The sequence below is a fragment of the Argopecten irradians genome, chromosome 9, assembly GCF_041381155.1.
Source record: "Argopecten irradians isolate NY chromosome 9, Ai_NY, whole genome shotgun sequence".
NCBI lineage: Eukaryota > Metazoa > Mollusca > Bivalvia > Pectinida > Pectinidae > Argopecten > Argopecten irradians.
In genome coordinates, this window is record NC_091142.1 from 21021869 (window position 1) to 21163185 (window position 141317).

Sequence of the window (141317 nt, forward strand, 5' to 3'; positions counted from 1 at the left end):
AAGAGAATGAGTGCTGTGTGGGTTGTCGGCTGAGTGTTCCAGGTGTACACTTATCAGGCGGCCTACGATTTATATGTGATTATCGTTAAATATTTTATAGTAATTTTGCATTTTACGTAATTTCTCGGTGATATATAGATTCCAATACCGTTTCCTATTCTAATATTCCATTTCCCTCGCTTTTTGCACAAACACGACAATACGTGACTACTGTTTGAATGCGTGTGTGTAGGCAAGTGCGATCGGTTCGTGTACGAGAATACAGGTGAGCGATTGTATGTCGTACTGTGGCTATTTGGGGTTATAAAACTAATTTCTAGTTTTTTATTGCAGTATCTACGATGTAGAGCAGGGTTGTCCTAACGGCCCTGAGGATTCCTGGCTGACAGTCTGAAGACGTACATATTTTTGTTTTGAGTAATATATATGTTTAATCTATTAAATGAGTAATAGCAAGTTAACCAAATTTATTGACCAGCCTATTTGTTGTACGATTGTTGAATCTAAAAAAGTTATAATTCTTACGAGTAGTAAGGGTTTCTATTTGAAGAAAAATCTAGACTTAGCCAAACCATTTGATATTGATTTGGAGATAGTATGTAAAACTGGAGCTCAACTTCCAGATTTCCTTCCTTGGCTGGCTGCAAATTTATCCAAAAAGGTGAAACTGTTTGGCTCCATTGCTTTGTATGTATGGCTAGGTACATGTGATTTGACCGTAAAGGAAGGCAAAATTTGTTTCTTTACGTCATGCAACAGATGAGCTGGCACATGAATCTTTAACTTGTTATGTTGATCAATATGTACAGTTTGTAGGACAGTTTCAGACAGTTGAACTTGTGTTTGCGGAAATTCCTCCTTATTCGATAGTGGAATGGAACAAGGTTAAAGGTCATCCTAACCCACATCTGTTTTTGGATCAAGATTTGATTTTAGATTGTAGGCTTAAGCGTTTAAATGAGTATTTCCATACTGTGAATAGAAAATTATCTGTAAAATCACCCAGTTTCCGAGTGGATGTACTCCGGTACAGGAAGTCCAAATCCCAGAGTAAGGCCAGGGTAAGTATTAACTTCAGTTTGTACAAAGAATGGTATACACCCTGGGTCTTTTGTTAGCAAGGTGTTGGTTTAAAAGGTTTCTGTTGTGTATTCTCGGTATTTAGGTGCTTTGTTTGATTGTATATTATTTTACTTGGCGGTGGTTTAGGTTTGTGTGCTATATTTTTTTCCCTCATCTGTGACTACAGAGTATATATACAACTTTGACTGGCGTGTCGGTTGGGGCTGCCCTATCATACGTATATTATCATTGTTGTTACTCTGTGCACACACACAGCTTTAACCATGTCATTAACACCAGAGGAAATGGAAATGATACAAAAGTTAACGGCCACTGGTAAATTTAAGATCACTCCTCTAACAGAGGGGGAGGAGGATATAGATAGAGGTCTTAAGTATGAAAGAGTTAGTACCCCAAGGACAGAGCGAAAGTTTGAGCATGGGTTAGAGGAAACGATGTCAAGGCCTCGTAGTGGGGGTGTCCCTAAAATTTCCACATTTTCTGGAGATCAACAACCCCAAAAGAATGAAGTTACATACCGGGAATGGAGATATGAGGTTCAGTATTTGGCTAATGATCCTGAAATATCTGAGAGTACGTTAGGTCAAGCTATACGTCGATCCCTTAGAGGTGGTGCAAGGTTAGCTCTGATGGGGTTGATAACCAGCATAGTTTTAGAGAGATTCTGAGCAAGTTTGATATCTTGTATGGGGATGTACGTACTAAGGATATGATAATGCAGGAGTTCTTTAATGCATATCAGAAGCCAGGAGAAAATGTTACTGAGTTTGGTTGTCGTTTGGATGGTATGTTACAGGTAGCTGTAGAACATGGTCACTTGGATATGAATTCGAAAAATGATTTGCTTCGTAGGAAATTCTGGTCTTCTCTTTCATGTGACAAATTAAAGAGTCAGACCAGACACAAGTTTGACACTGTGATGGATTATAACCAGTTGTTAAGGGAGATTAGGATTGTAGAGAGCGAAATGAATATTAACAGTGGTAGAGCTAGCTCAGGTAGTACTAGTAAGAAGGCACAGCAACATTCCGTTCAGGGTGCAACAGGAGAGCAGTCTAGTTCTTTAGAGGAATTAGAGAAAGAATTTAACAAAAAGTTTGAAAAACTGGATGAGAAGGTAAATGATCAGTTTGCTAAGGTGTTAGACAAATTGAATAGTTTGGACGTGAAACATCATAATAAGGGTAATTACCAAGGTAGGAAAGGTAACTATGGTCAAGGTAATTCAGGAAGAGGACAGTGTGGTCAAGGTCGGTCTGGTCAAGGTCAGAAAGATCAAGGTCAGAAAGGTCAGGGTTACAAGGGTAAACAAGGTGGTCACAAGGACCCAAACGCCTAAAGGTTTCTGCAGCTGGCCATGTGGAAACCCTTGTGAAGATAAATAAGGGCCACTCAGTGTTTGATAGAATGATCGGGGAAAAGAATGAGGAAAGGATAATTCTACAAGGAGAAGAAATAAAAGCTTTGATTGATAGTGGATCAATGGTAACTACTTTATCCAACCAGAGATATTTACAATTAAGGGATAGGCCAGAGTTGTTAGACTTAGATAGGCTAGGTCTTGAGGTAACAGTAGCAGATGGTACAAAGCTGAGTTATTTAGGCTACATAGAGACATGGGTCCAGATTCCATTTTTGAATAACTTTGAGATACCTGTACCAGTGTTGATAGTACCAGATACTGAATATAATCGTGAGTGTCCTGTTATTATAGGTACTAATATTATTAGACCATGCAAGGAGGTCTTGGTATTGAAGGACTCTGAATCTGTACCACATGGATGGCAGGTAGCGATAAGCGCAATACAGTGCAATAAATACTCGGTCAGATCTCTCAGTAGAAAGAAAGTTACCATAGGGCCTAATAGTTCCTGTATGTTAGATGGTATAGTAAGAGGTGTAGGTCATGACATTAGAGAAGTAGTTACAGTGAACCTGGAGGATAGTAATACTGGATTTGCGATAAGTCCAAGGGTAGTAAGGTGCAATCAGCATTCTAATATTGTGAGGTTGCGAGTGCAGGTTTGTAATATGACTGCCAAGCCTGTGTCAGTAGGGCCGAGGGCAGAGTTTTGTCGAATTGAGGAAGTTAAAGTTGTGGATGACTTATCCTCGAGTGTTGTCAAATTACCCACAAAGTCTGATCCTGAGGAGTTAGGGGTACACATAGATCCTAGTTGTTTATCTGAAGAACAGTTAGCAACAGTTAGAGAGACCTTGGGTAAATGGAGTCATATTTTTCTCCAAAGATGCTTCTGATTTGGGTAAAGCGGATATTGTTAGACATAAGATAGAGTTGTTAGATCCGAAACCCTTTAAGCAACCCTATAGACGTATTCCTCCTGGCATGTATGAGGAAGTTCGACAGCATGTGAAGGACATGCTTGATATTGGAGTTATACGGGAATCCGATTCTCCATTTTCTTCGAACATTGTACTTGTTCGTAAGAAAGATGATTCCCTGAGGTTCTGTATCGACTACAGAATGTTAAACAACAGAACTCGGAAAGATGCGTATAGCCTTCCGAGATTCGATGATATAATTGATACTCTGAAGGGTTCTAAGTTCTTCTCCAAGCTAGACCTACGGTCAGGTTACTGGCAGGTCGAAATGGAGGAACAGTCAAAGCCTTACACAGCTTTCACAGTAGGTAACCTAGGGTTCTATGAATGTAACCGAATGGGTTTTGGTTTAACCAATGCTCCTGCTACTTTCCAAAGACTTATGGAAAAGTGCATGGGTGATTTACATCTCCGGGAGTGTTTGGTCTTCATAGATGATGTTCTTATATTTGCTAGAACATTTGAAGAACATGTGGAAAGGTTGCAGGCTGTGTTTGGTAAGATAGAGGACCATGGTCTCAAACTGAAACCGTCCAAGTGTGAGCTATTTATGCCCTCTGTCACCTATCTTGGACATGTGGTTTCAGAAGAAGGTATCAGTACTGATCCTGAAAAGACCAAAGCTGTTAGAGTCTGGCCTGAGCCCAAAAATTTGAAGGAACTCCGTCAGTTCCTGGGGTTCACTGGTTACTACCGACGTTTTATAAAAGACTACTCAAAGATAGTTGAACCACTCAATGCTCTGTTGAGGGGGCACGGAGTGCCCGGTAAGGTAAAAGTTGGTAGTAAACGGAAGGTGGCGCCTGCAAAGTGGAAGTGGGGTGACAAGCAACAGAGAGCCTTTGACACTGTCAAAGAGAAACTTGTAAGTCCTCCAATTCTGGGGTATGCAGATTACTCCAAACCCTTTGTAGTGCACACCGATGCCAGTGGTGATGGTCTAGGAAGTTTCCTTTATCAAGAACAAGAAGGTCACCCAAGAGTCATAGCATACGCGAGTAGGGGGCTCCGGTCCAGCGAAAGGAATTATCCAGCTCACAAGTTGGAATTTCTGGCATTAAAGTGGGCAGTCACTGATAAATTCCATGACTACCTATATGGTACCAAATTTCAGGTGATTACTGATAATAACCCACTAACTTATGTCCTCACTAAGGCAAAATTAGATGCCACGAGCCATCGCTGGATAGCCGCCTTAGCTAGTTATGATTTCACTATTTCGTATAGACCTGGGAAGAACAACGCTGATGCAGACGGCTTGTCTCGCTCCCCACAGGTTTTCGCAAACACCGTCAAGGCCATTTGCCAAGCTGCCACAGTGTCAGTACCACTCGCCGACTCGGTAACTCTAGGTTCAGTCTCTCTTTCGGCCGGAGACGAGGCTGATAGGAGTCCGACCGAGATAGGTCGAGTGAACGGGGCGTTAGAACAGAGTAAGGATCCGGTAATAGGTAGGCTTGTTCACCTCTACAGCAGGGATAGCTTCCCAGAGGGGGAAGGGCTGAGGGATGAGTCTCTCGAAGTCCGGCGGTATCTGAGGGAGAAAGGACGTATATCCTTTAAGCACGGTGTGTTACACAGAACTGCTACTGTAGATGGCGAGCGAGTAAGCCAATTGCTGTTGCCTGAAGCTTACAAAGCCCAAGCGCTGAGGGGGGTCCACGATGAGGTTGGACACCAGGGTAAGGAAAAAACCCTATGGTTAGCAAGGCGTAGGTTTTACTGGCCATGTTTGGAAAAAGATGTCCAGGACAAGGTAGAGCGATGCGGTAGGTGTATTAGGAGGAAAACTCCTGTGAGGCCAGTGGCTGGTTTAGTGCCTATCGAGACCACAAGGCCACTTGAGTTGCTATGTGTGGATTTCCTGAGTCTAGAAAGGTCAAAAGGTGGCTTTGAAAACATCTTAGTAATCACCGACCATTTCACTCGGTATGCACAAGCAATTCCCTTTCGAAATCAGACGGCCTCCACAACTGCAAGAGCCCTTTATGAACACTTCATTGTTCACTACAGTTTTCCTGAAAAGCTGCTGTCTGACTAGGGCAGGAACTTTTGTAGCAGGATAATAAAGGAGCTATGTGGGATCGCTGGGGTTAAAAAGGTCCGAACTACACCGTACCACCCCATGGGCAACGGGTCAGCCGAGCGATTCAATCAAACCCTACTCAAAATGCTGCTACCTTGGAAAATGAAAAAAAAATCTGATTGGAAAAGCTATGTTCCACCATTAGTTCAGGCTTACAATGCCACAAAAAGTGATGCAACAGGGTACTCTCCCCACTATTTGATGTTCGGTTGGCATCCAAGGTTATCCGTTGACGCATTTCTGGGCATAGGTGAACCAGGAAACGGTCATGACGGTAGCCGAGAATCTTATGTCCAACGGCTTAGGCAAAGGCTCGATTATGCCTATAAGACAGCAGCTAAAGTTGCTGGTAAGCAAGCTGAGCAGAACAAAGCTGCTTATGATGCCCGGGTACGAGAATCCAAGCTTTGTGTGGGCGATAGGGTTCTTGTCCGAAAGGTAGGACTGTTGGGCAGACAGAAGCTTGCAGATAGGTGGGAGCAAGACCCTTATAGAGTTGCATCCGCGGAGGTAGATGGGCTACCTGTATACAGGGTTCAGAGGGAGGATGGCAGTGGAGCCATGCGCACACTGCACAGGAACATGTTGTTACCATTTACAACAATTCCTGCTGATCATGAGCATGAGGCTGGCACAAATCGCAAGGTATGTCCAACTAAGGCCAGAAGGGTTAAAGTCCGCTCAGATATAGAGATCAGCTCGGATGAGAGCGAGGAATCAAGTTCAGACAGTGATCGGTATGTTATTCCTCAGAGGAGGAACCAAAAGGGGACACTTAATGTAAACCCTAATGGGGGTCCTAGACCGGTTAGGAGCCCTAGGGTATCACTTGTTTCTGATCCTTTGTCGCCAGATTTATCTTCTCCTACTCCAGATTCGACGGAGTTGTCTCCTCCTGTCTCCGATATGGAGATGAGTCCCATTCCTCCTGAGGTTCCCATTATTGACCCAGCTGCTACTGGGGAAGGTCCTCCGTTGATAGATATTGACGAGGAACCCGGTTCTGGTATTGTGGACGCTGTCCCTGCTGGAACACGGCGTTCCGGCAGAACACGGAATCCCCCAGACCGATATGGTGTGTGGGTGAACCCTCAGTTGGTTCCTAAACCGTTTGATGAATTTTTTTAGAGACATTAATTCTTTTAATTTACATGAGAGATGTGATCAGATTTTAACTATATTATACTGTTGTTTGGGAAAAAACTTATAGCCATAAGTATAGTTATAATGGCCACAATGTACTCCTTAAGGTAAAGGTATGCCCGAACAGGTTGTTAATTACCCGGAGGTTTATTATAGGTAAACCTGTCGCGAGACACTATTTGGGTATCTGTTCCGTACATTCAATTGTGTTATGATATTTTGATCATTTTGTGTAAATGGACGACATTTTAAAACGAGCAGGTGTAATTGTTCGTTAATATAGTATTTTTCAGGGTTTTAATTTCCCACATACAATTAACTATTGTATAATATAAGTGTGGTTGTACGACTGTCTGGAACTGGAACTTGCTAGCTGTACATGTTACTTTGTTTTTTTTACAGATACGCAGATTATTCCTGCTTTAATTATTTAAAGTACACTAAGTTAGTTGTTTATTCCAGCTTTCTAGATGACCTGTCTGATTATGTTTTTTGCTTGTACTTATATTAATTGGACGTTTTGTTTCACTTTATAGGTCACCAGTGCTATCTTGCATGACCGTATTTATTTCATAGCCCTTGCTGAATGTGTTGAAATATGGGACATATTTCAGTCAAGGGGGGGGGGGGTATGTGTAGACAGGTGAAACATACTAGTACGTCATGTATGCATGTGTGTGCTCTGTGAGTGGGTATTCGTAAGTCGTCGCGCATGAGGTCACACCTGTCATGTACAGGTGTTGATATGTGTGTATGTACATGTAGGTGTTTGAGTGACAGTTGACGGACGGACCTGACTTACCACGTGCATTTCCCATCATCCCATCGTTCACTTTCTCTTACTTTAGTAAAAGATTCCCGCGAATATTCATTCTCACTCCGGCCTCCCACAAGTCCGGTTGTGCTGTATACATCTAAAGCGTGTCCGCGTCCGCAAGGACATTGGTTACTGTATACTGTCTATGGGACGCCTGGTAAGTGTATACAAGTGTGAAAGGTTTGTACTTTCGTTTTGTGAATAGTCCGTTTCATATTTGTCTACGTGGTGTTATATGGTGTGTTTGTCTTTGTTGTAGGTTTTTTGTATATTTCGATCAAATAAAGTGTAGACTGGAAGACCCACGTTGTTGTTAATTACACACCCCGTCTACACATGTAATATTTTGTTTGTCTTTCAATAGAATGGGATAACATATATCATTAGTATTTCTCTAAGATTTTTGTTTACAATCTTTGTAATGATAACCTGTCAAGTACGTGTAAAACGTAATAAAATGTATTACATGTATATGTATTCTCAGTAATGCCGAAAACATTATATCAGATTAATTATGATAACGGACTTCTAGTTTCAACGATGTCTAATTTATACAATAATATTTAATAATAATACATTTACAATAAATATATCAAATGGACGGCTGGGGCGTGTTGCGTTATTACATACTTCAGTGGATTAGCACTACGTATAAAATGGGCAAGAGTCCCACTATACAAGAAGACACAACACGAATATACCGCAGTCTCCCAAAAAACGCACCTCGCACTCATACACTTAACACACCGCATACATAGGAGTCCATCCTTACACGACACTGGCTGTTAATTGGACGTTAATAAATGAATCAAGCAAACAATCAATAGACTCCATGGACATGGCGTATGCTGTTTGAAAGTAATGTCTAAAGCATTAACGTCCTTTTCATTTACGATTTGTGATTCATTGAAAGACAAAAATATTAATTTTACAAAATGATTAGAGTTTAATTGTACTTTGTAGTTCGAAAGGGTGTGCTGTCGAATATTGAAAGAAATATAATTTTGAGCTGCAATCAATATCTGAAACATGTAAGAAGGAAACATTTATCATTGCAGGCTTTGCAATTTTATGCAATCTTAGTTTGATATAAGTTAATTGGATGACTGTAATGTCATTTTCAATGTCAAAGAAACCACTTTGACCTCTTTCTGTACATTACGTAAATATAGTCGATAGGGTATATTGATGTTATTATTTGCAATTTTTCTGAACATGAAAAAATTATACACAATCGTTTGAAATAATACCACGTCAAAGAGGATAATAACTACCAAAATCACATTGCGGTAGCTAAAACAATATATCAACATTCGTGAGATTTAGAGTTAATATCAAAGACATGCCTGTGCGTATGATTGGCCTTAAATAAACATTACATGAGGCTGAAAATGTGCCGTTATTATAAACAAAAACAAATCATTGCGTAATGCTACAGATATAATTATACTTTTTTAGTTGCGAGCAAATAAAGAAGAAAATAGAAGTACCAGAATATAAATTTAAGGTTACCGCGTAAGTCCCCTTTCAAACATTTAAGGATGGGACGCCGGATCACCACGGATTGGAAAGTTTGATTATCCATGACTATCGGGCGTCTATCGGGTTGTGTAACGTCGTTTTGCCCGTGTTAACACGGTCGGTACACGGTATATACTAGATAACTCACCAGAAAGTGGCGGAGAGGTAAGTTTTATTCCAGATTTTTTTACGGTTATCCCATTCAGCAATTGTTTTTAAATATATGTTTGAAGGGTTCTCGGACGAAGTCGATTTTTTCCCAATCTTATTATTTTTCATATTAGAATCGAGATAATAAACAACAGGGAAATTATTACATATGAAAAATGTCACAATTACGTTTAAGCACCTTCATTTTTGTTCTAGACAGATATTGTCAGTTTAGATTGTAAACTGACAATTAAACTTCAAGTATATATTTAAAGTGTACCAATTTGAGTAGCGTCATGATACACTCCGATACAGGTAATACGCATTTTAAGGTTTTTCTTCATTCTTTGATAATTACATTATCCATTTATCGTTTCTATTGTGCATTTAAACTGAACTGTACTGAAACATTCATTTCAGAGAAAAAAAGAAACAAGTTTGTATATTTTGTTCATTAAGTAGCCATACTGCATTTGTTTTACAGCTACACGTGCATATATCATGGTATGTTCTCCCACCAATTTGTGCGAAGTTGACCTTAGAACAGTATTGACTGTATTGTTGGTATGCAAATTGTGGACTTAAAATATATTTCCGGAAAATAATAAAATAATAAGATACTAAACAGGGACTAAAACTATAAAAAGCTTTTATATTTATAACACATATAGATGACGCTGTATTGGGGGATACTTCAATATTCTATAAATATTTACTTATAAAACATAATCTTCTTGAGAACGGACAGTAAATCACATGGTGGTATTGCCATAAAGTTGCTTATATATACCATACTGTAACAGTTTCCTCTAGATAAGTTTGAAAAGTGCGTTGACCTTGCACAAAACATTTCCTTTATGTAAATGACAAGAGGAAACATTAATGCTATGAAAGTATCTAAGTTGGAATTTTAACATGACAGGCACTTAAAAACTAAAGCATGTACGTTAACAATCCTACTAATAGTTTTTATCTGCTTTATCTGAACGTGATTACATGTTGAGCTGAACAGTTATTTACACAATATGAAATATTAAGTATAAATAGTAACGATATTGTCTGTGATTAGAAAAATATGAATAATTTGACACATTCAATTGAGTTTTCCACACAGATCAATCTTACATCCAGGATGTATGAGTTGTGACGGCACAGATACCACCATTGACATAGGGTCTTTATGCACCGTAAAATAAGACTTTTTTTCGGGACAAGCGATTCGACCGATTGCTAAAGTCATTATTTCAGGTACAATTATTGACGCACCTGCTGTTTTTTTTATACATACCTCTAAGGGTTTTGTTAAATTTCGTCTGAAAACAATATAAATCACCAGTTCTGTCTTTAATTCATAAACCAGTCCAACCGTATACTCGAAAACGGCCCATGAATAACCGTGTGTAAGTCTGAACTTGATTCAGGAATTTATAATCATGTTAATACTGTATTATCGATATACTATGGCGATCTACTCCTTGATGGTATTGCGTGTGTATAAATGTTCGCGAATTTGTCCATAAGCTATATACAGTTTATCTTGTCATTCGCAGGTATATATGTTACAGTGTACCTACCTGGAATAAACGTCATTGCGAACAAAACGAAAGGTTTTCAATGACCCGTGAATGAAATACATAACGAAGATGTGACTTATCAGTCGAATGACTTCAGTTTGTACTCTCTTGGTCGGCTGGCTCCCGCCGGCTGTTCTCTCAGCGCATCAATAATATCCTTCATTGGAGTGACTAGAGTCTGTGGAGAGGAGGTCATTTTCCCAATACCCATACCCACACACTCAAGGGAGTTATCAATGTTCACAAATACAGCCGACCCGGAATCGCCAGGAAGAAAAAAAGGGTTCGGTTCTTTATCGTCAACAAGCATTTGGCCTTTGAGTACAATTTCGGATGAACCTCTTTGTACTGAACACATCCCATCAGTAACTTTGACTTGTGCTCTCGGACTTGTACTTTCAAAAGCTAACGTACCAAGGCTCAGTCCTGTCTTTATTCCACATTTGATAATTTTTGGTCCAGGTTCAAACTTTGTATCTGCTTGTTTGAATATCTTTCCACTTGTGAACTTCAAATGCTTCCTTTTGAAATCTGAAAAAAGCTAAAACTATTATTAAAACTTAAATTACAACAACACAAAATCAATATGTAACTTGAAAAAAAGCAAAACTGAGACATCATTTCAAGAAAGTTTACACATCCTGTGTAATCCAAGGAAGCGCCATGATGATACTGCAAATACAATATGAGACCGAGGATGAGTCGTTAACAAATAGAAATTGCCCCGACAGTTCACCAAGGTATCAGTCTCATCATTTGTACAATATCGACCTCAGAAGAATACCACCAAAATGAATGCAATGTGAGTGCGTTCTATCCAATGTTTAATATCGGAAAAGTCCTTTATATGGAAAAAGCCAAATATAAGTTGTTCAACCCCTCAGCCTAACCCCGACCCCACCTCGCAGACATTTGTACATTTTTTATCCTCAACTCTTTTTTTTGCAAAAATAAATGTTTGTTTATATTAGGCATAACTACAAAATACAAATCTGTTCTCTCACAGCAGGAAACTTATTCGCCGTTCGCACTTTCGTTCATAAACAGTATTGTGTAACCTTAATTATAAGGAAGGTAATAAGATATTATATTTCTAACCGGAAGTTCATCGTTGCAATCCGCACGTGGCCGATAGGCTAGTCCACGCGGGTATTAACAGTGGCTTGATGGTCACACGTGCTCAGTCTTTTTATACCACAGTTGTTTTAGGTAAGTATACATAAGTACAGTATAACATTTTGAATTGTTGTGCCTGACACCATACTATCACAGGGACCGAGGAATTTAGTATAAAGGAATACGTCTACAATAAACATGTTGTAGATATCTAGATTCTTTTGTATATTTTCACGACATACAAAGATTTATATATTGGGTATCCTGCTAATGCTAGCATCAAGTAAAGTTGTTTTAATATTTTGTTTCCTGGTTGGTATCCAATCACCTTATATTCCTTATTTATGTGTATTGATTGTTCATCACTCAATGAAAAAAATTGTAAGTTATCATTAATCTTATTACAAATATGGACACAAGTCTGAATCAGTGCGTATGAATAAAATTTGTACATGTACACACTTGCGGGCTTCTTTTGACATTGCACAAAATCACGTGTCAATGTTTACAAATAATACATGAACGAAACAATCAAACAAATTTATTTTTAATGTGTTATTGCTATATGCCCTAAATAAAATGACTGAAACACAGGAACTATTTTTGTGATGTCACGGAGAAAAGAGCGGGATTAAGCTGCAACTAAAAGCGCGCTTTTTCTGAATGGCTCTTGTGCAAGGATAGACATAACTGCAACATGATTTTAACAGCGAATAACACACAGTAAATAATTGCATCTGACTTTCTGGTTGATTTCATTGTTCAAAGAAATTATTGTATTCGCGTTTACGCCATTTACCTCGTGCTCCATTGGATTATCATCTCATAAACTATGCAAAGTTAGAGGTTAATCCTTAATTAATTCATTAGTAGACGTCTAACATATGGACATTATACATGTAAAAATCCAGTATGATAGGCCTAGCAAAGTGAAAGTACACAATGAATACGCTTGAAAAATGTGGGCGATATACATTGCAAAACTATTAAGGCAAATTCCATTAAAACTGCACCTAGTGCTTACAATTCCATGAGCGTCTTTGGCATTCTTTATAATTATCGTTTTTGCTAAAAAATTTCGACGATTTATGCCCGTCAACCACGTATATCTATTTGGAGTATAATGTTCATTTTCGTAAAGTAACCAGTGAACTATGAGCTAAAACAAGGTCCTTAGCAACATGCACATGATAGGCAAAGCAATACATTCTAGCATAGCAGGAGTGGGAATGCTACTGTGCCAGTATTGCTTTAAATCATTTTGAAAATTACTTATGACTTGTGATAAAAATTATATTTTCAACAACCACAAGTCGTTTGACCTGTTTCTACGACTATTAAATCGATTTAGCCAATAGACGGTCAGAATAAGGTGTCGTGTATATATACGTATTTGCCGAAATATAGTACTAACTTAAAAGTGTGCTGCTATTTTTCAATAGCAAAGATTTACTGTAATTAATATTCTAATGTCACAATTTGATAAAGAATACATTGGTATTAGAGGTTTCTAAGTAATATCTTACTCATTTAACGTATTTTTAATATCATTTCCCATGTTTGCTCTAACAATATATACTTTTCATTTTCAAAGTATATAATTGTATCAAAGCATGCGCATCGCACACTGCCATGTATATTCCGCCAAATAATAATCTTTGTAATCAAGCTTAAGACTCTAAACTCCAAACTCTTTTGTCGAAATGTGTTACACTGATTAGAATATTTCGGTTCGATACATAAATCTACCTAACCCCCTAATAAAACCATATTCCGTCAAAACGAGTTACAGTGAGTAGCTGAGCCATGCATAAAAACATCAGGTTTTCCGACATTTTGACCATGACGTTTTAACGACTGATTTGATGTCAAGAGCCGGTCACATTGTAAATTGCACATGTAGTATGAACATGTAGTATGACGTCACTCGATTATTGACTTTGATTTGCTTGTTGGTATTGACTTTGAAAAAGTTTAGGGTGGTCGGGTGGTGTATTGGTTAAGTTTCTCGCCTTTCACCTAGTCAACAGAATTCACCAGCACATTCTACGTTATCGTCTGGAATTCAACACCCAGAAAGACAGACACTCAACGACAAACCTTTCTGGTTTCACCGGAAGGGGATGTATAAATAAAATCCCCTCCTCATGATACAATATAAAAATGGAACTCAGATACTAAGATGATTTCACATAATACTTTATGAAAGGTGTATTTTTGAAAAAGGACTGAACCCATCAGATTTCTCCGTAATAGAAATATCTACACTGCTAAGGACCTTTTTTCTAGATTTATAGAAATATAAACGAAAATCACATAATGTATACAGTTTTTTTTTGTAACTGTTAGCATCTTACCCTTGTCAACAGCTTTCAACTGCATCTTTTCATCATCTCTGTCTCTGCCTGAGAAATGAAGCTCCGGGCTACATTCTATGGCATCTTTATCAAGCATTATCAGTGCCACGTCAATCGCCACAGCCACGCTTTGACCTTGTTTGAAAATCAGTCTTCGGATATATCCACAGCTTCTAAAATACAAATATCAAAATTATGTCTAGTATTGTATAGTGGTTATATACCAAGAGGGAACTTCGCACAGTATGGAACAATCGAATGTTTTGTTAGACTAAGGTATACGATTTGGAATGCTTGTTTGTTTGGTTAAAATCAAGAAAACTCAGTCTCAGCGATAGCAGTTTCAATAAATGTATCCACTGAGTACTGTTAATCTATTTTTTGCGATTGCAAAGTACCTAGCAGCTACCATTAAATGTTTCTCATGAACAAATCTAACAAAACCCATGTGCATTTTGTATTACTATGATAGCGATCCTATATAAGACACCATTATTAATTCACAAGGTCCTGCGCCCTGTGCTGTGGATTATTTAATGTTGCCCTCCGACGCCTCTTGCACACAAGAACATATTTTAAAATTATGTGGAACACTTTGTCAACAAATGATGATGGAAAAAGAAAAAAATATGAAATCGGTAAAATTATCAACTATAAATCAGTGTATCGGAAGGTCTATTTGTAGAAAACATACAGAAAATAATACAATTTTATAGTATTTTGATTTACCTTTTAGCTAAGTCCACGTCCTCCATCTCACAATCGTCGGAATCGTTACTAACATTAAACATCAAATGAAAATATTTCAATAAGGTCGATTAATCTTAATAAGGTCATATAAATATATAATAATAATTATGTTATCTTAATAATTGTCAGTTATTGACCTATATACAGTAATGTTATACTTCATTACAGAATAATCATAATCACGGGAGAAGCCTAAGCCATTAATTCATATCTTGACAGGGCATTATAAAACAATGTTGACCGAGTCAAAGGTCATTATTCATATAGCTTATCAAACAGTCAATATGATCAATTGTTTTTTTATTATGATGAACATAATGAACTCAACTATTTGATCAAATCTTTTCAAATAAACTACTCAGGGCGATCTCTGAAAGATCTTATAAGTATTGATCAGAAACTAAAAAATTGTCAACTTAAAACTTAATTAATGTACCTTGATGGTGATGTTTGTGATTCTTCGACTTCCATCTCTTCGCTAAAAAGTGTAAAAGTGATGTTATGAGCCCTTGCCAATAACCAGTTAGAATCGAAAGTTAATGTACCTTTAAAGAACCAATGTGCGCACGTAACGTGTCGAAAGTTAAGTAGCTCGTTCTGTTCGTGAGAAAAAGTGTTAACTAGAGTAGTAGAAATTAATAAATATAAGAAAATGAAGAAAAAAAGGAACAATATCAATAAGGATTTCCATACGTAAATGGGAATCCCTAATAAGAGGAATTTCCATCCATAAATGAAAATCCCTAATAAATGCAGATACCGGTATGTGCATAATTACCTTTCATCTTCAAATTCATTATATGAAACCAAGAGTTCTGGTTTTCGTAAAAGAACATCAACTCTGTACTGACTTCTGTCATAATAATTCTGGTCGAATGGGGATGGCATCGCTGCAATTCTTTCTAGATCTTCGTTTATGAATGTATGAGCACACGTAAGGATCCCAGTGTTCCCCTCATCATCTACGACCATCATGCCTAGTGTAGCCATCATATCATTATTCAAGTATTTCACCTTGTATCCTACGCGTAAATTTCCCCTCACAGAGTCAGCGGCTGACGTTGTTTCAGGAACAGTTGGACCTAGTCTGAAACGACCCTGTATTGCGAGCACGCGTATGCGTCTTCCCTGACTGCTAAGATATCGTTTAAAAGGAAGTTCGCCAGTGTGAATAAACCCTTTATGACTGCAGTGTAATATCACTATAACATGCCCTTTACCGTCATTTGATATTCCTGGTAAAATAGCATTGAGATTGCTATGTCTTGTCCACAGTTCATCTGAATTATCGTTTATTACGCGACTCAATTCTTCTTCGTCTTCCTTTGACATATTGTGGTGCGCTGGTTCAAATGACTTCCTGATGATGCTATTGTTATCAAGAACAAGTCTAACAGGAGGAAAGTCCTCCTCGATTCTTCGATTTATGTCATTGGATGAGCAGATGAGAATTCTTCTATTTGGACACCACTTTTCGTAGACAGAATGAAGCTTTACATTCAAACTGTACTTATCTCGTATATGTCGTTCACCTAAGCTGCACATGACATCCAACAAACACTTCTCGACGTCTTCACAATAAGCCAGCTGAAGACAATCGCCTAGATCACGGTTCACAGAGACGTGCTTTCCGATAATGTTAATTGCATCCGTATCTCCAATGAATGTTGAAAGCAAGAGAGGAGTGAAACCTGTCATATGTCTAAACACGTAGTTGTACTCGAATTTACAGCAAAGTTTTAGTTCCTCCAAAACGAATTGGGGTAGAAGTGTTTTTGTTCTTGTCCCCAAGTACCCAAATTGATTTTCCAAGAGTGATGTGATTATGTGATGTTGGCGCGTCAAAATTGCGTAATGCAGTGGAGTCCAGCCATCCTCAAGAAGCTCTATCCCGTTTTGGAGTTCTGCTTGGAAATTGTGCACATCTTGTCTCAAAATATGTTGAATCCAGGTTGTCGACGGACCACAATCTGATAAATGGCGGTATACATATATAAAATATAATTATAAGTGTATATGAAGGATAGGGATATTCTACCCCAGGGTCACAAAATGTTGTATAACCCTAGGCTTGCCAGGCGTTTTTCATCATTTTGTGATCCGGAATCACATTTCGACGTTTAAAGTAATTCTACAACTACAATAGGTCACCATTTTGAAATATGCAAACAGCGACTGCAAGTCAATTCTCTATACATAAAAATTATCTTTTTTATCATTTTTTTTTAAATTTGTTACAGAGAAAATAGTAATTTTGTTGACGCCGTTACGTCACGAAGCTAGCCATTCAATACAGCCTCAGACGACATGAGTGTATTGCATGATACCAGCCAGTATTATACCCGTAGGTATGAAAGAAATATAAAACACAATTACAAATATATAAGAGCAATATGTTGATGTTTAACTTCAATCTTAGAAACTTTCAAGTGATATATCCTACAATTTGCCGTCTCCTTTGTAATATTGAGGAATTTTATAGTTAGACTACGACTACTTTAGACAATATAAGTACTAGAGTTTCAAAGTATTGTGCTAATTTGCACTTTCCCTTTTTGCCCCTATTGCATGCGTAAAAAGTGACTAAATTTGTGATTTTATTTTTGATTTCTTCCTAACCTCTTGTGAGGAAGGTTCTGGATTATGTCCCCTGACCGAGATACATAATACTCCATAGTGGTATTTCTGTTTCTGCTTAGCGCTCAGCATTAAGGGAATGGAACGACTGGTACGTTCGTGGTCAGTATAATGTGACGTACATTAAAACAAACCAACTTTAACTTTTAAACGATAAACAAACTTTTTTCCATTACACAGAAAAGGAAATAAAAGCAGCCAGTCATTTATGGACGGCATCCCATGTGTATAGTGTTGAGGTGTGTGAATGGCTGTATGTCTTGAAAAGCTGCGTTATATTTGTATGGTGTCCTCTTATACTAGTGAAACACGTTCTCTTTTTGTAGTGCTATATCATCGATACATGCACATGCCGACGAAGACACCATAATACAGATTTGTTATACATTTCTCTGAGTATTAATAGATGAAAGGCCATGGTGTTAAACGCCATATTATAGACGTGCACATATCGCAACGCTTAGACGTGCACATATCGCAACGCTATACACACATTAGATGCCGTCCATTTATGACTTTGGCCGTTAATACGACGCTAATTTAATAAACCATAACAAGTCGTCGTTGTAATCATATGAGGGGTGGGGGTATGTATTACACAGTTTATAGATATAATTGAACCGAATTACCATCTGCTTGTGTTTGTTGGTTGCGCTGCTCTTGTGGTCGTGGTTGTCTCCGATCGTTGTTTAGAATCCAGGCTGAGATATCGAGTTTTCCTGTCCCAACATCATGGAATGATTGGATAGTAAAATCCATTAAGTAGATGTCATCAAGACAGTGAAGTATGTCTTTGCCGTACCTGCTGAGTGTCCACAGAATTCCAAACGCCTGTTGCTGACACACATTATAGTAGGTGGTAAAATAACGTGACGCGAATAACAGCTTTTGTTGTTTCCTTTGAAAAGTCTTCCGAATCTAAATAAAATAAAAATACATGTATATGATAGGCAGCATAGGTTTTTAGCCTGATGTTGCTTCTAGACCCAATGCATGGTAATTTGATATTGGTCGAAGTTCTGCATTTTATTTGTGCATCCACTTTATAGATTGGACTGATTTTTTGTTATAATTGTGTAGCCGGTTGTCCTTCGCAACAAAGGAAACTGGCCGGAAGTACTAGAATTTCCAAATCAACGGATGTTCCATCTCTATGTAAAGTTTTATTTTAATAACTTTATTCCTTTCTATTTTTATAACAGACATAATACGATAAATGTAAATATCAGAATTGGTTGTGATACAATGTATTTCTAAATTGCATTGATATGTTATAGGCATTAATATCTAAACATCTTTATCATGGTTCTCTACCTCACATCATTCGATATGCTCGAATACCAATGTGGGAAACCCAGGGGATACCGACCTATAAAATTTGAGACATATCCCTTTGGTACTTTCTGAGAAATTCAGATAGCAACTACCAAACTCCAAGATGTCTGCATATTGGCTATCATGTTGACTGATTGGTCCCAATGCAATATGCACAACAAGGGCACTAGGGGAACGTAAATATGGAACGTGAAACAGATCTCCCTGATACTTTGTGACAAACAGAGGTAAAAATGTTCAACTATCAAAATCCTAGATGGCTGCCTATTGGCCGTTTTGTTGACTGATCAGAAACAAAATACAATATGCATAACTAGGGTCATCAGGGAACCTACCTATGAAATTTGAGACCTATTCCTTCAGTACTTTTTGAGTTATAGTGATAAAAACTTCAACTATTAAAGTTCAAGATAGCTGCCTGTCGGCCATCTTGTTGACTGATCACTCCTAAAATGCAATATACACAACTTAAGTTCTAGAGATACCTACCTATAACCTTTGAGATGGACCCCTTTTAGTATATTTTGAAAAATAGCGGTGACAAACTTCAACTATCAAAAAGTGCAATTTGCACAACTTGAGACATAGGGAAAGCTACATATGGAATTTGAGACAGATGATTGAATCAGCTATTTCTGAGAAATAGTGGTAACGAGAAAAACTGACGGACAGATAGAGGCGGACAACCTGATTACTATAGGTCACCAGCATCCCAATGTGGGGCCTAAAAGGGAGTCTATTTTCCAACTTCGTATCTAGAGAGGAATTTGAATCAAGAAAGGCTTCAAATTCTTCAGAAACAGTGTCCGATATCACAATGAAAACTTTACGCCATTTGAAGTTTATTTCAGACAACGTTTTCTGTCAACACTAAGATATATGAATAGAAAGTATTTTACCTGAAAGCAAGGTGTATAGACCGTCATATCCGGTAAATCGACCCTTTCCATGTCGATAGGCAAAATACCGTCGCATGGAATCACGCCATCTGAAAGAGTAAAAACGCAAATGAATTCCATCTATTGACTTGTATTTTTAGCACAGCATCTAACATGCAATTAAAAAAACATAACGTTTTTATGGTAACAACTTGATAGTTTGCATGAAAATAGTTTATAATGCTCAGAAAACGCTTTTGAAATATGGTTTCCTCGCCACAAATTCTATTTAAGATGACAGCCTAAAATAAGATTTTGGGGTTCCTTTAGTGCAACCCATGCTCATTTAAGGACGGTCCCTCAAATGTACGTATTGCGGGCTATGGTATATTTGTGTTGAGTGTTCTTATATATTGGGACTCTTGCCTTTTTTATACTACTATTTCACTGCAGTATGCCACCGAAGACACCAAACAAACACCCACCACCTTGTCACCTATTGACTTAATATAGATCACTAAGCAGGAAAAGAAACTTCTCGATCAGGGGATAGAACCCATATTCTTTCATACCTACGAGTGTAATACTGGCTGGTCAAGGGCATTACACTCATGTCTCCTGAGGCTGTATTGCATGGCTACCCATGCAATAAAGCCTCGTGACGTCACGGCGTCAACAAAATCTCTATTTCCCCGGTAAAATTTTAAACAGTTTTTCACAAATATGACTGGTTTTACTATAAAGGATGCAAACAACGGAATTTTGTATGAAAATATCACGTACTTTTTCATGTATGGAAAATTGACTTCCAGTCGTCGATTTCTTCGAATTTATTTCAAAATGGCGGGATATTATAGCTGTAAAATTGCAATAAAACATCGAGGTATGAAAGAAAAATACTCGGGATCACAAAATGTTGCAAAACCCTCGGCAAGCCTCGGGTTTTACTACATTTTGTGACCCTCGGGTAGAATATCCCTATCCTTGATATCCACTTATGAAAGGGTCTTATAGTCTTTCTCCTCCTAGGGGCGAGCGTTCAACTCATGACCAATACCGTGGCAAGGAATGCACGACAAAGTAAATATAGTCGCCTTTATCATACAATGGGCCAGCATTTACAATTCTTTGGCATGACCTGCATATATTATCATATTAATATAAAGTGTAATGTACATATACATTGGCATTGTCTTACATCATGTAGCCCGGCGTTTGAATTATACCTGTTGCTCCTTAAAGGATTAAGTTGAATAAAAAAAATTTCGTAATTGAGATATAACACAAAAATCTGAGTGTACTCTAAATAAACCGCGAAGCGGTTTATGATGAGAGTACACACAGATTATTGTGTTACATGTACATCTCCATTCCATACAAAAAATATTTCAAATTAATCCTTTCAATTCAATTTACTAAAGATAATTTCTTCAATATTCAAAATTCATTTGCATATGAAAGCATTACGCTGTCATCTCAGCCAATCAGAAGGTACGTAATGTTCGTAATAAGCAAATTTGAATTATTATAATATATTGAAAGGGCAATTGAATATTTGAATAAATCGCGGGATCGTTTGCTGAATCTATCACCGGTTAAAGGTGAAAAAAGGTGAGTTATTTAATTTAGACGTTCAATATATATTTCTCTTGTATCGAAAATTCCTGATTGTTATCTATCGAAGGTCACTTTCTAGATTCGCATTTTCTTTCAGGCAACGTCGATATACCCCATCTCTGAGATGCCACAAACATTTTCTATTATAGTGTGTTAACTATTTCATATTTCCAGACACGGATAGAGTTAGTTGATCAAACACTCAAAATATGATTATACCTTGTGGTTGCAAATTACGCATATCTTCTCTGGGGTATTTGCAACATCTCATATATTCTGCCAGAACTGGATTTGCCATTTGAACAGGAGTTTTCCCACTTTGGTCTTTTTCGTCTAAATCCCATCCAGCTTCCATCAAATAGGAAACATTCCTTTTTAAATCTAGTTGTGCACCAATATGCAGTGGTTTCATATTCGAATTTGACTTGGCGAAAGTAGAAAGAAACTGGATACCGCCATGGTACGCTTCATAATGTACAGCAGTTTCGCCACTGAAAAGGTATTTCTAAAAAGGAAGCCATCAATTACCCGGCTATATTCATACATATGTTCCATGATATCACAACCGACTATCAAAACTATCAACTAAATTTATTACTTGTATTTTGACAAATATTTTAGATAAAATAGAACATGAGAATGGAACTACTTTATGTGTTTTAGGGTCAAAATCAAAGCAGCGATATTCAAACTTTATTTTAGATATATTTGAATATATGTAACGGGTTACGAATTAGGAAAATGGTTTGTTTTCTTGTCTAAGTATTTTAGGAGCATGCGTTTACAAAAAAAAAAAATTAAACCTTTTGTGCATCTCCGCTTGTCGACCGCACATATTCTTGTTGTTTTGTGCTGGGCGTCTTTGTATCTGGATATTCCTCATGTTTTCTCCCTTCTGGCCCGTGTTTAAAATCAGCAGAATGATAGTTGCCTCCGCCTCCTATGAATAAAGCAGTTTGGAATTGGTGTGAACGGAACAAAATACATCAACTATTCTTTCGACTTTTTCTCGTACTGAACGGAAAAAGCCCGATGAATTAATTACCGACGCACTTTATATTGTTTATACTTCAGATAAAGTCAGCTTACCTTTTTTTAGATAATTGAAAGAAAATGCAAGAAATTCATGGCTTCTAAACATTAAAATATATTTCGTAGATTTGGCATCTTTTAAACAAAAAAACACATTTGATATGCCTTGCAAATAAAAATGACGATTACATGTTCTTCACGAACCAGCTTCTTCTGATAGTCAATATCGTCCAAAAAACGAAAGATGAAAATCAATGTGGTCGGTGTTACTCAGGCACTTCTGACCAGACGTAAAAATACAAAGTAGTAATATGTCGGTTTCATTTGTTATTTTATTGTTTACGGAATTAAACACCACGAATAATCATTCATTTTATATTAAATATGTATTCAAAATGCTAATATCTTATGCAAACGCATGTGATTGAAAATTATTCGTCATTGTGCCAGAAATAGATTGGTAAATGGTGGCCTCTTCTCTTTTCCCGTAATCATAATCTAACGATTTGACTGGTCATAAACAAAACAATTTTTATCCTTTTCGCGAGACAATCTTTGCATCAATAAATTTAAATAGTAGTTCAAACATTTATAGATATATTGCTAATGAATTTAGTTTATTTCATCAAACATAACTATTTTTATTTTTGATTTATTTTTTAAGGGGGGATCACGATAACATGTTCAGTTTGATTTTTTGTTTGATTATCTTGAAAACGTTTTTTTATTGTGAAATATACTATAAAATGGCCGAAAGAGTATTGATCTGAAGTGATGAAAAGAGAAGATTATTTACCATCCTTAAAATCAATATTCTAATGTAACGTTTAGAAAAATATCGGGAAAATCACCATATTTTCACGATAATACGTCACTAGCCAGTAGACAACGGTAACAATTTCCCGCGAGATAATATTTTTCCTTAACCCCAAACAAAGCACAATAATATCTCTTAATTTTATTAATAAAGATTCAGCCGGACAAACATACGACCTTTTATTAGAACACAACTCCATAAATCATTACTTAAATGATTAAGTTAACATACCAGCATATTAATACAATATACCAATGCTACCTTTACGTTGTTTTTCCCTACTCCACTTCTTCCATGATCTTCTATTTTGTTTGTCTTCTCCTGTTTTCCTATCATCATCATCATCATCATCATTATCGTCATCATCATCAGAAGGAAAATGATCGTCATCTGTCAAGTTCCAAATAAATCCATGTAAATTTAAATTGATTACTAGTAGTAACACTATTAAAAAACTATTAATATCAACTTCTTGTAATGACAAAGAGGGAGAACATAGTGCATAGTAAGAAAGATACCTCTCACTGCAGTTCTGCACACGCCCACAATGTTCCTTTTCTGATTTGAGGAATTTTCGCTCTTTGTTTTCGACGTAGGCTGTCTAAGTGACTCGTTTTCACCGCCTTCATCAGATCCGTCTGTAACATAACGGTTCATATTGAATTACCTACGATAAACATACGTAAATAATTGCTTTGTCAGTTAAATAAACAAGAGAATATTAGTTAGCATGCACTAAATATCCGATATGTCAATGTTCGTGTAGTTTAATAGTCTATAATATTTCAACGTTTGATTCTAGGATTTATTGCCGTAGCATTTCCTCGATATATCGATGACTCACTATATGCTAGAATTGGTGATAAGAATGAAGCTGAATATTATGCCAGTGACATCCTTTTGTCGTGTTAAGCATTGACTTAAACATCTAATTCTGATGATTCACAGATTTATCATCTATTCATTGTATATCATTTTGAACCCATGCGATTGGTACTTAGAGCAGTACTTTTTGTTACACTCAATAAATACCTGCATCAGTCCTAGAGATTTCATTTTCATTCATCTTATTTCTTTTGGCGTTGATTTCTTAAAAAATGATAACAAAGCATTAAATTAAAGTGCTGCTTAAGGATGCTATTTTTATCCTTTTCATCCAAACACTATCAAAACAATGTTTATATCGTGTTTTAATGTACTTTTTTATTTTTAACGTATTCAAATTGTTGCTGAGACTTTATTAAAATCGATTTGTTGGTAAATATCATTTGTTTGTGATATATAAGTCCGAGTTGTAATATTGTATTTGTAAGGAACTACTAAATATGATATGCTAGACATGATAATTAGATAGAATTACCGGAAATGTTGCAAGTATATTCTGGAGTGACACTAATGTGGTTTGGATTATAAGATTTAACGTCACTTAACCAGTCAGTGTCATTTAAGGGCGGCCTCCGTGTTGCGGGGTGTGGATGCCTGTATATTTTGGCAAACTATGGTATATTTATTTATTATCTCACTGACTGAAGCATAAGGCCGAAAACACCAAATAAACACCTCCCATCTGGTCCCATTATACTGACAACGGGCAAACCAGTCGTGACACTCCCTTTAGGCTGAGCACTAAGCATGAGCCGGACTATTGATTCCATATCATGACCAGTTGATGTGTGCTGCTTGGTGTCTTCGTTGGCATGCTTCAGTGATATAGCACTATAAAAAGGGCAAATGTTCCACTATAAAAGAAGACATAACATTAATATACCAAAATCTTCCAAAACACTCACCGCACATTCCTTAAACGCTACACACCGCATACATGGGAGGTCGTCCTTATATGACCCTGGTTGTTAATAGGACGTTAATTTAATCAAACACACAAGACCCAGACCCTTTCTCAACAGGCCATAAACGTTAAGATGTAGAGATACGATTATATCTTAGAATTGATTGCCTTTTACGGCCTTTTACGATTTTCCATTATGGGTCAATGGAAAGAAGACAATTTCAGTTTTCTTTTCTTTTCCCCCTCAATTGAATATTTAAGATACATTTACACATAGGGAATCTTCACATAAGTCTACAGCAGCATATATCAATCGCATACTCAATATAGCCACTATCTATCATATTTTATTTGTCTTAACTTTCTCCCAAATTGGGTGCGTACATTAACTATGGTCTAATTAAAGCTAACATGTAAATTTGAGACAGATCCCTTCAACATTTACTGACAAATGACGGTAACAAACCTTATACCTTCAAAGCCATTTTATGGTCTGTGCGGCCCCGAAGGCAATATGCATAACAAGGGTACAAGTATAGTTTACATATTTTAAGGCAGATTCCTTCCGGAAGATAACAGTTACAGGACTTCTTTTACCCTAACGTCTGACAGAACACGGAAGAGAGGCGAGTTGAGAAGTCAATGATCATAACCGATTAACATGAAATACTCATTACGTTAATATTTAGAAAAAAACACCACCACACTGATACGTTAAAAAGTGTTCCTCAAACCATGTCCTGACCACCAGTACATAGGCTTTCATGATCGAACATGCTTTAATGCATTCTGACGCTGGAATACCTGGTGTCTTATTCTCGGAAAAATGGTTCATCCTGCATCCACAACCTTGGCAATAATATATTGTTTTCCTTTGGACTTGATCCTTGTCCAGAAAGTTATCATCAAAGTCACCATCGGTTCCTTCTGTAAATACTTATTAAAGAATGTGTTTTTGCATTGTAATAAATGAAATTATATTTCTTTTCCACCTCAAACCATTTACTAAACTTTTCACCAGCTTTTAATAGATTTTTTAAAATGGTATATAAACTTTTCACTGTTAAGTTTATACTTTGTTTAACTATAACATACGTACCCTCTTTAAAGTCCGGTTTCCGTGCTGTGGTGCATTCGAGTGGCAGGTGGATGTGTAAAATGGAACACAAATTATTGAAATAGATTTGAAGGTAGATTATAGCATGTTGTCGATTTGCAAGACATGCAAGATTTATAAATAATCAAGGTATATAAACATGCTTCCAATACCGATACTATATTCATTAATTAACTGAAAACAATTTGACAAGTAATCTGTTATATGTATCATAAAACTTTTTGACATGTTATTTTTTCTCCAGTACTCTATGGAAAACCAGAGGGTTTGTTTGGCGAATTAAGATGTGAAAACCATTAATTGCACACTCATGTATGATACCTTATAAATATTAGTTAAAACACACTCTATTATTGTTGTATTTTATTCCTTATGTATGTTTAGATGAAAACGTACAATATCATGCAGAAATCAGTTTTATAATTACTAATTACACTGTAAAAATGTGAAATAAAATTGTAGACGACAACTTGGCTCCATGGTCTGATCATATGTACTCATTTGATTGCACTATTAATGTAAATATGATATTTGGCAGTACTGTAAAAATTCAGTTCTTATTTGCACTTGTAAATTATAACCTTTGCATTGTAATTTTCATCAATGTAATAACCTTTGATTTTGAATAACAAAAAAATCAAAAGTACTTATGTAAATTACAGCACATATAGCTCTTAAGACCTGTATAATGGTTTCAGTGAGCCACGTGTACTTATTTAACGATATGATTAATACAACTCTCCCTTTTCAACTTGCAACATGTCATTTATGCTTTCTTGGTCTGTCGACAAAAATAAAATGCACTCTGTTTTTGACCTTTAAGTTATTAATCAATGAGATGTTAACCCCAATGACCGAACCAACCAGTCTCCAAAATATAATTACAGTCGAGATAAATAACAGCACAGAACTCATACATATGTAACAGCAACCTGCGGACTGAACCAGCAATTCTATTGAGGGAATCAAGGTTAGGTGAGTATGCATTGATTAGTTTAAAATAACTTTAATCGTTGCATCAAATCAAATACTTTACATTTGCACAATGTTTTGAGTCTCTTTGGAACACAATATGGAACACAATATACTCAGAACTATATAAAGCAAAAGATATATATCATGCGTGACCATGCTATACACGAGAGTGAAAAGTTGAAGGTCAGGCCACGTAGTCAGTACACCCTGTCCAGTTAACGTTTCCCACTACATGGATTGGAATCTAAATGGGACAAAGATGGTGAGACATGGGCAAATAACTGGACTTTTGTTTTACAGTATTATGCATTTCAAACACACAACAAGTGGCAATAGCACGAACTGGACGGATACTGCTATAAGTATGCTCCAATCTGGAATGACTCAATGAACGAATCTATCCACTCTTTAAAGATTACAATGATCACCATCACATACTTGCGCGTTCAACCACGGTTTTGCTGCTGGTGTTGATCTTCTGCATTGTCTTGTCTTGAAACGTTACCTGGTGCCTGTTGCAAAATTTCAAAGAATACATTGTCAAAAAGCAGTAACGTACTTAATCCCTTGATTGGTTACAATAAAGATTGTAGCCTCTGTGGGTCTTTTTAGTTTAAACAAATTTATTTGAAAAAATCAATTTTTTTTATTGTATTATAATTCAAAAAGTGTTCATCCGCATTCTAAATAAGAGGAAAATAGTGTTTTTTTCGTATTTAAACTTAAAAATAAACGAAAAATAATTTTCGTTTTAATTATTTTTTCATTACTGGTATTTAAAAAAAAACTATTTGTTTCCACCCAAGATCATATTTGTACAGCTTTAATGTATTGATAGAATCTAAATGCACTAAGATTATACTATACATGTTACATCTATCGATAATTGCTGTTTTATTTAGTGTCTATGTGTCAAGTTTGAAGTTAATATTACCAAGGATAAATGTTGACGTTTTAGCAAAAACCTCACTTGCTACATTTCAGCATTTTAAAACTTATTTTTCAGGATTCATCACTTTTAAATATATGCTAAACGATTATACCTATATAAATAGTGGATATACCTGATAGCAAACCTCACTTTTATCCAGTCAATCTTTTTATTACTCAAAATATCAATTGTCAAAGTATTAATAAAAATATGTTCAAACTGCGGACAAAAGGGGTCCTCTTTCCACATATCCAGAGTATTGTTAGAACATATAATTTCTGGCTCTTTACACCTTTTGTAAAGGCAAATGAGATACAAATACACACACATAAAGCAATAATGCACATAGATTTTTAACACAGGCAAACTTGAAAAAACGTAGAGCGTAGACATATATACGAACCATTTCGCTACTTACCATACATCGTCTACCAAAACATGAGCAAACGTTTTCCTTTTCAAATATTTGTTGTTAAGTTTGGATTTGTTTTCTTGATCGAATTCCTCCCATATTTTAAGAAGTCGATTTTTCCAGTACCACCGAAAGTTGTTCTCATTAGCTAAAATATGGAGGCAACATAAGATAAATAGATACTGCAGAATGATATCTACCATATCTTGCCATTTCTACAGGGTAACATCAGATGTAGAAACAAAATAATGTGAAGGTGAAAAAGGAATTCGTATCAGAATATTAGAAAACGTTTTAACGTTGGGCAGTATATATCGAATACGATGAATACTGTTCTTATTATATGTTTGTTTTCTACTTTCATATCGTCTTGTAGTAATAAATGGTAAATTGATTATAGAAGTATGCAAAGATTTCTATAATTATATTTAGTATATTCATATCTACAATAATGTTAATCAATGTTCTGTAATTTGTAATTGCAACGGACCATGTACTGTTACATTTAATGTTTGTTCCAATATATAAATGCGCTTATATAGGCAGTAAAAAGTAATATTTCATGGATTAAACACAATTTTATTGTAGTATTTGAATAGGTCGACAAGTCTTTACATAGTATGTGATACTTCGTTGATAGCAGATGATTAAACGGGATTAATTCACGTACAACGTAATACCCGAAAACAGTTATGCGGAACTACAGGTAGTATCTTCAGTGGTAATGCAACGTAATCTTCCCGCTAAAATGACGTCATCGATTGACGTCATTTCATCACCAATAGAAACACATGTTATCGCGTATCATATGATACGTGTATTATTATAATACTCGAAACATATGAACAATCTACGACGATAGTAATTTTTTAATTGTGATATATCATGATTTGGTTTCAACACTTAATAGTGGGGTATGAAATAGGTTCCCATGTACCCCTCTGGCAGTGTTTTTAAATATGGTTTTTAGGGCCGGTATTTTGTATAGTTTCACTTTATGCTTGTTGCCATTGACAGCTAGTTCCTCATGGGGGCCATATGGGGGCATCTAGGATTTTGCAAATATGTGATTTCGGCCATTTTTGATAACTGAAATCTAAGATGCCCGCCATATGTATGACCCCCATGGGACATTAGCTGGCAATAGCAACAAGCATAAAATGAAACTAGATACCATACCGGTCCTAAAAACATGTTTCGAAAAAACTGCCAGAGGGGTGTATGTTAACCTATTTCTCCTACTCCACTATATATAGAATTGTGATAGAAGTATTGAAAGCTGACTCACATGTTGAAAATGAGTAAGTGTTAAGCCATGAGATAAATAAGGTTTGATATAAACTCACTTTTGAATATAGAATGATATTGTTTATGAACAGGTCAATAATACTCCAATTGGTGTAACAAAAAAATATATATGACCATTTGTTATCTTAAATCTGCAAAATGCAAAGCTAATGACAGTTTATAATATTGCAAACAATACCCATGTATGACCAATCATGTATTTCACCGAAAGGCGAACGGAGGATAACATTAGAACAATATCTTTATTGCCAGAGAGCAAAGCACATGAAAGTTGATGTCGCTTGCTTCTCAAGGTACGCAACAACTGTCTGAGATCTCATGTTGGCTCTGAAGACATTTGGGAATGAACTGCAGTAATATACTACAAAATAGTTTTTTCCAGCAGGCTCATAGTATTGTATGGAACAAGCTGCAGCATAATAAGGAACATTCGGAACCATGACGCAGAAAGAGGTGTGCCATCGAAACCAAGGGCCACATCTGCATGTATCAACTAATTCACCCTTTGTCAACTTGCCCGACATTTATTAATGGTTTTATTATCACCCAAGTCTTTCCATTTTATTTTTTTATTACGTCCTTCACCATAAAAAGCCTTACCGAGAACCACAAATATGGCATATGGGAAAATTCCACATAGGGATTTTAAGGACTTTGGTTTAATTATTTCTCATACCCTGTTCTGTATGTTCAAGAAAATTTCGTTTATGCTGCATTTTTCCCGGGTAAAGTAGAAATGGAGATACAATCCCTAGCCTGGATTGCCTTCCAGCAAATATTTCGCCACCTTTTTTATATAAACATAAGCATGCATAAAAAACATACTTACTGATATGATTGGGTGGAGAGGTACTATCTTCTTCCTTAAGTGATGCATCTTCTTCGGGTTTTGTTTCTTTGTCGCTTTCAGATCCATCTGTAGTAATGAAGCAATTCCATCAGATATGACCAATAAAAAACGTCCGAGGGACAAATAAAAAGGGTCTTAATAGGAACATCACGCTTATTAATAAGGTAAATTTATAAATGATCATTTTGAGCAACCGATCGCCGAAGTATGTTTTATTGTCAAAATTTGGTTTACGTGTAGTACGTCCATGCATTGTCTTCGTTTGTGGTTTTATGATTAAAGAAATTGTATGATAATATGACGTTTAACATCAATGATTCAGAAGTGTTATTCAGTGTTTGAAAATCATTTATTAGTAGGTTAGTTACTAGTTCATCGTCAACATTACTTTTCCTAGGCTCTATGTCGCCGACTAAGTCAGCTTTAAGTTGCATTGGCATGCAGTAAAACGTATGATTAGGATTGGCTCTGCATGTATAAAACCTTTATAGTGAGATGCTTGAAAAACGGCTCCTCCGGGTCCGAAAACTTTGTTAATATCTTCAGTAAGATATTTTTTCTTCTAAAATTCTTTCATTTAACGCCGTATTTCACACCGTGTTAGATACAGTCTTTGAGAATATCGTTCATCCATGTGACAAATATGTTCTTTTCTATTCTGTTCTATTCCCAAATATAATATGATGTACTTATCATTGCCTACATATTAAAATCATAGGTAGACGACAATGACGTCACATATAGTAATTGCGTCTGTATAAAAAACGAACTTATCACTCACAAATTAAATTGTTTCTGTTCCAAACTAAAGGAATAACAATGGTTTCCGTCTTTCACATTAGATCAATATCTGCCATTGCAGGTAGGTATTGGCGTTGACGTTTACTAAATAAATGTAACGTTACGAAATTCCAGACAAACTCATGAATGTTATTCACAAAAATGATGTCACATTCAACAACGTCCCAACGCAAGGGAGTCAACTTCATAATGTCTAAAGGAACAATTGGATAGTTAACTTTGAATGTGTATCAGCAGTACAAATCGTTCGTTATTATCTATGTGTGTACACACATTCATTGGTCAGTGATGTGACAATCAGTTGAAAAAGGTTAGGGTTAATACTACCTTTGATATCTATTGTCAGTTTACTTAAGGATTGAATCTTGCTTTGGTCGATTTCATGGGGTGATTAATTGAGTTACTCTTGAAACAAATTGAATGAACTGCGAAGCAGTTCATGCTGAATTTGTTTCAAGAGCAACTCAATTCATCACACCATCACACCATGAAATCGACGAAAGCAAGAGTCAATTCTTATATTTCAATTCAATCGTATAAGATTTTTTGTTGATTTTTGTTTTAAAAAACTGCGAGTTTCTGGGCTTGTGCAAGTCTACAACGAGAGACATAAGAAAAATAGTGAGAATACAACTAATCATAAATAAATAGCACAGATATTACAATTTATCATACATTTATTTAGAAGCAACTTTATCATCAATGCAATCCAGATGAAACATAAAACATTTACAATATATTTGGAAGTGATTGCAAAAATCGTCCGCCGAAGATGCGGAAGGATAATGTCTAGACTGTGTGATACGGTTGTCTCCCGCTTCGATTCAAAATGGAGTCACCGTAACGTGATGGGAACGGAAAGGTTCTAGTGGTTTATGTAACCTTTAGCCTTGATACAAGTTAAACAACTGATTAAAGGTAAATCAACACTCATTGACTTTAATATAGTATTTCTTATCGCCGTTTAGGCTTCATGATTTGTTTGTAACTGAGACGTTCTAACGTAGTTTCGACACACGTCACACAAGGACATGGCACATTTTATTTTGCTTTGGTAGGCAATGTTGCTGACTCGAACGATACACAAGAGTTAAGGAGTCAGTAAAACGAGAGTTCATAAAAATGCTTTTAAAATGTAGAAATTTGTCCGTAATATATTTGCATTTTTTAACCACCGCTGTTTAGATCTAGGCCTAATCTAGTAGGAAGCTACTTCGGCAAAAGTAGGTCTAGATAAAACCGATGCGAAAACCGATGTTAAGATACTAAAGTTCATACCCAAGTTCATGAGCAAATGAAACTGGATTTTTAAAGTAGTTTCATTGAGTCCTACTTCAGTGAAAATTGAAATATAAATGTTTCCTACCTGGAAAGCCTCTTCGCTGTTTAACACTCGGCTGTCGATGTTGTCTTCCTTATAATGAAACGAAAAACGGGAAAATATTAAATTCCTGAAATATTATCTTAACAGACTTTTGTAATGATATTTTCTTTTCTAATAACCTCGAGAGCTCGACATACTTATGTTTTATAATTCATGTTTTTAAGTTGTCTTCCTTTAAACGAAAAAAAATCAGTCAGACAACAAAACAAGATTTTATATCGAACACCATTATGGTTCTTAACATAAAAGTATACGTTTCCACTTTTATGTTCCGTCGCCCTTGTTTATATTGAGTCGGAAGGAACCTATGTGAGAACATCTCGCATTTCCTGGGATATTTCTGGTCGGATTTCAATAAATTCGATCCACAGATTTATAAGTTGTCGTTATAGGAGATATATACCAGGTTTTACGACACCTTTCGGAAACGCACGTTTCTAAATGTTTGACAGTTGTGCGAAGTCCTTAGACAATTTGATAATCTCCGTTAGTGCATTCTATAGACACAATATATATTGTTAAGAACTTGAGAAATTGTAAAAACAGTTTATGTATATCATACCCCAGTGAGGCAAGCAAACATATTATTCATTTGTGCAAGTCATACAATTTTTAACGGGCGACACGGAAACAAATCCATTTCAAGGTTTTGAAATCATTCGAATTTAAGATATGCTTAGCTTTGACTGTCTTAACAAATAGAGCCCAACAAATGAAGAAATCGCTATCATGACCAGAAAAAAAAAACATCTATGTTTATCATCATTATAATCATTATAACGAGATTCATTGGATAACATCAACAGAGATTGACTTCCATGCTTACACAGGGATGACACATACGTACTATACGTAAGGTAGGTATGTCTTTTGATTGAAGTTTACATTCAAGATGTGGACCTTCTGAGGTCATTTCGATACACGTGATTGAATTTAAAGTTTCGAGGTTTTAAATATAACTAGACAGATTGTATAACATAAAAATATCGCATGTTTAAAATTATTTTAACTATTATATGTTTAAAGTACTTACTTTTTTTACCTTTATTATACCTTGGCTTGTTTCCTGCCAAAAAAAAATCGAATTAAAATGTCTACGTTTTTACAAACATGAACCAAATTGAAATGATATTCGTTTACAATAAAGAAAAGCACAGTCATATATGACGACGCCCCATGACTATCCGAATGAACGATAACTTTGTTTGCATTTGCTTACCATCACATGCTGCGGATTTCAAAAATATTTTTTATATGTTCTGAATAGAATACAACATGCAGCTGAACCTAATGTATATTATCAATGCTTATCAATGAGTTATCGTAAACGGCTCAAAGCTCAAGTCTGAAATGATCTCGGTTTGTGAATGTTAAACTTTGTAGTAGTCCATCTTATGTAATAATCATTATGTTGACTCCTTGTATGATATTTAGAAAAAAATTATTTACAAAATTAGATTATGTAAATCTGTAATTTAAACGGGAAAATGGGAAAAGATGACATCAATATTTCAGACACTGATCCTGACATCTGAAATCATAGTCCCTTAATTTCTATTTTGTCACTTCTGTATTATTCCTTTTGACTGATTTTAGGACCGGTATTGTATATTGCTTTCATATTTATCAATTATGGATCCATACTGAGCTTAATATGGTGTTGTACCGAACTACATAGCTCTAGCGTTTGAATTACAGTCAGTAAAGCACCATATTGACCACATCAAAGTTTTAATATTAGTATTTTTATAACAGGTATGTCAATTATTCAAGAATTTCTTAAAACCTACCGCAAACATTCCTAGTGTGATCAGACGAAGAAATAATAACATCCTTTGTTGGTGTTTCTTCATTATTTGTTTCTTTGTTGATATCAGATCCATCTGTTAAAATAAATTATTCAACTATTAATTGATTTAACATAAATTATGTATCCAGTACAATAATGATTCCTGTTTTTTGCGATTGGGGGCTATGGGGTTTAATTTTGTTCATATTATGCATACTAAAGTTAAGGTAACGTATTACTGAAATGAAAACGCAAATTGCATACATATATATAAATTTACATACATGTACATGTTTCAAAATTGAATTAAAAATAACCGCTCAAAGGAGAACATTACAAATCTTGGATCTATTTTGTGAACTTCCGAAGGGAATCTCTCTACCTACATGGAGTTGCCTGGGGCTGATGTTGAAAAATAGTTTAATAAAATGTCTTTGAATCCCATGTGGGGTAGATGCCAATACATATGTACTGACTACTGGTAAGTGGTTTTTCTCAATGTTTTTCTCTGTGTACTCTGACTTTCCTCTATCATCTCCTCCAATGATCGTGTAATAAATACTGTTTCTGATATTTAATTTAAGTAATGACATGACATAAATTATTTTAAAATGTCTTTAAAAGTGGTTAAGATGTCCAGGCATATTACCACAAGCCCAGCTCCACCTCTCGGTCGTGAGTTTGAATCCCATTTGCGGTTGCCTGGTACTGACTGCTGGTCCCTAGTTTTTCTAATGGCTAGTTCGACTTTACACTACTACCACAAAACCGCTCCTTCACCTCCTTTTTCTTTATTACTTGTCAACTCGGATGGTTATTAGGTTGTTATTTTTTTACCCCCCGGCTAAACACATTTTTAGTGATATAATTTCATTTACTTTGGGCGCATTACTTTGTCAATTACGGTTTGATAATTGGTATATTAATAAGAAGTATTATGCGTTTATACAGCCTAATATAAAGTATTATGTTCTAACAATATAGTACATAGTAAACATGTCATTTTTTGTTGCTATATTTTTAATTGTGTTTTAGCAATTTATGCCCCTTGAGACATCATGTATACCCTATTGAATTATCTATTTAGCACATACTTTGTGCCCTCCTTCAATATTCCATACAGTGATTTGATTTTGTTAGGAGATATTCCCAAAAAGTTTATTTCTTTTTTAATGCATTATATATATTGCTTTGTTCTGGAATTCGGCTGGCGGCAGACCGAGGAACACTTTTTTCAAACCAACACTACTGGGACACTAACCATTAAGTAGCGAACGCAGACCAGGAAACAGTCTAGTAGTTGATGTTTGGAGAAAAACATCATTATTTGCATCTCATAAGGATTCGTTTTTTATCCAACATGAACCCAAAACATACACCATCGATGAAATACACTTTTAGTTTTCGACTATTCCTTTCGTTATTTGGTTATGGGTCCCAGAACGGGAACTTTTTTTAGTAATACATTTGTAAAAACAATATTTAAAAAAATAAAAATAAATCAAAATATAGAATTAGTTGGTCCTCCTGAAATGATTTGAATCCGAAACAGGAAGAAGGATGTTGACGTGTCCTTGAATATCACAGTTATAATTAATGTTTTTTTATAAACCATGTGGTTTACATATACCCTCCCTACCTTGTCGTGTAACAGGTTTACAGTCTAGGTAATTAATGTATATATCTGTGTACCGGTCACGGACAACATGTCATGTAATATAATCTGTTAGTCGCCTTTTATATTTAATGTTGAATACATATCCTTATGTTTCAACGATAAAGATCTTTTCAAGTTAGTCATTCTTTAGTTGTCAATATTCATTCTTGGTTAGGGATATCACCCGTGCCCTGTCATATATGTATTGCATGAAAATTTATCCGCATTTTGATCTAATGAATGTGGTCATTACTAGGTGCTATATTCTTCTGAGCTGCAGCTGAATCTAAAACCATAACCTTGTGTCATCTGTACGGGTAGGCCTAATCGTTTCACTAATACGATCAGGCACTATACAGCCTCCCTGTATGATTCGTGTTGATATTTATTCAATATCAATTTTTAAAGCTGTTTTTTTATTAGAGTCGGAGCTTTTATTTTTTTAATTAGGATCTGTTCATGCTTGGTCATTTCACAATTAGACCTGTCACGTCTTTCCCTTGTTTTAATATGTTAATTCCCATTGGAGTGTTGCCTTGACTGTTCAGACACGGTACTTGTTCTGCATTCTGGCATACGACAACAACAGCAACCTAATATATCTAGATAGCTAATAATACACAACTTCCCGCACGATAGTGGATAGCTTTTTACAAGTATTACATACATCACTAGTATGCCTACTTACCTGATATTGCCGATTGTCAACATTGATAAATGCACATGGAGGGCTCGGACTTTTCAACATCATATATTACAGAACCGGTTCAAACCGGATAAACCAAGTGACATCAACGTTAAAGTGCACATTTCGTTCTACCAAATGCTTGGCGCTAGTCGTATAGCATCCTTAGTGCGATTGAAACGCCCCAAACAGCACCCATTTCCACAATACATGCAATTCACAACAAATATTTGGATATCATTACAAGACTTATAAAACGTTTTATAAACATAAGTAATTATATAATCAGATAATCAGAATTTTCATAAATACGACCAATTTGTGAATGGTCCACTTGTCGATCCAATCGGTTAGAATAACTTTGAAGGAAGGCGGCCCACAAGTCCCGAAATCTCCTCCGCCGCGGAAATTTACTGGGAAACTGCGAAATACCGCCATTTTCTAGGACCGTCTCTTGGTCGTTTTTCAAAATATTTTCAACCACCAAAGATACCGTTATGTTCAGCATTTCTTAAATTTCTAATGTGTAGAATCTCATTTTGTAAACTTTTAGCATTTGTTCGCTAGGTCGAATTAAACAGAAACTAGCGATGAAAATGTTGATTTTTACCTGTTTGACCCAACATTTCTCACTCAAACGAATGTTCGTACAGTCAATATTTATCTCAGTCGATAGATCACGCCAGGATCTACTTAACTTTAAAATATTATTTAAAAGTATATGTCAGTTTCCTTACTATTCCACTTGCGGTTATAAGCGTTTTGATAGGTAAAAGGTGCCATGTTAACATTCGTTCCGAAGGAACGAAAACTCTGTTATCGCACCTTACGTCTCTCATTTCATATTATTTTACCTTTATGATACTAGCGTTGTATTTTTCTATAATGTAACATATCGAGTTGATATCAATACAAACTTCCCTTCAGAAAATAATTTCATTACGGAATAAAGAGGATATATTAAAATGGTCCATACCTGGATCACTCCTTGCCTCTCCTTCTGGTGATTCTTCATTGTCTTTATCACCTGTTTTATAAACAAAAGAGACCATACACCTTTCCTTTATCTTACATGAGTAAATGTGTACAATAACAATTTCCTCAGACGAACATGCGTGGTATGAATTTCTGCTTATTACGAAGTAAATTCAAAACATGTAAGGAATTCCCTTATAGCGAAATATCTTTTGATTAGAAGTGATTTGTTGGTCCGGCAAGTCAATATTAACTCAATGACATAGTTTCTGGGTTTTTTTTTTGTTTTGGTTTTTTTGTTTTGGTTTTTTTTTGCTGAAAGTGCTAGGTGTAGCCATTTTTAAAATGATATTTGGGGCGAAATTGGGAAATCGATTGATAAAAAATTCAAATGCAAGCATGCAAGTATACAATGAATCATCGGTTATGGAAAATCTGCCAATTACAACTTTGGAATTAGCGAATCAACGTTTTATGAGCCTATGGCTTTAATTAAACCATAGCTTCAGAGATAACGATAACGAAATATTTCTCTTTTTTCCATTAGGTCCATTATAGCAAATATTTACTGTAATATGAAATTCATTAAACACCTTAAATAATTCTATATGTCATGAACGTTCAGGCAAATTATCTAATGAATAAGTATATCAGAATTCTAATTGTTGGTATGTTATTAGTCAGCTGACATACAGGATCTTACCAGACGATTCCTTTCATTATATATCTAAAATAAAGTTCTAAGATTTTATGAGCCTTTGCGAGCAAAGATTAAAACATAGAGACATGTTTCATAATATTTAAATGTTACTTCTATGGAATTAATACATATATATAACTACCAAAGTACACATTTCGAATAACTTTAACCTCAAAATATGCTGCAAACAACCTGTAGAATTGGCCATTTTATCCGACTGTTCTCGTATCCTAACGTTGCTTCATTGCTACAATGAAAACGTCACATAGGAAATTCCTACCCGGTACAGCCAATGATATCGCTCCAAGTTATAATACACTAGTGGCATATTCAAATATATTGCATGGGCGAAGTCACTAAATATTAGGTGGAATATGAGATATACACATATAAAAACATTTAGCCTGAGTTAATCGACAGAGTAGTACATAAAAGTTTGCGGTTCTCACATAAAATTGTTGGAAAGTACACTCAGTCTTTAGTAGGTTTCATAAGTCCGAAAGATTTTCCCAATGTAATTTATCAATTGATCACATGATACATCTATTGACCAATAGTCATTAGAATGACAGATTTTAGTTAATGAACACGAATAACACAATGGGATCTGAAGAAGATTCCAATAAAAGTAAGTTGCATGTATGATACCTGGAACCAACGTTGGTCTCAAGTATCCTATGAAATGTCTATAGAGTTGGAATTTGCAACAGTAACGAATGCAAGACAGAAATACAGACGGACTGAGATAGTGACAACCACCTACACTTTAATTAATATATTCATTTTTGTGAAAGATGTTCGTAATACTTAATGTAGGAACGCATGTAATTATGCAACTCTACCGTAAAATTTACCGCTTATTTCCCTGTTGTCTTCTAATTTTCTTTTTGGGGATGTCTAACAACCAAAACCAAAAAAAATGCACTCATTAACAAACAGCAAATAGGATATTTTAAATAGTCCTATAACATTGAAAAGGGCGTAAATGTTTATAAATAAATTATCTATTTTTCAATCAATTTGATATTGTTCATCTAAAACAGTAAAATATGCAGAAGTATAACACTAATGCCAATACTCTTGAAGACATATGATCATTATTTCTATATTGCAACAAATGTATTTTCATTTACAAAATGTGACAGGAAAAGATATGATATTGTCGTTTAACAAATAAGAGGCACGTACCTCGTTCCGTTTGCAGATTTTGACAACGTTTTTCTAGCACATCTACAATTTATATCATGTCAAATAGTCACAAACAAAGTATATTTAACATATTGTCATTATTTCAATATTTACAAAATACCTATATAATAGTATGTATTTATAAACAGCAAAAAGAGAAAACACGTATATACTTACCTCGTTCCGTTTTTGAATAATTACACAACGTTCCTGTACCTCATCTACAATGTTTGTCAAATTAAATATCCATTTTCCCTTAAAGGACATATTCTGTTTTTGTATAATACATAGTTATCTGCCCTTGCGTGTAGGTATTCATTGTGACGTCATGTGTTTGGGCATGTAACGCCAGACTTTTCGGAGAAAATGACGTGAATTGCGCTCACAAAATAACGTAACAATCGATATCTACCCGCAAGGGAGCTAACTCTGTAATATCCAAAGGCGGAATTGCTATCATAAAAAACGATACAACAAAACGCAAGTTGGAGATTAATCGTATTCCGTTGAATATTTGATTAATTATTGACGGATTGGTGTTTAAAATGCCAATTTCAAAAAGGCAAAAAGATTTATTACTTACCACAACGTTCCTGTAGCATATCTACAATGCATATCATATCAAATTATCATAAACCAAATATAACGTAAAAACTGTTAAAATATATGATAGACACACGAAATAACAAAATGCTAAAAGAAGAAGAATAATCGTATTCCATTTGTAATTCTGTTCACATCCGTTCATACACTAAAGCATGATTTCAAAACTCTTGTGAAGGTTTACGTACTGGAGTTTAAAATATAATGGAAAAAAGACAAAAGGAAGAAACAATCGTGTAGAAAGGTATTTCCGGTATTGAACCATCGACTTGATCTAATCTATATCTGCGATAATATATTCTGATTTATAGATTTTGCATTTGAACTAAAATTTTACAGTGCTTACATAAGTACCTTTACAGTATGTGCGTAAAGGGATAATATTAATATCGTTATTTCAATATTTCAAACAAATGATTTTCAACAAAATAAGGCGCAGAAAATATAATATGTATGCATTCTGTTAAATACGTATAGCAATCATTGTTGAAATTCTTGAAATATTTTCGCTATATCGATATTTCAACAATGGCATCACTGATTTAATAAATGTGCGGGAAAGAAAGATTTGAGATTTTCGTTGAACAAACAAGAGACAAAAAGGAGGAGACACATACCTCGTTCCGCTTCAAGATATTGATAACGTTTCATTAGTTCATCTACAATGAATATCATATCTCATAATCATAAACCAGGTATGATCATATATTCGTAAACTAAGTGTTTGAAAACCAATACGTTAGATAAATTGAGCAGTGAAAATAACTCAAATGAACAGACAAACATATTTGATACCTCATAAACATTAGTTTAACCACAGAATTTCTGAATTGTAAAAATCTTGTTTTTATGCCTTAAGCATGTTTAGATTTAAACCTACCTGCAAAAATCTCTTTACAATTACTGCTTATAATGTAGAAATGTGAAATAAAATTCTAGATCTCACTTTGCTTCAAGCACTATTAAAATGTCCAATTTGGTAATGTAAACATAATGGCATGGTTATTTGGTGACAGCAATATGTCTGAACACGGTTGCACTTGTAAAACTGAAATGTACATTTATTTACATAGTGTGCCAAAATTCACAAAGAACCATCAATATACGAGTCAACAGTGTTATCTAAGGTTAGGACGGATGGAGAGACACTTTATATCAACTTAGCTATGTTCAAGTAAACCTACGAAGTGATATATATAGGCATACTAAAATCACTAGTTTATACAGGGTCCTAAACCATAACGTTTTTAGGACATACACATGTACAGGTATAAATCATGATCACGATCACTTCGCAACTTTCTTGCCATATTTGCTTTGATATCTTATCAATATCAAGCATATAGCTACATTCTTATACTCAATCATAAGCTCAAAAACTTAAACTCGATAACGATACTCCTTTGTACCGTATATTTCTATTTAATATTACCGTTGCGAGATACGACACTAGGTAAAATCTAGGTAAATCGCTGATAGTCATTGAGTTCTAGATTGCAACGAGCCTGAAACATCGCAGGGAAGGGGATAAGAGTTGGTATAAATTAGGCTCTGACCACCAACCAGCACCCATCCCACCAACCCAGGAACATTAAAGGCGGGGCCAAATATGATAGGGGTAAATCATTTAATCCAATTCTCCTCATATAATTCTGAATGGATTGTAACCATATTTCGTCAAAAACATCCTTGGAAAAAGGGGGGTGTTATATTTTGAATAATAAAGAAAACAATGATCGTGTTTTCAGAATATTACTTGGCATTAAAAACCAGGTGAGCAATATAGACCATCTAGGCCTCTTGTTCGTATATGCGATCAGTTCAGACGCTATTTCGATAATTCAACAAATCATTTGTTGGCATAAAAATACCATAAGAAATAGCGTCCATGCATGTTTTAATACGTAGAGCAATCAATGTTGAAAGAGTTGAAATTTTATCGGTATATCGATATTTCAACAATTGTATTATTGATTGATACAAAATTTGACTGGAAAAAGTTGTAAGATTTTCGTGGAACAAGCTAGAAAAAAATACATACCTCGCTCCGTTTGTAGATTTTGAAAACGTTCGTGTAGACCATCTACAATGTTCAACATATAAAATAACCAAAATCAAGTACGATGTCAAAAATCACTTGGAAGATTTACTACTTTTATAAATCAATAAAATGCAAAAAGTGGAAGACCTATCGTATTTCGTTTGCAATTTCTGATAACATTCCGTAACAAAGTAAGGTCTGCTGTTCAAACTCTTTTACAGCCTCAAAATTGTCACTATTCGAATATTTTCCAGAGGTTTACGTATCAGTTCACAAAAGAATTTGATATTAAACATACGATTAAATAACACGTAAAATGTTGCAGACTTGTCATACTTCGTTTTGAGATTCTGATGACGTATTCCAACTAAGGTATTATCAAATTCAAAAGATTTTGAATAATGTATGATGTCAAAACTGTTGTAACGGTTAAACTATTTTTATTATTTCTATATGTGCACGAGCTTACTAACTGACGTGTAAACCACAACTAAGGAAAATGTAAAAGGAATGAATATTAAAATAGGTCATTTACCATGTATGATTACATTCATTTAGTTCTCTGAAATATACATCATAATATTTAAAGTCTAAAGAATACTGCGGAAAGGGCTGTATCTACATCTTTATTTCGATATTTTAACAAATACCTTTTTAATTTTATCCAGATTCCCATACAACAGATGGATTGTAATTTAAAATACTTTTAAATAAAATGCAAAAAGTGAAAGACACTTATACATTTCGTTTGCATTTTCTTATGGCGTTCTGTCATAAATTTTTAAATGATGTTAAACCTATCGCAACAGATTTACATAGTGACGTTTTAGAATATAATGAAATATTGTATTCCTTGTCTAGTGTCTTATTACCTTAATTAGTTCTTCTATTATATACAGACTGTTATAATGACACAAACCAATACAATTGCATAACCTTTGTAATTATGCCTGTACATTGACGAATACATCGTTGATATACAAAATGTAAATGCAAAAAAACACAAACTTATTACCTTGTACCCTGTGTTGCATTTGAACAGAAAAGGCGTTACGATCGAAGAATATATGTTTTTTTTTCTGAAATACAAAAGTCAAAAACAAAACTAGAAAAATCACAAACCTTGCGCATTCAGTTCGATATTTTTTTACAAATATATGCTATAATATTCGAAAACACTGCGGTGTGTGATTTACATTAAATACATGGCCCGGCTTACATAGTACTTCTCAATGCGTAACTCTGATTATATGTTCATTTTTATATATGGACCTATCAATTTAAGTACACGTTTTCAGCAATAACAGGGAATGCTGTATAATATACTAAAATGTTTTCACAATTTTTATCAATTATCAATACGACAACATTTTTACTATATAATTACTTCTAAGACTACATGTACCTACTCACAGTAGCCTATCCATGATATTTGTTTGTTTGTTGAATTTTAGCATGGAATCACAACCTCATAATCTTGGCATAACTATATAATAATCCACTCGATTTTACATTCATTTGATATCTGTACATCGATCGTTACCCACTTGAGCACCCGATGGTTTACTTCATTCACGTTTTTTTCTTCCTGCTTGTTGTCTTCAGCCGTCTCATCATTTATTCATGTTTGTGTTTACTGTTACTGGTGAATTTTTGATATCTATTAGATAGTGGCAATGGTGACTATATATTAATCCGGATTGAGTAATCCACGGTAAAAGAAGAGTTTTATTACCAATTTGATTGTTTATTTGATGTAGTCTGGTATGAGTTACTGTTTTTAATATATTCTTTTTTCAATCGGATTTTGCCTTGATACCATCCTAAAAATCCATTAGAAGCTTTTAGGTCTGTTAAAATCTCGTTTTGATAATGATTTATAGTATTTTTTGTGAGTTTTTATAGCATATCAATTGTGTAGCAAGTGGTCATATAAAACATATGTGCACTTATCACATTATGCTTGTGCTGTTTTTGGGTACATTAGTTTAAAAAAAAAAAGTTTTCATTTTCCTTTGTTTGTTTTTGTTTGTGTAACCTGTATGCATTTTTATATCATATTCAAAAGATATCCGATCCCCTTTAGATTGGATCAGATAAAATAAAAAATAGCAAAAGCTGCAAGATATGAAAGACAATGTAAATCTTTAATGAAGGGTTAAATATGTTAAAAAATTGTACACAGAATATGTGATTTATTCTTTCGAATATTGCGGTGTTATTATCAAATGCTAGTAAATGCAAGTATTCGTAGCAAATATCGCCGGGTTGTTATGCTTCGTTTAGAGGCCAACAAGGGGTAATGATAAAATATACTTATATACTATAATTATTTAAAATATACTATTTGCCTTATTTTGGTCTTAATCGGACACTCTTAATACATGTGTGTATCGTAATAAGACATCTGCCTATGTAGATTGCCGTTCAAACTAACTACACTTACAACGCACGACCAACAATGCAATGTGTATCTATATCTGTGTGTATCATCTACATTGTATTTTTTGCTTGGTTAAAATGCATTGGATGAAAAAAAACTGTGCCTTTCAAATTTACATCAATAGACAAATTGGTAAATAAACCTATATATTATATACAAACATCATAAACGTCTTCAGTACTAGAAGTTTATTATGCATTAAGCTGTGTACTTTTGTGCTATGTATAATGAAATCAACTTTTCTTACAATTTATATCAGGTTAATTGTTACTATAGTCATTATAGGCGTAGTCGACATTTTTTACAGAGTATTGTTTTGCGATACACACTTCTGGTTATAGCGTGCAGAAAATAAATCAGGCAAAAACCTTTGGCATTAAAAAAGCGTTATCGGCTTTAAGCATTATGTAGATTCAGACTAAAAATGATTTTTTAGCTACGTTTGACTCTCCAATCTGAATATCTTTTAATTACGTAAAATATATACAACAAATAATAATAATTTGAATCTAAAGAATTTATTTGTTGAAAGGTCATTTGTGACGTTCCCCATGCAATGTTATGCTGTATAGTGATGATCAATTATTTTTAACGAACCAATATTTGTGCCAAATCGTGCATTATATTATTTGAATACATGGATCACAGTGTATATACTACACACACAGTAAACAAATAACAACCTTAAAATAGACAGATACACAGACAACGTGCATCCAGTGTCCTCCAGCATATTTGCTGTGGTATAATGAGATGAAAAAGAAGATCTGTAGTGTTCGTAGAATAAACAATATACATGTAAAAATAATGATAACAAAAATGTATCAAATGCCTAAGATTTCTCTAATGTTTGTTGAAATTCTCGAAAATTTAAATATATCGTAGCAGAGTACAGTAGATTTTAAAAATAATCAGCAAAATAAAGTGTAGGCTTTAATTATGTACACACCGATTTTTAACCTCGAATAACACCTATATAAAATAAATTTATATTTGATTTACACAACATTTGCAATTGTTATGCAGAGTTCATTTTTGGACAGGTTTTTTTTGGATTTTCAAAGTTTTGTGAGCCTTTAAAAACCATGGTAATCAATTTGATTTTTAGGAAAAATTGCAAAAAAAAGGGATTTTTAACTAAAAATTACACCCCCTCCAGAAGAAATTTTTTCTTGAACACAGTTTAAAACTAAACATGCCGTGATAGCGGAAATGAGCCTGTTTCGATATATGTATAACATTGAACTTTTGAGCAATCTTACCTCGTACCGCGGCAACTAATTTCTGCTGCTTCAGTATTGAGTTTTTCCGTCTTACACGCACATTCCGTTACCCTCTAAACCATTAATCTCGAACTCATTTTGTTGATTTTTTTTATGTAAATGTGAAGCCTGCATATTTGTCTCTAGATTGAATTCACCAATTTTAGCACATGTACATTTTTTAATTGTTTATACAAATAATAAAACAGGGGTTTTCTGCTTCATAAAAATATCATCCTTGACCATTCTGTCTAACTGGTAACTGCTACCTGTATGGCTGAACGTTGCGCCATAACACAGTGATCAAAGAACTACAATGCGTAATATAGAAATGGTTCGTATCAAAAAACTTTTAAAATGTTAAAGTGAATACGTGATGCCCAAGATCTAGCCTGTTAGTGTTATATGGCGTTTCGTTAGCGAGTTGGAAACTCATGTGGAACATTTGCCATATATTTGCCCTTTGTTTGGTGGTTTATCTCAATGTTCTCCTTCTAAACATTTATAAAGTGGTCATTAAATAGGAAAGCACTATCAACAAGACAAACTAACATCCTTACCACTATTGGTTGAGGAGTCGTAAAGAAAACCTGTCAGAAAAGAAATTATTTCAGCTGTATTGTTTTAATCTTTTTTTTCATTGTAGATGTGATTATTTTCTGCATTCCATTTCGAACCTGTATTTCTTGTGCTTAATGGAGAACCGAGTTTTCATATTTGTTGATTTAAAATGTATCATCAGTCCGAGTACTAATATTAGTAGCTGTGGTTATTTCACCTTCACAAAAAGGGGTATCACTTTGACCCGTTTTACGGCCACTCAGTGATAAGCAAAATATTTTGCATGAAGATACATTAGGGTCAGTTGCATATTGTATGCTATTCAGAATATCCGATTTTTGATGCACTCATTTAAAGATGCTCTACCGCCGACAGAGCATAAATGATACTCTTCATTTGAACAATAATTGGGGTTTAATCGTGTATATGTATCTAATTAACACAATAAATAATATAATTTAAAAATGATTTGTTTTGATTTTGGTGCATGCGCAATCAGTATTTCATTCCATATAGGATATAGTGTCATGGAATTTTTTCGGGATGCAATTAATTATTTTTTTATATTTTAAACTTTAAGTAAAATTAGAAGCTCAAAGTTTTCAATGGTGGAAATGGTGTAAAGTAAGTAACTTTTGTAACTGAAGAAAAATACCAAATCATCTGCTTCTGTTTTTGATAGTGAAAAATACCATTTGTCAGCGGTGTAGCATCTTTAACAAAGGCTAACCTATTTTGGCATGTTTGTGCAAGAAGCTTAAATGAAAATTAATGCGAAGAATTCAGGCCCTTTGGGCCTTTTTAGAATCACAAAATGAAAAATTAGTGTCATTTTAAAGGGATAACTAGTAGTACTTTTCCATATTTAAAGTTTCAAGAAAATTGGGCTGTGGACAATTTCTATGGGATTTTTAGCAGTAGCTTGAATACCACCTCTGACAATACCTAAATTTCAATCAACGAGTTTCTTCCATTTTGTTACTGTTACGTTCAATCATTTGGTGGTAAGAGTAAAAAAATAGTTCCATAGTGTCTAGATTATTGTTAAATTGGTCGGTTCTGTCCAGTTCGGGTCTGGGGAAAACCTAGACACTTGGCTAGGTAGCGGTAACTAATTAGGAATGGTACTAGTGTATAGTGAGGCTGTGTACAGGAGCCTGAACTCTAGGCAACCTATGTGTGTGTATTTTTAGGGCCCAGTTTACCTACTTCTCAGAGAGATGGCATTGTATATATTTAGTTTAGGGGAATTCACAGAATTAGTTTAGGGGTCACTTGGAGGCTTAATTTAGCTTTGCTTGGAAAGAATATTTAGCTTCATTTTGGATGCTTCGAATGCATAATTAGTATAGGGGAAATTCCTGAAGTCTTTACTTAGATTCCCTAAGTTAGATGATCGGCTGAGCTTATATTTAGTGTAAGGGTAATTCCTTAAATCTTAACTTAGATTCCTTAATTTAGATGCTGGAAGATTCTATATTTATATTTTGTAGATATAGGTTATGTTTATGCATGAGCTTATTAATGAAGGGCTGCGGCCCTGGGACTTGGGCTTTTTCTTGACCGGATTTTACGGTAGTGCTAGTAATAATTTGCTGTTGGTAAACATTTTTGAAGCGTCAAACCATATATGAAAAAATTGCTAAAAAAATTACGATTTTTTTCATTTCCTGCGTAAAAATCACAACATATATTGGATCATGTGTTCCTGATATGTATTTACTGTTCTATTGTGGTCATTTTGGTACCTCGTTTGTCGACTTCGGTTGAAAATGTAAATGTTATGACTATTTTGTATTTTCAGTGAAATTCGAGATGGCGGCCATCTTGATGAAGTCATAACCGGAAGTTCATCCCAACTTATGCAATGTTAACATTTTGATTTGTGATCAGTGGGTCATAAGGGTTAAGAAAAATATTGGTTCGGGAGTTTGGGGGGGGGGTGCTTGTGGGACCCTCTTAGCCCATGGCCTAAATTGTCTACACAATTTACGGAACTGTACTTAAAAAGATTAAGCCAACTTTAAGTAACAAAATATCAATTTCAAATAATTAAGATATGGATATAGAAATTGTTTTTTAATCTGCGTCCAATAATTTACTGATACATATCAATATTTTATTGTTGTTTTCTGAATGTTTCATCGGTTTTTTCGATTTCGCGGATTCCAGAAAGAAAATCAAAATAGGAGAAATAAACCACTCGCGAAATCTGATCGCTTTACTGTATAATACAAATATCTAATAGAAAATAATAAATGTACTAAATGTTCCACACCTTCTATTTCGGAACTTTGATGAATCCTTCCGGTGTCGATACTGTCAAACAGGCTGTTTACTGGGAAACAATACAAATAAAATATTTTAGTTAATATGCGATCGTCTTTATATTCTCTGTACATTTGTATTTTTGTAGATGAAATGAGATATCACATGGTAAATATACTCCAATGTTTAGTTAAGGGAGTTGAAATTCTTTTCTTTTTTTCATCTTGATATCATTTATTGACACTGACAATAATTAACTATATATATAGGAAATCATGTTGGTAATTACTGTAGACTGACGCCGTGACCTTATGACGTACTGCAGCGATGGATACAGAAGTACCCCATCATAACATATGTTGGAGTAGCATTTGTTTTTTAATATTGTAAAAATAGACACCAACACACATCCAAACACACACATACTCATCAACAACACTCAAACGTCCTGGTTTACGTTTTATGTAAATATGTACGGCCACACATATATCATAAGGAATATTTTACCCTTATGAAACTAAAGATTATTTATAAATACATTGAACTTTCAAAAGTATAATTTTATAGCTAAGGTCATATTGTAAATATATTCTACCTGTGTTTGTAACACATTTCATTTAGATAAGAATACGATAAAAATGTGTCGGCTTATCAATTAGTCTGCAATATATTTGAAGTCAATAAATCGTTCTGACCGACACGTATGAATTCAAAAGGGAGACTAACTTCCGGATGTTTCGGTCATCTTGAAATTGTTAATCAAAATCACACGTAATAGGTAGATTACTTAAGTGATAGCGGAAGCTAGCTTATTGTACTAGAATATATTTTTTACCCTTTGGCACCGTACGGCGGTCAGCATTGTATTCGTGTCGGCTGTCAAAAGTTTAGGTGAAAAAGCCGGTTTGCCTATGAGTATCACCTATAGCCATCCAGTGTCTATATAAGAGTAGAGGCTTAAATGATCAATACCAATAAACCTCTGAAACTAATCGGGTGGCTTGACTATTATTACAGGTAAGAAATTCTATGTTATTGTATACATTTGTTTGCAACCTATTTTTACTTTTTGATTACTTATTAATTGTGTATCTTCAAATTGTTAATTGTTCAGTGATTTAATTATTATTTTTGTACTTAATAACACAATGCTATTAATCAGGTCTTATGATTGTAAAATGTATTTCAAACTCGATATTTAGTTTATAAATACAATAAGTAAATAATTGGAACTGATGTTAATTAATTTCATTATCGGCCAAAGTTACGTATATGCTAGAAATCTATCTTAATTATGGAAGTCGATAACATAATTGAAATTAGCCATCTTTAATAAGGTCCCGCAAAGCGGAGACCGCCATATTGTATCTAAACATATTGAGCTAAGTCTCTTTACATTACGCTGTGTAACACTAACTTTACATGTTAATTATAATGGTTTATCTTTGTAAATATGATCATTTTTATTAAGTTTTTTTATGATTTTTTTATTTTTCAAATTTTGTACATGTATATAACATTAACAACGAGACAACACCGACACATCACACTATACACACAAACACACACACACTCACACTTACACACATACAACTCACATACCCTGATACATACATACACCCTAACACCTTCTTACTAGAATATTTAAATTATACATGATGTGTTTATTATAATTACATATAATGTTTGTCTTTTTGTTTTTAATTTCATTCCTTCCACGCACACTTTTATTCAGGGGGGAGACAAGATGTTACATTTACAGGAGAGAAGTTAGGAAAAGGAAAGAACAGTCAGAAACGGGATGGGTGGGAGAAGAAAAGGAGATAGGAAAGGGATGGGTTGGAGGGTAAGAAGTGGGGAGAGGTGGGGAATATATATTGCCAATAATGAAATGATCATTTTAATTATAATAATATCGGCATATGTTGATTATTGTAGGAATATAGATCATTAGGATTTAAATAATAAATCTTATTGAACAGACATAATTATTTTGAGACAACAGCCGTGAACTATTTGCCTTTAATACTTGTTGTAAATATGAAATTATTACATGTTGTAGTAATGGAATTGTTAGCCATAACTAGGTTATTGTCTTTAGAATTAACATATTTACTCATAAATGTTTCTGTATTTTATTATAATTAAGAGCATCAGTGATGTTGTCATCTTCGGAAGTAATGTCATTACATGTTCATTGCTATTGCTTTTATTATTTCATATTAAGAAATTATCTTGTTTGCTAAAATCTGTAGTTGGTCAATTTATTGAATTACTGATAATTAAGATTTTACTATTGTTAATCTTCCCGTCGGCTCCTTTCACGCAAAGCGTATATTATGTACTCTACCGTAAAATAATTATTTCCCCCCATTTTATGAGTATTTCCCCAAAACAAAAGAATTGTTTATTCAATAATGTAATCAGTTTATTATTTAGAAAATAACTTGTATTCGAACTACTACAATGTAAAGTATGATTTATTAATTTCGATTGTATGTTTTGAATTATGAAACTAGAATACCAATAAACCTCTGAACCTTATTGATGGCTTGACTATTATTACAGAACCAACTACAGCTATATAGACCAACTACAACCGTTACAAAGTTAAACTTCAAATTCCATTGTTTAGACCTGTAGTAGTTGTTATGAAAAACGTGTTGAAGTCTTTCAACTCCTTTTTGCTCTTACAGACAATTTCTAATAATTATGGTATAACAGACCGTGAAAGTTTCTCTGGTTTTAATTCGATGTTTCTTAAATAACGTTTTATTGCCAATAGTAATCCATGATATTTCACCAAAAACTATTTTATTATTAGAACTCTTTTGTTTAAATTCGTCAAAAGAAAGAAAGTTTAGATTTTCAGAATTTCATCAAGTCATTAAAAATTTAAAACAAATTCATCATTAACGTTGTTCCACCGCCGACAGAGCATAAATGATATTCATCATTTGAACAAGAACTGGTGTTTAATCGTGTATATACATGCCTAATTAACACAAAAAATAAATAATTTATTTCGCCTTTGGTGCAAGCGCAATCATTACTTCATTTCACATAGGATATAGTGCTACGGAGTTTTTTTTCGGGATGCAATTAATTATTTTTCTTATACTTGAAACTCTTCAAACTTTTCAATTGTAACTAAAGAAAAATGCTAAATCGTCTGCTCCTGTTTTTGAAAGTGAAAATAAATGTCATTTTTGAACCAAAGATGTGTTTTGAAAATACAATGTTGCCTATTTATCCTTATATTTTCAGAATAGTTTAATTTTTCAAAGACGTCTTTCAAAAAATGATAGCGGCACCTGGATATATATATTATTTCTTTCTTTTTGCATATTTTTTTCGCACAATTACATAGCTTATGTAAATCTTGAGTTGCCTTACTTGAAGATCAGATACCATTTGCATGAATACAAAATAATCTTACTACGAATGAAAGAAATCATACAAGTTGTACAATTTGCTCATCACGTAAATAATGGTAAAACAGTGTATGCTGTAAACTGGAATGCCTCAAATTTTACGAACGGCAGACATACTTATAGAAAGACAGAAAGACCATTTCAGTATTTTGACGTTCCAAATTATGTGCTGTTATAAAATCAGATAAAGAAAACAGGTTGGTTATACTGTTCGTGGAACATATAATAAACATGTAAACTGATAAAATTAATAACTTACCGATTTCCGGAGATTTTTTCCGAAGTCTTTTGCGGAGATCCAAAATTTTTTCTAAAACAATAAAATGTATCACAACTATAATAATGCGTGAGCCATAAACATTACGATGTGTGGTTGAGTGTGCGAAGTTGTCACAACGTATGGTTGATTGATATTATAATAACAGTCGCAATTGTAAAACCGACAAGTTTCGACGCGTGTCATATATAGGCCAACAGAGAGATGACACTAATATCTAACAAAATGTGATATATATTACTTGTTATATAGTCAGTTACTGACCCCCTATAAGGGATCAACCAACTAAATAAAAAAGACCTTCGAAATGGCCCTTGTGTATACAAGATTGAGCCCAGGATAGAATTATAACTCGGCCGCTGATTGGCTGGCTTATTATGAATTTCAAAAGTAAAAATGTTTTCTGACAGGCAATTATTCCTAGATAACCATAATATGAATTTGAAAATTCATATTGAGATTTAGGTTCAAAATATCAATTTTGATAATGAATAGGTAAAAACATTAGAATTTCAGGATTTTTTAGTGCAAAATGCGCCTGATTTCAATAAAGCTACCCTGGTTGGAGTTTGAGCAGAAGGACCCAAACTTTTTTTTTCTATCTAGTGTTATATGAGAACCTAGACTTTAATTATAGAACACAATACCTAACTAATATTTCTTTGTTTTAATAATACAGTACAAAACTTTAAAAAAGTTTAACACTGTGGTCTATGTAAAATCATTTAGTTGGTTGCTCTCTATAGCGAACGCAACCGGAAGTATAAGAGTCAGTCACTGGAGCCGAGTGAGTCCATGGATACAAAGGTAAGTCGCCAAGTTTTAGAACAATATGTGTCCCTGTGACTATGCATGCAGTTTATTTAGAATTGGCCAGTAAGTTAATGGTACATATAACGTAGATTCAGGTAATTAGCACGGCTGTAAACGTGTGACATGTGTGTTTAACATCAGATGAGTACGATCACATGGGTGCGCGGTGCATGGTCTCCTCAGTTGTCAGAATTTAGTTCACAGAACTGTATGCATGTTCCAGTTTAGGTGAACCAGGAATTAGCGGTCAAATCAAGAAATTTTGGGGTCAGTCATTTCTGCCATATTGGAGTGCCGAGAGCCATAAAGGTATAAAACATAAGTTACAGCTTATACATTTGAAATTGGTAACATTAAGGGGAGACAATTACATTGTATTACATAATGTCTAGTTTGGGGTGTGGTATTTAGACCTGCCAGGTATCATTGGTGGGAGGAGGGGGGGGGGTGGTGGTGGGGGGTGGGGGGGGAGTCATCTCAGGTAAGCTAATTTAACTAATTGTACTGATTAATTGTAATATTAGGGCTAATTAGTTTATTAAAAGTATGCATTTTATGTTATAATGATGAAAAATACCATTTTGTGAATATTTTTTCCTTTAATGAAACATATTAATGGTGTTTCAGGGTCATTCAAAATTTCCGGAAATATGTGTTGGTTGCACAGATTCCAGTCATGGACAAAGACATGCATCTTTTGTGCTCATTACAGGTTTGATCTTTGTTTAATTTGTTTATTTTAAACAGAAAGGCTCTGGAACCATGTTCCTGGTAAATTTGAATGTGTAAAAGGTTTGGTATATCTGGTTTTCTTCCAAAATCTTGACATTTTCTATATTATAGGGGTACCTGATTATGTAATGGATTATCTCCCCTTGGCTGGGGACTTTTCCTATTTTTTCATTATATTCAGAAAGTTTAATCATGTAACAAATAATTAACTTAAACAACATTAATACTATTTCAATATTTAATACATAATTTGCAATTAATCAACACAGTGTGTAAGTTCAACATTTCATGATTTCAGAATTACTCCGCGGGTGACTGTCCGAAGGTGAAGCCCTGTCCTGGACAAACCACTTGACCGATTAAGTTCATATTACAGATTTGACATACAGCCGAAATACACTTTACATCATAGGTGAGTATTAGAATTTTAATTTCTGCTATAAAGGCATAGAGGGGGTCAGTAAGATTTATAGCCTTTATAGGGGGTTAGTAACTGACTATATAACGAATTTATCGCATCGAGGACCATTTATTTGTTTTATTAATGTTTCCTATTTGTTTGGTCAAGAATCTGAAATCATGATAACAAACAATCGCCACTTTTAAAATAATTGGCCTAACGTTAGGCTAAATATTTATCTATGTATTTCTTTCAAGAATTTTCAAATATACTGTATAATGAACCTGCAGAATAACAATCAATAATTCATAAATCATAATTTCGACATTCCTATGTGCACAGTAGGCCTACCTCAATACGACACCAGACCGTCTGTATTGAAAGCATCACAAACAAGAGTGACACAAACATCCATCTAACATTTTAAGCACAATCTCCTTGATCATCTGTGCATTCTCGCTGAGATAATCACTTAAAAGTTATGCCGATAAGTTGATTGTAGAGTGTAGATTGATCTGTAGGTAAGAACACCTCCATTTGTTTATAATCACAGTCTAGAAAACGCTTGAATTGTTACGTTTGACTTTCGCCGCGTCATCAACTTTCAAACTGACGTAGGGGAAGCAACTCGTATCTAAAAATGCATTTAATGTAATTTGAAGTATCAAAACGATTAAAGTTATTTTTTTACACAAAAATTAACAATCAATATATAGTTTTACGGTAATGAAGTGGTATATTAAGTTGAAGCTAATGTGTTTAAATTTAAAGCGATGGCGAGAGCCGCCATATTGCACCATAATAAAATTTACTGACCCCCTATAAAGTGATAGGGGGTCACCACGTGACGGCTCACCGCCAATCATTTGGGGACATTTCTGTCCGAGGTGCGATAAATATATATTTAATTTATTGGTACAAAAATATATTTTATATAATGCGGCAATACCACATATCTTATTTCAGAATATAGTATGCATATGCACTATACATGAAGACCATCAGAGGGTCAGTCGGCGCGTGATCGGTTTTGGTTGACTAATCAGCGTCATCCGCATCTATGGAGGACCAATCATGGGCGCGCACTTCTGGGTCCGGAGTCTGTCCGCGTCTTCTTCATCACTTTATAGCGTCCATTTCACCACAATGATTTTTTTTCTGATCGACTCAACGGTTTTTGATTCTAATTTGTTCCAGTTTTGGATATATAGCTTGGATATATAAAGATACCCATCTCCACCTATTTTATACTTAAACATTTGCGACGTTCGTCAACTATGTGCCTGTATGTTTTGTACAGTTTATGACTATTTTTTGTGCCTAAGTTTTGTATCCCATCTTTGTTGAAATATATTATCAGAAGTACTTTATAATTATGTGTTCGCTTTTTATAGTGTCACAATTTATGTATGTCCTTAAGAAAATAACCTTAACAACATTTTCTATCTCTGTTTTTTACGATGTTTCAACAAACTAGATGTAGTCTCTATACAGTATACCTAGCTATCATAAATGTATTATTCCGTCTTTGCATATAACAGAGTTAGCTTCCTTGCGGGTAGGTATCGATTGTTACATCATTATTTTGTGAGGCACAATGCATGACTGTACGTTCGCAAACACATGGGGCGAGTTCACTTGAAACTCGCGGGTTGAGCTGAGTGACGTAAAACACTATTTTAGACCCTAGTTCGAGAGTCGTGAACAAAACGCGTTGGCCTACTTCGAGAGAAACTCTCCGAACCCTGGGTCTCAGCTGGGTTAGACACGGGTAGAGTTCAAAGTTCAAATAACGTCACACGCACCGCTCGTGTTAACTCTAAGTTTCAAGTGAACTCGCCCCATTATGTCAAAATCAATACCTACCCGTCAGGGCAGATAACTCTGTAAAGTATAAACTCTACGGTGGGGACAAACGGACATATTTTTGAATTTCTAGATTGTTTTAATAAACAGGATCTACATATATTACCTTAAAGAGATATAATTGATGCCATAATATATATATAAAAATATATATAACCTTTTTGGTTAGAAATTCGTGTCGGGTCCCTGTGTATAGGCCTAAGCATTTTGAACAGTTGCTAACATGTTTGTTTCTGTTTTTCCCGTGCGAACTCGATCGGGTCACGATAATTACTGAAGCTTTTCGTATATAGGCCTATAGTGTCACATGCTATTTTATTAATTCAAAACATTTACATGTATCTACAGTTCGCTTAATGTGTAATGTATACCTGATGAATCAGTTCATGCAATGATTTATTACATCTTTATTCAATTATGGTCAGTTTAAACGATTCCGTATATTGACTTAATTTGCATTTTCTTCGATTAAAACGCCTCAAAATAATCAACTAACTTCGTGCTCATTCAAAGAATTACTGACTGTGATAACAAATGCCATGTACTTTGCATTCACATTATATTTTTATGTATCAGTTTGATATATACTTTAGCGGATAAACAAAGCTGTATCTGTTAAATGTAAGGGCGTGTTTCACATTCACGGTCAAATAAAGTTGGTCATACTACTATGTTTGCCGTATTCTTTTCGAAAACTACTGCATAGTTGGTAATATGCACACTGATGGCAAATTCGCGTATTAACCGTGATTCGTGAAATTGTTAACAAATCATGGTTTTACATATCACATCACAGAACGTAAAAAAGGATCTTACATGACTGGCTATGTAATGGAAAATTTATAAAACGAGTTCAATAATTTGATATGCAACGAACCTTAAGGCGAATGACATATCAAATTATTTAACGGCTTTTAATGACTTACAAAATACGTAGCCACGACTGTAACATTCTATTTATCAATAATAGAATGATTGTTTATATATATATACTGTTCCGCATTTTCTTTGGTATATAGCCTTACCAACTGGGAAATCGTTTACAATTGTGTAAACGTAGTCGCAAGAATACAACGGACCACTTACTTCCGCAAGTAGTATCAATGCGCATCAGATTAGACCTATATATTGTTTCTGTATTTTCAATTCTTAAATTAAATAGTTTGAATGTAATGAATATCTTACATGACATTTCAGAAAATAAACTATTTGAGAGATATTGCATCAATGGAATGAAAAAAATAGTTTTATTGTGGAACTTTATTTTGTGTACTTTCTGAGCTCGACAACATCAATTGAGCGGCTGTTACATGAATCGTGTAAAACGATGTATTTTATAGGAACATTGCATTTAAAAGAAATAGTTGGTTATAATGTAAATATAAAAAATGAATTTTAGCTTTTGTTGTTTACTAGTGTTTAAAGTGTATTTGTAAAATGCCGCGAATTAAATAGACATAATTTTATATTCCATTTCTATAGAGATTGAACAGTGTTTTGCTTGCGTTAAAGGTGGTGTGAACGCAATGGGATACAGACATATTAAATGTAGCACGTTATCTGTATATTTACATAAATGAGTCTATTAGTACATGTTCGTGATCAGATTTAAAACAATGTTGGTCGCTAAGCTTGTAACTACGGTAGTCAGAATGGCCGTAGATATAGTTCAAATTGTTTAATTTTATAGCTTTTACACCTTTCAAATGTTTTTGAAATATATTTTTATCAATTTGATCATATTTCAATAACGTCCATTTCAAATGAAAATTGGGATAACCGAGGCGGAACGACTACCGGTATGTATTGTTGTCAGGGTAGTGATGCGGTTCGAAGTGGAGCGAGCCGCCATATTTGATATTTGATTTTCAGCCAATGAAAATAACCGTGATATAGGCTATTGATTGTATGAACTTTGGGCTGCTGAGTGATTGTCATGTATGATTCGGTCTACGGAGTACGCGATATAGACCAAATTCTTCATTATCATGACTTTTATTATTTGTACGGAGGATAGACCTGTATTAATAAAATAACCGGCGAAGCCGGGTTACATAAAAATTTACACAGGCTTAATTATCATTATACCTTCATAACCTCAATAAAATAAAAAGATATTTTGTATAGTTACAGTTTTTTCACGCAAACTTGATTTATTCTCGCGACAGTTGCATACATTTTTATTAAAATATCCATATTTTATCTCCCATCATCGTCAACGAATTCGATTGAACAGCTGATTGGAATCGAGTCATTCATATGTTCTCACCAAAAGTGGGGTCATGACCCCACGTTGCTACGCCAGCGACTATTCCCGTAATAATAGAATCGCCGCACGTGTTGTACTATCATTATTTAAGGATTTTTTTTTTATTTTGTCGAGGTTATGAGTGTAAAATGACAATGGATACGTGTATATTATGTAACCCTGGCGACATTATCATTATACCCTCAAAACTTCAAAAAAATAAAAATCTACCCCTTATATTGACAGTTTTTTCACGTAAATGAATATTATTTATTCTCGCAACAGTTGCATTTTTTTATTAAAATACCCATATCTTTTTCTCTCCGGTCATCGTCAACGAATTCGATTGAATACCTGATTGGAAACGAGTCATTCATATGTTCGCACCAAAAGTAGGATCATGGCCCTACGTTGCTACGCCAGCGACTTTTCCCGTAACAAAAGAATCGCCGCACGTGTTGTACTATCATTATACACTGATAATGATAATACTAAAAAGCGTGTTATTGAGTCCATGTCAATATATATACTGTAAATATATATGGTTAGTCGCGACATCTGACTAGGATTCCTTCTTTCGAGGCACTCTGTGCAACGTCATATTTTGATCAAAACGTCATTATTACCTGTGACATCATACATTGATTCGCGAAATTTTACACAGGCGAAATTAAGCAACTGTACAGATTTCAACGAATTATTATGTTTTCATTCAAATACATTCGACAGTTAACAGTGTATTTTAAAAAAATAGTATGGATATAATTTCAGTTGGTTATAGAGCGTGTATTGTGTTGTATACACACGCCTGAAATAAAAAAAAAATGATAAAATGGAAATGTGTTACCGTCTAAGATACATTTTACAGACATTATCCCTTACACCCACATAAATATGAATTGTTAAGATTATACCTTTGCACGCCATGATTTCTTGTGCAGCAAAATAAATGTTCTGGTGACTTCCATTTTCCTTGGAATCTGAAAAAATCGAATTATATTTAAATCAATCACGTGAATATGGTAGTTAATATGAAACTATTAACCATGTTCATTTGTAGTAAATAAATAATGAATCATGCATAACTCTCTGAAACAAACTTTAACTTCTGTAAATCCTAATCTTTCAGTTTTTTGTGATTGAAGTATTATTGATTGCGATATAATATTGGAGTAAATTTCATTCATCGTATATACCATCTCATATCAAACCATTTTGATCTCCTACATAATTGGCTGTAAATGTATTTTGATTTTAATTAATATCTCCTTCGGAATCCGTTTGACACTAATTTTAGCGGATAAAAGGTAGGTAACTCTTTTTAAATGTATGCAACTTTATTTGTACATCTTAATCCCATAGCAAAAGTACTAGTTTTCGGATTTTCGTACTTTTGCTTTTATGATAGATGTACCTTGATTGGCCGAAATGGGTTTGTTAGAGTTATTCCCCTTAGGCAATCGGGCGTAATTTTTCGGATAACCCGACTTTTGGTCAATTATTTTGTTGGATGCTGAAGCCCCTCTCATAAGTCAGCCATATTTGATTTTGGAGATAAAAGCTAATTTTACCACGTCTTATTTGATTTTTTCTTAACAAAAAATAACACATAAATAGAGGATCTTACATGAATGACTTTGTAATATGAATTTTGTTAAAAGATTTCAATAATTTGATATGCCCATGAGCCTTTAAAGATGCTCCACCACCGACAGAGCATAAATGGTATTAATTATTTGAACAATATTGGTGTTTAATCTTGTATATATATGCCTAATTAACACAAAATATAACATAAAATAATTTATTTCGCCTTTGGTGCATGCGCCATCAGTACTTCATTCCATACTAAATCGTCTGCTCCTGGTTTTTTATAGTGAAAATATACCATTTGTCAGCGTTGAGCATCATTAAGAGAATGGCATATCAAATAATTCAAAACGACTTCTTATGAATTTCATTTTATGTAGCAATGAATGTGATATTGTATTTATCACATAATAAGAATTTATGGAAATATATATAAAACTTTCACATTCTTATGCACAATTTTATGACATAGCCGTATGATATGCGCTTTGAACGGGAGTCAAGTTATGTGATAAATGGGGTCATTCTATCATTTAAATGGTACGCTTTAAAAAAAACAGGCTGCAAAGAGTAGGAATCTCGTCGAAAAATAATAATGAAACCCAACTAGGAAGAATTTAGTGTATAGAGTACATATATTCGCTGAGTATTTATAAGCAAACGTTTACAGCATTACAAATGATTTATATATGTTTTTTATTCAAATACATTCGGACAGTATTAACGAGTGTACTTTAAGTAGGTTGTTATGGCATATAATTTAGTTTGGTTAGTATTAGTTTGAATGTATACTCAATACCTGAAGTAAGAAAAAAAAAAAAAAAATGGGGAAAAAAAAAATATGGATAAGATGGTTTAGCTGTCTGGAAATACGTTTTTATAGACGTTTATCCCTTATAACCACCCAAACCTATTATGTGTTACATTTATACCTTTATGGATCCTAACGGGGTATCTCTGGTGAAGCAGACAAAGTTCCCTGGAGACCTCCATTTCCCTTGGCATCTGGAAAGGCAAGTGCTATTAAAATCAATCGTGTAAATGTGGTAGTGGATAGGTAACAATTGACCATACTTTATTTCATTTGTAGTAAATATGATGAACAAAGCATAACTCTCCGAACCAATAATTTTTGCTTATAATATTTTTACTAATAATCTTCTGCAACTGAATTTCTATAATGTACTACAAAATACGCACTGTGATTGAAGTATTATTCAACGTTTTATACCGTCTCATATTTAACTATTTTTGTATCTCTATATATGATAGGCTATAAAAGTATATTGAATTTGGGTTTGTATGCAAACTCACAAAATATATACTAGCCTTTATGTTTAGGTACGTTCGTTATATCAATACTAAACCTAGCCCCATGTTGCTAATGAATACTGTGGATGATGATTAAAATGTCTTCTCAGCTTTACTATAGCCAATCGATTTGACATCTGAAGCTCGGTCTCCCTTACTCTCCGATCATCGCTCGTTGGATGTGTACCTGATGGACAGTGGTTAGGATGAAAGGCGGTAGGGACCTCATAGTTCCTAATGAGGAGACGCTAGGAGGGGGACATCGGGTAAGTAAAGATAGTATGGAGGGGAGAATCTAAAGCTTAAAGCCGAATTTTAATACTGGGTTTTTTCAAACTCACCTAAAGCTCTTCTGGAACATAACTATCACATGCCGCTATTTAGAGAAACCCAAGTTATATTATATCATTGTACATCACCTGAGATTGGGTTGTAGATACTCGAATCAAAACATGGGTAATCTAATTCTGATTTTATCGGTTAGCATATATTGAGTCATTCTTCACTGATAAGCCTACTACCATTATGTACTTTTACCTGATTATCATAAAGCAACGGTAAGGTAAAACAGGTTCTTCGTGGTGTCGCTATACTGTATGGTTTCGCAGAGATTTGTTGGACTATATATATATGCACGTAAGTACACCCATGCATAATATGAATTATAATTGTGGTGAAGTTAAGTCAGAATTTATAATACTGAATACGTATGGTTTTTCAAGTATACTAATTACTTTACGTCAAATTGATTCACTATTGGAGGGATACATAAATAGATAAATCATGCATGTAAATAAAAATTGAGAATCCATGATCTATGCTCTTTTTAAGTTAACTACGTACATGTATTTACATTTAATAACTTGTTGTCTAATAAATAGAATAATTGAATGAGAAATGCACAAGTTCGTCACAAAAATATTATTTTTGAATCCATTAAATTATCCTCTCCCTTTTAAAAGTTACTACGTTCTAAATCGTTGTAAATATGGGTAAAAACATGTATCTAATTGCTTTGTTTTTTTTCTTTTTGAGTGGACACTTTAGGCCTATTCATCATGCCCAGAACAACAAAAAGAAAGAGGCCAGGTACAGTGGACACGGACCCGGGGCCTTCTCTGCCAAGCGGGCTCATACTGGAGAGCAGGGTCAGAGCATGGACAACTTCCGGACAACCCAAATTGCTGATCATGATTTGGATGTCGAAGATAATGGTGAGGTCTCGACACCAATTATGTGAATCGAAAAAAGAAAAAATCATCGTCACAGGAAATATGTAGAAAAAAGAATTTTAGGATCTGGTAATTACAAATCAACTCTGAAGACAAAGATCCTTAAATCTCCGCTTCAATAAACAGGAAGTCATTATGGTTGTCAAACTAATGATTCATCAAGAGAAATAGATTATACATTGAGAGAGCAGGACAGATGGTTTCTCTTGAATTTTTATGTTGTAAATTTATGGGTCTGTGCATCACTTAGTAACTTACCCAGGATATTGTCCAAGTATAGATGCACTCAATGGTTTCGACTTGGGGCAGCCTCAAAATTTTCTAGGGGTTTTGGATGCGAAAAGAAACTCTATGACACAATAATTTAGATTAAAAATGCAGCATGAACCCCAAGCTTATCATGGGGCGGATTATAGATAATGGAAGCCTTTGGTTATCCTACCATGCGTCAGGTGAAGTCACAAACCAGTCAACCTTTAGGTCTCAGAATTTCAACTACCAGCAAACGGTTTCACACAATAACTGCTATGAAGTGTACAGGTAATCACCCCATGGTAATGTGTCAAGGGAGGAATAATGATTCCTTTCGCCCTCACTTCCAGCAGGGAAACCCCCGTTTTAGGGCCCCCAACCCCGGTTACTACAATCAGACAGAAAACCGAGGTCAACAAGGAATCCAGGGGCATTTCCCTCGCGGGAGAGGTCAAAGATATAGGGCCCTCGGGGAAACATCAGTTAAGGTGGAAATGTTAAAGCAATGTCTGTCAGAATATCCTCAGAACACTATAGCACATGAATTAGGAGAGGGGTTTTCTAGTGGGTTTAGGTTACACTATACAGGTCTCATAGTCCCAACACAGTGTAAAAAATCTAGTTTCGGTAGTGAATATTCCGGTGGCAGCTAAAGATAAAGTCATGAAAAAGGTTAATTTAGGACGAATCTGGACCATTTTCTACAAAGCCCATTTAAACATTACGTGTATCGCCTATAGGTCTTGTACAAAAATCTGATAAGACCTGGCGATTGATAACGCACCTGTCGTACCCGGAAGGTAATAGTGTAGATTAATTTATTGATGAGGATCTATGTACAGTAATGTACACCTCGTTTGACAAAGTTGTGAATATGATTTCAAATTTAGGGAAAGAAGCTTTGTCAGCCAAGATGAACATAAAATCTGCAGTCAGACTATTACCAGTACATCCAGAGGACATCGATCAGTTAGGTTTTATGCTAGATGGGGAATATTATGTAGACAAGTGCCTACCAATGGGTTGTGCTATATCGTGCAATGTTTTCGAGAAGTTTTCAACATTTCTTCATTGGCTGGTAGAGAAAAGGTCTAAGATTAGTTCTCTTGATCACTACCTGGATGATTTTTTTTATTTGCCGGGGAGCTAGAAGCTGATACATGTAAGTTGTTAATGGATTGTTTTCAGTCAGTTTGTCTAGAGTTAGGTGTTTCAACAGCAGAGGAAAAAACGGTGGGTCCTGTCACTTGTCTGGTGTTCTTGGGCCTGGAAATTGACACAGTTGAAATGGTGGTTCGTATAACAAAAACCAAAATGTTAGAATTGAGAAGGCAGTTAATTGATATTGAAAAAGTAAAAAGATAACATTGCGGCAGTTACAATCGATTGTAGGTTGTTTAATTTTTTTCTGTAGAGCTGTAAAACCGGGCAGGGCATTCTTAAGAAGGTTTTACGATGCTGTGGCAGGAGTGAAAGAACTGCATCATTTCATAAAGATCACCTCGGACATGAAGTCTGATATGCAAATGTGGTTACAGTTTCTAGGGACATTTTTATGTGAAACGTACTTTCTTGAAGTTTCTTGTTCAGCAAATCATGTCATACAGCTGTTTACTGATAATGCAGGCTCGGCCGAGCTTGGCTGCGAAGCCTTTTTGGTAGGAAATGGGCTTTCTACCAGTGACCACAGGATTGGTCAGGGCAAGCCATTATGAAGGATATTACTTTATTAGAGTTAGTGCCTGTGGTGTTAGCATTGACTCTTTGGGGTCTCCAGGGCTGAGGAATAATCAAATAAAGTTTCGAATTGACAATATATCCTTGGTGTCTATTCTGAGCTTTTCTTATGTTGGTTATGAAGAACAATGCGTATTTTCGAGCGCAACATGTTTCTGGGGTAGATAAATGAAATTGCTGATTCTATGTCTCGGAAACAGTGGGGGAGGTCCGCCAGCTAGCCCCATCAGCAGCAGAGTGTCCAGAAGAACCATCACATACTTGCGCGTTCAACCACGGTTTTGCTGCTGGTGTTGATCTTCTGCATTGTCTTGTCTTGAAACGTTACCTGGTGCCTGTTGCAAAATTTCAAAGAATACATTGTCAAAAAGCAGTAACGTACTTAATCCCTTGATATCCCCTTGATTGGTTACAATAAAGATTGTAGCCACTGTGGGTCTTTTTAGTTTTAACAAATTAATTGAAAATCAATTTTTTTTTTATTGTATTATAATTCAAAAAGTGTTCATCCGCATTCTAAATAAGAGGAAAATAGTGTTTTTTTCGTATTCAAACTTAAAATAAACGAAAATAATTTTCTTTTTAATTATTTTTTCATTACTGGTATTTAAACAAAAACTATTTGTTTCACCCGGAGTCATATTTGTACAGCTGTAATGTATTGTAAGAATATAAATGCACCAAGATTACACTATAGATATTAGTTCTATCGATGATTGCTGTTTTATTTGGTGTCTTTGGGTCAAGTTTGAAGTTAATATCACCTAGTACAAATGTTGACGTTTTAGGAAAAACCTCACTGGCTACATTTCAGCATTTGAATATTTTCAAGAATTTATTAATGTTTAATATCTTACTTAATTTACTTAAAATGTCAATTTTCATAAAGAAAATATAAATAAATAAAAATATGTTCAAACAGCGGACAACAGGGGTCCCCTTTACACATATCCAGAGTATTGTTAGAACATATAGTTTCTGGCTCTTTACACCTTTTGAAAAGGCAAATGAGATACAAATACGCACACACACATAAAGCAGTGTGCACATAGATCTTTAACACTGGGGAACTTGAAATAACGCAGAGCGTGGACATATATATGAACTATTTCGCTACTTACCATACACCGTCTACCAAAACATGTGCAAACGTTTTCCTTTTCAAATATTTGTTGTTGAGTTTGCTTTTGTTTTCTTGATCGAATTCCTCCCATATTTTAAGACGTCGGTTTTTCCAGTACCACTGAAAGTTGCTCTCATTAGCTAAAATATGGAGGCAAGATAAAATATAAATAGATACTGCAGAATAATATTGTAATCACTCATGTAAACGAATCTTTACTACTTGTTTTTGTCTTTTTTGCCATTTCTTAAGATGGCCCATATCAGCCGACATGGCAACTGTTTTACTAACCTGTAGTTGTACACACATTTGTAGTGATTGCCATGGCAACTATTTAGGCCATGAAGGCTAGGAGGGTCCCACATGCACCCCCCCAAACCTCCGAACCAATATTTTTCTGAACCCTTATGACCCACTGATCACAAATCATAAATGTGAACATTGCATAAGTTGGGATGAACTTCCGGTTATGACGTCATCAAGATGGCCGCCATCTCGAATTTCACTAAAAATCGAAAAATAGTCATAACATTGACATTTTTCAAACCGAAGTAGACAAAATGAGGTATCAAAATGACCTAAAATAGAACAACAAATACAAATCAGGACTTCTTCATGAATGTTTTTTTGTATCTCACATATCAATCAGTTTAAGCTAACACAAACACAACAAAATACCAATGTTAACAATCGTATAAGTTCCGGTTTATGACGTCATCAAGATGGTCATAACACAAATATTTTTTCAACTAAAGTAGAACAAATGAGGTATCAAAATGACCACAATAGAACAACAAATACATATCAGGAACAAACAATCCAATAGATGTAGTGATTTATACGCAGGAAATGAAAAAATCGGATTTTAAGCTCAAAAATGGTGATTTTTCAGCAAATTTTTCATATATGGCTTGACGCAGCAAAAATGTTTTCCAATAGCAAACTATTACTTCTAATAAGTTTTTTGACCACTTATCAATCAGTTTAAGCAACAAAAACAATAAAAACCAATGTTAACATTGTATAAGTTCCGGTTATGACGTCATCAAGATGACCACCATATCGAATTTCACTAAAAAAATGAAGAATAGTCAAAACACTAATATTTTTCAACTAAAGTAGAAAAATGAGGTATCAAAATGACAACAATAGAACGACAAATAAATATATGGACCAAATCCAATATATGTTGTAAATTGTACGCAAGAAATTAAAAAAATGAGATTTTAAGCTCAAAAATGGTGATTCGTCAGCAAATTTTTCATACTTGGCTTGACGCAGCAAAAATGTTTCCCAAAAACAAATCAATAATCGTAATCAGTTATTTAAATTCCTATCAATCGTAAAAAACAACAACAACCACAAAAATATATAGAAATGCAAAAAAGAATTATTGTTATACCCTCAATTTTGTAGATTAGAAGCGTTTCAAATATACATGTAATTATTACAGCACAACACCTACTGATAACGTAACAAATGTAACCTAAGTCTAAGCCTGTGTTTCCGTTAATATCAAAACATTTGTGTCTTTGAAAATGAGCAGATTCATTAATTCCCTATGCATAGCACTAGCAAAATGTCAGATGGTTACTACAATGTCACATATGTCTTTCACTGGTTCTCAATGATTATCATTATCATTGTGCGTGCTTTCTCGCCTCACTACACTTTCCACTGAAGAGACTCGGCATATCTGGTAGCTGGTACATGCAGGTCGAATAAGAGTAATCGAGATATCAGTATCCAATTCGTCGAAAGCCAGAGCATCGTCTTTGATGTCGATGAGCTGATGTGACACTACATTACCAGTGTTGTTCTAGCCTGTCATCTTTTTTGACCCATCCATGGCCAGAGTTCATATCAGGAACAACAGGTTCAGGGATTGTGGGATCTCTTTCAGATTCTAACAATATCGTACGTATATGCTGTTTCAGACTTCTCCGGCATAATGGAAATTACACCAGATCCACATTCTTCCAATAGTGGAATTAGTTCTCCTTAGTACATAGCTCCATAATTAGTATGAAGTACTTATTCGTCAATCTTGTGGACCCTCTTCCACCATAAATGACACAGGTGATATCATCGAGGTCATTCATCAGGCCATAAATGTTAAATGTTTTCATTGGTCTGACTTTTCCCACTCCCTTGAAGGTGCTGGTTGTGTCCCATCTGGTGTATGCGTAAAGAGACCATTGAAGACTCCCCCAGTAAAAAGTTCTCTACAGTGCTTTCCAGACTTGGTAGAGAGTGAAACTTCACTGCAGACCTCATTTATGACCTCAAAGAATCCACCTGTGTCACCTATGGTCACTGAGGTTCACAAGAATGAGGAATTGTGCTTCATACGAATTAAGGAGAACCAACTCAACCCGCCCCAGAATGCGGATCTGTGTGTCTTTTCCATCATGCCGGGAAAGTCTGGAACATCATATACGATATGTGAATCTAGGTGAAACTAGGTTGGAAACGGGAAGAGCTCCTACATCCCTGAATCCGATGGTTTCTTATGTTAACTCTGACAATGGACGGTTGACAAGTTAGAACCACGATGGTAACCCGGAAATGTAATGTCACATCAGGTCATCGAGGTCAAAGACGGACACACTGGCGAGAAAGCATGCACAACAAAAATGATTATAATCAAGACCTAGTGAAAGAAATATGTGACACTTTAGTAACCATCTTATATTTCCTTACGTTATACACAGGAAATAAACAATGGATGTGCTCATTCTAAAAGACACAACACGTTTCGAAAAGTGTCATGGTATTTACGGTATAACAGGCTTACATCAGTTTTGATTTGATACCCTAAAGCTATTAGTTGGCGTTTTGCTGTAATAATTTAGTTCGGGAGGCTACTAGTCTACAACATTTCGAACATGAAAAATGGCTTATTTTGAAGTTCAGCCAACTTTAAATTCAAATTTGTTAAGATATAAATCATCAATAGCCAGTGTAATATTCAGGAAATTCCACGACACCAGGAAACTGTAGTGTCAACGGTTTGGGAAACAAATAACAATCATATGTCGCATCCGTTGATGTTTTGTAAACCAAATGATGGTATAACAACAATTCTTTTTTGCATTTCTGTATATTTATGTTGTTGTTGTGGTTTTTACCGATTGATAGGAATAAATAACTGATTACGATTATTAATTTGTTTTTTGGGAAACATCTTTGCTGCGTCAAGCCAAGTATGAAAAATTTGCTGAAAAATCACCGTTTTTGAGCTTAAAATCTTATTTTTAAATTTCTTGCGTACAAATTACTACATATATTGGATTATTTGGTCCTGATATGTATTTGTCGTTCTATTGTGGTCATTTTGATACCTCATTTGTCTACTTTAGTTGAAAAATATTAGTGTTATGACTATTCTTCATTATTAGTGAAATTCGAGATGTTGGCCATATTGATGACGTCATAACCGGAACTTATACGGTGTTAACATTGGTTTTTGTTATTTTTGTTGCTTAAACAGATTGATAAGTGGTCAGAAAACTTATTAGAAGTAATAGTTTGCTATTGGAAAACATTTTTGCTGCGTCAAGCCAAGTATGAAAAATTTGCTGAAAAATCACCATTTTTGAGCTTAAAATCTTATTTTTAAATTTCTTGCGTACAAATTACTACATATATTGGATTGTTTGTTCCTGATATGTATTTGTTGTTCTATTGTGGTCATTTTGATACCTCATTTGTCTACTTTAGTTGAAAAAATATTAGTGTTATGACCATCTTGATGACGTCATAACCGGAACTTATACGATGTTAACATTGGTTTTTGTTGTTTTTGTTGCTTAAACTGATTGATAAGTGGTCAAAAAACTTATAAGAAGTAATAGTTTGCTATTGGAAAACATTTTCGCTGCGTTAATCCATATATGAAAAAAATTGCTGAAAAGTCACCGTTTTTGAGCTTAAAATTCGATTTTGTCATTTCCTGCGTATAAATCACTACATCTATTGGATTTTTTGGTTCTGATATGTATTTGTCTTCTATTTTGGTCATTTTGATAACTCATTTGTCTACTTCGGTTGAAAAATGTCAATGTTTTCAATTTGTAGCGAAATTCGAGATGGTGCCATCTTAATGACGTCATAGCCTAATTGGCGAGTGTCTGCCTTTTGAGACAATTAAGATTCCACGCCGATATCTATCATGAGTTGGTTTAAACACTTAATAGTGGGGGAGAAAAAATAGATTTCCATGTACCTCTCTGACAGTTTTTAAAAAAATGTTTTTAGGACCGGCAGGATGTATAGTTTCATTTTATGCTTGTTGCCATTGACAGCTAATTCCTCGTTGGCCGTATGGCGGCCATCTTGGATTTCAGTTATCAAAATGGCCGAAATCACACATTTGCATATACCTGAATAGATAGAGAACCACACAGAGGCAAACAAACACAATTTTAATACGATTAAAACACGCAGAATACGATAAAGTCACAACAATGATGTTACATCATCTCAATGTTGTGCATTGGTTTGACAATTATGAAATGTTTTTTTTTCACTGAAAAGATCAATAAATGTCATAATTCTACAAGAAAATAAATGGCTGACAAAAACAAGAGACCCAGAGGGCCTGTATCGCTCACCTGGTTTGTAATGCCAAGTAATGTGCTGAATACAGGTTCATTGTTTCTTTTTTTTGACAAGTTCTGTTCCCCTTCCCCCAAGGATGTTTATGGCCAAATTAGGTCACAATCCAAGCAAAACTCTAGGACAAGTAGCGATTTATAAGATTTACTTCTATTTCCCCTATTGGGCCCCACCCGCTTTGCCCCCGGGGGGCCAGAGCCAAAATTTATACAAGTTCTATTCCCCCTTCCAAAAAGGATGTTTGTGGCCAAATTTGGTTACAATCCATGCAGAACTCTATGACTAGTAGCGATTTAAAGGATTTACCTCTATTTCCTCTATTGGGCCTCACCTCTCCTGCCCCCGGGATGTCAGAGCCAAAATTTATACAAGTTCTGTTCCCCTTCACCCAAGGATGTTTATGGCCAAACTTGGTTACAATCCATACAGAACTCTAGGACAAGGACCGATTTATAGAATTTACCTATAATTACCCTATTGGGCCCCGCCCCTCCTGCCCCCCGGGACTAGAGCCAAAATTTATACAAATTCAGTTCTTATTCTTCAAAGGATATTTCTGGCCAAATTTGGTTACATTCCATGCAAAACTATATGACTAGTAGCAATTTAAAGGATTTACCTCTATTTCCCCTATTGGGCCCCACCCATTCTGCCCCCGGGGGTCAGAGTCAAAATTTATACAAGTTCTGTTCCCCTTCCCAAGGATGTTTGTGGCCAAATTTGGTTACAATTCATGTAGAACTATATGACTAGTAGCAATTTAAAGGATTTATCTCTATTTCCCCTATTGGGCCCCGCCCCTCCTGCCCCCAGGGGACCAGAGACAAAATTTATACCAGTTCTGTTCCCCTTCCCCCAATGATGTTTGTGGCAAAATTTGGTTATATATCATTCAGAACTTTATGACTAGTAGCGATTTAAAGAATTTACCTCTATTTCCCCTATTGGGCCCCGCCCCTCCTGCCCCTGGGGGATCAGGGCCAAAATTTATACCAGTTCTGTTCCCCTTCCCCCAAGGATGTTTGTGGCAATTTTGGTTACAATCCATGCAAAGCTCTAGGACAAGTAGCGATTTAAAGGATTTACCTCTATTTCCCCTATTGGGCCCCGCCCCTCCTGCCCCCTGGGGGTCAGAGCCAAAATTTATACAAGTTCTGTTCCCCTTCCCCCAAGGATGTTTGTGGCTAATTTTGGTTACAATCCATGCAAAGCTCTAGGACAAGTAGCGATTTATAGGATTTACCTCTATTTCCCCTATTGGGCCCCGCCCCTCCTGCCCCCTCGGGGTCAGAGCCAAAATTTATACAAGTTCTGTTCCCCCTCCCCCAAGGATATTTGTGGCCAAATTTGGTTACAATCCATGCAGAACTCTATGACTAGTAGCGATTTAAAGAATTTCGAATTGAAACAACCCTTGTGTAAACATATGTATGCTACGAAAAGATAGATCGCAAGAATGGGGTGGGAGGAGGAGAGACCCCACCGAAAAATAAATAATAAAAAAAAAAGTTTAAAATAAAAGAATAAAAAAATTAAAACTCCATATGCTCTGGTAAAACACATTGTAACATTAGTCTGAATTGAGCTGATTCTTGTCTAAATATTTTAGAATTATAAAAGGATAAATTTTCAATAACTATTATAATATCTAGTAAACACCCAAAGGCGAGTTCACATGTTTTAAACATGATTCAGACAGTTCAAAGTTACCACTAGAACGTGATAAGCACCGTAATAATTAGTAATCCATTCCTTTCAGTGAAAACAACTAAAAAATAGGATATTTTTCATAAATGATCGGCTCGTGCCAGAACGAAAAGTACCATAAATTTAAAATTATTCCTTAGGATTTTTTTGTCATGAAACACGATAGTATTGCACAGATCATTACCACAAAACTATATCCTTTCGGGCTCACTACTGCTCCTTAATTTTTCGTCAATCTGCTGCAGGTTGTTTTTGGGTTTCTGGTTACTCAGATTTCTTTATCTCAACTTCCTGGCAGATTTGGTCCCCCTGGGGAGACTTCACATTAGACCTCTTTAGATGTTCTTCCTCGCAAACTGGGTCCTTGCCAGCAGGAAATGGGAGGCGTCGCTTCCTCTCAACCATTCCGTGAATGACTTTGCACGGTGCTGGACTGTTAAAGGCAATGATCTCGAGGGGTTTTCTTTGTGCAAACAAGCTCCAACCATGACCGTGACCGGATAACATCTTGAGGGCTTACCGGGTTCTACAGAAGTTTCGGGGTCATCATTGTCCCCTCCTTCATAAAGCGCGACTGTGGTTATCCCACCCAGCCGAGATCATTCACCTGCTCGCGTGGAAGCTATCTCAGGAGGCCTCGCTCAGACAGACTTTTCTTCAGACGTGTGAGCTCGCAAAAGCCTCGAATCGTCCCCGATCAAATAGATCTTCCTCTTCTGTCGTCTATTAGTCACGCTGGAATATCTTCTGATTGGTGTATTGACGGTAAGATTGTTCTGTTCAAGGCCTCTGTGCAGCTGATTGCGGAATTCCGTCTCTATTTGTTAACGGGACAGAATCTTGCGTCTGGTGCTATTGCAGGCGGCTATGGGTTTTATCGATCTCGTCTATTCTTGCTCATTGAATAGGGTCAACAGGACTTCTCATATGTCTGGTGATCAGGAATGCTTATGAGCAGTCTAATGATCAATCGCGGGCGAAATGCAAGGTGAGGGCACATGAAGTTAGAAACTTTGCGACTTTTTTGGCTCTTCTTAATCGATTCTCGTTCCTAGTTGCAATTTCGTCAGAATATATGGAGTATTAAAGTATTCATTTTTTTTAACACTTTTTTTGCGGATGACGGTGATGTTCCTCTCTTTTCTTTCTTACCTGACTAATGGGATCTATCTTTGCATAGTACACATTTGTTTACACAAGGGTTAGTTCAATTTGTAATGACTGTTCCAATCAATCAATTTGTTTTTCTTGTGATAAAAATTATAACATTTATTTTTTTTCAGTTAAAAAAGCTGAATAATTTATTAAACATTTGCGAGTGTATGCAAATGTGTGATTTCGGTCATTTTTTGATAACTGAAATCCAAGATGCCTGCCATATGTATGACCCCATTGGACATTAGCTGTCAATGGCAACAAGCATAAATGAAACTAGATACCATACCGGTCCTAAACAACATGTCTCGAAAAAAATGCCAGAGGGGAACATGGGAAACTATTTCTCCTCCCCACTATAGGATTTTGATAAAATTATTGAAAGCTAACTCACATGTTGAAAATGAGTAGGTGAGATGATAAAATTTGATATAAACTCACTTTTGAAAATAAAATAATATTGTTTATGAACAGGTCAACAATACTTAAATTGGTGTTAATTGTCTTACCAGGAATGCTTTTTTGCTTTTTATCTTTCAACTTTCCGGGTTGTTTCCCTATAAATTAACAAAATATATAAATATGACCATTTGTTATATTAAATCTGAATACAAAATGCAGAGCTAATGACAGTTTTATACTATTGCAAACAATAATCATGTGTGACCAAACATGTATTTCACCGAAAGGCGAGCGGATTATAACATAAGAACATAATCTTTATTGCCAGGCCGTAAAACACATGAAACTTGATGTCGCTTGCTTCTCAATATACAAGAACTGTCTGACATATCATGTTGGCTCTGAAGACCTTGCGGAATGAACTGCAGTAATATTCTACAAAGTTTGATATAAACTCACTTTTGAAAAGAAAATAATATTGTGTATGAACAGGTCAATAATACTCAAAGTGGTGTTAATTGTCTTACCAGGAAAGCTTCTTTGCGTCTTTTCTTTCAACTTTCTGGGTTGTTTCTCTATGAATGAACAAAAAATATAAATATGACCATTTGATATCTTAAATCTGATTACAAAATGCAGAGCTAATGACAGTTTATAATATTGCAAACACTAACCATGAGTGACCAAACATATAACATAATCTTTATTGCCAGGGCGCAAAACACATGAAACCTGATGTCGCTTGCTGCTCAATATGGAACAACTGTCTGCTGACATATCATGTTGGCTCTGAAGACCTTGCGGAATGAACTGCAGTAATATTCTACAAAATATTTTTTCAGCAGGTTCAAAGTATTGCATAGAACAAGTTGCAGCAAAATAAGTAAAATTTGGAACCGTGACAGAGAAATAGGTGTGCCATCGAGGCCAGGGGCTATTTCTGCATGTATCAACTAAATCACCCTTTGTCAACTTGCTCGACATTTATTAATGGTTTTATTATCAACCCAGTCTTTCCATTTTAATTCACATCTTTAGTAAGTCTTTCACCATAAAACGCTTTACCGAGGACCACAAAGATGGCATATGAGAATATTCCACATAGGGGATTTTATCGACTTTGGTTTAATTATTCCTCATACCCTGTTCGTTATGTTCAAGGAAATTTCATTTATGCTGCATTTTTCCCGGGTAAAGTAGAAAGAGATACAATCCCTAGCCTGGATTGCCCTGTAGCAAATATTTCGCCACTTTTTTATGTAAACAAAGGCATACATTAAAACATACTTACTAACATAATTGGGTGAAGGGGGTACTATCTCCGGCCTTAAATGATACATCTTCTTCGGGTTTTGTTTCTTTGTCGCTTTCAGATCCATCTGTAGTTATGGGGCAATTTGATAGGTATTCATCATGAAACACAATGAAAATTGTTTATCAAAACGCGACCAAGGGACAATTAACAATGATCTTATAGGAAACATGAGGTTTATCAATGAGGTATTTTTTGTGTTGGAATTGATCATTTGGAGCAGCTGAAGTAGGTTTTACTGTCCAAATGTGGTTTACGTCTAGTACACACATGAATCGTCTTCGTTTTGTGATTTTGTTATTTAAGAAAAAATATGACCATATGTCGAATTTTATCAATGATAGGTTAGTTATTAATTAATCGCCAACATTATTTTTTACTAGGCATTCTCTCGCCGACTTAAGTCGGCGTTATGTCTTATAGTGAGATGTTTGAAAGACGGCCCCGGGTACGAAAAATTTTAAAACTGAAAATATCTTTAGTAAGGTATTTTTTTTACTTAAAGTTCTTTCACTTAACGCCGTATTTCACACCGTTGTAGATATAGAGGTTACACATACGGAGTAGCTGTTGTTTAATGAAGCATATTTTTAAAACGAATGAGTCTTTTTCTTTAAAACGTTAAAAAAGACCAAACTTGCCATTCTCTCTTTCCATAACTCTCATAAGAAAAGTACTTTACATTTTACTAATTTCTGTTTGATCTTATAAATTTAGCAGCAATTGTCATTCTTTATAATTTATACGTCATTTGTACCAATCTCTGTGCCCAGTATACTTTTCCTTATGTCTTAATGTTAGCTTCTTTCCGACATTAATAATACAAAACAAACTTATATCGCGCTAGTTAGTTAAATACGATGTGATTTTTCTGATAATTCTCCTACTTAAGTCATTTCTTCATGCTCCTGTTCAGTAGGAACACAATCGCTCGTTTCTTACCTATGGGTGTTCATTAAAATTCAGGGATATGTGATACTACAATGTTAAAAATCACGATAAGAAACGGATAGGCAGTTTAATTATGAGTTGATGCTTTTGTTCATCTATTCGACAGTTTACAATTAATTAAATGTTGCCTACCTGGATAGCCTCTTCGATCTTGAGCATTCTGATGTCGATGTTGTTTTCCTTCAATTAAAAAGAAAAGAAAAAGACAATTTTTTTTAGGTGTCATAGCTTTTAAAGTGCGTGTATCTCTTTGCTATATTATGTTTTGTTTATTTTGCCCTATGCTTTGGTATCAATTTTTATTTGGAATGAAACAGAATATTTATGTCTTTATATATATTTCGAGTTAGATCGATGGAGCTTTAACAAATCCTCATAACACTGACTTATTACAATTTTCATTGTTTTTAAATCAGCATTCCTTTCAGTCCTGAAATATTATCTTAACGGATTTGTATCAGGGTATTTTCTTTTCTAATAACCTCATGCACTAATTACATGTAGGCGTTTTATTATCAATAAAAATGCTCTAACTGGATAGCCTCCGTGATGTGTTTTATTTACATTTCGTTGTTTGTTCTACCTTTAAACAAACAAAAATACATCAAATAAGCCTGACAACAAAGCATAGATTTTTTATCGAAAACCTTATTAGGTTCTTAACATAAATATAATGTATCTATTTCGAATTCCACCCTTTTATGTATCCGTTAGTCCTTGCCGATATGGAGTCGGAAGGAACCATATATTTTGTGAATAACTATATTTCGAGTTTCACTTGAAACGCACGTTTCTAAATGTTAAGGCTAATTGTCAAGTTGTGTGATGTTCATATGTCACTTAGAATATTTTAAAATATTGTATATTATATTATATCCCAGTGACCTCTAAGCAGACCATAACAAATGTAGTATAAATTCGGGCAAGTCGTATAATTCTATAACAGGCAACACTGATACAAATGCATTTCAAAGTTTTGAAATAATTCGAATTTAAGATATGCATACGCTTTAACTTTTTTAAACAAATAGAACCCAACAAATGAAGATATCGCTGCCATAACCAGAAACGAAAAAAAATGCTATGAATTTCAACATTATGATAAGATCCTTTTGATTGCATCAACAAAAGATTTACTGCTATGCTTAATTGAAGTTGAAATGTGGATTTCCTGAGGTTATTTCCATATATGTGGTTGAATTTAAATATTGAATGTTTTAATTTTAACTAGACAGATTGCATAACATAAACCATCTCGACTGTTTAAATCATTTTAACTAATATATATTGAGTATATACTACTTACGTTTTTTACCTTTTTTATACCTTGGCTTTTTTCCTGCATCAAAATCAAAATTCAAATATTTAATTATTTTTTGTTTCCAAACACGAAGCAAATGGAAATTCAATTCGTTTGCGATAACGAAAATCACCGTAATATATGACGCCACGTGATTACTACGAATGAACGATAACTTTGTTTTTACATTTGCATACTGTTAAAAACATGCAGGAAATTTCAAAAATAAATATTTAAGATGTATTGGTATGTTATGAAAAGACTTTTGACATATTACGTTTCCATCTTCAATCAATTGAAAATTCATAAGTTTTGATTAATTAAGTTGTAGAAAACATTCAAATGAACAGACAAACGTGTATGGTGCATTATAAACATGATATTTTACGAACTGTTAAAGGTTTTTTCCCATGCCTAATGCATGTTTAATAACGTTTTTGAGCTCCTATTTGAATATAAAACACATTAAAACAAGTGCATTGTAAATATTGCAATTCTCACAACGCTGGTAACTTTTGTTTAATGGTAACATCTTAAAAGCTCATCTTCGTTTGTGAGAATGACGATTATTGCACATATATCCATATTTCTGAATTTCATCTATGTGATACAACTTCAATAGAATATGTTTCTTATCAGATGCTCTTAACCTCATAGCTGGTATTCTGTTATGAAGAGTTTGCTAAGCTGTCATTTAGATCTAATCTATCGTTGTGACATTTAATTCTGATGCAATATCAAGGCTTTATGGTTACTGATTTTGGTATAAAAATCGAAGTATTCAGCAAAATTATCAAAGTTTTTAATACTAAAATAGAACAGATGCTTAACTATGTCACTGACCTTATTGTTTAATATTTGATCAATTTTCGGAACTGAAATTCAAAAACCCACAAGATGTTCTGAATAGCTACAATTTTACAATCTGCAGTTAATATGGTGTTAAAGCGAACGGCATAGCTCTTCTGTATGAATTACAGTCAGTATAGCATCATATTGACCAAATCAAAGTATTAATATATGACATAGTATTCATTTATAATATAATATGCATGTGAATTATTAAAACCTACTGAAAACTTTCGTCGTGTGATCAGACGAAGTGATAATAACGTCCTTTGTTGGTGTTTCTTCGTAGTTTGTTTCTGTGTTGATATCAGATCCATCTGATAAAATAAAGTAGTCAATTGTTGATTGATAAACATAAATTATGTATCCAGTAGGATAAAGATTCCCGTTTTTTCCCAATTTTTTTTTTTTTTTTTTTTTTTTTTGTCTTTCTGCAAACAACTTTGTAACGAGAAGTATGAAGTATACAAAACCGTAATTGTCAACAGCTAAATACGTTTTTTCCCGTTTTCTATAAATTCTACAATATACTTACTGGAGTAAACTTGTGAATATTATATGTATAAATTTTGGATTATTTGAAATAAAGATTAATAGAATCTTACATGGGTCTGTGAAGTGTACAGGGATAACTCAACCCGAGTGAAAGATTATGGCCGGTCAACCCGAGGTTTGCCGAGGGTTGACGGCCAAAATCTTTCACTATTTCAAATTTTTTCACTATATCATGTTTGATTCTTTTTCTCCCATACTTAGTAGAGAAATATTGAAATTTCACTTGGTTTCCAGCTTTTTCATATCGCCATTACCGAAGGAACGTCAAAATTGATGACGTCATCTACAATGCACGCCGTAGTCACGTCGCATGTATTGATGACGTCACGTTATTATCTAGCGCGTGTGAGCTGTCTTACACCCCATATGTAAGATAGAGATATCTTTTCCCTAGCAACCACGGGATATTCCTGTGAAGTATGGAACAAAATACGTATTCGGAATATACATTGTGACTTATATTTAAAGTATATTGTTTAGAATATGATATAGGAGGCGGTTTAATAAGACAATTGTAAGGGAATTCTGCCAAAATAACAGACATTCACGTGTACAACATGGACATTGCTACAGAAGGTATTTGAATTTTGGTTTTATTTTTAGTAAATTACATTAGCATATAATTTTGATACAAAATTGCATAGATGCTAAGAAACCAAAAAATGTTATGGATCAGTTGGCATGCTAGTGTACATCAAACCGGATAAATACAAAGTATTCCAAACTGATGACTACATCTTGTTTAAAACCTATAACACACTAAACGCCACTACCATTAGTTACAGGGATATTCTTGGACAATTCAACTTTTTATTTCTTAATATAATTTGGATACATTCTAAGAACGCAATATCAATATCACATAATATTACAATAATGTCAATATTTTAGCGTAAGTTTCCTTGTTTTTAGAGGAAATTCTCATGATACAAAAGTCTTGGATAACACGAAAAATTGTTTATATTTCATTTCATTATAAGGATCATTTTCCATTTCATTGCGTGTATTTTATGGTTACTGTACTAGCGTTGCATTTCTCTATATATTAATGTAAGATACAAACTTCCCCTCAGAAAATATTTTCTTTACGGAATCAAGAGGATATATTAAAATGGTCCATACCTGGATCACTCCTGGTGTCTTCTTCTGTTGAGTCTTCATTGTTTTGACCTCCTCTCCCTTATAAGCAAAAGAGATAATACACCTTTGTTTTTTTTGTTTTTTTATCCTTATAGCGAAATATTTTTTATGGGGGGGGGGGAGGATGAGATTTCTTTGTCCCGTCAAATCAATATTATTCAATAACATATTTTCCGGTTTTTTTTTTTCTTTCTTCTGAAGGTGCTAAATATAGCTATTTTTTCAAAAATGAGATTTGGGATGAAAAAAGAAATTCGAATTCAAGCAAAAAGTATATAATGAATTGTCAGTAAAGGAAAATCTGCCAATTACAATTTTGTATTCCAATTATTTGGAATTAGCGAGTAAGCTTAATTAGTTAAGGTTAAAATATTGACACATGTCTCATAACTTATTTTATGAAATTAATACATTATGTATAAGACAACGAAAGTCTACATTTCGAATAACTCTAACGTCAAAATGTGTTGCGAATATCCCGTAGAGGTGATCATTTATCCGACTCTTCTCGTATCCTGATGTCGCTTCAAAGTTTCTTGATATCACCTCATTGTTTCTGTTACAACGTCACATAGGAATTCTTTTTTTTACAAAACAAAACCTCCAAACATTTAATACCCAAGACATATTATATATCTGAAGGCTGTCAAAGTTTGGACCAGAGGGTTAGCATTCAAAAATGTTAAGAAATGTCCCCATACAGGAGGGTTCTCATTCACCACACCATTTATATACATGTATTATCATATTTATCCCATAAACATAGACATTTATAACAAAAAACAAACAAAAACCGAAAAATCACAAAATCACTTTCACTGTGATATAAATCAGTTATACAAGGAAAAATGATAATAATAAATAAGATAGCTGTTGCATTTCGGGGAAAAATATAATATATAATTAATTTTCATTTCTATATACATACCTTCACTATTTTCATACACACACTCAATTACATTGATGCACGGATGACATCTGGAAGCGGCGTTGGTCTCAAGTATCCTATGATATGTCTATACATTTGTACTTGGTCGACATGTACAGTAACGAATGCAAGACAGAAATACAGAATGGCTAAGATACGGACGAACACTTTATTTAATGTACTCATTATGGTGAAAGATGTTGGTAATAATTAAAATATTTCATGTTAGATGAATGATGAGAAGTGTTATATTTAGTTCGACAACAACACATGTAATGATGCAACTCTAGAGAAAAACATACCTTTTATTTCCCCGGTGTTTTGTAATTTTCTTTTTAGAATATCTAAAACCAAAACAGAATATTACTATTAAATATTCATGAAATTTGTGTTCTGTTTTCGGAATGCGACATGAAAGGCGTTTAAAAAGGATTTAACATTAATACAAACTTACCATATTCCTTTTGTAGTTTTTGATGGCGTTCCTGTACTTCATCTAAAACAGTAAAATATTCAGAAGTCAAACACTAATGCCAACACTCTTGCAGATATATGACCATTATTTCGATATTGCAACAAGTCTATCTTTCAAATACAAAATGCGACAGGAAAAGGTATTGTATTGCCGTTGAACACACAAGAGATACATACCTCGTTCCGTTCGCAGATTTTGACAACGTTCCTCTAGCTTATCTACAATGAATTTCATGTCAAACAGTCATTAATAAAGCATATTGAACATATTTCCACTATTTCAATATTCACAAAAAAAGCTATTAATAAACAGCGAAAAGATAAAACACGTATACACTTACCTCGTTCCGTTTGTACAATTACACAACGTTCATGTGCCTTATATGCAAAGTCTATCAAATTAAATATCCATTATCCCTTGTAAAATGTACTACATACTCTTATTTTTGATATTTTCACAGGTCTGTGTTCTGTTCGCAATGAGACATAAGAGGCGTTAAAATAGGATTAAACATGAATACAAACTTACCATATTCCTTTTGAAGTTTTTGATGACGTTCCTGTTGTTCCTCTAAAACAGTACAATATTCAGAAGTCAAACACTAATGTCAGCACACTTCCAGATAAATGACTATTATATCAATATTGCAATAAGTCTATCTTTCATATACAAAATGCGCAGTAAAAGGTATGATATTGTCGTTGAACAAACAAGAGAGCGTTAGAATTGTATCTGCTGCCGCTAGTGCATGCTCGTAAAAGGCGACTAAATTTAGTATATTATCTTTTTTTGTTTTTTTTTAACTGACTTAATTCGTCCTAACGTCTGCCTTATCACCACCTCACTTCTGACCTTCAGTCGAGCGCTCGCCTCTGTGAGGTAGGATCTGGGCTCAGTCCCCTGGCTTAGACACACCAAAGTTTATAAATATGGTAGATTCTACTCCTGTTTAGCGTTCAGCATACAGGAAGGTGGGCGACTGGTTCACCCGTTGTCAGTATAATGTTACGTGGAGAAGTGTGTGTTGCTTGTTGATTCAACATGCTTCAGTGATAGAGCACTATAAAAGGGGCAACTGTTCCGCTGTACAAAAGAACACAACACGAACATATCGCAGTCTCCCAAAACATGCACCTCGCACTCGCACTACATACAATGGACACACAACTTACTGCATACATGGCCATAGCTGTTAATAGGAAGTTAATTTATCAAACAAACACACAAACAAACAACAAAACAAACTGCTATCATAAAATACGATACAGCAAAACGCAAAAATGGAAAATAAATCGTATTTCGTTGAATATTTGATGTTATTATACCTTTGCTTCCTTTTTCACTATATAAAGAGTAGGGAATAGAAATGCTATTAAAATCCAATCGTTATCCTGTCGTTTAAAACCGCTATTTACCGGGTAAATAGTCATTCGAACTATTTATCTGAAAGTGAGCTATTTACCTGCATTTAAATTTTTCGCGGACTTTTGCTTAATCATGAATTTGATTGGATAACGCATTGGGAGTATTTCATTCGGAACCTCTCTGACTGTATCTCATTTCCAACGAAAAAACCCAAAGCGCTTAAGTGATCTAGATTTGACGCTGCAGACGACAACTTGTTTACAACATGGCCCCCAGATTCGACAACCTAGACGAGGAATCTCTCGAAAAATTGGTGACCGATAGGGACAGTGGAAATACACAACAAGTCGTTAAAACAGCGGTTAAGGACTACGTACGAGAAAAATCCCTGGGCACTATCGATGATATGGAATGTTGAACAAGTGAAAATGTCAACGGGTTATTGCATAAGTTTTATGCCGAGTTGAAAAAGGTTGATGGCTCTTAGTATACCAAGAAATCGATGATTACCATCAGATACGGTTTACAGAGGCATTTTATGAAGAAACGCGATGAGGACATAATAAACGGCGAGCAGTTTAAGAAAGCCAACGAAATGTTTCAGTCTGTCTAGGTGCAGTTAAAAAAGGCAGGATTGGTGATACAAAACACCAAACCCCAATAGATTCGAAGGACATGGAGAAGTTGTATCAGAGTGACGTTTTTTCTACCAATACTGCGGAGGGATTACAGAACAGGACACTGTTCGAGTATCTTTATTATTTCTGTAATAGGGGAAGAGAAAACCTGAAAGACATTAAAGGTAGGTTTCCCCCAACCAAATAAATATTTTTTTGTAAAATCCAATAAAAGGAAGAAAAAATGAAAAACTCATATTGAAAATATCTCAATTTAATTTCTGTATGCGTTTGAGATTGAACAAATGTGTCTTGAATACAAAATTGAAGGAAATCCTTGATTTATTACGGTGTCCGTCAGACAAAATAGTATGCAAATGAAGCTGCGATGGATTGTGTTGTCGAAGTTTCGCGCATCCGCATTGTCACGCACTCAAAGTAAACAAAATGGCTAAACGAAAGTGTGTGAGATAAAAAATATATCTGAATCGGCAACAAAGTGGATGAAATTATAATGGGGTCGGTAGCACCCTAGGATATCTATAGGGAATTAAATTCAGAAATGGCATGTATAGTAATAGAAGAAACAGAAGCCACATCTCTAGCGGAACTTGCCCGGATCTGTTGGGACTCGTGTAACGGCGTTGCACGTGGTGAGTTAAATTTCAACACATATGCCAGCGCGCATACAGCCGCAGACTAACTACATGTATGTTTGGTGTACTAAGCTAGCGAGCGTATGTAAGTAACATGAAGTGTTTTAGATTATATGATATGTATATACAGTCCATCGTACAAATGTACTTCGATTTGTTGTTGTTGTTTTTTTTAACTAAACATGCCGTGGAAAACTGTCACTGCCATACTACTTTTTGTTGCACGCTTCCGTTTGTTGCTGCGGCCTCGTTTTGGAAAAAAATACGTCATGTTCTATGTAAAGTTTGACTACGCTCTATTTTTAGAGGAGTATTTTCCTGGTCAAGCGAGGCAACTGACCACCCATATTGTTCACTGTATGCATTAAAAATGATCTGAAGATTTATCTACGTACAGGATAAATTTCAATTTCGTAGTCTTCATATTTCATCTGGCGAAACCTACCTTTAAGAAAAGCGATTTTCAAATCAGTGTTGATGTTGAAGGGAGAAGATATGTGACTGTCAACAGTCGTCAAACAAAAAATCACCGTGGCGACGACCTGAGAGATAAGGATTAAGAGGGACGAATGTATGATCAACCAGGTACTGTAACTTTTAAAATAATATATCCGTTTGATAAAGTTTGAAACTTGATAATTAACGTATGAACTGTGAATAACTTTAATTATTCACTTGTAAAATGAAATTTGAATCAGCTCTGATAGGTTATACTGGTAATTTTGTATTTAATTATTTTCTCTTTATTTTCATATTTTCCAGGAAACCCAAATGCCCAGGGATTACAGTATAAAAATAATTGAGTAAATTGAATCCTCTCAATGAAAACTTTTGGCAACGACTAAGGAAAGGTGTTAGCATGGACATGGGTGTTTGGTATGATAACTGCCCTGTAGGTAAAAATACCTTAAACGATTTTATGGCAGAACTAAGTAAAGATGCAGGCCTCTCGACAAAATACACAAACCACTGTATAAGGGCAACTTGTATCACAACACTAGATCAAAAGGGTGTTGAAGCAAGACATGTCGTGAGCATAAGCGGACACAAATCCGAGAACTATATTCGATCGTATAGTGAGAGGCTAAGCGAAAGCAACAAAAACGTCAACTTTTTGAAATATTAAGTGAAAATGTGATCCCCTTAAAATCATCGAAACAGTGTCAAAATGTCAATCTCGAAAGTGAGGGTAATGTTCGACCTATGGACAATAATGGCGGGCTAGGTGGTTCCGATCTGCAGCTTCCTGATTTTTTGATGATGAATTTGAAGGGATTATGGCAGATATAACAGCGTATGAACTTAATGCATCAAATGCATTTGATATTCCAACGAACAGACTACAGACAAGTACAACAGCAACAGGTCAAACTCCGACACACTTCAATATCAATAACTGCACTGTGACAATCAATATTACAAAGTAGAATGTCAAGTCACTCACTAACGTATTTGTGTTAAAAAGTTGTTTGTTATGTTTTTGTTTTTATCAATAAAATTTTGTTATTGTTTGAGATATGCTTTCAAGTTGTTATAGCATTTTTCTTAACGGTATAATAAAACACTTATTGAATGGGTTTATTCGGAAATAGCACTTTTATTGTCCCCTTGACACAAACTATTTCCCGAGCGAAGCGAGGGAAATAGTTTATGTCTCGGGGGACAATAAAAGTGGTTTTACCCTTAATAAACCCATTCAATAACTGTATACTATTAGATTGACGAACAGGCGTTTTAAATGGCAATTGCTAAAAAAGACAAAAAGAGTAATTACCACAATGTCCCTGTATATTGTAGCTTATCCACAATGCATATAATATCTAATTAGCACCAATCAAATATGATGTAAAAATGCTTGAACTACATACTGCTATTACAAAAAAAAAAAAAAAAAAAAAAAAAAAAAACAAAAAAAAACGAAGGAAAACAATAGCGAAAGTATTCCGTTTGCAATTCCGATCATGTCCGTTCATGAACTAGGTTATCATGATGTCAAAACTCTTGTGAAGTGTTACGTTCATAATGCACTAGACAAAATAAAAAGAATACAATTATCGTGTAAAAGGGTATTTCCGGTATTGAACAACCGCATTACGCTAATCTATATCAGCGCTAATCAATCACAACTTTATAGCTTTTCGCGTATCCGCTAAAATTTTACTGTGCTAACGTGTTATAATATATGTACTGATTATCAATAGGATATAATATTATGCACCTAGTTGTTGTATATCTTGAATATTCTCCAAGGCAAATTCTTTTCCCAGGCATAATAGCTATATAGCTATATGTATAGGCCTAGGGCATATACATTATGTACCATACATAGGGAATACACTTGTCTTACCCCCCCCCCCCCCCCCCCCCCTTGCAGGTTAATTAATACGGTATAGTATTAAAATAGTTAATATTTTTATATATATGTAGTCAACGTATAGGTGCAAATACTTGGTTTGCAACCAACCCACCACCTACAAATTAGCTTTAGTCAGTTTGCAGCTCATTATATTACCAGTCATGGTAGCAGGTATTTCATCAACAATGGTTTTAGTTTAGTTTCAATTTGCAGCCCCTACCATTCGGGGTGTTACATTTTTGATTCATTAAATATTTACACTTTACACTTATAGCCTCTACCCGTCAGGGAGCCAGTTATTAAGCTATATTATCATACTTAGCTCCTACCAATTAGGATACTTAGCTGGTTATCTAATATTTATTTAGTTAGCCCCTACCAGTCGGGGTAACAATTTGGTAAGTTTAAGCACACATATATATAGCGACCAGTTAGGTAATCAATTACTCATGCATGTTAGCCTCTATTTTAAATTAGCCCCTACCAGGCTGCAGTCTGCGTACTCTGTTGCTTATTTATATTAGCCCTTACCAGTCGGGGTATTCAGTAATTTATATTAGCCACGAAATTTATATTGGCCCCTGTAGCTACTAGTCGGGGTAACCAGTTGATAATTTATATTAGCCCCTACCAGTGGGTGTAACCGGTTGGTAATATATGTTAGTCCCTACCAGTCGGGGTAACTAGTTGGTAAAATTTATATTAGCCCCCACCAGTCGGAGTAACCAGTTGGTAATTGATATTATGCTCTGCCAGTCGGGGTTCTCAGTTGGTAAGTTATATTAGCCCCTACCAGTCGGGTTACTTGTGATCAGTTGGTAATTTATATTAGCCTCTATCAGTCGGGATACTCGATTGATGTTTTATATTAACCCCTATCAGTCGGGTTACTCAATTGGTGATTTATTTTAACCCATGCAGGACATTAAATTGGTAATTTATATTAGCCCCTACCAGGCGGGGTTACCAGTTGGTAATTTATATAAGTCCCTACCAGTGGAGATAATCAATTGGTAGCTTATATTAGCCCCTATCAGTCGGGGTAACCAGATGGTGATTTATTATTTATAAATCCAGTGAAATTCTACAACCGCAGTTTATCTTATGACTTTTAATATTTCCTATAATTGTTGTTTAGATGGACAGCACAGACAACCAGGTGGCAAGCAGCAGTATGGCAGCTGCAGTTAACAGTCTGTCTACTGCTAAAACTTCAAAAGGAAGAGGATCTAGAAAAAAAGCCAAAAAGACCCAAGCCTCAACTTCAAATCAAGAGGAGGTACCAACGGATGATACAGACACCCAACAATTGGTGGCCTCCATTACCAAACAGGTGCTAGAGCAATTAAATTCGAGGAATACACGTCGCCCGCACAGTCCTGATTCATCTGCTGATGAAGAGGAGCGTGAACATCATGGACATACACGTGGGAGAAAACGCACTCGGTCAACACAAAAGAAATCACGAAAGAGACGTCGGCACAAGTCCCCTAGAGGTACGCCGTCTGGGACGTACAGTGATATTAGCACTAGCAGTGATTCTAGTACATGTAGTAGTGAGAGGGGTAGCTCTAGTGAGTCCGATGAGGACAGTTCAGGCTTGGCTTTTCTGGCAGCCGTACGCGTATCTCCAGCACAATTGCTAGTCAAATTGATCAAAAGCTCAAAAACAAAATTTGGCAACGCAAATATATAGATTTAGCAAAATTGCTGCCCCAATACAAGGAAACCAGTGCATCTGGTAAGTCCATTCATTTACAAAGTACATGTAGGTTCCAATTTCGATTATTAAAAAAGAAATCGGCACCAACAATTAAAACAGTTGATCAATGGACCAGTGCTTTTCTGAGTTATGTAGCAACATATGCAGGGAAATTTCCTAAAGAGATTCCACATGTAATAAAGCATGGAGAAATTGCGCGCGATTTGGCTGCCAGAATAAACGGTGATGCCTGGTTCATTTACGACCAGCGTGTGAGGGCAGAAATAGAGGTATCTGACTTTTCTTGGGGTCAAGTACATCATGAGTTCTGGGTCATGGCTAACACCCCATATCAAAATTACTCCAACGGTAGTCAGCCCTTTCGCGGGAAAGGGGCAGGGGTTTTCGTTTACGTTCAGGGAGATTCGCTAGACAAGGACCAGACCAAGACCCTCAGGCATTTTGTTACTCCTTGCATAAACATGGGAAATGTCCCTCTCCCACTGGATCCTGCCCATACATACATTGGGCGTTATCAATGCAAAAAACACCACTCAGTTCTGTACTGTCAAGGAAACAAGGCCAACACAAACACTAGCCAGCCAAATCAAATCCAAGCAAGTAAAAAGTAACGACATTACTACCCCAGTCAAATTTACAGTGCTAGAATATTTTTTTGACTGGTTACGATGAACAGTTGTCACAGTATCTTTTACTGGGTTTCAGAACAGGTTTTAGACTCAAGTTTGAAGGTCACCGACAATTTAGAAATGTCGAAATCTAGTTTCAGCAAATTAAAAAGGAGATGTAGTTAGAAACAAATTAAACAAAGAAGTTTATTTAGGAAGGATTGCAGATCAATTTGTAATACCACATTTCCCTGCTCTTCAATGTTCGCCTATTGGTGTTGTTCCTAAAAGGAGTCAGGCGAATTTAGAATGATTCAACATCTTTCTTATCCAGAGGGTCAAACTATCAATGACTATATCCCCAACGAGAGTTGCTCAACAACCTATAGAATGGGTAGCTATTAACAAACTAGGGGTGTCAGGTATGGTCATGTTTTAGATGATTTTCTCTTTTTAGGTCCCAAAAACTCCTCAATTTGTGCATTGAGTCTTCAGCAATTATTTCATTATGTGAGGCATTGGGAGTACCAATGAAAGATGAAAAGACAGAAGGTTCAAGTTCAGTATTAACATTTTTAGGTATTGAGCGAGATACAGTCATGATTGACCAGTCGAGAAAGTTGTTAATGTTAGAAACCTTCTGTCCTCTATCAAACAGCGCAAAAATGTCACTTTACGAGATTTACAGCCCCTGTTAGGCCTCCTTAATTTTTGTCGTCAAGTGGTTGTTCCAGGTCGGGTAATGTAAGCCCCATTACCACATACGTTTATATAAAGCAGCTAGGCTAGATATGCATGCGTGGTCAACATTTATTGATAGCTACAATGGAAAAATCAGTTTTTCTAGATGAAAAGTAGCAAAATTCAGATAAAATTCATCTTTTTACGGATGCTTTTTGTTTATTAGGTTAGGGTGCAGTATTTGGCAGTAGATGGTTTCTATGGTCTGTGGAAATAGTGTAAAATGCAAAGCCATCATATTACAGATAAAGAGCTTTTTCCTATTGTATTAGCTGTAGAAATGTGGGGGGGGGGGGTAGAACTTACAAAATCAGTAAGTCATGTTCCATTCGCACAATAGAGCAGTTATGGATCTTATCAACAAGACATCATCCAAAGACTCTCATATCATGCAATTGATACGTAGGCTGGTATTAGTCTGTTTTAGTCTGTTTCGTTTCAAGCTACCCTTATTCCTGGCAAAATGAATATCTTACCTGACTTGCTTTAACGGTTACATGTCAGTCAGTCGATTCAAGAAGCTGGCAGAAAGCATGGACCCCAACCCTACCAAGATCCCAACCCAGCTGCTACATCTTTGAACAGCACTGCAGTTAAACTTTTTGATGCAGTTTTTTCATCAAATACTCATGTTTCCTACCGCACTGCCATAAATTCATATCACAAATTTCATCTACATGTAACAGGATTCTCACCTGTTTTTCCTGTTCCTGTAGACAAGCTGGTACAATATATTTCCTGGTTATACCGGAATGGTAAATCAGCAAATACCATTATTACATACCTTGCAGGTCTACCTTCTTATCATAGAATGATGGATTTTGAGGATCCAACTCAGTGTTTCCTAATTAAAAAGATTTTGAAAGGGGTACATAATTTATCGGCAGGTCCCGACATGCGACTACCGATTACACTTCCATTTTAGAACATTTGATTTCTGGTTTAGAACATACCTTCCCAAACAGGTACGACAACAAATTGTTACGTGCTATGTTTACTCTTAGTTTCTTTGATTCTTGCGAATAGGAGTAATAACCAAGACAGGTACAGGTTCTACTCAAAATATTATACAATTTTTCTAGCATTGCCCCTGCGAGATGATATTCATGAAATCATGAATATTCATGAATGATTTATGAATCCATAAAACATTCATAATTGTTCATGATCAATGTGTCAAGAATTATCCATGAAGTTTTATACATGACTTATGACTTGGTCATGTGACAAGTCAGGTGAATTTTAATGAATATCAGTTATGCATAAAACTTCACGAATGATTCTTGAAATGTTATTTAATTCATTTTGATGAATTTTAATGAATAATCACCGAAGTCACCTGACTTTTCACATGACCACATGCCATATATATTTCCCGCCAAAACAGTCACAATCCAAAATTGCTGGTGGTATCTGCTGGCATGTGGAAGGGGATCGAAACATCATTCATCTTAAAATGGAAGTTTTGGTACATTAATGAACGGATTACTCCATTTCTGGATTTCTTTAAGCACTGATGAACAATTCAGTAAGTTTGGATTTATCTGTAGTTCTTTTTCAACATGACATTGTTGCACAATGATATTGCGATAGTAATTATGCATAGATATTTGTTTGTGAAATTTTGTCAAATATTATTGAAATTGATTGCTGTGTATCAGTGAAAACAGATTTTGTTAGCACTTATATCTGTGGCAGTATGGAAATATAATGAACACAGTAAACTGTTGGTGATCTTCTGATGTTATTTATCATATAAATTGATTATACCTATTGTCATAAGAATTTGTTTCATCAAATATTGAGTTGATTCCAATGTAATTGTCATTGGTGTTATAGTAATTTTCAATTCTGGACCCCCAGAAGAGTTCATGAAATTTAGATGCCGCTGACACCATCTTACATTCATTAAACTTGATGAACACGACTCAAGTTCATGAATATTCATGAATTGTTCCAGTTCATGAAGTTTCATGAATATTCATGAATTATTTTGTGTCAGTTGTAGTTCATGAATGACTCATGAGTTATCAAAAATAAACATTCATGATCATTCATGATGGTTTTAAGTTCATGAATATTTTTTAAATATTCATGAACTTTTTATATTTTTTGAATGGGTTGTTCATGAATGTTCATGATTTCATGAATAAAGATATTCATGAATGTTCATGAATTCATGAATGAAAGGATTCATGAATGTTCATGAAATATATTTTCCTAAATTATTCATGAAATTTTAAGTCATGATTTGCATGAAAACATTCATTAATAATTGAAGAATATTCATGAATTTTATTCATAAATAATTCATGAATCATTCATGAATGTTCATGAATTATCCATCAACGTCTCGCTGGGGTACTATTTATACCAAACACAAGAAACCTAAAGAAATGGTATTTTCAATTCGTTATTTTAAACATCATTCATCACGCAGGCCAATCAATCTATAGATAGTTTGCCAGAATTGCAAAACCATTTGTCCAGTTTCAGCTATGAAATCTTTTCGGAAAGCCATGGCCTCTTTTTTACATTTGACGGGATTACTCCCATAACCCTATCATACTATACTTCTAGGTTAAAAGAGGTGACTTCCTTTATTGGCCTAGACACATCAATGTACAAACCACATTCATTCCAGTGCCAGATACCCGAGGAAAATATTCGCCTTATGGGTCGCTGTAACTCGGATGCGGTGAAAAGATATTTTAGAATGCCAGTTTTTGATGGTCTGCAGATAAATCCACACTAATGCTAGCTTACAAAATGCTTACAGGTTGTGTTTAGATAGATCATCATGCGGCTCTGAACCCTTGTCCACATCGATGTTCAATTAGGTGTAGGGGTTGGCCATGACCTTGCATTTATAACTGCATTTCATTATGTGTATTTTTTTATGTTTGTAAGTTTGGTTACAATTTTTTTTTATTTATTGATTCACTGGCATTTAATAAATGCTCAATTTTCGACAATACATGCCTTGAGTTTCTTGTCAGCATAAAATCTAGCAGATTTTCACTATGCTACTCACAGGGGAGTAGAGTAAAACACGATGGTATAATTGTATTTATGTGGAACATAAAGTAACTTATACAATCTGTTTTTTCAATTTGAATATTTTCAGTTTTTTTCTAATCCGGATTGTTATTTTTTCCGAATTTTTTACTAGTCCTTACCTTCTATTAGTCACTGCCGTCTAGACGGTCACGTGATATCTTTGTTTATATTTAGATGCTATGTTGAAAAATCAATGGCGGTGTGAAATTTTTTCAACTTGCCCTCCACCACCCCTTTCTTGCCTCCTTATATTATGATTTGTATCTTGTTTTAGTTTTATGTTTGTAAATGCGTTTTTTTCAAGATATTCCCAACCTTTTTATGCTTTTAGTTTTTTTATTGATTGATTCACTGACATTTAATACATGCTCAGTTTTCGACAATATATGCCTTGAGTTTTGTGTCAGCACTTAAAAACTAGCAGATTTCACATGTGTGTACTCACAGGGGAATAGAGTAAAACACGATGGTATAGAGGGATCGTTATTTAAACTACAAACGTGCTTTGGGACGTTCAAGGTTACATACTGGTTTCCTCTATTGCTGCTTTGATTTTGGCTAGTACTCCTTTAGTTGTGCGGTTATTCTTAATTCAATTTCCTACCAGAATAACCAAGAGTTATGGTCATTTTGGTCTCATTTCATCTGCAAACACCCCTTAAGTTGTTGCTACACTAGTACAATATTTGACGTCATCAAATAAAGACTTTATCGCCTTAAAATGTACCTGTTTACACCCAGACATTTTAGCTTTATCCAAAGAAAATCACGATCCACCGTGTCGAACGTTTTTCAAAGCTATTAAAACAGGCATATGTAGATTTGATTGGAACGTTTCCTATTGTTAATGCTAGAATACAGTACATATATATGATCTTGAACATCCTCTATTCCTCCGACTTCTGTCTTCAATTGAATTATTTGATTATAGCCATTTACACAGACGAGTATTCAGAACGTCACATTATATCTTACATGTATATGGAGTTGAAAGTAACTCGTGATCCCACGGTATGAAAAAGGTATTCGGGGGTTTGTTGATTTCGGTTTAATTATAGGTTAATCATACCCCTTTTCCAATCATCCGGTACAATTCCATTGATAAAACAGGTACTGCTGATATCGAATAACATTCTCGTGCTCGTGTCGCTTTTAAGAGCTTAATGGGAAATATCTTCAACTCCCGCGGCCTTGTTTTGTTTTGCGCGCTAAAGTGCATCATCAACTTCCTTATAGGTTGATAGGCTGATTAAGGCTGCTCGCGTCGCGTTTTATGGAATAATTGGTCATGTGATGTAGATTCGTCCGTGGAGACACCGTCACTGATGTCATTATACAAATTGCAGTAATCTATTTTCCATCTTCTTCAAACATTTGGAAATATCATCACATATATTACCACAACATCCATAGGAATTAGAAAGCTTGCTTTCATTTTGTATACCAATCTTGGCAATTTCCCGCCAAAAATCACCCGGATTATAATTTCAAGTTTCCTTGCCATGATTTTTTTTGTTTTTTTTAAGTTGATAGTTTACGTTTATATTTGCGTAGTAGCTTGTCGAAAATTTTGCTTTCCCTGCAGTATGTATCATTGAGCGCGCGCTTTTGGTTTCCAATTCAAGGAAATCCTAGCCATACTTTTTTCACAAACACCGTCTAACTTTTCTGTAGCTCCTCGTTCCAGAAGCTTTACGAAAAGATTGTTTGATTTTTGTAGTTGATGATGAATTTACTTTCATAGCGGCCCGTTCTTTTTCAATGTATAACAAAATCCGTGAAGTTTTTTGTATACCTCGTTAAACATTTCGTTGGACCGAGATTGATTTTTCAATATTAGAGATCGTGTTTTTTACAGCCTGGATAGATACTTGCTTCGTCTATTAAGAAGTTAACTATTTTGTATTTATGTTTTACAACGTTTTCGGTATCCAGTACCACAAGTGCTAGAGACCACACACATGGGTAATTTGTAAACACATTCCAAAATAGAATGATCCGGAAGACAGTTTGGTGCTCCATGTTACTGCGAAACGACCTCATTCATAGTTACTTTCATAGGGAAAAAGTGCTTATTAGAAACTTTATGTACTTTGTCGATCTATTGTATAATTCGAGACTTTTAATTACCGAATTTGGCTAAATCATTCTAATGTGTAATAATATTGTACTGAAATACTATGATCAATTCATTTTACTCTTTTATATTGTTTATTCGTAATTCTTTGATTAATTGTTTTAATTGTTGTCGACTTAACTATGAGCAGTAATTATATCTATTTATCGTGTGGTGTTAACCGGAGTAGTATTAAGGAGATCAATCCAACCAGGTGTGACACTTATCCCCAGGACAATTGACAATTATTTTTACCTGCAGGACGTACCATTGACACTTGAGTTCAAAATGCCCTTCTGTTAATCTTCCGTATTTTTGTTATTGTTATATAATCATATGTGTTATGTTTTGTGATGAGTTAGTTAAGGGCAAGAGCTCGGACGGCACAGGTCGATTTTTCGGATACTCCTGGAATCGCCTACCGACTTCTAGGAAGTTATAATTGATAAATTTTATATCTGGAAAATTATTCAGCATCTTGGAATTTCACACTTTTTATCGGAATATATCACATCGACGTCATCTCCGTTGTGAAATAAACTACTTTAAATTCTATACAAACTGCCCTAACTATTCGCACGGTACTAATATATTCTTCTTGAATCTTCCAATTAAAACATAAAAAAAAATTGTAACAATACACAAATCTATAAAATAGTTGAAATGTTTTTACAATAGTCTAGGATGTCTAAGGTGGGCATAGTATAAACTCCGTCTATGTAATCTGATTCATCCCCACATCTCGCGTTAAAAATCACACTCCGATGTAGACAGGTTCGATCCACGTTTGGCATTGTGATGGAGATTTTATCTATTTTTTTCCTATAAAACTATATCCCTCAACGTATATCTTGTCATCATTGCGGAGAAAAGTTTCAGAGACGCCTATGATATCACAGTCCTCTTAGTTTAAGAAGTTACACCTCAGAGATTCTTAATATGGTTTCCCTATAATTTGTGAGGGTGAAATAAACACAAAACTACTAAAATTAATATCGGTGCTCGGACTGATGATACATTTGAATTCAACAAATGTAAAAACTCGGTTCTTCATTAAGGAAGTATTCCTCTGAGAAGTCAAATTTTTCTTGTATTAAATTTTTTCTCATATAGATTTTTGGAAATAGGAGTTCATACCATAGAAGAAAATGGAAGAAAAAAAACATATGTTTTCAGCCATTTTTTGCGAGATTTAACCCTCTACAGAAAAAGTTTAAACTTTTGTCAATATTTTGCATATAAATAGGGAAAAATGTAGTTATTTCTAAATCAGGCACAAAAATTAGCTTAGTTTTTTGCCCCTTTAAATGTTTGTTATTTTTTTATATTTTAGAGTAAAAAAGTACTAAAAGTAGCATTAAATGTTAAAATACAAAATGACAAAAGCGTGTCATTTTATACCTAAATGCACAATATATCTTAATAACCACGAAATTGATAAAGAATTACAGCAAAAATTAGCTCGATACGCCTTAAAATGGTGTGCTAAAACAAGTTCAGAAAAAACTAGCATAACTTTGGCTCTACTCAAAGCGAAAAAGGCACATTTTCAAAATGGCAGCCAAATGGGCCAATTCTTTAAATTGTCATGTAAAAGAAATATACTCAGAATCAAAAATGTTTTATTTTTTGACAAAATTTGCAACTGACAACTTGCTGCAGATATTGATGATTTTATTTGAAAATATCATAATGTCTTTGATCTATGTCGAAAACGAGGCTTCAACGGGGCTGAAATCTAAAATGAATACCTATTTAAGGACAGATTCACAAAACGTTTTATTGTCAATATCACGGGTGGACCATCCGCCGATATTCCAATAACAAACTCGGAGTGAATCCTATTGTGTATACCTCGGTACTCCCCGCCGGCTATATGTATATGTGTCTGATTGACTTGCTGACTCGTACCTGTCCTGTTTGCGCATTTGCCCGTGTTTGTTGTGACGCGAGTGTTTGTCGTACACGCACTGTTCGTGATGTGTATGTAGCGGGATTGGACTGGGTCGATCATCGGTGACCAGGTAGCTCAGTCGGTAGAGCACTCGGCTAGTATTCTGAGGGTCCCGGGTTCGAATCCCGGTCTGGCCGCTACATTTTCTCCTCTCCTGTTACAAAATTGGCGCCCAACTAAATAACCCACGGTGGTGGTGTTTGGAAGGGTCTCGTGTGTTTTCGAGGAAAAGACTTCGAGAAAGGAGGGAGGAGTGTAGCGGGATTGGACTGGGTCGATCGTCGGTGACCAGGTAGCTCAGTCGGTAGAGCACTCGGATATAGTATTCTGAGGGTCCCGAGTTCGAATCCCGGTCTGGCCGCTACATTTTCTCCTCTCCTGTTACATGTATAGCCATTGGTGCAACAGCCTCAGTATTCTGACCTATCACTACGGCTAGTATTATCACGTGTTCGGTCATTATATCCAATGGAACAACGGCTTTCAGGTGACGTGCTGTATTCATAAGCTGAATGGTTGTCGTAGTCACTTGACCTTGAACCGCGGTATTTACTATGACCTTGTTTGGAGTTGTTTACGTGACTTATATTTTAGTGAACGATGATTACCACGGGCTGTAAACGTTGTAGCGTAATTTCTGAACTCACGCTTCTGTCAAATCGATGCCATGTAGAGAACTGGTTTCTCACGACACACCGTCCTTTGGCCTGGTAGTAGTGTCCCTTGCCTATTTCGCGAAGTAGAATACATGCATTGGCTTTAGTTATACGCTCAGATTTTTTTTCTTTTCAATGAATACGTCACTGAATCGCACTGATTAACCAAGCATAACCTTTGCATCGAGGACAGATTGTCTCTCATCTTCACTACTAAGAGTGGACAAGATGATACCCAGTTTGTTTTGGTAACTAGGTTTCGTTCCACGGAAATAACCTTTACATTTGATTGTTTTAACTCGTCATGCAACAGTGCATCTACATTTGATTTAATCACGGACGCGTCACAAGCCTCACTAAGCATTGTCTCTAAATATCTTATGACAAAATTGGGCTTCTCAGTTGGGATTGGAACCAAATAAAACCGAGATTTTAAACAGTAGTTTTTATATATTTCGGCTTTGATCCTCCTGGGGCAAGAGGGGCGGGGCCTAATAGGAGTAAATAGGGGTAAATATTTTAGATCGCTGCTAGTCATTGAGTTCAAGATTACAACCAAATATGGCATGAAACATCGCCGGAGAAGGGGATCAGATTTTGTATAGATTAGGCTCTGACAACCAACCACCAGCCCTTTAATCAAACAAGGACAAGGAAGGGCTAGTAATAATAAAATAGAAGTAAATAATTTAATACAATTCTTCTCATAGAGTTCTGCATGGATCGTAACCAAAATTGGCCAGACACATCCTTGTGGAGCAGAAACAGAGTTTTTAAAAAGTTTGGTCTGACCCTCCCGGGGCAGGTGGGGCGGGGTCAAATATAGGAAATAGAGGTAAATCTTTTAATTCGCTACTTGTAATATAGTCATACACGGATTGTAACCGTCAAATCTGACCGGAAACATCTTTGGGGGAAGGGGAACAGAATATTTATACATCTCGACCCCCTGGAGTAGAAAGAGGAGGCCAAATAGGGGAAAGAGACTTTTTTTTTAAATCCTTCAGAAAAGAAACAATTATCTTATTTTCATAACATTACTTGGCATTAAAAAACAGGTGAGGGATACAGGCCCTCTGGGCCTCTTGTGCCCATTTGCGTGTACATTTTACTGCGCGCTATTGAATATGTTTACATTATATGCAAGAACTGCTGAAGTTTTGCCGCTATTTCGATAATTCAACAAATCATTCGTTGGCATACAAATTGTGATAAGAAATAGTGTGCATGCATTTTGTTAAATACGTATGCATGTAGTAATCATTGTTGAAAGAGTTGAAATATTGTCGATATATCAATATTTCAACAATTGTATTACTGATATACAATATTTAACTAAACAAAAATTCGAAACTTGATAACGTTTATGTAGTCCTCTACAATGCATATCCTATGTAAATCTAGAAAACGCAAAATGCAGAAGACAAATCGTATTTTGTTTGCAATTATGATGACGTCCCTACATAAAATAATGATTGACGTAAAACGCATTGTAACCGTTGAAATGCTACATATATCCCCGTTCAAATTTTCCACTACTTTACGTACAGCCGTTTAATAAACAATTAATAAAAGATAAAAATAGGAAACATTTATCGCATTTTGTGTGTAGTGAAGTGTGTAGTATTTTGTGTGTAGTGAAGTGTGTAGTATTTTATGTGTGTGTAGATTACCTACATTTAATTCTTCTAGAATATACAACAACTTATCAAAAATTGCTAACCCAAAATATTGGGTGGATATTTTGCAGTTTTTTAACAGAACATATTTACTGGGGTTTAGAATACAATGTTAGCATTTTTGCATAACAGTTGAGAAATTCAAAATAATCCATTGGTGTTATGAATTCGCGGATATAGCGAAAATAAACCGGAACCCTACGAAATACTCTATATACATACGATATGTTTACAACTCGTTTACGACAAAAAATATCTGTAAGCGTTTCCTTGAATACTTAAAGAAACAATTCTTGAAAGAGCTAAAATATTGTCACTGTATCGATTTTGCAACTATTGTATATACATCATATACCAAATATGCCGGGGATACGACGATGTGAGGTTTTTGTTGATTAACCAAGCGACACAAAATAGGAAAAGAAAAGGTACCTCGTTCCGTTTGTAGATTCTGACAATGTTCCTGTAGTCTATCTGCAATGCATATCATATCAAATTATCAAAAACTATGTACGATGCCAAAACACACTACAAAGATAAACTGCTATTATAAAACAATACGACTGTGGGGAAAAAGTGGAAGACGCTTGTATTTCGTTTGCAATTTCTGATGACATTCCTTCATAAGCTAAGGTGTGATGTTAAAACTCTTGTAAAAGCTTAAGATATTGTCACTATTCAAGTATTTCCAGAGGTTTACGTACTGGCGTTATAAATACCAGTTCAAAAAAGAAAGAAAAAAGATGAAAGACGTACCTTGTTCCGTTTCCAGATTTTGGCAATGTTCCCATAGTTCCACTACAATGTATATCATATCAAATTATCATAAACGAAAAACGATGCTAAAGACTATTGAAACATATACTGCAATTATTTCGAGACTTTCACAAAACTTTGGACTTGAAAGTATTATTGATGTTGAACATACTATTGGATAAAACATAAAATGTAGAGAACTTGTCACACTTTATATGGAGATTCTGATAACAAATCTAAACTAAATTATGTTTCATATTCAAAAGTCATTAAATAATGTATGAAGTCAAAACTCTTGTAACGGTTAAACTGTTGTTATTATTACAATACTTGCACGAGCTTACAAAGTGACGTGTAAAACACATCTAAGGAAAAGGCAAAAAGGACTAAATATTAAAATATATCGTTTACCATGTTTGATTACATTCATTTAGTTCACCGAAATATAAATCTTGTTATTAATAGTCTAAAGAATCACGCGAAAAGGGCTGTCACTATACCTCTATTTTGATATTTTAACAAATACCTTGTTTATTTTATCCAAATTTTCATACAACTGTTGGAGTGTAATTTAAGATACGATTAAATTACATGCAAAAATATGAAAGGCTTAATACATTTCGTTTGCATATTCTGATGACGTTCTGTCATAAACTATCGTATGGTGTCAGACATATCGCACCAGTTTTGCGTAATGGCGTTTTAAATACCACAAAATTAAAGACAAGAATGTGATCACATATTGTATTTCTTGTCTAGTGTCTTATTACCTTCAAATAGTTCTTCTAATATATATATATACTGTTATAATGACACAAACATATACGTATAATTACATCAGCTTTGTAATTATGCCGCTACTTTGACGAATACATCGTTGATATACAAAATATGGTGAAACAATAAGGTGTGTGTGTGCGTTGAATTCATAAAATGACAAAAACGGACAAAATCATTACCTTGTTCCTTTTGTTTCCTCTGACCATCAGATATGTTACGCTCGGAGAATTGATAGGGTTTTTCTGAAAAACACATTGTTACAAAAGTCAAAAAACAAAACTAGAAAAATCACAAACCTTGCGCATTCATTTCGATATTTTTACAAATATATGCTATAATATTTAGGGGATGTGGATGTGGCGCAGTGGTAGAAGGCGCAGGTATGTTTGGCTAGGCGATTGGGTGCCGTAGATCGTGAGTTCGATGCCCGGATAGGGCACGAGTCAATAAATTGTCATGCTTTATTAAATTGTGTTTCTGTGATATTTGCTATAATATTCAAAACACTGCAGAGTGTGATTTACATTGTATACTTGGCCCCGTTTAAAACAATACTTCTCAATGCGTAACTGTGAGTACATGCTTCATTTTTAGCGTGTGCTTAAAATCTCGTTCTGTATCACTTGTATTATTTGGACCTATCAAATTTAAGAACACGTCATCACCATTAACGGGGAATGCTATAAAAATATACTAAAATGTTTTCACAATGGTTTCCAATACGCTACGACATTTCACTTGGATATTTCTCAATAGATGATACTTGTCTAGATATATATCGAATGTTTAAAATAGATGATATATCTAAGGTTTTTGCGGTCTCTGTCGTAAATTGGAATGGATTGTCAAAAACCGGAAGTAAAGTTCGTCGCAATAAATGATAAGAGGCGACCCATCTGGACCGAATTCTTAAAAAAAATCGCATACGGACATAAACCAGATATTATATCACAAAAACATATGAATTGATGTGAAATTGTTTTTGCGACATGGTTTTCAGAAATAAGTCAAATATCATCTTAGCATTGGATGAAATGGGGATAGCGTTGTGAGTTACAAACTACAAGCGTACAAAATTGTGAAAATTTGTTCGAGGATCCCATGTCTTTATATGATATTTGAAAAATATATTATGCAACAGTTTTTTATATTGGTTTATCTTTCGAAATTTAGGACAAAATTAACAGGACTGAGACTACATTTTACCTTAATATTACAGAAAACATAATTTTATGATTTTTTCTATATTCGGTGAGCAGATGTGCACGGATGATATTTAGAGGTTATTATATGACAATTTTGATATCGCACCCTTTATCAGCCCGATACCGCCATATCATCCCAAGGGCCGCAGGCCCGAGGGCTGATATCAGGTCAAGGGCTGATAAAGGGTGCGATATCAAAATTGACATATCATAACCTTTTTATCACACATTTTGGAAAAAAAAAGGTAAAGAAATTTTAACAATTTAAATACATCTATTAAAACGTATTGATCAATGGCCGATATTCCGCTGGTCATAATGTAGGCCAATTTAATGTTGAATCAGTGGAAAAACTTCATTACATGTACATGTATATGTTTTTAACAAATACATAATCCCCGGTTAAATGAACGAGTTGAAAAAACAAATTTTAAGCAAAATTAACAAGATCCTATTGAAGGCTAACTATCACTTAAAAAATGATAATGTTCAACAAATTCTGGCAAAGCGGGTTCATTTCAGAATGATCAGTTTTACAACGGACAGGAATTATGAATTCGACGGGAAAATTTAAACTACATGTATTAAACTGTCTAATTTATTCCTGTGTCTCTTCTTCTTGACAAACGCATGTCGTTGATTTCATTTATACCGAATTCATTCTTTTTTGTGTTATAATTATGTGAATTCCGATGCTTTGTTTTCGGCACTGTGGACAAAACTCATTTCAACCTGATCTTAGTTAAGACAATATCTCCAGTAAAATCAATATGAAACAGACTATTTCTGATTTCTGATATCTTTCTCAATACGTTTATCCGAGAGCTATTTTGAAACTGAAAATAGTATCCGTTATTCAACTTATCGTAAGTAGGAAACTGAATCGAAGCGGCAACTCTAAAATCCGGAGTGAAAACCCCGGATGACGTGATATTAGCCCGGGCCGATAACTGGTATCAGCCCGGGCTGATAACTGATATCAGCCCGGGCTGATATCAAATTATGACGTCATAATGTGATATCAGCCCGGGCGCTGATATGACGGCACGGACAGCACTAGTATCGCATGGGCAAAACGTTCATTATCAAAGACAAAAGTGTGATAAATCCCATATATCAAATATTTCAAAAGGTGGTTCAAGAACACATATTTTTCTTTACAGATTTAAAATCTGCATGAAAAATGCTAAAAGTATGGAGCTACCTTAATAGAATTTTTTTATCTATTTTTATCATTTGTTTATCGAAAAAAAGTATTCAGTTTGAGAATGGTTATTTTGTACTGATGACATAAATCGCTGGCAGTATTTCGCAACGAAAATAATATATATATCTACTCATTGACAGTCTTGAATAGTCTGGATGATTATTTTATAAATTCTGTGTTCAAATATATCAAGTTTCGTTTTAATAATGATTCACACAGTGTTTTTTATGATTTTCATAGCATGTCAATTGTATAGCAAGTTTGAAATATGTGCTTTTCGCTGGTTTTGAATACATTATTAAAAAAATAGTTTTACATTTTCACATTTTTGTTTTTTTCTCAATATATGTCATCTGTTGGCATTGTATATTATATTCAAAAGATACCCGACCCCTTTTATATCGGTTAAGATAAAATGAAAAAAAATAAATAAATACGGCCAAATCTGCAAGAAATTCAGTGGCCAACAAGGGGTAATAATAATGAAATACACGAATAATGTGAAAGCAATTATGTGCGTAATGTGAGCTACACCATAAAGAACTACACGGTACATTCCTGGAAGTAATGAGATACTGTTTCATTTTCAGCAGAGCAAGTACATGTACAAGCTGAACTGTTAGTAAGATGATCATGGTAAACAATCCATGTTTAAGTTACTACAGGAGGTTCGAAGTTGACATAAAATAATATTTGCTCTTCTGAAACCTTCTGATTTGAAAATTGATAATGATTCACTATCAGAGACAAAATCTTTATTTAATTGTTTACATTAGTTAGGAATTAGTAGTGTTAATGTTGCGACACATTTCAGGAAAATCAAAATTGTTTGTCTAAGTGGGTAAGACTTGTCAATTTTGATTATTAATCATAGGATTAAGATATGTCGTAAGTATTCAGGTGTTTTTTCATGCATAATTTTGTAACATCATGATTTGTTTGTCTTTGTGTCTTCTTAACAGTAGTGTTTCCCACCCTGTTGTATAGTTTGTCATTTGATACCCCAGAACGAAGACCTGCTATTATCCTAGCTGCCGCTAATTGCACAGATTCAAGACGATCCTTTGCCTGTTATGAACAAATTATCACTAATAATATCTGTATATTGTAATATTGGAATATAGAACCTACATATATTTTGACTAATGATTTCCTGTTGACTTTAGATTTGACATGGCGTAGGATATTATGTTTATTGTAAGCTTTATTGATTAATATTATGAAACGGTTGTTTCCATGTCGTGTCGTCTTGAATAATAAGTCCTAAGTGTTGATGTGGAGATGTGTCTGTGATTTGGCTACTTTGAAAGGATAACAAATTGTTTTCAATTTAAATGTTGTAACAAATATCTCAAAAACACTTAGTTTTTTTCCATGATTTTACTGAAACAAGATGTGATGTATATTGGTCTATAATTTGATATTAGTTGAGCCATTTTCTTTGTAAATAGCATTAACATTTCTTTGGTTCCAGGTTTATAGCTATTATACCGGATTCTAATGTCTTATTAAAAAATAGCATCAGAGGTAATTTAAGAGAAGAACTTAGCTTCTTCACAGTTTTAGGAATAATGACATCAGAGACTGGGGGTTTATGCTTGTTTATAATTTTATTTCTTCATGTTTTAGTTATGTAAAACAAAGACAACAAATAATGATATTTTGAATCTTAAATTCGAATCGTTGGTATTCCCGTGGCAGTAAAAAGTGATCAAGGGGAAAAAAACGAGATGAACTGGAAAAACAAGCACAACGTTCACTGGAAGTTGACTAACTGTCAACGTGCACGGTTGAAAAGGCAGCATTATTTTCAAATCATATACAATAGTTTATAGTTCAATGATTTCAAGCATGATATATACAGAATATGAATATATACGTGTACGTTCTTGATATTTTGTAATAAAAGTGCTGTTCAAGCTACTGTTAGAAATTCAATTCAAACTGCCCACGCTTAAATTTTCTTTATACCTTGTATATCGAAAGTACTATTTGGGATATGTTGGCATCGAAAAAATTTGGCGTTTTGTATCAAAATATTGTGATTAAAATTCGGTCATTTAAATTTGGCATTTTTTCCTATGTCAATTTTGAATCCCCACGCTATAAGGATGCTAACATTGCATTATGAGTATTATCTAATGCTTGATTTCAGAAAAGAAGTCGTTTATATGAAAATAGCCAAATTGATCCCTTTTGGCCCCGGGGTCAGCCCGACCATTTGTACAATTTTCAGTCAGTACCCCTTAGGATGCTACCAGTTAAAGGGCCTCTTTCATGAACAATGGAAATTTGCCCACGAACCATCTTTTTAAACTAAATGTTATATGTAGCAACATTAATGCTATACGTTAAAAAGTTTCAAAATGTCCCAGGGGCCAGTTGGCTCAGGACCTGAAATATATGAAGTGAAAATTTGAACAAAATCGTGGACCGGGAAATTAGTGAGACAAGGTCTATTTTTAGACCATTAATCACGAATCTAACGGTGTCAACATCAATATCTAATCCAATACTCATTTTCAAGGCTTAATATGATTTCAAATTGTTTTATTTCGTGACATTTTGTAGAAAAATTAAGTTTTACTTCATCAAAATTACAAAACATTTGGGTATTTTAAGACCATTATCAACTGCTTTGCATTTGATGTTGCTTCACTAACATGTCCTGTTCTACAGTTGTGTGACCGCACAATGTACCAAAAACTGTGTGTGCACATAGTCCGCACATCGTGCATACTTCTTTCGCACATCGTCCATAAATCGTGCGCACAACTGTGCGGTTCAGGTCGCACACCGCACAGCTGTGCGGTCCGTATACGTACCGCACAGCTGTGCGATCGGGGCGATCAGTCATGCGAAATCATTCAATAAACGGACCTTGTTGATGAATCTAATTTATATTACTTGTACTGTCATTTTTGTGATATCTAAATCTAATACTAAATTTCTGTTTAAACATTGTTTCTACACATGTAATATTTCATCATAATATTTGAAATATATTTTGATTGATATACATTTAATTTTTATTTATTTATTATATTGTCAGTTTGGGCGATATCTCTATATATTATATATGGGACAAGGAAGTAATTCCAACCGTGTGAACAAAAAAAATGTCCAATTTTCAAGGCGATCTGCTCCTTTATCAAGACATACAAAACAAACACGATTACATAACAGGATACGAACTGTAATGCGGGACAAAGTAGACAAATATTTAACAATACAGCACAATGGAGCACATTAACCCTTCGGCAAGTGGCAGTCGAAGGCCGGATCTAGCAAAATGTGTCCATGCTATTTGCCAGAACGCTAAAATATTCGCGATGACTGGAAAGCGTGCCACGTGTGACGCAAGATGTGTGGCGAAATTTATAAATAGTGCTCATTGGTATAGGATGCAAGTTTAGTCGCCTATATCCTCGGTGTTGTGTGCCAAGAAGCAAAGTCCTAATATTAGTCGCCTTTTGCTGGGCAGCATATGTAAAGGATCAAAAACGCGTAGAAAAAGAACGGGAAAATGATGGAAGTAGAGACAACTGGTGGGACGGAGGTATAGATGAGAATCAGTAGGTTTGGAATACAAGTCAGTACTAATGGCCCCTTCAACTAAAGCGGATCTACTGTCTAGAAATATATTGGTATCTGATGATATATCGGCAGTACATTTGATGGTATTGTGGAACTGTGTACCCTGATCTGTCAAAACTTCCTGCGGTATCCCAGCCCTACTATAGACTTCAACCAATGCCTCGGCAACACGTTCTTCAACGGCACTGCTTCAGGGTATATCGTCGCATATATAGTTAACTATTTTTAAGTATATACCGATTACCCCTCTCCGTCACTGGATTCAATGGTCCCACTATATCTATAGCTACTCGTTGAAAAGTAATGTCTATCAATGACATAGATCCAATCGGCACTATTCCAAATTTTCCTGTTGAGTAAGTCCTCTGACAAACATCAGCCTACTATAGACTTCAACCAATGCCTCGGCAACACGTTCTGTTTCTATCCCCTTCAACGGCACTGCTTCAGGGTCAACTATTTTCAAGTATGTACCGATTACCGATTACCCCTCTCCGTCACTGGATTCAATGGTCCCACTATATCTATAGCTACTCGTTGAAAAGTAATGTCTATCAATGGCAAAGATCCAATCGGCAATTTTCAAACTTTTTCTGTTGAGTAAGTCCTCTGACAAACACCAGATGACCTACAGTATCTTGTTAAGTCAGAAGTCAAAAGTGATTCCTGGCGAAAAGTACTCTGAGGTAATTCTCTCCAATGTCCTCTTCGCTCCCATATCACCTGCTATCACTTTAGGAACAACAATTTGCTGAAACAACGGTTCATTAGCACATGTACGTGTTTTAAGTTCCCTAAACAGCAGTCCCCTTGATAAAAAAAACGCGATTGTCCACCATCTGACCGCCCTTTGGTAGTTCCATTCTTCGCAATCTCCCAAATAGTTTTCAGGCTGTCATCCCCCTGAGCATCCTTGATATCTACTGGCGACCCTGAGTCTTTCGGTCTAGGAACCTTGATATCCTCTTTCCGCTTATGTACACTTGTCTGTATAGCAAGCGCATCTAATCCTTCATCTCGTTTCCAATCCTTATCTGTATCATATGATCCCCTTGCTCCCTTGATATTACCAAGTAATAAATCATAAACTGGAGTATCCATACACCAAGTCAAGTACGTACTTTTACCTTTAAAGTATGGTGTGTCAACAAATGGATAAGCGACAGGAACAATCACTTTTTTATCCATTAGCTAATATACACTTCTCTGTCTCATCAGTGCGGTTTTCATCTCTCAAAAGACACGTATGGACAATACAGCGCTCATAGCCAGAGTCCCTCAAAACTGATAACGGATGATCGCCAAAAAACAACTGCACAACTGGCATTTCTGTTTCTCAATACAGAAAGAAGATAATTGTTCCTCTCTGTCGAAATCAGTTTTCTTCGGTTTTGTCTTTTTCTGCAGAGCATATGACTTCTGCTCCTATCTCTTATCCTTTGAAGCAACACAATTGGCTGTGTTTTTCTTCTTGCCACTCTTCTGGGGACAATTGAATGACATATTTAGCAATGCTTCATCGCACCCGAAACTGTTAAATTTTGTTTTTTTGGTATCGTATTACCAGATGTCTTGCCAGACTGTACCTGCTGATTGGCATAGCCAGAAGCCGACTTATGTCCTCCATACTTTTGCTTAGCTAAGTTGGATGTATCAACTCTTGCCTCAGCATACTGGTCAGTGAATTTCGACATCTCTTCAACGGACTTAGGAATTCTCTGCTTTAGAAATAATATAAGGTCGATTCAACAAGCGCGGGTGATGACGATAATTTACATGATCACTATAATTACCTGGTATCAAATATTTAAATTTTAAAACCGAAAATGACTATGGGGATTTACTGCATGGTTACATGTTGCTAGTGGGTTAATATATCTTCATAGCTGCTTTACGCCCACTCAGTGATAAACAAAATATTTTGCATGAAAACACCTTAGCGTTAGCTGCATATTGTATGCTATTCAGAATACCCAATTTTTCTTAGTTCTGTGTAATTTCAGAGGTCAAAGGGTGAAAATTTATTATTTTTGCAGTTTTTTAATGTAAATTATTAAAGTTATCAAAATTATTTTTATTGCAAATATAGAACAATTACTTAACTAGATCACTGGGACCTACTTTTTTCATTTTTTCATCATTTTTTTAACTGAACTTCACAAAAACAATACTATATTATGCAGTTGACCCTAAGGTATCCTCATGTAAAATATCATGCTTATCACTAAGTTGTCGTAAACAGCACATAGCGATACCTCTCCTTTAAGTTTCAATTAGATAAAACTTCATGAAACGATTAGCATTTGTTGAAAGAAATATAAAATAAAATTCGACACATTCATTTCTATGTTAAGTTAGATACTGAATTTATGTAATCAAAAATACTTCCAGTCCTTCCACTTTACTAAAAGGGGTAAAATTAAAAAGTTTAAATCTCAGAGGACGGAGTAAAATATGTATAACACTTAAACAGTTTTTACTATGACAAAATTAGCGAAAGTTATAGACCATCAAACTTTAAACAATATTTTAGTCAATATAACCATGTCATATATATGTCATTCATAATAGTAAAAGGATTCAGATAAAATGTTTGAAAATATCTATTTAAATCTGTCTCCTAGACAAATTACACTTTAGCCTACCATTTTTATTATGACTTGTGTGACGTCAGTCTAATTGTCTTTATGCGTTTACTTAATATCGGCTACCGATCAAATAAAATCTATTTCAATTCTAACTGGTTGTCTATTATAAGTGGATACAACAGAATCTGATGATAATTGCATGCTTAATTAAGTACACCTCATCAAGGATTTACAAGAGAGAAGGCTTGTTGCTCGGAACAGTCGTACAAATTTACGGTTGGCTACCAATTCTTTCTTATAATGGACTAGATCCATGATCTACTCTGAGAAAATTTGTGTTTGCTTGTTGGGAATTCAGAAAACGCTTTTTTTTTGTTGTTATCTTTCGCTACCTGGTTCGCTCGGTTTGTATAACCGAACGCAGTGCAACTTTTCACGATGTTGTTGGCAACGTAGCCAATGTTAGTATTGCCACCCATAGGTCGCGATGCGCATGCGTGGGTAACTATTCCGGGGTTTAGTCGGAATGATATATTCTTTTGATGTCTTTTGGAATCAATTTTAATCTTCTTCCAATTCATGCATATTTATAATATACTATAAAGAAATGGTAAAGTAGAAGCAATACTTCTCAGACTTACCTGTGTTCTTGTCCGATATGTTAATGAAGTCGATATCGTTGGTGCTTGAGGATTCAAGTATGTTTTCTCTGAAATTAAATACGCCTATATTAATTTCAGAAAATATGTAATGCAATCACATTACTGAGCTCTAGATTTCCGGATATTCCGGAATCACAGAAAAATTGCATGCACTGTAATTTTGAAACCAAATAATTGTAAATGGTATTTCATGTATCCGAAATTATTTGCCTAACCAATACAAGAATTGTAAGTACATGGCTGGTTACTACCCCCTCCCCCAGAGTTATCTGGCTTGTTTTATAGGTGATAATATGTTGCATATAAGGTGAGTGTATTGCATTTTGTAAAACGAGTGTAAGTAGGGTTTTTTCTGGGTTTTTTTCTGGGTGTTATTTTATTTTGTTTTTTTCTCCTTTTTGCGAACTTTGTCAAGAAAACTTTACTCGTCGAGTTTTATAAAAAATATCTAATATGAAATGAACAAATGTATGCCATAATAATTATCATATTACTACAATAAGCTACATTTCGAAGAATCGCATCATCACAATGTGTTGCAACACTCCAGCAGAAGCCGACACGTTGTCATGACGTTCTCGAGCCCTGGCACCATGTCAGTGTTGACTGATATCAAGCAATTATATCACAATGAATCTCCAGTCAATGAAAAGGGTTCGAAGTTATATGAAATTGGTGACATATGCTATAATATTACATGGGCTAAATCACTGGATATCAGGTGTGTTATAAAAATATTATGGCTCTTTGCTGAGGGATACATCTGGACTTGTCTCCCTGAAAGAGTTATTTTTTTATCTTATATACCCTCCCAAAACAATATAGCAATGCCTTCGCTATGCAGGGCTAGAAACAAGTGGACATGTCGTGATGAATAACTTGATGTTCCAAGACTACGGCGTGAAGTTGACATTCCAGGATGGCATAGTGAAATGGTTGCATGGCCGCCCACGACCGATTTTTTTATTTTTTTGGTGCAAATGCATCAATCGGCTCATAATGCGTATCGGAACGGTACTTATTCTATGAATAGATTAATCTTGCGATTTCAGCGCCGCTTATATAAGTTTTACGTCCGATTCCTATTTTTGCGTCCTTAATGTATTATATTAAGGTATACACAAACCAAAGATAAATTATTTTGGTGTATTAAATAACAGCATTTCGTATTATCTTTTTAACGATATATAATAATTCATTTTATATGTTGGGTTTCTTGCAATTTACTGTTTTGCTCTTAATTTTTCATGAAAATAGAGCCATTTCATTTAATTCGTTTTAAATTAATAACTTAGATAACAATGACATTTCGAGTACCCTAAAATTCAAGCCATCAAAAATTATCGACACAATATATCATTTATTGACTTATGAAAATATTGTGCCGATGAATCCATGGATATGCCAACTTTTTAGCACTTTTTTACCTACTTTGTCTCTTACTCAATATCAAAGTACTGAGAGTTGAAAATGTTAAGCAAAACATGTCCTTCTCTCGGCTCTAGCATATATGAAAAGCCGCTTAAGCGACGTCACACTTGAGTAAAATATCCCATGTAGGTTGGTGTACTAAAGTTCGGTTCAACTGACCTACATATTGACCTTTGACCAAAATCTAAATACAATATTATATTATATTAAAATGTCTGACTATCATTCACACAATCAAAATGGTAAAACTATATAGTAGTGAAACAAGCATCCAGTGAACTGAAATTGCTTACTTTTTTGGGCCAACAAATAAGATATACATGCAAGCTAAGAACTATTCAATAGACGTTCTTGGTGTCTTATATATTTAAACAAGAGGCCCATGGGCCTTAACGGTCACCTGATATTTAATACAAATTAGTTATGTAATTCACTAGCCAACTGATGTCTTTTGTTCACGAAATAGGAACATACATCTAAAAGGTCTACATACAAAATTTCATTAAGCTTGGTGCATATTTACTCACATTACCGTGTTCACAAAATTAAATTATTATAATTGCACAGGGCAAAAACTTCGTCAAGTTACGATCTAATCAGGTCGATTTTCGAATTTGTCAGAGATCTTTCTAATTTAAGTCTGAATACAAAGTTTCATGAAGCTGAATGCATATTTGTTCAAGTTATAGTGTTCACAAAATTCAATAATTATAATTGCAAAGGGTAATAACTTCGTAAAATACGATCTAATTAGGTCGCTTTTGAACTTGTCTGAGATCCTTCTAATTTCAATGTAATTATAAATTTTCTTGAAGCTGAGTGCATGTTTATTCAAGTTATTGTATCCGAAAGGTCCAATTATAATTATTAGTGCAAAGGGCAATACCTTCGTAAATCATAGTCGAACCAAGCTGATTTTAAACTCGTCCAATATCTTTCCAATGTTACTCTACACACAACGTTTCATAAATTAAAAGACATATATAACAGTTTACAACAGGAAATAAAACATCTTATTTTCCTGGGGCGCATGCCCCTATGGTGACCTCCCGTCCCCTTCCGTTTGTACAACAATGACGGACGAAGCGTAAAACTTCATTTGATACTCATCGCAAATTTAAGTATTATTTAACCCATTTCGGAGAGAATCTAAACCTTGTGTAGAGTGAAGTGACTTCTTATATATACACATTTATGGTCCCCATTATTACAACTGTTGGTGGAGAACTGTAGGGAGAATTGTAAGAACATTCTGTTACTTTGTATAGTGACCTGGTGACCAAGGCAAACCTTTTTTGACACATGTTAAAATTGGTCTTGCAGTTAAGGAGGATTTGTTCAGACAAATTTGTTCCTTTGACAGACACACAGACAAGTTGATTCCACTATGCCTCTCTAACTTTGTTAACTACTCTCCGCTAGACTTCGCTCCGAAAATAAAACGACAGATCAGGGCTAACTATCTTGTCAATTTGATTTGATACTACTTATAACGTTTAAGGGATCTCCCTTTCCTGAATTTTTTTTGCCATTAGTTGTTTACTGGATGTTGAAACGCGAAATAGACTTTTAAAGCAGACGCTGTGGAATTTGCCGGTACATCCATCATGACGTCAGTCTTTCGATGGAACTTCAAATTTCATACGTGAATTATTATCTAGACGTTACAGATGAATTGAAACATGAACAAACTAATTCTTTCATGTACCTTTTCAATGCTGAATGCGTCCTCAACAATAACAAAACTTCATTTCCACCTTGTTTCCATTGTAAACCGAAGGGAATCCCGTGTCTTAATGAGCCAAGCATTTTGTCGATTGAATAAATTAATCAGAGCTTACTTTGTCAGGATTTCGATGAAGATGCTGACCTTAGCTCTCTTACAATTTATGAGCGCAGCCTTGCGGAAAGAAATGCTACTAATCATGCGATTCACGCTACACAAGACAGTATCCTAAGTCGCATTCACGGGAGATAACAAAATCTTTACAATTTTATCAGTTCATAATGGCAACAGTCGTAAAAGATAAACACGCAAAATAGATTGGTAATAGATTTACATTTTGTCTTAAAGCGTAACTTCAAAGTTGTTAATATGACACTGTCGCTTCGAAATTTTCCCCCTTGGCAACGGAGAACGACATTGAGATATACATTGTATATAGCCGCAGTAGGCTTTGGATGGAAATAGATGATATTGGTAGGTAAACTGCATTGTCGGGCTTGCCTGGTGCGTATATTATATGCTTTCTGAAGTTAACTTTTTTCTAGCAAACTGAAATTTTATCTGAAATGTCAGCAAAACTAATGAGTAATTTATACACCACTTACTTATGTTATCTTTAATTCAATCGAGGTAATGTTATAAAATTTCATACATGCAAGACATGTAATCTCAATATCGGAAATAAAGAATCTGGCTGACAATCTGTTTACCTGTCTTTCTGCCTCCAAGGCTACTATTTCAATATAAAAGTTACTTCTAACAGTGAATCAGTGCATACAATTAAGCAATACAGACAGAAACACATATAAAAGTAGTCAAATGTCTGACGAGTCAGGAAAGATAACTCTTTCACCTCTTTTTGATATATATGTCATCTAAAATGCATTCATAACAACTACTGTATATGCACGAACTGCTATTTAGTAGCAGTTAATAAAAACCAAACATCGGATCAATAATAGTATTCTATAATTAATAACATACACCTAAAACAATTTTGATTTAATATATTCAATATACTCATTCACATATATATCAAATAAGTTAAATCATAGGATGGTTAATTTGTAACAAGGGCCGCCAAGTATTGGTCCAAGTGATCCCACAGTGACTGCGTCCAGTAGAAAACAACAATAACATTACATGGCTGTGTTAGCATTAGTTACACAGTCATGTAGCCTCAATGTGTTTCAACGAAATTTTCTGGGCGCAGCCATTATGGACTCATTTCCACTAATAAATCCGTTATTACAAAACCTTTCCCATGATTCTAATTAATATGTAATATAAATGTGAAATGATATATCGAATATAACTTTTTTCCATATCACTACGAAATTAAAACAAACAATAATATTAATGACATGTATATAGTGATCATTTATCGTATCAGTTACGCTGTATAAAATGAAAGATAGGTTTGATAATTTTATCTGTAATAATGGAGTCGACTAACCTATATCCAAGTTATCCTATCTTATCTGAACCTGAATGTGTGTGTGTGTGTTTGTTTATTTATTCACTGGCTTGTCTATGTGAATGTTATACAGGCACAAATGGTTGTACGAGTGTTGACAGATAAAAGATATGGCCTATATTTTAATGCTGTATTACCTGGATAACCGTGTTCTTTATATTTGCATTTATATTGTATAAATTTCATTTATACTCACTCAATAATTATAAATTAGTATTGCATATAATTTGTGTTATATATTCAGCACTTTTAAATTTGTATTCAAAATTTAGTTTTTCATATTTTCCATTTGTGTCTTTTGTGCTGTAACTATATTGTAAAAGTTATTTAACATTGTATCCCGAAACGATTTTTCATAATCCGATAAAACTAAAATAAAATATTTCTTCTTTCTTGGATTCGAACTTGCATGTCTTGCTTGCGAAAAGCAAGTTTATTGTTAATATGCAATCCTACACAAATTAAGACATACATTTGATGGTTTATGTGGATAATATACAAAAATCATTTTTAGAATTGATCAACCCCTCCAAAAATCGTATCCTCAATCAAATCTACATAAAAAGATTAATACATGTATATTGGTTCCCGCATATTAACTCGAGTTACTAAAGTTTAGCCCCTTGCCCCTTGACATTTGGCATTTACACCTACTTGACCTCCAAAATTCGATTTTGATATTTACAAATAAAATAATAATAAATCCTAGAATATATAGTTATTGACGCGAAATGGACAAGATTGACACCCTGTGTAAAAAAACCAGCAAGGATAACAACCAAATTATCCCAACAACAGACACTTCACAATATATTTGAAATTGATTTGGTTGGTTATAATATTGTAGAAAAGTCATGTTTTCTTAAATCATAAACAAAAATGACAGTTTAGTAACTACAATAAAGAAGTGTGAATATAAATATGTAACAGTTTGATCAAGCCCACCGTACCTGTTGTTGTCATCCATGTTACGCAACTATTAACTTCCTGGTCAAATTAGATATGTGTTTATACATGTATGATAAACAGTCGACATATGTACTGTTATAGTTGACCTTTCATAATTCTGAACATAAAAACATGTAAATGTTTTATATCAAGGACAAACGAATTAACAAATTCATGTACTAATTAAAATAAAAAAAATATCCACAAGGAACAGATTATGTATAAACCATAGTGTATGTAGAGTACATATGCCTTTATATGATCACATACATCCATTTAAGTCAGGAGTGCGAAAATAGTTTTGAAATATGACGGTCGCCATTTAATTATTTATCAAATTATGAATCTTTTTTTTTCGAAATAGTAATTGATATATTCCAAATTCATTCTGGTCTGTCCACTAAGGAAAAGTATTCCAAATATGTAATTGATTTCAGTTTTTTTCATTTCTCTCCCCCCTCTCTCTCTCTCTCTCTTGAGATTAATTATGTGCTTTCACTTATGATTTTAGTCAGTATGTGTGAAGTTTTTAATTGTGTTGAATGTTGTCTTTTAAATGGAAAAATAATGTTAAGTTTATCACATAATGTTGAATATGTGAGAACGCTGATAAAACTAAAACAACATCACAAGAAAATCTCGCAACTTTTTTTAAAACTATTTTTTTTCTCGACAAACAAATTCTGCCAAAATGTGTCTCAGTTATTTAAGGCCACATACACAAATCTGCATTTGATGTTATACATTGTAATATAACAATTTAATATAAAATCATAATGAAATAAGGAAGGGAAAGGGAGGTAAATCGTACAAAATTTTGAAACAGACGTAAAACAAACCTTTTCAACTTTAGCATTTAACTTTATTTTAATAATATACGAAATTCAAATTACTATAAAGAAATGTAGTAAATGTCAAAAATATCAAAGCTATAGGTGCCATAATTTGGCGAACATTCTGACATGTAGATTTATTGAAAACCACCAAGTGAATTAAGATGTGAAAATCATTCAAATGGACAAACCTATAAATATTAAAAACTCTGCTTGATTCGTGACTATGAAAATTACGGTACCGATAACTTTAATAATCACAAAATGCTAATATTTGTCTCGTATTAGTAGGCTATGTAATCACAACAAATTGGTATATAAATTTGGTCTTGCAAACCTCCTTCAAAAACAAACTAACTGAAATACAGCAGAAAACAAAGAAACATAAAACAAAACAAAGAAAAACTTCAAACATACAATGTAAGAAGAACATGATTACATTTCTTTGTATCCTGCACTTCACGTCCTTGGAACACAGGACACCATTCACAGAGCATCATTTGGCTTAGAATCATTTTCAGTTGTTATACGTAAATGAGTATTATCCCGATTTCCGTAGAAGTTGAATAAGACTAACTCTCGGAAAGACAAACTGCGGTCAGTTTTGAGCAGTGGTATGGTGACGTCACGGCAGGCGGGTCCCCATTCTGTTGTTGGAGTGGTGGAGATCCTTAGGCGCTATAATTAACATTCAAATTCAAATGCATACGTTAATGATTGAGTAATTATTCTATTCAAGCCTAATACAAATGTAAACTCACTAGATGTATTACCTCGAGCACTCGACATAACATATATTGTATATCGTGTTGAGCCCTGGAGATACTATATAACATGAAACAATCGTGGGACTTTCTTTCGTGGGTTGGAAATTTCGAGGGTAAAATATTTGTGTTAAGCAGATGGAGCAAATTTTTCTATTCATGGTTGCATAGCAACAATGAAAACAACAGCGAAGATTTCATGTTAAAAGTAATAGGTCGAGCGCTTGGGATGTCACAGAACATTGGCTACCGTCCTTGGATACGACACTGTCATATCCGGGGCATGTCTCAGAAATGAATTATAGAAAATGTTACTTCATTATATTTTTTTATACTCTCGAATGCATGCTTTTTACTTTGCATTGTCAACTTTAGCTATAATCATATTGCGAATAATCTAAATATAAATATATAAGTAATCAAGGTATTCTCATTGTCCATAGTAATTTAATACCTTAGCCATCACCATAATTGTTATTACTGTACCTTTTTCAGAGATCCTTTCTGTGTAATGATAATCCTGACCGCGTACAGGATGATGGGTACAACTGAGGCCAGAGAGAAGCACCATCCAATAGCCGTGGCGTAGGTAGGGTAAGTATAACTCCCCAGGGTTGGGGGTCGATAGGTGTACACGCTTACCACAAGTAGGAACTGAGCAAAGAATTGACAAAACAAGTACAGTCTCATCTCTAAAGACCGCCCAAATGGCCATTTATATACTAGTGGTCTTTATACACAGGTAAAATTTTGTTTAAATTGACCATTGGGGTACCAAAGAAAGTGGTCTTATACAATCATTTCTATAGACAGATCTGTCGCCTCGGTGTTCTATCAAAAAGTTTGGTTTTATTAGTTAAACGTCCTATTAACAGACATGGTCATGTAATTTAAGGACGTGCCAGGTTTGTTGGTGAAGGAAAGCCGGAGTACCCAGAGAAAAACCACCGACCAGTACCAACGTAGTCCCGTTTTATCAGAATAGGGCAGTCTTTCGTCAGAGATCTAGTCGTATATATGTTTCTATTGTATGGGCAAAGGTCTTCTTAAATATTTACAGAAATGTATTATATTGATTCATTCCAAATGTACTAGAATGTAATATCACTTGAATACCGTGTTGCTAGTTGGACGCTGATGTGGCATTCTAAATAAAAGTATATACGTATGAGCAGGACTGCTTCACAAATATTGTCAGATAGCTGTGCATTAAACTTCGCATTCCGATTTCTCAAATAGAACTGCAGATTTAAATCAAAACGATTTACAAAAAAAATTCACTGTGACCTATTTTTTGACACTAAGTTATATTTTCCAATATGTTTTATTTTCAACATATCAATGCATTATCATTCTTTAAATATCATTCAAAAATATCATTTGATTCCAGCAAAACTGAACAAAACAGATAATTGACCTTCCTATTTAACCTCACATAACTGACAAGGAACTACGACCTGACCTTACGTATTAGTCCTATCATGATACCCTAACCCCCCGGTATCTGTGAACAAAAATAATGTTTATCGGTCATGGCCACCAAAGGACCCAAATAGACAATCTTTGTTTCGGGGTCTGGAATGACCTTTGATAATGTTAAGTGAGTTGAAAATTATTTGCACCCATCATTTAATTTCAAGTTCATTTTGAATATATCGTATAAAGCTGTATATATGAGGATATTTAAGACTACTGGGAACTCACCAGTAGAAACATTGGCATAATGAAAGCACAGCTAAATCTGATGAGTGCTGGTAGAGGCCTTCCGAGCATCAGCTGTATATCTCTATCAATCTTGTCCCCACCTACAAAGCATTGACTGAATTGAATATCATCACAATATCATATGAATTTATATATTTAATGATTATCATAGTACGTGTATTACTTGCTTTCGTTTGTGTGTAATACAAGATCTCCATTACAATTGTATTGTCTTTTTTCACCAGACAATCTAATTAGTATTATGCTAAATGAATACTAGTCCGTTGGTTGTGTGAGTGAGAGAATCTCTACAGAGTTTGTTTTACAGACAGCATCCCCTTTTAACAAACAAGTTCAAGGTCCAAACACACACTGCTCAACGTACAACGAAGTATACCAAAACATGTTAATCTAATAATTTGTGTGACAGAATACACCATATACCGAATCATTAACATACTGGATCATCACCATGTTGAATTATCACTGATTCATCGCCATGTTAAATAATCATGAATCACATGCGAATCATCACCAAACCACATGCCGAATCATCACCAAACTCAATCATCACCATGCCGAATCATCACCAAACTCAATCATCACCATGCGAATCGAAATCATCTCTGAATCATCATCATCTGAATCATCACTGAATCATCACCATACTGAATCATCACTGAATCATCACCATCTGAATCATCACTGAATCATCACCATACTGAATCATCACGAATCATCACCATGAATCATCACTGAATCATCACCATACTGAATCATCACTGAATCATCACCATACTGAATCATCACTGAATCATCACCATACTGAATCATCACTGAATCATCATCACACCATACGAATCATGAATCATCACTGAATCATCACCATAGTCACTGAAATCATCACTGAATAGTCTGAATCACCATCACTAAATCATCACTGATCATCATAAGCCACCATGCTTAGCCATCACCATGTGCAAGATGATTTTGACACGTTTAATATTTTAATGAAAATAGACAAAATATCACACCGCAAAACATTTCTGTATACTATGCTACTTTTAGGCAAGTATCTTTTAGCATACCATATATCCAAAAGAAAACGATAGATTCTCCTATACAGATCAGCATGATACTCCAAGTAGCGAGATACCAGTCAACCAGTTGGAACATGTAGACCCCAGCCTGTAAAACGAAACGCAACACCACGTGCATTTCGGGAAAATGAGTATGTGAACCACTCCACCACCTTTACTAATATTATAAAATTGCTTTAAAACACGCAAAGGGGGATTCATCGCGTCTGAAAAAATTGGACCGCACATTTGCGATATATGTATAACGACATAATTAGTTCAACTATAAAAATAGCATACCTTTGTAGCAAAAGGAATGCTCAGCAAGAGTGCAAGAACGCTAAACCCGCCTAGTAACCATGGACGTTTATTGTGTAGAAAGCTTGGAAAATTTTCCTCCAAGATTAGCATTACCGGTTCAGTTTCAATGGTCTGCAACAGAAATACAAAGTGAATGATGAAATGAAGAAACCGACGAGTTATTGGCAACGCCGCGTCATATTAGACAAATGAGAAAGCTTCCCTTCAGCAGATTTATAAGACAACAGCAAGGCTTTTCTTAAGTTCTAAAAAGATTTTTAAAAACAACGTTGATACCATGTTCTATGTCAAGCACTATAGAAGCCCAAAGTCTGGTAAAATCTTACCATAGCATCAATGCCCGGTAAAAGAAGCGTGACAAAAAACAAAACGCACCAAACTTGTGGCAAGGGGAAATAACTCAACGCCTTTGGATACGCAATGAACCCAATCGAAAATCCACCTATAATAATAAAATACAACAGTATTTATCTTACAGATTCATCAGTCTACGGAACATATAAGTATGTAAACGTTTAAAACAAATACAATATACAAGTGCGAAACTGCATGATAAAATAGTGGATTGAACTTACAAATGTTAACAATATTTAGTTCATGTCGATTCCGCTATACGTGATGCTGACATTGACACGCATTCATTCACATGCACGGAATAGCATCCAACATTCCCTTCCCAGCCCAGTCATATAATACAGACAAGCATTACCTTATGTCTTTTTATACGGGCGCTAAGCATGAACTTCAGATACACCCAAATGGTGATTTTTTTCTGTAGGACAGAATTTTTAACTATGATAAAAGGGTTTAGAAGATCCTTTTAATATTGACACAAACGAAGCGCATCGTATTTGTTATTTTTCATCAACGATTTGACGGTTTATGTTGGGTATACCAGCAGAGTGTCCCAGCTGCAATCTCAATTTATTGTACAAAACATACAGACAATACTTACCTGATGTAACAGCGTCGGTGATTGGTACGTTGGCTTCTGACGCCATGACCCCTAACACGGAGAAGACAACCAGTCCATTCAGAAGGCCGTACAGTAAGGTCGCCACTGTCGTGGATACTGCCGCCCTGTTGGAACATAGTCAAAACGTTCATTGAAATTTAGATAAAATTATTGTCGTCGACATTGTTATTTTAATGGGTCTAGCGAATACATCACGCAACATTTACATTATTCTCCTCCTTGTTGATTTTGGTTTATGAACGCACTATTAACGGCTAGGGTTATTGAAGGTCGGTATCGTGTACATGCATTGTGTTGCAGGATACTGTCGTATGTTTTGTTGTGACTCTTTGTAACAGTGCAAGTCCTTTAAGTATCATCTGACTGAAGCATACATAAAGAACAAACACATCCAACCCGATCACATAATACCGACAACAGGACAACCAGACGACCCATTTCCCTTAAATCTGGGTCAGAATCTACCACTTTTATAACCTAGGTGTGTTGCATAGGGAACATCACCATCAGTCTCCCTCACAGGGGCGAATGATCAACCTGTTTTGTGATGTAAGTACATAAAATAACATTGACTACCTCAGACAATTGGTCCGGAAGTGATTATGACATCCCATCATCATGAGTCCTCCCCAACCAGGTCCAAGGGTGTAAAATGTCATAAAGGCGGCTTCAATCCACACCTTTTATAACCCAAAGAGAAAAAATATTATTGTTGATAAATAGTACCTATTTAACCATTCATAAAGTTGGCGTCCGGGAGGTTCCCTAATGCATCATTGTGGCTTCAATTCTTCAAAATAGCATTAGTCTATATATGTGTATGATTAATGCATCAATTTTGAAAGATATAATGTTGCATACAATGTAAGAATGTTATGAATGTAATAAATGTATGTATATATTTATGAACCTATATCAATTGAATACGTTTAATTAATGGAATTTTGAAAAGTATGCTTTTTATATCATAAACCAGCAAATAATACTGCACGTTAGTAGGTTAGTGGTAAAGTGATACTTATATATGTATGCAAATACATACTTATAGCATCAATAGATACGTGGGATGCTTTGACGCTATACCCACGGCATATCGTGATATTGGCAGTTACTGCATTAACGGATGCACTATATCCTTCAAAATGTTGAGCAGCATACACATGTACAGGCTAAATGTTATTTTGATATATCTATTAAGATACTTTATTGCATTAGGAAGTTTACCAGACCTTTGTATCAAAATTAATTCTAAAGTATATAATAAATGAGAAAATAAAATATTCTGGCAAATTTTAAGGGGCAAATAAATATAATTTCATATTTAGTTGAATAATTAATAAGTAACGATCGATCAATTACATTAGTATAATACTGCATAAGCGTTGAAAAAACGAATATTATATTTATAACTCAATTGCTTTGCACATCTTAAAAAGTAATTATCTTCGGTGGTTGTCACTAGTAAGCGGAAGTGAAGTCACAGTTTTCTTCATCTTCGGTATCTTCAGATTATCAAAAGAGTTTATATTTAATAGGTGTACGGTAACACCACAGTCTCAAACCCAAATCATTAATGTGTAAACTGCACGCTGGAGGTAGACAATCATTAAGGACTAGAAAAATCTCAAATGGTAATTTAAAATGATTTCTACCTCGATGTTACCAAGTTTTGTAAAATCTGGCGTTATAAAGTACAGCATGCCTTCTGTGGCTCCTGGTAGGAAGAGCGCCCTGACCCAAATAAGGATTACCAGAACTACAGGCAAGATGGCGGTTACGTACATCACCTACAGCAGATAAAATGTCATAATAATATGTCAATATGGCGGTTACATAGACAATATTCAAAGCACCTTACACTGAAATTGCAGACTAATATGGCGATAATTTTCTATTAAGTCAATGCATCGAATGAAAGTTATGAACCGACATACACAGCTCAATATGACACTCAAGTACACCAGGTAACACGTGCAGTAGATTATGTTACAATAATAAACAGGTATTTTTTCCATCTGTGATTTACCTTTCCTAATGACTTAACACTTTTCACACAGGCCAGGAAGACGATCACACGGACAACAATGTAGTAGAGAATATACATTCCATTAACCTCCCCGATATCTTCTATCCCACTCGATCGACGTAGCACTTTCTTCCTATAATTGAAATACTGCAGTTAATGATTCATTCAAAAGAAGCCTTTCACTAAATCTTTATCGAGGTTTTATGACCATGCCTTCACAGCATACACATCTAAGACTAGCCACTAAGGTTTGATTGGCGTATTTTACGTCCTAATCACAGTCATTTAAGGACTGTCAGGTTTGATGTGATGTTGTAGGAAAACTGAAGTATCAGGAGAAAAATTACGGACCAGCGACCTGTACCCAGTATCACAGGGACCTGGCACGATTTTTTAAAACTAACAGTATACATATACAAATTATAGTATCAAGGGTTTGAACTAGGCGGTCGAGAAAAACGGACCTATTTTTTAAAACCGTGATCATACCTTAAAGAGAAATAATTTATCTTTCCATTGAGTGCTTGATGAACGAAATTGGCCAAGTATTGACGAAGTTATGGCTTGATATATCGGGAAATTTACGAAAAATATGCTAGATAGACATTTCCCTGTCCGGTCGAAATGTCGTCTCGGCTCTAATGGGTACCTCAAAAACCAAGCCAAAATCACAAAATCTACGCTTGTGGTGGTAAACAGTACCCATAACTGTGTTCATCCAAAATCTCCTTTGGAGGTGTCATGACCCGTACTTTGTAGAAACTCCATTAAAACATCGTCGTGTAGCTCACTTACTTTAACCGTCACCGCCATGTTCATTTTTCTCTCGGAACGCTTCTCGACTTTACATATCGTGACTACATTATGCAAATTATGTAATGTTGTGCTTTTGGGTAAACTCGAGAAGCCAGTATCTGCACAATATGGGTTAGAAATGTTCTCCGGAAAACGTTCAGATTACCACGCATATATGTAATGAAAATATCGGTTTCTCGTTTTTCTCAGTAATAAATCCAATCATCCTTCAAGACAAGCATTTGGTTGAGGCGGGCAAATCTCAACAGTCATAATACTTTGTCTGGAACCCTCCTGTAGCTGAGAGGTTTATATGTGTACAATGAATGTATGTCTTTGTATATTAAGAAATAATGTGAAGGAAGTTTAAAGTATATATAGTTGTGTGTTGAATGGGTTTCCTTTTGTGTGATGATGCTTAATGTTATATATTTACAGTCAGTGGTGAATTGATAGTATAAACCCCGTTTGATTTCAACCAAAGGCTACTCAACTTTATTTCTCGATAGATTGAGTATGTCACGCGCAATTTGGAGCCAAGCGGATGAATTTATGATGGTCCAAATCAGAAACTTTTGGTGTTTTCAGGACCGAACGTACGTTCGATGAACATGTACATGTATCAAAATAGGTTTTAGAACACATATACATATACGTGTGTAAATACAAATGTAGAAAAGCTACATTGTTTATGTTACTACCGTACCTCTTTGAGCAATGCTTCCGTGCGTATGATAAATAAACAATGTTGTACAATGTACAATTTTGCACATTCCGATGACGTCACAATGTTTACATGTTGTGTGTCGGTGAGGCTGTGTTGTTCGCTACAATATGTAGATCTACATCCTATTTGTATTTTTAACATCTTTGGTTGTACGCAATTGGATAAGATATGTCAGGACAACATCAGTCTTTGAGTTGCATAAGTTTAACCAAAACGACCTAGCACGATAATGCATTTTTGTTTGCCTCGGGGGACAGACAAGTCCGGCGAGAGTAGGTCTTACAACACAATGTACGTTTGGGTGTTTCGAAATATCAATGAAACAGAATCCTACAATTATAGCTTTACAATACTTGTAATAGATATCTCTAATATTTATTGAAGTGATTGAAACAACAATATCAATATAAGCTACCATTTTGAGAGCGGTAAACTTTTACCTAGTGGGCCTACCTGTGTTTGTACATGTTCCTCGAAACGACGTCCGATACATTTGAAAATCTCCAAAATCCGGAAATAATGACATGGAACTATGTAAACATCCGTGTATTCAAGTAATTTCAAACGTGAACTGATTAAGTAGAACTCAAGTGATCACAAAATTGAAGAAACTCTATGTTTGTCACACCTCCTTGACACAGGCAGTTTGAATCGGACGACGCGTCACAACTACGTTAAATATCCTGCCACGTTATGAATTGTGTAAGCGTGTGTAATCATACGAAGTAAAAGATTAAAACCAAAGTGCTTTGCACTATGGTGTTTTTAACAACAGATAAATAAAACGATTTATAGTTTCATACCGGGAAAACTCCAGATAAATGCTTCATCAGACGGAACTCATTTTATTTGTATGTTCATTGTTAAATTGGCGGGAATTTCCGCCACTTCGAGTGGCTGTTCCAAATACCTGTCGGACCTAAACGATATAATTCAATTTTAGTCTTATAAATGCCATTAACACTATCAAGGGGACATTAATCCTTAAATAATACACTATGACGCATTTTGACGTTTGAATAAAATTTCATTTTGAACGAAAAAAAAGGAGAAAGGAAACCTTTTCGCGGTGTAAACCAAATAAAAAACCATATCATTTGACTTACATCCAGAATTCTTCTATAGCCGATACTGGTGAGGAAGTAATCAGTGTGACCTTAAAAAAAGAGGTGAAATACAACGCAAGTCTAGGGAAAAAAAACGACAACTACTTATCTATTACCGTTCACAAGATGTTGTCGTGTACTTTAACGTTAATATATAGTCAAAGGTAATTTAAAAAAACATTAATACAAGCTGTTGCCTTATTATCATATAACTCAGGTTTTTTTTCAATTGAACTTTTTTAATTAAAAATAAGAACATAACGACCTGTTAAGTCGTTTCAAATTTGAGACCATAATATCTCATAACGAATGCATGATTGTGATCTATGATGTACTTATTTCAAATACGTTTTTAGAAAGTGGATTTCCCGTGGACGAGCTATGCGATGAAATATTCCGGTTGTTGGGACTTTGGTGAAATCCTGTGATGCAATTCTCCGTGTTCCAGGTGTTGTTGCAGCTGGTCCAAGGAAGCTCGGCTTGGAAGGAATTCACCAGGTACTCGATGATCCAGGATCGCATCGCAGTGTCATACACCAAACTCACACCGTTGATGATGAGTACAGCTAAACCAAAACCTAGGTAACAAATGGACTCGAATAAGAATTGAAGTTCATTGATAATGTTTTTCACGATCAGTGAATGCTTATTTACCTATTCAGGACTCTTGACATATTATAACTTTAATGGGTCAGACTTTCCACTGTCTAATTTAAAAGACAAATGTTCAGGTCACCAAATTTAAAAGGTCGAAAACGAGTTAAGATAATGGCTATATATCGCAACTTTAAAGATGGGCAGATAAGAAAACTCCTGAACGATCCTAAACATAGCTTTAATCACATAACAGTTATTCCAAATTTTAGATAGTTCGAAACCAATACGCCACTTCTTAGCTACAAAAGTCATGTGTAAATTTCATGAACAATGAAACCCATTAGAACACTTTACTGGCGACAAATCCCCCGTACACCTGTATTATTTCATCACATGGTCTCAAACGTACCTCTAAAATAATGGGCAGATATCCCAGATCCTCCACGGCCCTTTGCCGAGTACTGAGACATGGCAATCTCTATAAAGTATAGCGGGGCGCCGCACAGTAACATCAGTATGCTATATGGAATAAGGAACGCTCCTGTGAACAATGGAAAATGAAGAATAATACCTGGTTTACCTTGATAAAGATTTTTTATCTAAACAGATCATTATTACATTGTTGATCTGTATTATAAGGGTATCCATCACTGAAGATAACGATGGTATCGTTTTATTGCTTGATAAAGACGATTTCTCACTCAGACGTATTGAAAAAATGTATTTCTTTACATGTTTTTAGTTATTAAGTTCGAGTAGAATTCATATACGTCATCACCAAAATCTAAAATGAAATAATGGTGTCAGAAATAAAAAGGTTTACAAAAAACGTTAGCAAAGCTCTAACTTTGTATGGTTTATTGTCACATTACTAGTCAGTGTAATTGAAGGACGGCCCCAGTGTTGTGGTGTATGAATGTCTGTATATTTTGGCAGGCTATGGTATATTCATTTTGTTGCTCCTTATCATGCTATCTCGCTGACGGAAGCATACGGCCGACGACACCAAATAAACACATCCCATCTGGTCACCAGTCGTGAAACTCACTTTAGGCTAAGCGCTAAACATGAAACCGAACTACCAATGCCATAGCATGACCGGTTTGTGTGTGTTGCTTGGTGTCTTCGGTAGCTTGTTTCATTGATATAGCACAAACGTTCCACTATACAAGAAGACACAAAATGAATATACCGCAGTCTCCCAAAACACGCACCGCACACTACTTAAACGCTACACACCGCATACATGGGAGACAGTCTTTATATGACCCTGATTTTTTATAGGACGTTAATTTAATCAAACACCTGGTCGAGACACACCATATTTTACAACAGTGGTAGTTTCTTGCTCATGCTAAGCGTTCAACATACCGGGAGTAGTGCGACTGGTTCGCCCGTTGTCAGTATAATATGACCGGGTAGGGTTGATTCAATGACATAGCAATATAAAGAGGGCAACAGTTCCATTCTACAGGAAGGCTCAACACGAATGCACTGCAGTCTCCCAAATCACGCAGCAAACAATTCATATACGCAACACCAGCATACGTTGAATGCTGTCCTTACGTGATTGGAAACAAACAAACACAATTTTAAAGTGTCCCGGATTACCTACATATATTTGATAGATGAGAGAGTTCACCAAAATTATACGTTTAAAACCAACGTTTTGATATTTGTATTACACCACCAATCGACCCCTCTCCTTTTTCATTTCACGGACACATTGCATTTGCACAAGTTCCACTGTTGTCGTTCTGTTTGTTATTCAGTACTTTGCAAACTTATATAGGCCCATATGGACTAATCATAACAATTTTTGAAATGCGGAATGTTTCGGCGAATAATAGAAATCCTCTTTCCAAATTTATCGAGTCTAGCTTACTAGGGTATTCGTTCGAGTCCCACAGTGCTGTGGTTATGCGTGCTGGGGCGCACATACTGTGTATATTCATCGGTAATTGGTTATGTCTAGTATACGGACCGAGCAGTTGAATTTATTAATTGTGCGCTCGTAATTCAGTTACTTTGACAATTCCTGTCATGTGTGTTGCATGTCTCGTTTATTAAACATCCTTGTATCATATACATTAGGTTAGTGTTCGTCCTGGTCTCTATGTTGTAGCTCGGAGCTTCGTTTGGCATGTTGATAGAGAGCGAGGATGAGAGGGGTTGTAGTCTCTCTCCATTACTCTATCGGGATGGGATCAAAACCGGGGGAGGGGGGGGTGGGTTTGGGCAGTCGGGAGGGAGAGACACTCGGGTTCCCCCCGTCTCATCACAGGGAGCCTTGGGGCGGGGGGTTGGAGGGACAGGCCAACAACGCGTGTATACTTCCGACAACAAGGGGTTTGTGGGGACAGGCAAAGTTTATTGACTTTGACTAGGAATATGTGCTTTACATAAAACCACAATCGTGTTTTTATGTCTAACGTGCCGGGGTTGCGGATTGAGATGGGATTCAAACTATCCGGATCAATAAGCATAGTTAACATGTTGAATTTACCCGTACAAATCAACGTTTAATTAAATGATCTTTGGTGTTAACATGATCGGGTGAGTTTGGGGAGGGGTATGGTCGCCTCTTCCCGTACTTGCCTCGGCTGCGTGATTTGTTATTGGATGGTTTGCATTCCGCACTGCCGTGAACTGAACTTGATGCAGATGATGCAACTCAGCCACATATTTTGCTGCTGGCGATGCGTCCCTGATGAAGATTGTGTGTTTTGTACTTTTTTTTTGAGCCATTTTTTATCTTTTTTTGTTTTTCATTACATCATCATTAATCATAGGTCATCATCAGAGGATTTTGGAAAATGTTTTACCTATTTATCGTCTTTTTGTTAAGGTGCATCTGTCAAGTTCCAAGTTAATCCATGTCTAATTTCAAATTTATTAGTACATAGTAAAACTATCCATAACAGAACCAAGTGCAATTTGGGGCCTCTGGTAGCCATACACCAAGCATTATTGTTTGTTTACAGATACCCGAGGGTCAGGAGATCATTATATAACTTATGATTAAGGCCAGGTAGGAGTCCCTTGCATAAAACATTTATTGACGTTTAAATAAAATCCCCCTCACCCCTCCCCCGTCACCAATATTATCTCATCCATGCTATTATTTGCCTAACTTTATATATATAAAAGCAAACCATATTGCTCATTGCAATTTAATATAATAAATATATATAAACATTTTTCTGGTATTTTATGGCATCGGATGAACTTTATCCTTGAATAATTGACAATTATCAAAACTAGCTCATCACTGTGACCTATATTTGACACTCAAGTGATATTTTCCAAATGCTTTGCTTTCAACATATAAATGCAATATAATTCATGAAAAATCATCCAAAAGCATCATTTGGTTCAAACAAAACTGGACAAAACAGAAAATTTGACTCTCCTGTTGAACCTCACATAACTCACAAAGGACCTGACATTAATCATATGTCATATCATGATGTCCTAACCCCCAGGTATCTGTAAACAAAAAATAATGCTAAGACCCGTAAGTTGACACTAGTACTTACTTACGTTTATTATAAAAATAAATAAATAAACATTCTTTGTCAGTTAACTGTACCACGGAGGATATTATTCATTGTATATCATTTTGAACCAATGTGATGCCTGTTCGTTTTTGTTACACTCAAAAATAGTCCAGTCCTTGCGATTTCAATTTTATTCATCTCATTTCTTTGGGCATTGAACATTAACTGATAAATGACTGTAACAAACCTTATATCATCAAAGACATCTTATTGTCTGTTTGGCCCCGCCGGCAATATAAAAAGGGTACAATGATATTTTACATATTTTGACATTTTGAAACCGATTTCCTCCGAAAGATTGAGGTTACAATACTTCTTTTACCTTAACGTCTGACAGAAAACGGACGAGAGCCGATTTGAGTAGTCCACTATCATAGTCGATAAAATATTCATTAAGTGAATATTAAGAAAAAGGAAAAAAATACACCACGCTAATACGTGAAGTGTTCCTCAAACCATGTCCAGACCACTGGAATACCTTGTATATCTTATTCCCGGAAAATGTGTCCATCCTGTATCTACAGCCTTGGCAATGAAATATTTTGTTCAAGTCGTTATCACCAAAGTCGATACCGGTTCCTTCTGTATAAGTATGTGTTTTCTAACAAATAAAATCACATTTCTTTTCCACTCCAAACCAGTTACTAAAATTTCACCACCTTTAATACATTCGTATTAATGCTATATATATTCTGTTCACATTTAAGTTTATGCTATGTTTAACTATAACATACATACCCTCTTTGAAGTCCGGTTTCCGTGCTGTGATGTATTTGAGTGGCAGGTGGATGTGTCAAATGGAACAAAAGATTATTGAAATCGATTTGAAGGCAGATTATAGCATGTTGTCGATTTGAAGGATATGCAAGAATTTATAATTACTCAAGGTATATAAACATGCTTCCAATACCGATACTATATTAATTAATTAATCAACTGAAATCAATAAATCTTTTCGACATGTTATTTTTTCTGCAGTAATCTATTGGAAACCATAAGTTATTGGTGAATTAAGTTTTAGAAATCATTAAATGGACAAACAATCATGTAGGATGCCTTATAAACATTACGTATAACACATACTTTATGCACGCTATAATTGTTGTAATTTTTTTATTCCTTATGTATGATAAGAGAATACAGAAATCAGTTTCAAATTACTAGTAACACTGTGATAATGTGAAATGAAATTGTAGACCACAACTTGGCTCCATAATCTGACCATTTGTATTCATTTTAGTACACTATTAATGTAAATATCATGATATTTGACAGTACTGCCATAATTCTTATCCAGTTCTTGTTTGCACTTGTAAGATATAACCTATGCATTGTAATTTTCAAAATTATAGTAACTTTTTGTTTTGAATAAAATACAGTATGGTAATTACAGCACATATAACTTTAACACATGTATAATGTTTTCATTGAGCCACATGTACTTATTTAGCGATATACATAAACATGTAACTAATGCAACTCTCCCTGTTCAACGTCTATCATGTCATTTATACTTTCTTGGTCTGTCGAAAAAATAAAATACACTCTGTTTTTTTCACCTTATCAATTAATGAAATTTTAAGTCCAGTTGAACAAACCAACCGACCAACCAATATTTTAAGTTTAAAGCCAAAAATACCATTCCAGTCGAGATAAAGAAGAGCACGGAATTCAAACATATATCATTAACCTGCGGACTGAACAAGCTATCCCATTGAGGGAATCAAGGTTAGGTGAGTATGCATTAATTAGTTTAAAATACTTTAATTATAGCATAAAATAAAATACTATACATTTGCTCAGCCTTAAAGTCTCTTTGGAACACAATATACTCAGAACTATATAAAGCAAAATATATATATCATGCGTGACCATGCTATACACGAGAGTGAAAAGTTGAAGGCCAGGCCACGTAGGCAGTACACCCGGCCCAGTAAACGTTCCCCACTACATGGATTGGTATATAAATAGGACAAAGATGGTGAGACATGGGCAAATAACTGGACTTTTGTTGTACAGTATTATGCATTTCAAACACACAACAAGTGGCAATAGCACGAACTGGACGGATACTGCTATAAGTATGCTCCAATCTGGAATGACTCAATTAACGAATCTATCCACTCTTTAAAGATTACAATGATCACCATCACATACTTGCGCGTTCAACCACGGTTTTGCTGCTGGTGTTGATCTTCTGCATTGTCTTGTCTTGAAACGTTACCTGGTGCCTGTTGCAAAATTTCAAAGAATACATTGTCAAAAAGCAGTAACGTACTTAATCCCTTGATTGGTTACAATAAAGATTGTGGCCTCTGTGGGTCTTTTTAGTTTAAACAAATTTATTTGAAAATCAATTTTTTTTATTGTATTATAATTCAAAAAGTGTTCATCCGCATTCTAAATAAGAGGAAAATAGTTTGTTTTTTTCGTATTTAAACTTAAAATAAACGAAAATAATTTTCTTTTTAATTATTATTTTCATTACTGGTATTTAAACAAAAACTATTTGTTTCACCCGGAGTCATATTTGTACAGCTGTAATGTATTGTAAGAATATAAATGCACCAAGATTACACTATAGATATTAGTTCTATCGATGATTGCTGTTTTATTTGGTGTCTTTGGGTCAAGTTTGAAGTTAATATCACCTAGTACAAATGTTGACGTTTTAGGAAAAACCTCACTGGCTACATTTCAGCATTTGAATATTTTCAAGAATTTATTAATGTTTAATATCTTACTTAATTTACTTAAAATGTCAATTTTCATAAAGAAAATATAAATAAATAAAAATATGTTCAAACAGCGGACAACGGGGGTCCCCTTTACACATATCCAGAGTATTGTTAGAACATATAGTTTCTGGCTCTTTACACCTTTTGAAAAGGCAAATGAGATACAAATACGCACACACACATAAAGCAGTGTGCACATAGATCTTTAACACTGGGGAACTTGAAATAACGCAGAGCGTGGACATATATATGAACTATTTCGCTACTTACCATACACCGTCTACCAAAACATGTGCAAACGTTTTCCTTTTCAAATATTTGTTGTTGAGTTTGCTTTTGTTTTCTTGATCGAATTCCTCCCATATTTTAAGACGTCGGTTTTTCCAGTACCACTGAAAGTTGCTCTCATTAGCTAAAATATGGAGGCAAGATAAAATATAAATAGATACTGCAGAATAATATTGTAATCACTCATGTAAACGAATCTTTACTACTTGTTTTTGTCTTTTTTGCCATTTCTTAAGATGGCCCATATCAGCCGACATGGCAACTGTTTTACTAACCTGTAGTTGTACACACATTTGTAGTGATTGCCATGGCAACTATTTAGGCCATGGGCTAGGAGGGTCCCACATGCACCCCCCCAAACCTCCGAACCAATATTTTTCTGAACCCTTATGACCCACTGATCACAAATCAAAATGTGAACATTGCATAAGTTGGGATGAACTTCCGGTTATGACGTCATCAAGATGGCCGCCATCTCGAATTTCACTAAAAATCGAAAAATAGTCATAACATTGACATTTTTCAACCGAAGTAGACAAATGAGGTATCAAAATGACCATAATAGAACAACAAATACATATCAGGACCAAAACATCCAATAGATGTAGTGATTTTTACGCAGGAAATTAAAAAATCGGATTTTAAGCTCAAAAATGGTAATTTTTCAGCAAATTTTTCATACTTATCGTAATCAGTTATTTAAATTCCTATCAATCGGTAAAAAACAACAACAACCACAAAAATATATAGAAATGCAAAAAAGAATTATTGTTATACCCTCAATTTTGTAGATTAGAAGCGTTTCAAATATACCTGTAATTATTACAGCACAACACCTACTGATAACGTAACAAATGTAACCTAAGCTAAGCCTGTGTTTCCGTTAATATCAAAACATTTGTGTCTTTGAAAATGAGCAGATTCATTAATTCCCTATGCATAGCACTAGCAAAATGTCAGATGGTTACTACAATGTCACATATGTCTTTCACTGGTTCTCAATGATAATCGTTATCATTGTGCGTGCTTTCTCGCCTCACTACATTTTCCACTGAAGAGACTCGGCATATCTGGTAGCTGGTACATGCAGTCCGAATCAGAGTAATCGAGATATCAGTATCCAATTCGTCGAAAGCCACAGCATCGTCTTTGATGTCGATGAGCTGATGTGACACTACATTACCAGTGTTGTTCTAGCCTGTCATCTTTTTTTACCCATCCATGGCCAGAGTTCATATCAGGAACAACAGGTTCAGGGATGTGGGATCTCTTTCAGATTCTAACATATCGTACGTATATGCTGTTTCAGACTTCTCCGGCATAATGGAAATTACACCAGATCCACATTCTTCCAATAGTGGAATTAGTTCTCCTTAGTACATAACTCCATAATTCGTATGAAGTACTATTCGTCAATCTTGTGGACCCTCTTCCACCATAAATGGCACAGGTGATATCATCGAGGTCATTAATCAGGCCATAAATGTTAAATGTTTTTCATTGGTCTGACTTTTCCCACTCCCTTTAAGGTGCTGGTTGTGTCCCATCTGGTGTATGCGTAAAGAGACCATTGAAGACTCCCCAGTAAAAAGTTCTCTACAGTGCTTTCCAGACTTGGCAGAGAGTGAAACTTCACTTCAGACCTCATTTATGACCTCAACGAATCCACCTGTGTCACCTATGGTCACTGAGGTTCACAAGAATGACGAATTGTACTTCATACGAATTAAGGAAAACCAACTGAACCCGCCCCTGAATGCGGATCTGGTGTCTTTTCCATCATGCCGGGGAAGTCTGGAACATCATATACGATATGTGAATCTAGGTGAAACTAGGTTGGAAACGGGAAGAGCTCCTACATCCCTGAATCCGATGTTTCTTATGTTAACTCTGACAATGGACGGTTGACAAGTTAGAACCACGATGGTAACCCGGAAATGTAATGTCACATCAGGTCATCGAGGTCAAAGACGACACACTGGCGAGAAAGCATGCACAACAAAAATGATTATAATCAAGACCTAGTGAAAGAAATATGTGACACTGTAGTAACCATCTTATATTTCCTTACGTTATACACAGGAAATAAACAATGGATGTGCTCATTCTAAAAGACACAACACGTTTCGAAAAGTGTCATGGTATTTACGGTATAACAGGCTTACATCAGTTTTGATTTGATACCCTAAAGCTATTAGTTGGCGTTTTGCTGTAATAATTTAGTTTGGGAGGCTACTAGTCTACAAAATTTCGAACATGAAAATGGCTTATTTTGAAGTTCAGCCAACTTTAAATTCAAATTTGTTAAGATATAAATCGTCAATAGCCAGTGTAATATTCAGGAAATTCCAAGACACCAGGAAACTGTAGTGTCAACGGTTTGGGAAACAAATAACAATCATATGTCGCATCCGTTGATGTTTTGTAAACCAAATGATGGTATAACAACAATTCTTTTTTGCATTTCTATATATTTATGTTGTTGTTGTGGTTTTTACCGATTGATAGGAGTTTAAATAACTGATTACGATTATTAATTTGTTTTTTGGGAAACATCTTTGCTGCGTCAAGCCAAGTATGAAAAATTTGCTGAAAAATCACCGTTTCTGAGCTTAAAATCTTATTTTTAAATTTCTTGCGTACAAATTACTACATATATTGGATTATTTGGTCCTGATATGTATTTGTCGTTCTATTGTGGTCATTTTGATACCTCATTTGTCTACTTTAGTTGAAAAATATTAGTGTTATGACTATTCTTCATTATTAGTGAAATTCGAGATGGTGGCCATCTTGATGACGTCATAACCGGAACTTATACGATGTTAACATTGGTTTTTGTTGTTTTTGTTGGTTTTTGTTTAAACTGATTGATAAGTGGCCAAAAAACTTAATAGAAGTAATAGTTTGCTATTGGAAAACATTTTTGCTGCGTTAATCCATATATGAAAAAATTGCTGAAAAGTCACCGTTTTTGAGCTTAAAATCCGATTTTGTCATTTCCTGCGTACAAATCACTACATCTATTGGATTTTTTGGTTCTGATATGTATTTGTCGCTCTATTTTGGTCATTTTGATACCTCATTTGTCTACTTCGGTTGAAAAATGTCAATGTTTTCAATTTGTAGTGAAATTCGAGATGGTGCCATCTTGATGACGTCATAACCGGAAGTTCTTCCCAACTTATGCAATGTTAACATTTTGATTTGTGATCAGTGTGTCATAAGGGTTCAGAAAAATATTGGTTCGGAGGTTTGGGGGGGGGGGGGTGCATGTGGGACCCTCCTAGCCCAGGGCCTAATTGGCGAGTGTCTGCCTTTTGAGACAATTAAGATTCCACGCCGATATCTATCATGAGTTGGTTTAAACACTTAATAGTGGGGGAGAAAAAATAGATTCCCATGTACCTCTCTGACAGTTTAAAAAAAATGTTTTTTAGGACCGGCAGGATGTATAGTTTCATTTTATGCTTGTTGTCATTGACAGCTAATTCCTCAGTTATCAAAATGGCCGAAATCACACATTTGCATATACCTGCATAGATAGAGAACCACACAGAGGCAAACAAACACAATTTTAATACGATTAAAACACGCAGAATACGATAAAGTCACAACAATGATGTTACATCATCTCAATGTTGTGCATTGGTTTGACAATTATGAAATGTTTTTTTCACTGAAAAGATCAATAAATGTCATCATTCTACAAGAAAATAAATGACTGACAAAAACAAGAGACCCAGAGGGCCTGTATCGCTCACCTGGTTTGTAATGCCAAGTAATGTGCTGAATACAGGTTCATTGTTTCTTTTCTGAAGGAATTTTTGATCTTAACCTCTAAATCCCCTATTGGGCCCCACCCCTCCTGCCCCCAGGGGGTCAGAGCCAAAATTTATACAAGTTCTGTTCCCCTTCCCCCAAGGATGCTTATGGCCTAATTAGGTCACAATTCAAGCAAAACTCTAGGACAAGTAGTGATTTATAGGATTTACTTCTATTTCCCCTATTGGGCCCCACCCGCTTTGCCCCGGGGGCCAGAGCCAAAAATTATACAAGTTCTGTTCCCCTTCCAAAAAGGATGTTTGTGGCCAAATTTGGTTACATTCCATGCAGAACTCTATGACTAGTAGCGATTTAAAAGGATTTACTTCTATTTCCTCTATTGGGCCTCACCTCTCCTGCCCCCGGGGTGTCAGAGCCAAAATTTATACAAATTCTGTTCCCCTTTCCCAAGGATGTTTGTGGCCAAATTTGGTTACAATCCATGCAGAACTCTATGACTAGTAGCGATTTAAAGGATTTACCTTTATTTCCCTATCGGACCCCACCCCTCCTGCCCCCGGGGATCAGAGCCAAGATTTATACAAGTTCTATTCCCCTTCACCCAAGTATGTTTATGGCCAAATTTGGTTAGAATCCATACAGAAACTCTAGGACAAGGACCGATTTATTATAATTTACCTATAATTACCCTATTGGGCCCCGCCCCTCCTGCCCCCAGGACCAGAGCCAAAATTTATACAAATTCAATTTTTATTCTTCAAAGGATATTTCTGGCCAAATTTGTTACCATTCCATGCTAAAAAAACTCTAGGACTAGTAGCCGATTTAATAGGATTTACCTCTATTTTCCCCTATTGGGCCCCGCCCCTCCAGCCCCTGGGGGGACCAGAGCCAAAATCGTATACAAGTTCTGTTCCCCTTCGCTCCAAGGAAGTTTGTGGCCAAATTTGGTTACAATCCACGCAGAACTCTATGACTAGTAGCGATTTAAAGGATTTACCTTTTATTTCCTACCTATCGGACCAGAACCCCAACCCTCCTGCCCCCGGGGATCAGAGCCAAGATTTATACAAGTTCTGTTTCCCTTCACCCAAGGATGTTTATGGCCAAATTTGGTTACAATCTCATACAGAACTCTAGGACAAAGACCGAGTTATATGAATTTACCTTTAATTACCCTATTGGGCCCCGCCCCTCCTGCCCCCCGGGACCAGAGCCAAAATTTATACAAATTCAGTTCTTCATTCTTCAGGATATTTCTGGCCAAATTTGGTTACATTCGATGCAAAACTATATGGCTAGTAGCAATTTAAAGGATTTACCTCTATTTCCCCTACTGGGCCCCACCCATTCTGCCCCGGGGGGTCAGAGTCAAAATTTATACAAGTTCTGTTCCCCTTCCCCAAGGATGTTTCTGGCCAAATTTGGTTACATTCAATGCAAAACTATATGACTAGTAGCAATTTAAAGGATTTACCTCTATTTCCCCTATTGGGCCCCGCCCCTCCTGCCCCCAGGGGGACCAGAGACAAAATTTATACAAGTTCTGTTCCCCTTCCCCCAATGATGTTTGTGGCCAAATTTGGTTATATATCATTCAGAACTTTATGACTATAGTAGCGATTTAAAGGATTTACCTCTATTTCCTCTATTGGGCCCCGCCCCTCCTGCCCCGGGGGGATCAGGGCCAAAATTTATACCAGTTCTGTTCCCCTTCCCCCAAGGATGTTTGTGGCTAATTTTGGTTACAATCCATGCAGAATTCTAGGACAAGTAGCGATTTATAGGATTTACCTCTATTTCCCCTATTGGACCCCGCCCCTTCTGCCCCCGTAGGGTCAGAGCCAAAATTTAAACAAGTTCTGTTCCCCTTCCCCCAAGGATGTTTGTGGCCAAATTTGGTTACAATCCATGCAGAGCTCTAGGACAAGTAGCGATTTATAGGATTTACCTCTATTTCCCCTATTGGGCACCGCCCCTCCTGCCCCCTGGGGGTCAGAGCCAAAATTTATACAAGTTCTGTTCCCCCTCCCCCAAGGATATTTGTGGCCAAATTTGGTTACAATCCATGCAGAACTCTATGACTAGTAGCGATTTAAAGAATTTCGAATTGAAACAACCCTTGTGTAAACATATGTATGCTACGAAAAGATAGATCGCAAGAATGGGGTGGGAGGAGGAGAGACCCCACCGAAAAATATATAATAATAAAAAAAAGTTTAAAATAAAAGAATAAAAAAAAATTAAAACTCCATATGCTCTGGTAAAACACATTGTAACATTATTCTGAATTGAGCTGATTCTTGTCTAAATATTTTAGAATTATAAAAGGATAAACACCCAAAGGCGAGTTCACATGTTTTAAACATGATTCAGACAGTTCAAAGTTACCACTAGAACGTGATAAGCACCGTAATAATTAGTAATCCATTCCTTTCAGTGAAAACAACTAAAAAATAGGATATTTTTCATAACTGATCGGCTCGTGCCAGAACGAAAAGTACCATAAATTTAAAATTATTCCTTAGGATTTTTTTGTCATGAAACACGATAGTATTGCACAGATCATTACCACAAAACTATATCCTTTCGGGCTCACTACTGCTCCTTAATTTTTCGTCAATCTGCTGCAGGTTGTTTTTGGGTTTCTGGTTACTCAGATTTCTTTATCTCAACTTCCTGGCAGATTTGGTCCCCCTGGGGAGACTTCACATTAGACCTCTTTAGATGTTCTTCCTCGCAAACTGGGTCCTTGCCAGCAGGAAATGGGAGGCGTCGCTTCCTCTCAACCATTCCGTGAATGACTTTGCACGGTGCTGGACTGTTAAAGGCAATGATCTCGAGGGGTTTTCTTTGTGCAAACAAGCTCCAACCATGACCGTGACCGGATAACATCTTGAGGGCTTACCGGGTTCTACAGAAGTTTCGGGATCATCATTGTCCCCTCCTTCATAAAGCGCGACTGTGGTTATCCCACCCAGCCTCGGTCCCGCACGATGCATTCACGTACCGAGATCATTCACCTGCACGCGTGGAAGCTATCTCAGAAGGCCTCGCTCAGACAGACTTTTCTTCAGACGTGTCAGCTCGCAAAAGCCTCGAATCGTCCCCGATCAATTAAATCTTCCTCTTCTGTCGTCTATTAGTCACGCTAGAATATCTTCTGATTGGTGTATTGACCGTAAGATTGTTCTGTTCAAGGCCTCTGTGCAGCTGATTGCGGAATTCCGTCTCTATTTGTTAACGGGACAGAATCTTGCGTCTGGTGCTATTGCAGGCGGCTATGGGTGTTATCGATCTCGTCTATTCTTGCTCATTGAATAGGGTCAACAGGACTTCTCATATGTCTGGTGATCAGGAATGCTTATGAGCAGTCTAATGATCAATCGCGGGCGAAATGCAAGGTTAGAACCTTTGCGACTTTTTTAGCTCTTCTAAATCGATTCTCGTTCCTAGTTGCAATTTCGTCAGAATATATGGAGTATTAAAGTATTCATTTGGTTTTTTTGGGGTTTTTTTTTAACACTTTTTTTGCGGATGATGGTGATGTTCCTCTCTTTTCTTTTCTTACCTGACTAATGCAATCTATCTTTGCATAGTACACATTTGTTTACACAAGGGTTAGTTCAATTTGTAATGACTGTTCCAATCAACATTGCAAATGTGTGATTTCGGTCATTTTTTGATAACTGAAATCCAAGGTGCCTGCCATATGTATGACCCCATTGGACATTAGCTGTCAATGGCAACAAGCATAAATGAAACTAGATACCATACCGGTCCTAAACAACATGTCTCGAAAAAAATGCCAGAGGGGTACATGGAAAACTATATCGTCCTTCCCCCAACTATAGAGGATTTTGGAATAAAATTATAGAAAAGCTTAACTCACATGTTGAAAATTAGTAGGTGAGATGATAAAATTTGATATAAACTCACTTTTGAAAATAAAATAATATTGTTTATGAACAGGTCAACAATACTTAAATTGGTGTTAATTGTCTTACCAGGAATGCTTCTTTTGCTTTTTTATCTTTCAACTTTCCGGGTTGTTTCCCTATAAATTAACAAAAAATATAAATATGACCATTTGTTATATTAAATCTGAATACAAAATGCAGAGCTAATGACAGTTTATATTAATGCAAACAATAATCATGTGAGACAAAACATGTATTTCACTGAAAGGCGAGCGGATTATAACATAAGAACATAATCTTTATTGCCAGGCCGTAAAACACATGAAACTTGATGTCGCTTGCTTCTCAATATACAAGAACTGTCTGACATATCATGTTGGCTCTGAAGACCTTGCGGAATGAACTGCAGTAATATTCTACAAAGTTTGATATAAACTCACTTTTGAAAAGAAAATAATATTGTTTATGAACAGGTCAATAATACTCAAAGTAGTGTTAATTGTCTTACCAGGAAAGCTTCTTTGCGTCTTTTCTTTCAACTTTCTGGGTTGTTTCTCTATAAATGAACAAAAATATAAATATGACCATTTGATATCTTAAATCTGATTACAAAATGCAGAGCTAATGCCAGTTTATAATATTGCAAACACTAACCATGTGTGACCAAACATATAACATAATCTTTATTGCCAGGGCGCAAAACACATGAAACCTGATGTCGCTTGCTGCTCAATATGCAAACAACTGTCTGCTGCTGACATATCATGTTGGCTCTGAAGACCTTG

At 35.2% G+C, this 141317-nt stretch overlaps 4 protein-coding genes, 4 long non-coding RNA genes and 2 pseudogenes across 9 annotated transcripts; 2 read left to right on the plus strand and 8 right to left on the minus strand.

The window, feature by feature from the left end:
* Positions 1-7757: 7757 nt before the first annotated feature.
* Positions 7758-22336, minus strand: LOC138331754 (uncharacterized). Its single transcript, XM_069279517.1, has 9 exons — positions 22211-22336; positions 21627-21912; positions 19812-19900; positions 18207-18495; positions 15719-16910; positions 15377-15418; positions 14920-14967; positions 14191-14363; positions 7758-11248 (listed from the first exon to the last, which is right to left on the minus strand). Exons 2-9 carry the CDS (start codon positions 21817-21819, stop codon positions 10797-10799), a joined length of 2478 nt encoding a protein of 825 aa, XP_069135618.1. The 5' UTR covers positions 21820-21912; positions 22211-22336; the 3' UTR covers positions 7758-10796.
* On the minus strand, positions 22205-76333 carry LOC138330624 (transcription initiation factor TFIID subunit 11-like). Its single transcript, XM_069278177.1, has 12 exons — positions 76290-76333; positions 75186-75273; positions 74422-74469; positions 74002-74049; positions 66009-66150; positions 65149-65222; positions 26145-26168; positions 25850-25972; positions 24289-24345; positions 23775-23894; positions 23518-23646; positions 22205-22347 (listed from the first exon to the last, which is right to left on the minus strand). The coding sequence occupies exons 1-12, from the start codon at positions 76314-76316 to the stop codon at positions 22205-22207; spliced, it is 1023 nt and encodes a 340-aa protein (XP_069134278.1). The 5' UTR covers positions 76317-76333.
* Positions 28403-39521, minus strand: LOC138330874 (uncharacterized). Of its 2 annotated transcripts, XM_069278371.1 has the most exons (7): positions 39484-39521; positions 37931-37981; positions 34614-34706; positions 33857-33889; positions 32806-32853; positions 30618-30704; positions 28403-28628 (listed from the first exon to the last, which is right to left on the minus strand). In XM_069278371.1, the coding sequence occupies exons 2-7, from the start codon at positions 37967-37969 to the stop codon at positions 28527-28529; spliced, it is 402 nt and encodes a 133-aa protein (XP_069134472.1). In that variant the 5' UTR covers positions 37970-37981; positions 39484-39521; the 3' UTR covers positions 28403-28526. The 2 variants fall into 2 exon arrangements, with proteins under 2 accessions (XP_069134472.1, XP_069134471.1); XM_069278370.1 differs by lacking the exon at positions 39484-39521 and having other exon boundaries at positions 37931-38700.
* LOC138330875 (uncharacterized) lies at positions 39818-43665 on the minus strand. Its single transcript, XR_011209609.1, has 5 exons — positions 43477-43665; positions 42462-42503; positions 41038-41079; positions 40401-40421; positions 39818-39859 (listed from the first exon to the last, which is right to left on the minus strand). It is a non-coding gene; the product is annotated as an uncharacterized lncRNA (long non-coding RNA).
* On the plus strand, positions 61873-65055 carry LOC138331030 (uncharacterized; annotated as a pseudogene).
* Positions 76334-77460: 1127 nt separating the features above from the next.
* LOC138330876 (uncharacterized) lies at positions 77461-80489 on the minus strand. The gene is made up of 3 exons (XR_011209610.1): positions 79984-80489; positions 78531-78623; positions 77461-77496 (listed from the first exon to the last, which is right to left on the minus strand). It is a non-coding gene; the product is annotated as an uncharacterized lncRNA (long non-coding RNA).
* Positions 80490-81230: 741 nt separating this feature from the next.
* LOC138330877 (uncharacterized) lies at positions 81231-81976 on the minus strand. The gene is made up of 4 exons (XR_011209611.1): positions 81933-81976; positions 81581-81622; positions 81384-81425; positions 81231-81273 (listed from the first exon to the last, which is right to left on the minus strand). It is a non-coding gene; the product is annotated as an uncharacterized lncRNA (long non-coding RNA).
* A 5560-nt stretch (positions 81977-87536) lies between these two features.
* LOC138330625 (uncharacterized) lies at positions 87537-92225 on the plus strand (annotated as a pseudogene).
* Positions 92226-116159: 23934 nt separating this feature from the next.
* Positions 116160-126217, minus strand: LOC138330878 (sodium- and chloride-dependent glycine transporter 1-like). The gene is made up of 12 exons (XM_069278372.1): positions 125992-126217; positions 125644-125693; positions 123016-123148; positions 122642-122776; positions 121566-121669; positions 120969-121093; positions 120340-120455; positions 119993-120124; positions 119702-119801; positions 118614-118714; positions 117396-117563; positions 116160-116823 (listed from the first exon to the last, which is right to left on the minus strand). The coding sequence occupies exons 1-12, from the start codon at positions 126163-126165 to the stop codon at positions 116632-116634; spliced, it is 1530 nt and encodes a 509-aa protein (XP_069134473.1). The 5' UTR covers positions 126166-126217; the 3' UTR covers positions 116160-116631.
* A 4321-nt stretch (positions 126218-130538) lies between these two features.
* LOC138330879 (uncharacterized) lies at positions 130539-132945 on the minus strand. The gene is made up of 3 exons (XR_011209612.1): positions 132809-132945; positions 131958-132031; positions 130539-130562 (listed from the first exon to the last, which is right to left on the minus strand). It is a non-coding gene; the product is annotated as an uncharacterized lncRNA (long non-coding RNA).
* Positions 132946-141317: the final 8372 nt, after the last annotated feature.

Coding starts and splice junctions, on each gene's coding strand:
- LOC138330874 (XM_069278370.1), bottom strand. CDS start 38,006: ATGGTCTCTTTTGTTTATAAAACAGGTGATAAAGACAATGAAGAATCA. Junction 34,707..37,930: donor AGAGGCAAGGAGTGATCCAG/GTATGGACCATT, acceptor TTATTTTAACAG/ATGGATCTGATATCAACAAA. Junction 32,854..33,856: donor GTATAATAAAGGTAAAAAAA/GTAAGTACTTTA, acceptor TTTCATTATAAG/GAAGACAACATCGACAGCCG.
- LOC138331754 (XM_069279517.1), bottom strand. CDS start 21,819: ATGAAACCACTGCATATTGGTGCACAACTAGATTTAAAAAGGAATGTT. Junction 16,911..18,206: donor CCAACAAACACAAGCAGATG/GTAATTCGGTTC, acceptor GCCATTTATCAG/ATTGTGGTCCGTCGACAACC. Junction 15,419..15,718: donor AATGAATTTGAAGATGAAAG/GTAATTATGCAC, acceptor TACACTTTTTAG/CGAAGAGATGGAAGTCGAAG.
- LOC138330878 (XM_069278372.1), bottom strand. CDS start 126,165: ATGCGATCCTGGATCATCGAGTACCTGGTGAATTCCTTCCAAGCCGAG. Junction 120,456..120,968: donor CACCGACGCTGTTACATCAG/GTAAGTATTGTC, acceptor TTATTATTATAG/GTGGATTTTCGATTGGGTTC. Junction 117,564..118,613: donor TTATGCCAATGTTTCTACTG/GTGAGTTCCCAG, acceptor TTCTTTGCTCAG/TTCCTACTTGTGGTAAGCGT.
- LOC138330624 (XM_069278177.1), bottom strand. CDS start 76,316: ATGCTCAAGATCGAAGAGGCTATCCAG. Junction 25,973..26,144: donor GAAACCGGACTTTAAAGAGG/GTACGTATGTTA, acceptor AAGTATTTACAG/AAGGAACCGATGGTGACTTT. Junction 23,895..24,288: donor AATCTCTAGGACTGATGCAG/GTATTTATTGAG, acceptor GTTATGTTACAG/ACGGATCTGATGAAGGCGGT.